We start from the raw sequence: 115624 nt of genomic DNA on the forward strand, positions 1-115624 counted from the left end.
TTCGTACGAATTACGTCCCCTTTGTATCCGCCCTATAGTTCTCTCGTACGAATTACGTCCCCTTTGTATCCGCCCTATTGTTCTTTCGTACAAATTACGTCCCCTTTTTATCCGCCCTATAGTTATTTTGTACGTATTACGTCCCCTTTGTATCCGCCCTATTGTTCTTTCGTACGAATTACGTCCCCTTTGTATCCGCCCTATAGTTCTTTCGTAGGTATTACGCCCCCTTTGTATCCGCCCTACAGTTCTTTTGTACGAATAACATCCCCTTTGTATCCGCCCTATCTTTCGTACGTATTACGCCCCCTTTGTATCCGCCCTATAGTTCTTTTGTACGTATTACGTCCCCTTTGTATCCGCCCTATTGTTCTTTCCTACGAATTATGTCCCCTTTGTATCCGCCCTATAGTTCTTTCGTACGTATTACGCCCCCTTTGTATCCGCCCTATTGTTCTTTCGTACGAATTATGTCCCCTTTGTATCCGCCCTATAGTTCTTTCGTACGTATTACGTCCCCTTTGTATCCGCCCTATTGTTCTTTCGTACGAATTACGTCCCCTTTGTATCCGCCCTATTGTTCTTTCGTACGAATTATGCCCCCTTTGTATCCGCCCTATTGTTCTTTCGTACAAATTACGTCCCCTTTGTATCCGCCCTATTGTTCTTTCGTACGAATTACGTCCCCTTTGTATCAGCCCTATTGTTCTTTCGTACGAATTACGTCCCCTTTGTATCAGCCCTAAAGTTCTTTCGTACGGATTACGTCCCCTTTGTATCCGCCCTATTGTTCTTTCGTTCGATATACGTCCCCTTTGTATCCGCCCTATTGTTCTTTCGTACGAATTATGTCCCCTTTGTATCCGCCCTATTGTTCTTTCGTACGTATTACGTCTCCTTTGTATCCGCCCTATTGTTCTTTCGTACGAATTATGTCCCCTTTGTATCCGCCCTATAGTTCTTTCGTACGTATTACGTCCCCTTTGTATCCGCCCTATTGTTTTTTCGTACGAATTATGTCCCCTTTGTATCCGCGCTATAGTTCTTTCGTACGAATTATGTCCCCTTTGTATCCGCGCTATAGTTCTTTCGTACGAATTATGTCCCCTTTGTATCCGCCCTATTGTTCTTTCGTACGAATTATATCCCCTTTGTATCAGCCCTATAGTTCTTTCGTACGTATTACGTCCCCTTTGTATCCGCCCTATTGCTCTTTCGTACGTATTACGCCCCCTTGGTATCCGCCCTATTGTTCTTTCGTACGTATTACGTCCCCTTTGTATCCGCCCTATTGTTCTATCGTACGGATTACGTCCCCTTTGTATCCGTCCTATTGTTCTTTCGTACGAATTACGTCCCCTTTGTATCCGCCCTATTGTTCTTTCGTACGAATTACGTCCCCTTTGTATCCGCCCTATTGCTCTTTCGTACAAATTACGTCACCTTGTATCCGCCCTATTGTTCTTTCGTACGAATTACGTCCCCTTTGTATCCGCCCTATTGTTCTTTCGTACGAATTACGTCCCACTGGTATCAGCCCTATAGTTCTTTCGTACGAATTACGTCCCCTTTGTATCAGCCCTATAGTTCTTTCGTACGTATTACGTCCCCTTTGTATCCGCCCTATTGTTCTTTCGTACGAATTATGTCCCCTTTGTATCCGACATATAGTTCTTTCCGACGAATTATGTCCCCTTTGTATCTGCCCTATAGTTCTTTCGTACGTATTACGTCCCCTTTGTATCCGCCCTATTGCTCTTTCGTACGTATTACGCCCCCTTGGTATCAGCCCTATTGTTCTTTCGTACGTATTACGTCCCCTTTGTATCCGCCCTATTGTTCTATCGTACGGATTACGTCCCCTTTGTATCCGTCCTATTGTTCTTTCGTACGAATTACGTCCCCTTTGTATCCGCCCTATTGTTCTTTCGTACGAATTACGTCCCCTTTGTATCCGCCCTATTGTTCTTTCGTACAAATTACGTCCCCTTTGTATCCGCCCTATTGTTCTTTCGTACGAATTACGTCCCCTTTGTATCAGCCCTATAGTTCTTTCGTACGAATTACGTCCCCTTTGTATCCGCCCTATTGTTCTTTCGTACGAATTACGTCCCCTTTGTATCCGCCCTACAGTTCTTTTGTACGGATTACGTCCCCTTTTTATCCGCCCTATTGTTCTTTCGTACGGATTCCGTCCCCTTTGTATCCGCCCTATTGTTCTTTCATACGAATTACGTCCCCTTTTTATCAGGCCTATAGTTCTTTCGTACGAATTACGTCCCCTTTGTATCCGCCCTATTGTTCTTTCTTACGAATAACGTCCCCTTTGTATCCGCCCTATTGTTCTTTCGTACGTATTACGTCCCCTTTGTATCCGCCCTATGGTTATTTCGTGCGGATTACTTCCCCTTTGTATCAGCCCTATGGTTATTTCGTACCTATTAAGCCCTCTTTGTATCAGCCCTATGTTTTTTGAACTCATTTCGTCCCCTTTGTATCCTCCCTGTTTTTTTGTTTTTTTTGTACTCATTACGTCCCCTTTGTATCCGCCCTTTTTTTTGTTTTGTTTTGTTTTGTTTTTTGTTGTTTTTGTACTCATGAAGTCCACTTTCTATACGCCCTATATTTCTTTCGTACGGATTTCGTCCCCTTTGTAGCCGCCCTATTGTTCTTTCGTACGGATTTCGTCCCCTTTGTAGCCGCCCTATGGTTCTTTCGTACGGATTTTCTTCTGTATATATATGCCTTAATGTTCTATCGTAGAGTTTACGTACCATATAAAGATACATTATATATTGCTTTATTTCCTCCTGAAGATTACACTCGCATGTTAGAGGTGTTCAAAATTACAAATAATGTAAGATGGAACTAATATCGCGCTCATTGTAGATATAAAGTAACAGGCAGTCATGACAATGTAGCTATTGTTGTCTTTTAGAGTCGCATAATAACAATCCTGGCTATATTTAAAACATCAGAAACACCAGTCAACTTCATAATTAACATGTCAGATTTCGTTAATTTTGATATTTTGTGAATAGAACTAACCTCAAGTCCCCCGAGGTAACATTGGGTACAAAGCGTGTCAGTGGTTTCCTGTGTACAGTAGAAGATACGAGTACATATGGAGAGAGAGGGGAACCAGAGTATCAGTGATTATTTATTTATTCTATGTCTACATAATCTACATATAAATTTACATATTTATACATACATGTATTAACCTTTGTGGTGTCCCTACTAGACAAAGTGATATCAACCATAAATAACTTGTAAATACGTATTCATTGTGTTTTCTTGGTTAATGTGTGTTTAGCCGGTCTTTACGAACGGTTCCCATAAAAATGTCTTCATATAATAAAAGTGTTGTTATTTATACTTTATCCCAGAAATAGCTGACTCTCTCGGTGTCGAGGGGGTACACATTGTAGAGGGGGTAAGGAACTTACTCTCTCAGTGTCAAGGGGGTACACATTGTCGAGGAGGTAAGGAACTTACTCTCTCTCAGTGTCAAGGGGGTACAAACTGTCGAGGAGGTAAGGAACTTACTCTCTCGGTATCGAGGGGGTACACATTGTAGAGGAGGTAAGAGACTTACTCTCTCTCAGTGTCAAGGGGGTACACATTGTAGAGGAGGTAAGGAACTTACTCTCAGTGTCAAGGGGGTACACATTGTCGAGGAGGTAAGGAACTTACTCTCTCAGTGTCAAGGGGGTACACATTGTAGAGGAGGTAAGGCACTTACTCTCTCAGTGTCAAGGGGGTACACATTGTTGAGGGGGTAAGGGACTTACTCTCTCAGTGTCAAGGGGGTACACATTGTAGAGGAGGTAAGGAACTTACTCTCTCGGTATCGAGGGGGTACACATTGTAGAGGAGGTAAGAGACTTACTCTCTCTCAGTGTCAAGGGGGTACACATTGTAGAGGAGGTAAGGAACTTACTCTCAGTGTCAAGGGGGTACACATTGTAGAGGGGGTAAGGGACTTACTATCTCAGTGTCAAGGGGGTACAAACTGTCGAGGAGGTAAGGCACTTACTCTCAGTGTCAAGGGGGTACACAATGTAGACGAGGTAAGGAACTTACTCTCTCAGTGTCAAGGGGGTACACATTGTAGAGGAGGTAAGGAACTTACTCTCAGTGTCAAGGGGGTACAAACTGTCGAGGAGGTAAGGCACTTAATCTCAGTGTCAAGGGGGTACACAATGTAGACGAGGTAAGGAACTTACTCTCTCAGTGTCGAGGGGGTACACATTGTAGAGGGGGTAGGGGAATTACTCTCTCAGTGTCAAGGGGGTACACATTGTAGAGGAGGTAAGGGACTTACTCTCTCAGTGTCAAGGGGGTACACATTGTAGAGGAGGTAAGGGACTTACTCTCTCAGTGTCAAGGGGGTACACATTGTAGAGGAGGTAAGGAACTTACTCTCTCAGTGTCAAGGGGGTACACATTGTCGAGGAGGTAAGGAACTTACTCTCAGTGTTAAGGGGGTACACATTGTCGAGGAAGTAAGGAACTTACTCTCAGTGTCAAGGGGGTACACAATGTAGAGGGGGTACAAACTGTCGAGGAGGTAAGGCACTTACTCTCAGTGTCGAGGGGGTACACATTGTAGAGGAGGTAAGGAACTTACTCTCTCGGTGTCAAGGGGGTACACATTGTAGACAGGGTAAGGAACTTACTCTCAGTGTCAAGGGGGTACACATTGTAGACGGGGTAAGGGACTTACTCTCTCAGTGTCAAGGGGGTACACATTGTCGAGGAGGTAAGGAACTTACTCTCTCAGTGTCAAGGGGGTACACATTGTAGAGGAGGTAAGAGACTTACTCTCTCTCAGTGTCAAGGGGGTACACATTGTCGAGGAAGTAAGGAACTTACTCTCTCAGTGTCAAGGGGGTACACATTGTAGAGGAGGTAAGGAACTTACTCTCTCAGTGTCAAGGGGGTACACATTGTAGAGGGGGTAAGGGACTTACTCTCTCGGTATCGAGGGGGTACACATTGTAGAGGGGGTAAGGGACTTACTCTCTCAGTGTCAAGGGGGTACACATTGTAGAGGAGGTAAGGCACTTACTCTCTCGGTGTCAAGGGGGTACACATTGTCGAGGAGGTAGGACCACACTCCCCTTATGTCGAGGAGGTAGGACCACACTCCCGTAATGTCGAGGAGGTAGGACCACACTCCCGTAATGTCGAGGAGGTAGTACCACACTCCCCTTATGTCGAGGAGGTAGGACCACACTCCCTTTATGTCGAGGAGGTAGGACCACACTCCCGTAATGTCGAGGAGGTAGGGCCACACTCCGGTAATGTCGAGGTAGGACCACACTCCCCTAATATCGAGGTAGGACCACACTCCCCTAATGTCGAGGAGGTAGGACCACACTCCCTTTATGTCGAGGAGGTAGGACCACACTCCCTTTATGTCGAGGAGGTAGGACCACACTCCCGTAATGTCGAGGAGGTAGGACCACACTCCCTTTATGTCGAGGAGGTAGGACCACACTCCCGTAATGTCGAGGAGGTAGGACCACACTCCCGTAATGTCGAGGAGGTAGGACCACACTCCCTTTATGTCGAGGAGGTAGGGCCACACTCCCCTAATGTCGAGGAGGTAGGACCACACTCCCGTAATGTCGAGGAGGTAGGACCACACTCCCGTAATGTCGAGGAGGTAGGGCCACACTCCCCTAATGTCGAGGAGGTAGGACCTCACTCCCCTAATGTCGAGGAGGTAGGGCCACACTCCCCTAATGTCGAGGAGGTAGGACCACACTCCCCTAATGTCTAAGAGGTAGGACCACACTCCCCTAATGTCGAGGAGGTAGGACCACACTCCCTTTATGTCGAGGAGGTAGGACCACACTCCCGTAATGTCGAGGAGGTAGGACCACACTCCCCTAATGTCTAGGAGGTAGGACCACACTTCCCTAATGTCTAGGAGGTAGGACCACACTCCCCTAATGTCGAGGAGGTAGGACCACACTCCCCTAATGTCGAGGAGGTAGGACCACACTCCCCTAATGTTTAGAAGGTAGGACCACACTCCCCTTATGTCGAGGAGGTAGGACCACACTCCCATAATGTCGAGGAGGTAGGACCACACTCCCGTAATGTCGAGGAGGTAGGACCACACTCCCCTAATGTCGAGGAGGTAGGACCACACTCCCCTAATGTCGAGGAGGTAGGACCACACTCCCTTTATGTCGAGGAGGTAGGACCACACTCCCCTTATGTCTAGGAGGTATAAACACACTCCCCTTATGTCGAGGAGGTAGGACCACACTCCCGTAATGTCGAGGAGGTAAGGCCACACTGCCCTGATGTCTAGGAGATATGACCACACTCCCCTAATGTCGAGGAGGTAGGACCACACTCCCTTTATGTCGAGGAGGTAGGACCACACTCCCGTAATGTCGAGGAGGTAAGGCCACACTCCCCTGATGTCTAGGAGATATGACCACACTCCCCTTATGTCGAGGAGGTAGGACCACACTCCCTTTATGTCGAGGAGGTAGGACCACACTCCCGTAATGTCGAGGAGGTAGGACCACACTCCCCTTATGTCGAGGAGGTAGGACCACACTTCCCTAATGTCGAGGAGGTAGGACCACACTCCCCTAATGTTTAGAAGGTAGGACCACACTCCCCTAATGTTTAGAAGGCAGGGACCACACTCCCCTAATGTCGAGGAGGTAGGACCACACTCCCCTGATGTTTAGAAGGCAGGGCCACACTCCCCTAATGTTTAGAAGGTAGGACCACACTCCCCTAATGTTTAGAAGGCAGGGCCACACTCCCCTAATGTCGAGGAGGTAGGACCACACTCCCCTAATGTCGAGGAGGTAGGACCACACTCCCCTAATGTCGAGGAGGTAGGACCACACTCCCGTAATGTCGAGGAGGTAGGACCACACTCCCCTAATGTCGAGGAGGTAGGACCACACTCCCCTAATGTCGAGGAGGTAGGACCACACTCCCTTTATGTCGAGGAGGTAGGACCACACTCCCCTTATGTCTAGGAGGTATAAACACACTCCCCTTATGTCGAGGAGGTAGGACCACACTCCCGTAATGTCGAGGAGGTAAGGCCACACTCCCCTGATGTCTAGGAGATATGACCACACTCCCCTAATGTCGAGGAGGTAGGGCCACACTCCCCTAATGTCGAGGAGGTAGGACCACACTCCCGTAATGTCGAGGAGGTAGGACCACACTCCCTTTATGTCGAGGAGGTAGGACCACACTCCCGTAATGTCGAGGAGGTAAGGCCACACTCCCCTGATGTCTAGGAGATATGACCACACTCCCCTTATGTCGAGGAGGTAGGACCACACTCCCTTTATGTCGAGGAGGTAGGACCACACTCCCGTAATGTCGAGGAGGTAGGACCACACTCCCCTTATGTCGAGGAGGTAGGACCACACTTCCCTAATGTCGAGGAGGTAGGACCACACTACCCTAATGTTTAGAAGGTAGGACCACACTCCCCTAATGTTTAGAAGGCAGGGCCACACTCCCCTAATGTCGAGGAGGTAGGACCACACTCCCCTGATGTTTAGAAGGCAGGGCCACACTCCCCTAATGTTTAGAAGGTAGGACCACACTCCCCTAATGTTTAGAAGGCAGGGCCACACTCCCCTAATGTCGAGGAGGTAGGACCACACTCCCCTAATGTCGAGGAGGTAGGACCACACTCCCCTAATGTCGAGGAGGTAGGACCACACTCCCGTAATGTCGAGGAGGTAGGACCACACTCCCCTAATGTCGAGGAGGTAGGACCACACTCCCCTGATGTTTAGAAGGCAGGGCCACACTCCCCTAATGTTTAGAAGGCAGGGCCACACTCCCCTAATGTTTAGAAGGTAGGGCCACACTCCCCTAATGTCGAGGAGGTAGGACCACACTCCCCTAATGTCGAGGAGGTAGGACCACACTCCCCTAATGTCGAGGAGGTAGGACCACACTCCCCTAATGTTTAGGAGATAAGACCACACTTCCCTAATGTCGAGGAGGTAGGACCACACTCCCCTAATGTCGAGGAGATAGGACCACACTCCCCTAATGTCGAGGAGGTAAGGCCACACTCCCCTAATGTCGAGGAGGTAGGACCACACTCCCCTAACGTCGAGGAGGTAGTACCACACTCCCCTAATGTCGAGGAGGTAAGGCCACACTCCCCTAATGTCTAGAAGGTAGGACCACACTCCCCTCATGTCGAGGAGGTAGGACCACACTCCCCTAATGTCTAGGAGGTAGGACCACACTCCCCTCATGTCTAGAAGGTAGAACCACACTCACCTCATGTCTAGAAGGTAGGACCACACTCCCCTAATGTCTAGGAGGTAGGACCACACTCCCCTAATGTCTAGGAGGTAGGACCACACTCCCCTCATGTCTAGAAGGTAGGACCACACTCCCCTAATGTCGAGGAGGTAGGACCACACTCCCCTAATGTCGAGGAGGTAGGACCACACTCCCCTAATGTCTAGGAGGTAGGACCACACTCCCCTCATGTCTAGAAGGTAGGACCACACTCCCCTCATGTCTAGAAGGTAGGACCACACTCCCCTAATGTCGAGGAGGTAGGACCACACTCCCCTCATGTCGAGGAGGTAGGACCACACTCCCCTAATGTCGAGGAGGTAGGACCACACTCCCCTAATGTCGAGGAGGTAGGGCCACGCTCCCCTGATATCGAGGAGGTAGGGCCACACTCCCCTAATGTCGAGGAGGTAGGACCACACTCCCCTTATGTCGAGGAGGTTGGACCACACTCCCCTAATGTCGAGGAGGTTGGACCACACTCCCCTAATGTCGAGGAGGAAGGACCGCACTCCCCTAATGTCAAGGAGGTAGGATCATACTCCCATAATGTCAAGGAGGTAGGACCTCACTCCCCTAATGTCGAGCAGGTAGGACCACACTCCCCTGATGTCGAGGTAGGACCACATTCCCCTAATGTCGAGGAGGTAGGGCCACACTCCCCTTATGTCTAGGAGGTAGGACCACACTCCCCTTATGTCTAGGAGGTATAAACACACTCCCCTAATGTCGAGGAGGTAGGACCACACTCCCCTTATGTCGAGGTAGGACCACACTCCCCTTATGTCGAGGAGGTAGGACCACACTCCCCTAATGTCGAGGAGGAAGGACCACACTCCCCTAATGTCGAGGAGGTAGGACCACACTCCCCTAATGTCGAGGAGGTAGGACCACACTTCCCTAATGTCGAGGATGTAGGACCACACTCCCTAATGTCGAGGAGGTAGGACCACACTTCCCTAATGTCGAGGAGGTAGGACCACACTCCCTAATGTCGAGGAGGTAGGACCACACTCCCCTAATGTCGAGGAGGTAGGACCACACTCCCCTAATGTCGAGGAGGTAGGGCAACACTCCCGTAATGTCAAGGAGGTAGGACCACACTCCCCTGATGTCTAGGAGGTATAAACACACTCCCCTAATGTCGAGGAGGTAGGGCCAAACTCCCCTAATGTCGAGGAGGTAGGGCCACACTCCCCTAATGTCGAGGAGGTAGGACCACACTCCCCTAATGTCGAGGAGGTAGGACCACACTCCCCTAATGTCAAGGAGGTAGGACCACACTCCCGTAATGTCGAGGAGGTAGTACCACACTCCCCTTATGTCTAGAAGGTAGGACCACACTCCCCTAATGTCGAGGAGGTTGGACCACACTCCCCTAATGTCTAGGAGGTATAAACACACTCCCCTTATGTCGAGGAGGTAAGGCCACACTCCCCTGATGTCTAGGAGGTATAAACACACTCCCCTAATGTCGAGGAGATAGGACCACACTCCCCTTATGTCGAGGAGGTAGGACCACACTCCCATAATGTCGAGGAGGTAGGACCACACTCCCCTTATGTCGAGGAGGTAAGGCCACACTCCCCTGATGTCTAGGAGGTATAAACACACTCCCCTAATGTCGAGGAGGTAGGACCACACTCCCCTTATGTCGAGGAGGTAGGACCACACTCCCCTAATGTTTAGAAGGTAGGACCACACTCCCCTCATGTCGAGGAGGTAGGACCACACTCCCCTAATGTCTAGGAGGTAGGACCACACTCCCCTCATGTCTAGAAGGTAGGACCACACTCCTTCTAATGTCGAGGAGGTTGGACCACACTCCCCTAATGTCTAGGAGGTAGGACCACACTCCCCTCATGTCTAGAAGGTAGGACCACACTCCCCTAATGTCGAGGAGGTAGGACCACACTCCCCTAATGTCGAGGAGGTAGGACCACACTCCCCTTATGTCGAGGAGGTTGGACCACACTCCCCTAATGTCGAGGAGGTTGGACCACACTCCCCTAATGTCGAGGAGGAAGGACCACACTCCCCTAATGTCAAGGAGGTAGGATCATACTCCCATAATGTCAAGGAGGTAGGACCTCACTCCCCTAATGTCGAGCAGGTAGGACCACACTCCCCTGATGTCGAGGTAGGACCACATTCCCCTAATGTCGAGGAGGTAGGGCCACACTCCCCTTATGTCTAGGAGGTAGGACCACACTCCCCTTATGTCTAGGAGGTATAAACACACTCCCCTAATGTCGAGGAGGTAGGACCACACTCCCCTTATGTCGAGGTAGGACCACACTCCCCTAATGTCGAGGAGGTAAGGCCACACTGCCCTTATGTCGAGGAGGTAGGACCACACTCCCCTTATGTCGAGGAGGTAGGGCCACACTCCCCTTATGTCTAGGAGGTAGGGCCACACTCCCCTTATGTCAAGGAGGTAGGACCACACTCCCATAATGTCGAGGAGGTAGGACCACACTCCCTTTATGTCTAGAAGGTAGGACCACACTCCCCTAATGTCTAGGAGGTATAAACACACTCCCCTAATGTCGAGGAGGTAGGACCACACTCCCCTAATGTCGAGGAGGTAGGACCACACTTCCCTAATGTCGAGGAGGTAGGACCACACTCCCTAATGTCGAGGAGGTAGGACCACACTCCCCTAATGTCGAGGAGGTAGGACCACACTCCCCTAATGTCGAGGAGGTAGGGCCACACTCCCCTTATGTCGAGGAGGTAAGGCCACACTCCCCTTATGTCGAGGAGGTAGGACCACACTCCCTTTATGTCGAGGAGGTAAGGCCACACTCCCCTGATGTCTAGGAGGTATAAACACACTCCCCTAATGTCGAGGAGGTAGGGCCAAACTCCCGTAATGTCGAGGAGGTAGGACCACACTCCCCTAATGTCGAGGAGGTAGGACCACACTCCCCTTATGTCGAGGAGGTAGGACCACACTCCCCTAATGTCGAGGAGGTAGGACCACACTCCCGTAATGTCGAGGAGGTAGGACCACACTCCCTTTATGTCGAGGAGGTAGGACCACACTCCCTAATGTCGAGGAGGTAGGACCACACTCCCTAATGTCGAGGAGGTAGGACCACACTTCCCTAATGTCGAGGAGGTAGGACCACACTCCCCTTATGTCGAGGAGGTAGGACCACACTCCCCTTATGTCGAGGAGGTATAAACACACTCCCCTAATGTCGAGGAGGTAGGACCACACTCCCCTTATTTCGAGGAGGTATAAACACACTCCCCTAATGTCGAGGAGGTAGGACCACACTCCCCTAATGTCGAGGAGGTAGGGCCACACTCCCCTTATGTCGAGGAGGTAAGGCCACACTCCCCTAATGTCGAGGAGGTAGGACCACACTCCCCTTATGTCGAGGAGGTAAGGCCACACTCCCCTTATGTCGAGGAGGTAGGACCACACTTCCCTAATGTCGAGGTAGGACCACACTCCCCTAATGTCGAGGAGGTAGGACCACACTCCCCTAATGTCGAGGAGGTAGGACCACACTCCCCTAATGTCGAGGAGGTAGGACCACACTCCCCTAATGTTTAGAAGGTAGGACCACACTCCCCTTATGTCGAGGAGGTAGGACCACACTCCCTAATGTCGAGGAGGTAGGACCACACTCCCCTAATGTCGAGGAGGTAGGACCACACTCCCCTGATGTCGAGGAGGTAGGACCACACTCCCTTTATGTCGAGGAGGTAGGGCCACACTCCCGTAATGTCGAGGAGGTAGGGCCACACTCCCCTAATGTCGAGGAGGTAGGGCCACACTCCCCTTATGTCGAGGAGGTAGGACCACACTCCCTAATGTCGAGGAGGTAGGACCACACTCCCCTGATGTCTAGGAATGCATAGTATTGAGGACCACACTACCTTATGTCGAGGAAAACTTACACTTGAATATTTAGGAAATAAAGCAAAACTTGCTTTACATTCTCGATGCGACATTTTTTGGTAAATGTTCGTGAATTTATTATTGTATCTAAAGTTAACACCAAGGTAGGAGAACTCGCCAACAAAATGAAAAGTCCATAATCAGTGATTATTTAAGTTTAGTTTCCACACAATTCATATTTAATTTCAATTGGAATTGTCCAGATTATCTAGACGGTCATGTAGGCCTTCGACTGTTTCCGTCATCATAGAACATACGATACGAACTTAACACTTCTACAGAATAAAGGATAAGAAATATTGGTTCAAAACTGCTTGGTAAAATAAAATGTATCTCGAATACTGTATATGATCGTTTATCAAGTAAAAACACTGGTTTATGTTTTAACTGAGTAAACAGTTAAAGGAGTCACTCGTTACATTTGAGACTAAAAAACACACCTCAAAATCACACTACAGATAGAAACAAAGTGTAGGCGACAAAATTTCGCCTTGTAATGAACTGATATTATTTTCAAAATAATTCAGATAAACAACCTTTGAATTTTACACAAATTTACATTATAATATATTGATTTAATAACATACAGTAGCCTGCTCCTAGTAATGACAGGTTATACCACAGTTTAACTGTCTACACTATTAATGACTTTGTTCTCTTCAAATCTAAAACTGTTTCTTCTCTCAACAACTTCTCTCGATTGATACAACCTTTTTTTATCAGATTTTTGTGAATATCCGTAGATTTACATTGGTTAAATATATTTAAAACATGTTTATAATTATAAGATAAACGTTTAAAACCAACGTGTGTACCTCTAGACTTGTTTGTCTGGTCATCAAGACGGTGACCGCCTTATATTCCGAATACCCTATAGTCCGAAAGGCCCATTCGCCGTAAGGCCTAACAGCCCGAAGGCCCAATTGTTCGAAGGCCCGATAGTACAAAGACCCATTCGCCCTAAGGCCCAATAGTACAAAGGCCCGATAGTACAAAGGAGCGATAGTACGAAGGAGCGATAGTACGAAGGCCCGATAGTACAAAGGCCCAATAGTACGAAGGCCCAATAGTACGAAGGCCCAATAGTACAAAGACTCTATAGTACGAAGGCCCGATAGTACGAAGGCACAATAGTACGAAGGCCCAATAGTACGAAGGCACAATAGTACGAAGGCCCGATAGTACGAAGGCACAATAGTACGAAGGCCCGATAGTACGAAGGCCCGATAGTCCTAGAGCCTGATAGTACGAAGGCCTATTCGCCCTAAGGCCCGATAGTACGAAGGCCCGATAGTACGAAGCCCCAATAGTACGAAGGCCCAATAGTACGAAGACCCATTCGACCTAAGGCCCGATAGTACGAAGGCCCAATAGTCCTAAGGCCCGATAGTACGAAGGCCCGATAGTACGAAGGCACAATAGTACGAAGGCCCGATAGTACAAAGACCCATTCGCCCTAAGGCCCAATAGTACGAAGACCCGATAGTACGAAGGCCCATTCGCGCTAAGGCCCAAAATTTTGAAGGCCCAATAGTACGAAGGCCCGATAGTACGAAGGCCCAATAGTACAAAGACCCATTCGCCCTAAGGCCCAATAGTACGAAGACCCGATAGTACGAAGGCCCATTCGCGCTAAGGCCCAAAATTTTGAAGGCCCAATAGTACGAAGGCCCGATAGTACGAAGGCCCGATTGTCCGAAGGCCCGATAGTACGAAGGCCCGATAGTACGAAAATATGTAATATTGTAACATGGATAAATGGTTATATACATATAAGACCTTCGGACTATTGGGCCTTCGGATCAAAGAGCATTTGGAATATTAGGGTGTCACTTGTCATGCCTCATTGCATCATCGGTATTTCGATACACGTGCGAATTAGCACGAGCGAGTAATGGAATCATAGCACAGTTTAACTCCTTAGTAAAATTTTCTCCGCATGTATCCATAGATTGATGCGTTACTTCACCGGACAGTGTAACCGAAGCGTTAATGTTTCCGATAGTTTTCGTTAAGGTATTCAAAAGTTGTTCCTTATGGTCTTCTTTACAGTGGAAAGTCGCCATCTCGGTACAGATCATCCGAAACTTCTCGGCTTTTTTTCTTTTAAAATACACACCAACCCGAGGATAATCCGAATGGGTACAGACGTGTGTGTCCGCCCTACCAATGAGAATCGAGTAAACATTTGCAAATGCAAAGGGCGTTGTCAAACAACACAATAAAATTACACACTATAAAGTGTATAATTCAATAATAGCAGGTCCGTTGTACATTTCGTTTGTCAATACAGTTGGTACAATTCTTTCTTCCTTTTTTACCACTTACAATCTCAAAATGATAATTATCTGTAACAATACATAACTCTTATTGCTTATTTCTGTGAGTATATACATGTATTATTTGTTTAGCCACGTGACCACATGCATTCTACAGCATATCGAGCAAAACGAAGATAACTGCTACCATCTTCGTTAATGTTTGATAAATGTGTCCCCTTTTTCAGTAATGAAACGGAGCTATATTTGTCCTTGACGCAATCCATTTTCACAAGAAAAGAAACAAGAACATAAACCATTTAAGAGATAATTTACCCACAGGGACCCGACAACTTGGTGCAGTCTACGCGTATTTGGATTTTCTTACCCCGTCCCTCAAACAAACAAAACAAAAAACAAAAAAAAATAAGAATAAAATAATATACGTCTGAAAATGTACTTTACATAATAGGGAAGGTTAAAATATACTATAGCAAATTCCGTTGTCCCTGTGATACACACTAGGGAAGGTTTAAAATCACATAAACTGTAACAAATTATGTTGTCCCTGTGATACACACTAGGGAAGGTTCAAGTAGCAAATTATAATGTCCCTGTGATTTTGCTTAACTTCTTTAAAAAAAAAATCTTTAAATAATAATAAACCTGTCCAAATATCACTTATAATTACTATGACAACAATCTCGCCTTATGGACCTCGGAATCGTGGCATTATGTTGACATATAAAAGGTTTAAAAGTTTAAATTCGTAAGTCTGTGACAATATTATGCCTTATCTGAATCAGAACTAAGTAAAACTTCAGTGAATATTAGGGGGGGGGGGGGGGGGGGGGGGGGGGTCTTTTGTCAGTGGTGAATGTAAACGAATACATTGATTTTATAGTGATGTGTGAAATGTATTAACGGTATATGTATTGAGATTGTTTACTTTCACCGCGCCATAATGAATCCCTTTCCGATGTATTGAGACGTCGCTGTGAACAGACAGGTGGTTCTGTACAGTCGAGGTGTGGGGAATTCTTCATGAATAAGTTAATAGGGGATTCCTGGTTAACAGAAAGGGTTCTGTCCGATACCAGACTGGGGGATATATGTTGTAAAGAAAAATGGAAAGTTTGTTACCACTTTCTTGCCCCATTTATCGATATTTCTCTTACAGCGGAGGAGTCAAATCAAAGGTTTCATTGTCTCCCTATCCTCGCCGCCTATTGTTTTTGCTCATTAAATAGATTCCAAGTAGGAGTTGACCACTCAATACCCCTTATGAATTGGGTAAAAAAAATCAAAGCAAGTTTGAATAATTAATGACACGTTGAATCGGCATAGTTGTCTAATTATAGGCCTTGGGGCTCCGTTTTGATTTGAGGTATCAATCAATAGTAACACACGTATTTTAATTGGGTTTTTAAATGAAGAAGAAAAGGTCACAGATATAACGGCATGGATACAGGAGGACTATAGACAGATCTGGGTTGGGGGTATATCGATAAAACTTGTTTTCAATGTAGGCTATCATTCAAACACATATGGTATTCTCAGTATCGGGATTTTATTTAATTGGCTACAATTCGTGTCCATTACACTTAGAATGTTTAATCTGTACCTGAAACCAGAGTAAACTTCCTTCAATTAACTCGTAATAATGGCACTTTGTTTACACTGTTACATCACCAAGTCATATGCTCAGATTTTAAATTTTGTTCGTTAATTATCAAAGCCCAATAACGGAAAAAAGCTTTATGAACCAAAAAGTGTTCGTGTGGACAGCGGGAGGCATCTACTCATTAGGACCAGATCAATAGTATGAATTCTCTATCATTATCTATGTACTACTATATGATTCTTTTGAACTAATAAAAACTGTTTAAACCAAAATGTATTAACATATCTAAGGAGGATTATGGTCAGGCTAATCAATCCTTGTTCAATTCAATTGATATGTCGAACAAATGCGATCTTTATAAGAACATGGTTGACAAGGTAATGTTACAATCGTATTTAACTAAATCTCTTCCAAAACAGCGAAGAATTATGATAACCAAATTACGACTCACACCACACAATTTAGCAGTCGAATCCGGAAGATACAGGAATATTGATAGACGTTTTAGATATTGTTTAAACTGTAATGTTTTAGATGTTGAAGATGAATATCCTTTTCTTCTTGTATGCCAGTGCTACGCTGATATCAGGAAAAAATATATCAAAAAGTATTTCTGGGATAAACCTTCAGTTTTGAAGGTTATTGAATTATTAAAATCAAACAATCTAAAGGAATTAAACTTGTTAGGTAAATTTATTATTGAAGCTTTCAAGCGTAGAATTGTTTAACTTAATCCGTCAATTTGTATTTTATTTCACATAGACACGGCTCTCTGACCGATCAGTAATATTTAATGTTCTCCTTCCGGACAGACCACTATTTATGGAATCTTAACAATAAAAATGTATGGTTTAATTGTTTATGATTCTGTTATTACATGGTTTTATACCTTATGTTCTGATTATGTAGATGAATTACAGAAAATATTGAAAGTAATTTTTGTACGTATAATAACTCTAAATAACATTCGTCTATACATTTGACTTAACTAATTTTTGCCATATTTTGTGTTCTTGTAAATCATTTTAGTATAGTTACTGCATGTCATATTTTGTATTATTGATGTTACAAATGAATTCTGTATATACTGATAGGCTGTGTGGCCTAAAGTGAATAAAAATTTAATTGAATTGAATTGAAGGATAAATAAAACAATACCCTACCTAAGATTATGGCCGGCTGACAACAATACCCTATCTAGGATTATGGCCGGCTGACAACAATACCCTATCTAGGAGTATGTCCGGCTGACAACAATACTCTATCTAGGATTATGACCGGCTGACAACAATACTCTAAGAGTATGGCCGGCTGACAACAATACTCTATCTAGGAGTATGTCCGGCTGACAACAATACTCTATCTAGGATTATAACCGGCTGACAACAATACCCTATCTAGGAGTATGTCCGGCTGACAACAATACTCTATCTAGGATTATGGCCGGCTGACAACAATACTCTATCTAGGATTATGGCCGGCTGACAACAATACTCTATCTAGGATTATGGCCGGCTGACAACAATACTCTATCTAGGATTATGGCCGGCTGACAACAATACTCTATCTAAGATTATGGCCGGCTGACAACAATACCCTATCTAAGATTATGTCCGGCTGACAACAATACCCTATCTAGGATTATGGCCGGCTGACAACAATACCCTATCTAAGATTATGGCCGGCTGACAATAATACTCTATCTAAGATTATGGCCGGCTGACAACAATACCCTATCTAGGATTATGACCGACTGACAACAATACCCTATCTAGGATTATGGCCGGCTGACAACAATACCCTATCTAGGATTATGGCCGGCTGACAACAATACCCTATCTAGGATTATGACCGGCTGACAACAATACCCTATCTAGGAGTATGTCCGGCTGACAACAATACCCTATCTAAGATTATGTCCGGCTGACAACAATACCCTATCTAAGATTATGGCCGGCTGGCAACAATACCCTATCTAGGATTATGTCCGGCTGACAACAATACCCTATCTAGGATTATGTCCGGCTGACAACAATACCCTATCTAAGATTATGGCCGGCTGACAACAATACCCTGACTAAGATTATGGCCGGCTGACAACAATACCCAATCTAGGATTATGGCCGGCTGACATTAATACCCTATCTAGGATTATGACCGGCTGACAACAATACTCTATCTAAGATTATGTCCGGCTGACAACAAAACCCTATCTAAGATTATGGCCGGCTGACAACAATACCCTATCTAAGATTATGGCCGGCTGACAACAATACCCTATCTAGGATTATGTCCGGCTGACAACAATACCCTATCTAGGATTATGGCCGGCTGACAACAATACTCTATCTAAGATTATGACCGACTGACAACAATACCCTATCTAAGATTATGGCCGGCTGACAACAATACCCTATCAAAGATTATGGCCGGCTGACAACAATACCCTATCTAGGATTATGGCCGGGTGACAACAATACCCTATCTAGGATTATGTCCGGCTGACAATAATACTCTATCTAGGATTATGGCCGGCTGACAACAGTACCCTATCTAGGATTACGACCGGCTGACAACAATACCCTATCTAAGATTATGGCCGGCTGACAACAATACCCTGACTAAGATTATGGCCGGCTGACAAAAATACCCTATCTAAGATTATGGCCGGCTGACAACAATAGCCTATCTAGGATTATGACCGGCTGACAACAATACCCTATCTAAGATTATGGCCGGCTGACAACAATACCCTATCTAGGATTATGACCGGCTGACAACAATACCCTGACTAAGATTATGGCCGGCTGACAATAATACCCTATCTAGGATTATGACCGGCTGACAACAATACCCTATCTAAGATTATGGCCGGCTGACAACAATACCCTATCTAGGATTATGACCGGCTGACAACAATACCCTATCTAAGATTATGGCCGGCTGACAACAATACCCTATCTAAGATTATGTCCGGCTGACAACAATACCCTATCTAAGATTATGGCCGGCTGACAACAATACCCTATCTAAGATTATGTCCGGCTGACAACAATACCCTATCTAAGATTATGGCCGGCTGACAACAATACCCTATCTAAGATTATGGCCGGCTGACAACAATACCCTATCTAAGATTATGGCCGGCTGACAACAATACTCTATCTAGGATTATGGCCGGCTGACAACAATACCCTATCAAAGATTATGGCCGGCTGACAACAATACCCTATCTAGGATTATTGCCGGGTGACAACAATACCCTATCTAGGATTATGTCCGGCTGACAATAATACCCTATCTAGGATTATGGCCGGCTGACAACAGTACCCTATCTAGGATTACGACCGGCTGACAACAATACCCTATCTAAGATTATGGCCGGCTGACAACAATACCCTGACTAAGATTATGGCCGGCTGACAAAAATACCCTATCTAAGATTATGGCCGGCTGACAACAATAGCCTATCTAGGATTATGACCGGCTGACAACAATACCCTATCTAAGATTATGGCCGGCTGACAACAATACCCTATCTAGGATTATGACCGGCTGACAACAATACCCTATCTAAGATTATGGCCGGCTGACAACAATACCCTATCTAGGATTATGACCGGCTGACAACAATACCCTATCTAGGATTATGTCCGGCTGACAATAATACCCTATCTAGGATTATGGCCGGCTGACAACAGTACCCTATCTAGGATTACGACCGGCTGACAACAATACCCTATCTAAGATTATGGCCGGCTGACAACAATACCCTGACTAAGATTATGGCCGGCTGACAAAAATACCCTATCTAAGATTATGGCCGGCTGACAACAATAGCCTATCTAGGATTATGACCGGCTGACAACAATACCCTATCTAAGATTATGGCCGGCTGACAACAATACTCTATCTAGGATTATGGCCGGCTGACAACAATACCCTATCTAAGATTATGGCCGGCTGACAACAATACCCTATCTAAGATTATGACCGGCTGACAACAATACCCTGACTTAAATGATACAAAACAGTACAAAAGAAATCCACTCATCGCATTCAATTTAAAACACAATAAAATAAGCATATATCCCCTTCGCTGTTTGTCGTTCCAAAACCTCAGAAAGCATATATAAGCGTACCTTATCGATCATGATCATTGGGGCGCTTTAATCAAGGTAGATCGTTTTTTTATTCGTTGTTACTGTTTTGTTAATGGAAATACAACTTTTAACGAATAAATATGAAGAAACATAAAATTCACCATGCTCAAGATTTATAGAAACATGTGTTAAAACCTATTGCTGAAAGTTGTTTTTTTTCTTCGGCGGACATCACGTCTCTCATCGGCACCATGACCAACAGGGACACGTTACAATAGTAATGTATGTATAAAATATAGGGGGGGTCGATGTTTATATCGACCCCCCATATATTTTCTATATACATTACTTTTGTAACGTGTCCCTGTGCATGACCCAACAATGTTGATTCGTCACAAACAAGCCGAGATGTTTCACATGAAAAATGAAACGAAACATGAAAAACTAGCATGAATGTATTTTTTTCCAATAATTCAAGTACCAATCTTTCCATTAACCGTTGTTTTGCTGAAAAATATTTTGCAGAACTAAATCTATTTTTAATACTTTTTTGAAAAAAATACAAGAGGTCATGGGGGCTGTATCGCTCACCTGGTTGGATTAGACCAAATGTCAAAAATATGTTCATGTTCAATTTGTTTTATTTGTCAATCTCAAACAATGCTATATATAGTTAAAACGTGGGGAACCCAACTGCTTTAAAGAAATAACGAAGTCTAGACTCTCTAAAGGGTCTGAAAGACCTCAAGAATTGTTTTTAGAACATGCATTCATCACTTTATGGCTAGTAGCGATTTGAATGAATTACGTTTATTTCCCTATGGAGTCCTGCCCATTTGGCCCCTTGGTGGTCAAAGTCATCATTAATGCAAAATCTGTTTCGCTTCCCCCAAGATGTTTCTGACTAAATTGGGTTAAAATCCATTCATAACTTAATGACTAGTAGCGACTTAAAGGAATAACCTCTATTTCCCCTATAGGGCCCCGCCCCTTGGGCTCATCGGGGGTCAGAGTCACAATTGATGCAAAATCTGTTCCCCTTCCTCCAAAGATGTTTCTGACTAAATTGGGTTCAAATCCATTCATAACTTTATGACTAGTAGCGATTTAAAGGAATTACCTCTATTTCCCCTATTTGGCCCCGCCCCTTTGGCCCCTTGGCGGTCAGATTCACAATTTATGCAAAATCTGTTCCCCTTCCTCCAAGGATGTTTCTGACAAAATTGGATTCAAATCCATTCATAACTTTATGATTAGTAGCGATTTAAAGGAATCGCCTCACTTTGCCCTATTGGGCCTCGTCGATTAGGCCCCTCGGGGGCCAGAGTCACCATTTATGCAAAATCTGTTCCCCTTCCCCGAAGGATGTTTCTGACCAAATAGATTCAAATCCATTCATAACTTTATGATTAGTAGCGATTTAAAGGAATTACTTCTATTTCCCCTATTTGGTCCCATCCCTTGGGCCAATCGGGGGTCAGAGTCACCATTTATGCAAAATCTGTTCCCCTTCCCCCAAGGATGCTTCTGACCAAATTGGGTTCAAATCCATTTATAACTTTATGACTAGTAGTGATTTGAAGGTATTGCCTCAATTTCCCCTATTGGGCCCCGCCCCTCCGGTCCCTTGGGGGTCAGAGTCACCATTTATGCAAAATCTGATCCCCTTCTGCTAAGGATGTTTCTGACCAAAGGTAAAACTCCAAGAAGAACTTTTCGACTAGTAGCGATTTGAAGCAAATGTTGACGGACGACGGACGGAAGACGGACGGACGACGGACGGACGACGGACGCCGCGCAATGACATAAGCCCAACGGGCCTTTGGTCCAAGTGAGCTGAAAAACAAAAAAACACCCCACGACAATGGGTACAGTACACGAGTCACGAACGCCTATTTTCAAGGCATATTCAAATAACCGTGTTCTCCGTGTAGTGCTTGTAAACTGTTAACAAGAGGCCCATGGGGCCTGTATCGCTCACCTGGTTGTATTAGACCAAATGTCAAAATAATATTCGTTTTATTTGTAAATCTCAAACAATGATATATATGGTTATAGTGTGGGGATCCCAACCGCTTTAAAGAAATAATGAAGTCCAGACTCTCTAAGGTCCGAAAGATCTCCAGAAATAAAGTTTTTAGAACATGCTTTCATCAATTTATGACTAGTAGAGATTTAGATGAATTACGTTTATTTCCCCTATTTGGCCCCGCCCCTTTGGCCCTTTGGGGTCAGAGTCACCATCTATGCAAAATCTGTTCCCCTTCCCCCAAGGATATTTCTGACTAAATTGGGTTCTAATCCAGTCATAACTTTATGTCAAGAACCGATTTAAAGGAATAACCTCTATTTCCCCAATTGGGCCCCGCCCCTTTAGCCCCTCGGGGGTCAGAGAAACCATTCATGCAAAATCTGTTCCCCTTCCCCCAAGGATGCTTCTGACCAAATTGGGTTCAAATCCATTCATACATTATGACAAGTAGCGATTTAAAGTCATTACCTATATTTCCCTATTGGGCACCCGCCCCGTTTGGCCCCTTGGGGGTCAGTCACCACTTATGCAAAATCTGTTTCCCTTTCCCAAAGGAGGTTTCTGACCAAATTGGGTTCAAATCCGTTCATAACTTTATGACTAGTAGCGATTCAAAGGAATTACCTCTATTTCCCCTATTGGCCCCACCCATTTGGCCCCTCGGGGTCAGATTCACCATTTATGCAAAATCTGTTCCCCTTCCCCCAAGTATGTTTCTGACCAAATTGGGTTCAAATCCATTCATACATTTATGACAAGTAGCGATTTAAAGTCATTACCTATATTTCCCTATTGGGCACCCGCCCCGTTTGGCCCCTTGGGGGTCAGTCACCACTTATGCAAAATCTGTTTCCCTTTCCCAAAGGAGGTTTCTGACCAAATTGGGTTCAAATCCATTCATACATTTATGACTAGTAGCGATTCAAAGGAATTACCTCTATTTCCCCTATTGGCCCCACCCATTTGGCCCCTCGGGGTCAGATTCACCATTTATGCAAAATCTGTTCCCCTTCCCCCAAGTATGTTTCTGACCAAATTGGGTTCAAATCCATTCATAACTTTATGACTAGTAGCGATTCAAAGGAATTACCTCTATTTCCCCTATTGGCCCCACCCATTTGGCCCCTCGGGGTCAGATTCACCATTTATGCAAAATCTGTTCCCCTTCCCCCAAGTATGTTTCTGACCAAATTGGGTTCAAATCCATTCATAACTTTATGACTAGTAGCGATTCAAAGGAATTACCTCTATTTCCCCTATTGGCCCCACCCATTTGGCCCCTCGGGGTCAGATTCACCATTTATGCAAAATCTGTTCCCCTTCCCCCAAGTATGTTTCTGACCAAATTGGGTTCAAATCCATTCATAACTTTATGACTAGTAGCGATTCAAAGGAATTACCTCTATTTCCCCTATTGGCCCCGCCCATTTGGTCCCTCGGGGTCAGATTCACCATTTATGCAAAACCTGTTCCCCTTCCCCCAAGGATGTTTCTGACCAAATTGGGTTCAAATCCATTAATAACTTTATGACTAGTAGAGATTTAAAGGAATTACCTCTATTTCCCCTATTGGGTCCCATCCCTTTGGCCCCTTGGGGGTCAGAGTCACCATTTATGCAAAATCTGATCCGCTTCCGCCAAGGATGTTTCTGGCCAAATTTAGTAACAAGAGATCCCAGATGGATCTTGGCGCCCACCATTGAATGATCTTTATAGGTTCCATATCAGAATGATCTTTTCTATTTCTCAGTACTTTCAAACAAGAGGGAAATATATATAAAATTTTAGATTAGCGATAATGGCTGTCTGTCGACCATGTTGTTTCAGATTGGCCCCAAAATGCAATACGATGGACCAAGGGGAACCTACATATGAAATTTGAGAAAGATCCCTTCAGTACCTTCTGTAAAATAGCTATAACAAACTTCAATTGTCAAAATCCAAGATGGCTGTCTGACAGCCATGTTGTTATCCGACTGGTCCCAAAATGCTATATGCATTATTAGGAACCAAAAGAACCTATCTATGAAATTTGAGAAAGATCCCTTCAGTACCTTCTGTAAAATAGCTATAACAAACTTTAATTGTCAAAATCCAAGATGGCTGCCTGTCGGCCATGTTGGTTTTTGATCGGTCCCAAAATGTAACATGCATAACTACAGACCAAGGGGAACCTGCATATGAAATTTGAGAAAGATCCCTTCAGTACTTTCGCAGAAATAGCGATAACAAGAATTATTTACGGACGGAGGGATGGACGGTTGGACGACCACGGACGCAAGGCGATTTGAATGGCGGGCTAAAAATCCAATAAGAGCTTTTTTACTAGTAGCGATTTCAAGCAAATGTTGACGGACGGACGGACGGACGGACGACGAACGTCGCGCCATGACATAAGCTCACCGGACCTTCGGTCCAGGTGAGCTAAAAACATGGTTTAATAGAACAGATGTTCAGTAAAGATTATTTTCATCCAAAAGACTGAGTGTTAATACACCGCTTTGAAAAAACAATATCAATAACATCATGTTTTTCATGATAATGAGTAGCCAACCAGTATGTGATGGTTATGCTGAAACATATCTATCTTAAGGGTAACGTTCTGTTTATTTTTTTGTTAACAGTTTTTAACTCTGTCTCTGGATAGAGTGAGCTGGCAACATCAATCAAACCCAATAAAAGACCTTTTGTACAGTCACACAGCCAAACTATATGCCTTCGTTACTCATAGCTTTATGGAATACCTGGAAGAGAAAAACACAGAACAAAGCGAATTGGGCATCACAACAGGTCATTAGCAGAAGTATCACATCTAAGATTTCTACAGTTTTGAATGAGATGAACCACATTTGCTCTAATCTACAGGAGGCAGAAGATAAATCCCCTTCGATTAAGAGCGGTAAGTCACACAGTGTATCATGAGAGTGCTCTGAAGGACTCGGTAGCACCAGTAGTACTTAGTAAGTCCAGCCCCAAGCCATGGAAGCTAAAGCCCGCCTATATTTTTAAACACACGAACATGAGTTAAAGCTCCAGAAGACGCTATTGGAGTAGGATGTGAAGAAGCATAAAGTTACAGCAGATAGACAGAAAGCCCTGGGAGATCCAACCATTCAGCTATTAAGAGGTTGCAGCTGCAGAGGCCGCGTTAAAAGCCTATGAAGAAACAAGAGATCCCAGAGGGATCTTGGCGCCCACCATTGAATGATCTTTATAGGTTCTATGTCAGATTGATCTTCTCTCTATTTTTCCCTTCATTTTTCTAATCTGTGCAAATTGAGACATCCCTCCAGTACTTTTCAAACAAGGAAATCCTAGCTATATAAGAAATTTGAGATTTAACGATAATGGCTGTTTGTTTGCCAGGTTGTTTTCAGGACAGACTGGTCCAAAAATGCAATACAAGGGACCAAGGGGAACTTACTTATGAAATTTGAGAAAGATCCCTTCAGTACTTTCTCAGAAATAGAGATAACAAACTTCAATTGTCAAAATCCAAGATGGCGGTTTGTCGGCCATATTGTTTTCCAATTGATCTCAAAATGCAATAAGCATAACGAGGCACAAAGGGAAACCTCCATATGAAATTTGAGAAAGATCCCTTCAGTACTTTCTCAGAAATAGCGATAACAAACTTCAATTGTCTAAATCCAAGATGGCTGCCCGTCGGCCATGTTATTTTCAAATTGGTCTCAAAATGCAATATGCATAACTAGACACCAAGGGGAACCTACATATGAAATTTAAGAAAGATCCCTTAAATACTTTCTCAGAAATAGTGATAACAAACTTCAATTGTCAAAATCCAAGATGGCTGCCTGTCATACCATTTTTAAAATCAAGCGGCAAAATCGGCACGATAATATGCGAGTACTACCGATGTAGTGTTTTAAAAACACATTTGACTATCCCTCCGGCATTGAACCTCACTCGTCTATACTCAGGTCAGTGAAACATCTGTCGTCTATAGCCCTGGGTTGGACACTCAGGCTAGTGAAATGTCTGTAGTCTATACTCCTGGGTTGGTCACTCGGGCTAGTGAAACGTCTGTAGTCTATACCCCTGGGTTGGTCACTCGGGCTAGTGAAATGTCTGTAGTCTATACTCCTGGGTTGGTCACTCGGGCTAGTGAAACGTCTGTAGTCTATACCCCTGGGTTGGTCACTCAGGCTAGTGAAATGTCTGTAGTCTATACCCCTGGGTTGGTCACTCGGGCTAGTGAAACGTCTGTAGTCTACACCCCTGGGTTGGTCACTCGGGCTAGTGAAATGTCTGTAGTCTATACCCCTGGGTTGGTCACTCGGGCTAGTGAAACGTCTGTAGTCTATACTCGTGGGTTGGTCACTCGGGCTAGTGAAATGTCTGTAGTCTATACTGCTGGGTTGGTCACTTGGGCTAGTGAAACGTCTGTAGTCTATACCCCTGGGTTGGTCACTCGGGCTAGTGAAATGTCTGTAGTCTATACCCCTGGGTTGGTCACACGGGCTAGTGAAACGTCTGTAGTCTATACCCCTGGGTTGGTCACACGGGCTAGTGAAATGTCTGTAGTCTACACCCCTGGGTTGGTCACACGGGCTAGTGAAATTGTCTAGTCTATACTCCTGGGTTGGTCACTCGGGCTAGTGATACGTCTGTAGTCTATACTGCTGGGTTGGTCACTCGGGCTAGTGAAATGTCTGTAGTCTACACCCCTGGGTTGGTCACACGGGCTAGTGAAATTGTCTAGTCTATACTCCTGGGTTGGTCACTCGGGCTAGTGATACGTCTGTAGTCTATACTCGTGGGTTGGTCACTCGGGCTAGTGAAACGTCTGTAGTCTATACTCGTGGGTTGGTCACTCGGGCTAGTGAAACGTCTGTAGTCTATACTGCTGGGTTGGTCACTCGGGCTAGTGAAACGTCTGTAGTCTATACTCGTGGGTTGGTCACTCGGGCTAGTGAAATGTCTGTAGTCTACACCCCTGGGTTGGTCACTCGGGCTAGTGAAACGTCTGTAGTCTATACTGCTGGGTTGGTCACTCGGGCTAGTGAAACGTCTGTAGTCTACACCCCTGGGTTGGTCACTCGGGCTAGTGAAACGTCTGTAGTCTATACTCCTGGGTTGGTCACTCGGGCTAGTGAAATGTCTGTAGTCTATACTCGTGGGTTGGTCATTTGGGCTAGTGAAACGTCTGTAGTCTATACTCGTGGGTTGGTCACTCGGGCTAGTGAAATGTCTGTAGTCTATACTCGTGGGTTGGTCATTTGGGCTAGTGAAACGTCTGTAGTCTATACTGCTGGGTTGGTCACTCGGGCTAGTGAAATGTCTGTAGTCTATACTCGTGGGTTGGTCACTCGGGCTAGTGAAATGTCTGTAGTCTATACTCGTGGGTTGGTCACTCGGGCTAGTGAAATGTCTGTAGTCTACACCCCTGGGTTGGTCACTCGGGCTAGTGAAATGTCTGTAGTCTATACTCGTGGGTTGGTCACTTGGGCTAGTGAAATGTCTGTAGTCTACACCCCTGGGTTGGTCACTCGGGCTAGTGAAACGTCTGTAGTCTATACTCGTGGGTTGGTCACTCGGGCTAGTGAAATGTCTGTAGTCTATACTCCTGGGTTGGTCACTCGGGCTAGTGATATGTCTGTAGTCTATACTCGTGGGTTGGTCACTCGGGCTAGTGAAACGTCTGTAGTCTATACTCGTGGGTTGGTCACTCGGGCTAGTGAAACGTCTGTAGTCTATACTCGTGGGTTGGTCACTCGGGCTAGTGAAACGTCTGTAGTCTATACTCGTGGGTTGGTCACTCGGGCTAGTGAAATGTCTGTAGTCTATACTGCTGGGTTGATCACTCGGGCTAGTGAAACGTCTGTAGTCTATACCCCTGGGTTGGTCACTCGGGCTAGTGAAACGTCTGTAGTCTATACTCGTGGGTTGGTCACTTGGGCTAGTGAAATGTCTGTAGTCTACACCCCTGGGTTGGTCACTCGGGCTAGTGAAATGTCTGTAGTCTATACTCGTGGGTTGGTCACTCGGGCTAGTGAAATGTCTGTAGTCTATACTCGTGGGTTGGTCACTTGGGCTAGTGATATGTCTGTAGTCTATACTCGTGGGTTGGTCACTTGGGCTAGTGAAATGTCTGTAGTCTACACCCCTGGGTTGGTCACTCGGGCTAGTGAAACGTCTGTAGTCTATACTCCTGGGTTGGTCACTCGGGCTAGTGAAACGTCTGTAGTCTATACCCCTGGGTTGGTCACTCGGGCTAGTGAAATGTCTGTAGTCTATACCCCTGGGTTGGTCACTCGGGCTAGTGAAACGTCTGTAGTCTATACTCGTGGGTTGGTCACTCGGGTTAGTGAAATGTCTGTAGTCTATACTCGTGTGTTGGTCACTCGGGCTAGTGAAATGTCTGTAGTCTATACCCCTGGGTTGGTCACTTGGGCTAGTGAAATGTCTGTAGTCTACACCCCTGGGTTGGTCACTCGGGCTAGTGAAATGTCTGTAGTTTATACCCCTGGGTTGGTCACTCGGGCTAGTGAAATGTCTGTAGTCTATACTCGTGGGTTGGTCACTTGGGCTAGTGAAATGTCTGTAGTCTACACCCCTGGGTTGGTCACTCGGGCTAGTGAAACGTCTGTAGTCTACACCCCTGGGTTGGTCACTCGGGCTAGTGAAATGTCTGTAGTCTATACTGCTGGGTTGGTCACACGGGCTAGTGAAATGTCTGTGGTCTATACTCGTGGGTTGGTCACTCGGGCTAGTGAAATGTCTGTAGTCTATACTGCTGGGTTGGTCACTCGGGCTAGTGAAATGTCTGTAGTCTATACTCGTGGGTTGGTCACTCGGGCTAGTGAAATGTCTGTAGTCTATACTGCTGGGTTGGTCACACGGGCTAGTGAAATGTCTGTAGTCTATACTCGTGGGTTGGTCACTCGGGCTAGTGAAATGTCTGTAGTCTATACTGCTGGGTTGGTCACTCGGGCTAGTGAAATGTCTGTAGTCTACACCCCTGGGTTGGTCACTCGGGCTAGTGAAACGTCTGTAGTCTACACCCCTGGGTTGGTCACTCGGGCTAGTGAAATGTCTGTAGTCTACACCCCTGGGTTGGTCACTCGGGCTAGTGAAATGTCTGTAGTCTATACTCGTGGGTTGGTCACTTGGGCTAGTGAAATGTCTGTAGTCTATACTGCTGGGTTGGTCACTCGGGCTAGTGAAATGTCTGTAGTCTATACTGCTGGGTTGGTCACTTGGGCTAGTGAAACGTCTGTAGTCTATACTCGTGGGTTGGTCACTCGGGCTAGTGAAATGTCTGTAGTCTACACCCCTGGGTTGGTCACTTGGGCTAGTGAAATGTCTGTAGTCTATACTGCTGGGTTGGTCACTCGGGCTAGTGAAATGTCTGTAGTCTATACCCCTGGGTTGGTCACTCGGGCTAGTGAAATGTCTGTAGTCTATACTCGTGGGTTGGTCACTCGGGCTAGTGAAATGTCTGTAGTCTATACTGCTGGGTTGGTCACTTGGGCTAGTGAAACGTCTGTAGTCTATACCCCTGGGTTGGTCACTCGGGCTAGTGAAATGTCTGTAGTCTATACTGCTGGGTTGGTCACTTGGGCTAGTGAAACGTCTGTAGTCTATACTCGTGGGTTGGTCACTTGGGCTAGTGAAATGTCTGTAGTCTATACCCCTGGGTTGGTCACTCAGGCTAGTGAAATGTCTGTAGTCTATACTCGTGGGTTGGTCACTCGGGTTAGTGAAATGTCTGTAGTCTACACCCCTGGGTTGGTCACTCGGGCTAGTGAAATGTCTGTAGTCTACACCCCTGGGTTGGTCACTCGGGCTAGTGAAACGTCTGTAGTCTACACTCCTGGGTTGGTTACTCGGGCTAGTGAAACGTCTGTAGTCTACACCCCTGGGTTGGTCACTCGGGCTAGTGAAATGTCTGTAGTCTATACTCGTGGGTTGGTCACTCGGGTTAGTGAAATGTCTGTAGTCTACACCCCTGGGTTGGTCACTCGGGCTAGTGAAACGTCTGTAGTCTATACTCCTGGGTTGGTCACTCGGGCTAGTGAAACGTCTGTAGTCTATACCCCTGGGTTGGTCACTCGGGCTAGTGAAATGTCTGTAGTCTATACCCCTGGGTTGGTAACTCGGGCTAGTGAAACGTCTGTAGTCTATACTCGTGGGTTGGTCACTCGGGTTAGTGAAATGTCTGTAGTCTATACTCGTGGGTTGGTCACTCGGGCTAGTGAAATGTCTGTAGTCTATACCCCTGGGTTGGTCACTTGGGCTAGTGAAATGTCTGTAGTCTACACCCCTGGGTTGGTCACTCGGGCTAGTGAAATGTCTGTAGTCTATACCCCTGGGTTGGTCACTCGGGCTAGTGAAATGTCTGTAGTCTATACTCGTGGGTTGGTCACTTGGGCTAGTGAAATGTCTGTAGTCTACACCCCTGGGTTGGTCACTCGGGCTAGTGAAACGTCTGTAGTCTACACCCCTGGGTTGGTCACTCGGGCTAGTGAAATGTCTGTAGTCTATACTGCTGGGTTGGTCACACGGGCTAGTGAAATGTCTGTGGTCTATACTCGTGGGTTGGTCACTCGGGCTAGTGAAATGTCTGTAGTCTATACTGCTGGGTTGGTCACTCGGGCTAGTGAAATGTCTGTAGTCTATACTCGTGGGTTGGTCACTCGGGCTAGTGAAATGTCTGTAGTCTATACTGCTGGGTTGGTCACACGGGCTAGTGAAATGTCTGTAGTCTATACTCGTGGGTTGGTCACTCGGGCTAGTGAAATGTCTGTAGTCTATACTGCTGGGTTGGTCACTCGGGCTAGTGAAATGTCTGTAGTCTACACCCCTGGGTTGGTCACTCGGGCTAGTGAAATGTCTGTAGTCTACACCCCTGGGTTGGTCACTCGGGCTAGTGAAACGTCTGTAGTCTACACCCCTGGGTTGGTCACTCGGGCTAGTGAAATGTCTGTAGTCTATACTGCTGGGTTGGTCACTCGGGCTAGTGAAATGTCTGTAGTCTATACTGCTGGGTTGGTCACTTGGGCTAGTGAAACGTCTGTAGTCTATACTCGTGGGTTGGTCACTCGGGCTAGTGAAATGTCTGTAGTCTACACCCCTGGGTTGGTCACTTGGGCTAGTGAAATGTCTGTAGTCTATACTGCTGGGTTGGTCACTCGGGCTAGTGAAATGTCTGTAGTCTATACCCCTGGGTTGGTCACTCGGGCTAGTGAAATGTCTGTAGTCTATACTCGTGGGTTGGTCACTCGGGCTAGTGAAATGTCTGTAGTCTATACTGCTGGGTTGGTCACTTGGGCTAGTGAAACGTCTGTAGTCTATACCCCTGGGTTGGTCACTCGGGCTAGTGAAATGTCTGTAGTCTATACTGCTGGGTTGGTCACTTGGGCTAGTGAAACGTCTGTAGTCTATACTCGTGGGTTGGTCACTTGGGCTAGTGAAATGTCTGTAGTCTATACCCCTGGGTTGGTCACTCAGGCTAGTGAAATGTCTGTAGTCTATACTCGTGGGTTGGTCACTCGGGTTAGTGAAATGTCTGTAGTCTACACCCCTGGGTTGGTCACTCGGGCTAGTGAAATGTCTGTAGTCTACACCCCTGGGTTGGTCACTCGGGCTAGTGAAACGTCTGTAGTCTACACTCCTGGGTTGGTTACTCGGGCTAGTGAAACGTCTGTAGTCTACACCCCTGGGTTGGTCACTCGGGCTAGTGAAATGTCTGTAGTCTATACTCGTGGGTTGGTCACTCGGGTTAGTGAAATGTCTGTAGTCTACACCCCTGGGTTGGTCACTCGGGCTAGTGAAACGTCTGTAGTCTATACTCCTGGGTTGGTCACTCGGGCTAGTGAAACGTCTGTAGTCTATACCCCTGGGTTGGTCACTCGGGCTAGTGAAATGTCTGTAGTCTATACCCCTGGGTTGGTCACTCGGGCTAGTGAAACGTCTGTAGTCTATACTCGTGGGTTGGTCACTCGGGTTAGTGAAATGTCTGTAGTCTATACCCCTGGGTTGGTCACTCGGGCTAGTGAAACGTCTGTAGTCTATACTCGTGGGTTGGTCACTCGGGTTAGTGAAATGTCTGTAGTCTATACTCGTGGGTTGGTCACTCGGGCTAGTGAAATGTCTGTAGTCTATACCCCTGGGTTGGTCACTTGGGCTAGTGAAATGTCTGTAGTCTACACCCCTGGGTTGGTCACTCGGGCTAGTGAAATGTCTGTAGTCTATACCCCTGGGTTGGTCACTCGGGCTAGTGAAATGTCTGTAGTCTACACCCCTGGGTTGGTCACTCGGGCTAGTGAAATGTCTGTAGTCTATACTGCTGGGTTGGTCACACGGGCTAGTGAAATGTCTGTGGTCTATACTCGTGGGTTGGTCACTCGGGCTAGTGAAATGTCTGTAGTCTATACTGCTGGGTTGGTCACTCGGGCTAGTGAAATGTCTGTAGTCTATACTCGTGGGTTGGTCACTCGGGCTAGTGAAATGTCTGTAGTCTATACTGCTGGGTTGGTCACACGGGCTAGTGAAATGTCTGTAGTCTATACTCGTGGGTTGGTCACTCGGGCTAGTGAAATGTCTGTAGTCTATACTGCTGGGTTGGTCACTCGGGCTAGTGAAATGTCTGTAGTCTACACCCCTGGGTTGGTCACTCGGGCTAGTGAAATGTCTGTAGTCTACACCCCTGGGTTGGTCACTCGGGCTAGTGAAACGTCTGTAGTCTACACCCCTGGGTTGGTCACTCGGGCTAGTGAAATGTCTGTAGTCTATACTGCTGGGTTGGTCACTCGGGCTAGTGAAATGTCTGTAGTCTATACTGCTGGGTTGGTCACTTGGGCTAGTGAAACGTCTGTAGTCTATACTCGTGGGTTGGTCACTCGGGCTAGTGAAATGTCTGTAGTCTACACCCCTGGGTTGGTCACTTGGGCTAGTGAAATGTCTGTAGTCTATACTGCTGGGTTGGTCACTCGGGCTAGTGAAATGTCTGTAGTCTATACCCCTGGGTTGGTCACTCGGGCTAGTGAAATGTCTGTAGTCTATACTCGTGGGTTGGTCACTCGGGCTAGTGAAATGTCTGTAGTCTATACTGCTGGGTTGGTCACTTGGGCTAGTGAAACGTCTGTAGTCTATACCCCTGGGTTGGTCACTCGGGCTAGTGAAATGTCTGTAGTCTATACTGCTGGGTTGGTCACTTGGGCTAGTGAAACGTCTGTAGTCTATACTCGTGGGTTGGTCACTTGGGCTAGTGAAATGTCTGTAGTCTATACCCCTGGGTTGGTCACTCAGGCTAGTGAAATGTCTGTAGTCTATACTCGTGGGTTGGTCACTCGGGTTAGTGAAATGTCTGTAGTCTACACCCCTGGGTTGGTCACTCGGGCTAGTGAAATGTCTGTAGTCTACACCCCTGGGTTGGTCACTCGGGCTAGTGAAACGTCTGTAGTCTACACTCCTGGGTTGGTCACTCGGGCTAGTGAAATGTCTGTAGTCTACACCCCTGGGTTGGTCACTCGGGCTAGTGAAATGTCTGTAGTCTACACCCCTGGGTTGGTCACTCGGGCTAGTGAAATGTCTGTAGTCTATACTCGTGGGTTGGTCACTCGGGCTAGTGAAATGTCTGTAGTCTATACTCGTGGGTTGGTCACTCAGATAAATGAAGTCCATTTTGTCTTGGGAATGATCACAGATTAGCCAAGTATGTGAATGAACAACTCAATTCCTTTAAACAAGTGTTATACATATAATTCTGGTATTGCAGATACAAGAGGTACAATATTTCTACTCTCACTCTCTAATTATCTGATAATTATAATTTTAAAGTTGTGCCAGTAGAATGTCTCAATTCATTTTCACAGTTATTCAAATGATACAAAGGAACAAAATATTTAATTTGAGTAGTTTATAGAAATACTTTAATCTCAACCACGGCTCATAACTTGATATGTAATAACAACAACAAAATAAAGTTTATAACTCAACAACTTGTTTTAGAAAAACTGTTATATCCTCTAATTTAATGCAAGAGTAATTTGATGTCATCTAAGCATTAACTGATGATAACCAGTCTGAGAGCAAATTAACTATTACATCTCTTTATACTGTTAACTCTGGTTAACAATAAATCTGGAATAACTAGAATCTCTTTTAACGACACTATAACAAACATCCTAGTGATTCATGAAAATGGATCAAATAACCCAAAAAATATACAAGAGAATATCAGAAACTTGCATTATAAGATTAATAGATATCTGATACATAAGCATGATGGAAAGTGCCAAATTGACCAATGCATACCAGATAACAACCAAATACCTTGAAATAGATAAAACATCTGACCCTTGTATTTAAATACTACTAGTGACAGTCTCAATACATCTTGGGTGTCCTACATAAATGCAATAGTAAGAAAAATTAACATATATGTACAATGATATTTCATATGAAGTTCAATTCATTTAATATTGACTCTGAGATTTACAGCTCATCAGTACATACAACATACCATATGATTGTGTATTGTATATGTATGAATTGAATGAATAAAATAAAGTTGATATTAACATATATACAATACATTGGCAGCCACTGCAATATAGCAGTGTAGTATCAATATACATAGAAAATAGACAAATTCATTAACAAATTTATTAACAAAATCAGATATTATATACTGTTTTTCTTAACTGTATGGCATCATATACATTATATACATAAGTTGAATTTTCAATAATGAAAATGCTACATTTCACTTGCCACACTCACACTTGCCACACTCACACTTGCCACACTCACACTTGCCACACTTGCCACACTCACACTTGCCACACTCACACTTGCCACACTCACACTTGCCACACTCACACTTGCCACACTTGCCACACTCACACTTGCCACACTTGCCACACTCACACTTGCCACACTCACACTTGCCACACTCACACTTGCCACACTTGCCACACTCACACTTGCCACACTCACACTTGCCACACTCACACTTGCCACACTCACACTTGCCACACTTGCCACACTCACACTTGCCACACTCACACTTGCCACACTCACACTTGCCACACTTGCCACACTCACACTTGCCACACTTGCCACACTCACACTTGCCACACTCACACTTGCCACACTTGCCACACTCACACTTGCCACACTCACACTTGCCACACTTGCCACACTCACACTTGCCACACTCACACTTGCCACACTCACACTTGCCACACTTGCCACACTCACACTTGCCACACTTGCCACACTCACACTTGCCACACTCACACTTGCCACACTCACACTTGCCACACTTGCCACACTCACACTTGCCACACTCACACTTGCCACACTCACACTTGCCACACTCACACTTGCCACACTTGCCACACTCACACTTGCCACACTCACACTTGCCACACTCACACTTGCCACACTCACACTTGCCCACACTTGCCACACTCACACTTGCCACACTCACACTTGCCACACTCACACTTGCCACACTTGCCACACTTGCCACACTCACACTTGCCACACTCACACTTGACGTTATGTATGTTTTAATAACAAAATAGTCAATAATCTGCACAGCATAAAAATTTCACTAGAACCAGCTAGCACCTTTTGTTAAATCTTTACATCTTCACTTTCATCGTACAAGTACAAAGGTCCAGCCTTAAACAGCAAACATTTCACCTTGACATTTGACACAACAATTTAGGGTCAAGTTATCAAAGCGGGTAAATGGGTGGAAGCGATCAATAACATTAATGCATGGATCACGAAGGGCATTGGCGATATGGTTTTGAATATCATCTGGGTCAATCTTCTTAGAAAGGAACTGAAAAATAAACAAAAAAAGAATATCAGTGGAAATGATGAACTCAACCTGACAACAACTTTATTGGAGACTTTTCCTGTCTGTGTTGTACTTGGTGGTATGAATGTAATAATATCTACATCAATTGATGGTTTAGCAAGTATGTGAGTAGAACAAGTATTAATTGTGGCTGTGAATCAAATTATTTATTGGTATTTGCAGATTTAGAAATATCAATACTTGAAAGTGTGTAATATATAAACAAGTATGCTGGATATTGCTAAAGCAATACATGTACCCTACCAGCCCCTGCTAGTAGTGTGTGACCATTACCAAAAAACCCTGAAACTCGGACTTCGTCTGTAGCAACTCATACTTAATCTACATACCAACTTTCACCAACATGGGTTGAAGCATGACTGAGAAAAGTACAGAAAACTGAGTGGACAGAAAGACGGGACAGAAATACGGAAGGGCAGACAGGGAAAGGAAACCTACACCCGCCACCCCGCCCCCTCTCCCCCTCAACATAACATTCCTGAGTAGTGTTTCTTTAGCTCACCACTGAATGATCTTTATTATTTGTATGTAAGACTGATCTCTTCTCTACTTTTCACAAGTGAAAGCAAGCATTCTGGGTATTGCTAAAGCAATATATGTTCCCTACATGCCCTACTAAAAATAGTAAGTGACTGTGACCTTGACCTCAAAAACCCTGTACCTTAAACTTGTTCTGTAGCAACTTATCCTGAAGAATATTTCTTCAACATACCTAGAAGTATGGCTGAGAAATGTATGGAAAACAGAGAGTGCATGGATGGACCGACGGACAGACGTTCTCACAGACGGATTGGGAGGAAACCAGGTACAGGACATATAATTGAAATGTTAGTTGTACATTGCTCGCTGTCATCCACAGAAAAACAGACATATGACCAATCTGATGCCAGTATTCCTTCCCCTGTAATGACAGCTCAGTCACATCATTTGAACAGATTAAATATACATACCTCATTCGCACGTGACTCAGCAAGAGTTAATCTGTCTGTCCAATGGTCTATGTTAACAACAGAGTCTAGAGCAATATGGCTTGGCAACAGTCGATACCGAATGGCCTCACTCAGTCGCTGGTTAGCACGGGCCAAATCAAGACTATTATTGGATGCCACACACATCGATTTTTGGGAGTTCAATGGGTCAAATGCTGACCTGACTTGCTGGAGGGTTCTGGTAACATGACAGAAAATCAAGTTCAAGTGATGGCAAGCAATTCACAGAAAAAACACCATGCATATTGTGAATCACAATATTAAAATGATTGATCAAATGTCTTGCCATAAGACTCAAACTTTTAATCTTAACAATATTCTAGCAAAAGAGAACTGCGGGATGGAACAACATACACCCGTTAAATGGCATGTAGTGTTATATACTGCCTTCCATCAAAATTTTAATTACACCACCTTAACAAGAGATCCCAGAGGGATCTTGGCGCCCACCATTGAATGATCTTTATAGGTTCCATGTCAGATTGATCTTTTCTCTACTTTTTCCTTCCTCTAAGTCTTACTAATCTGTGTAAATTCAGAAACAGCCCTCTAGTACTTTGCAAACAATTTAAGATTTAGCGATAATGGCTGTCTGTTGTTTTCGGATTGGTCCGAAAATGCAACACCAGGGACCAAGGGGAGCCTACATATGAAATTCGAGAAAGATCCCTTCAGTACCTTCTGTAAAATAGCGATAACAAACTTCAATTGTCAAAATACAAGATGGCTGCCTGTCGGGCAGGTTGTTTTCTGACTGGTCTCAAAATCCAATATGCATAACTAGGCACAGAGGGCAACCTACAAATGAAATTTCAGAAAGATCCCTTCAGCAATTTCTGATAAATAGCGACAACAAACTTCAATTGTCAAAATCCAAGATGGCGGCCTGTCGGCCATGTTGTTTTCCTATTGGTCCCAAGATGCAATATGCAGAACTACAGACCAAGGGCAACTTACAAAAACGTTTGAGAAAGATCCCTTCAGTACTTTCTCAGAAATAGCGATAACAAACTTCAATTGTCAAAATCCAAGATGGCTGCCAGTCGGCCATGTTGTTTTCCGATTGGTCTCAAAATGTAATATGCATAACTAGGCACCAAGGGGAACCTATATATGAAAATTTGAGAAAGATCCCTTCAGTACTTTCTGAGAAATAGCGATAACAAACTTCAATTGTCAAAATCCAGATGGCTGCCTGTCGGCCATGTTGTTTTCCGATAGGTCTCAAAATGCAATATGCATAACTAGGCACCAAGGGGAACCTACATATGAAATTTGAGAAAGATCCCTTCAGTACTTTCTCAGAAATAGCGATAACAAACTTCAATTATCAAAATCCAAGATGGCTGCCTGTCGGCCATGTTGTTTTCCGATTGGTCTCAAAATGCAATATGCATAACTAGGCACCAAGGGGAGCCTACATATGAAATTTGAGAAAGATCCCTTCAGTACTTTCTCAGAAATAGCGATAACAAACTTCAATTATCAAAATCCAAGATGGCTGCCTGTCGGCCATGTTGTTTTCTGATTGGTCTCAAAATGCAATATGCATAACTAGGCACCAAGGGGAATCTACATATGAAATTTGAGAAAGATCCCTTCAGTACTTTCTCAGAAATAGCGATAACAAACTTCAATTATCAAAATCCAAGATGGCTGCCTGTCGGCCATGTTGTTTTCTGATTGGTCTCAAAATGCAATATGCATAACTAGGCACCAAGAGAAACATACATATGAAATTTGAGAAAGATCCCTTCAGTACTTTCTCAGAAATAGCGATAACAAACTTCAATTGTCAAAATCCAAGATGGCTGCCTGTCGGCCATGTTGTTTTCCGATTGGTCTCAAAATGCAATATGCATAACTAGACACCAAGGAGAACATACATATGAAATTTGAGAAAAATCCTTTCAGTACTTTCTGAGGATTAGCGATAACAAGAATTGTTTACGGACGGAGGGACGGACGGACGGAGGGACGGACGGACGGAGGGACGGACGGACGGACGACGGACCACGGACGCAGGGCGATTTGAATAGCCCACCATCTGATGATGGTGGGCTAAAAATTGGCTTGCTGGCATGTTATAAATCTCAACTTTCACTACAAAGTCAATGTTCGATTTCCTAACAGTCTGAGGAAAACAAGTAATCGACTCTAACTCATAAAATACAATCATAGACATCAGGATTATAAAGTCTAACAAAGTTCAAAGATTTCTGAGAAAAAAAGGCTGAATCAAATTTTATCAGGGAAAGTTATATATCATAGTTGGAATGCATTCCAAGATTCATCATCGATTGAAAATGTAGGAGATTTCCAGACAAAAATCAAATACTGAAATTAACAAAGGGGAATAACTTGAAAAACAAGAGCTGTTGGAGAACAGCATAGCTCGTCTCGCAAATGTTTGTCGACAAATAATTAAAATATATTAATTGGAATGGTTTCGCAAATTGCATTAATAATATTTATATTGTTTACTTGATCAGATTATGCTTTGTGAATTCATGCAATTTTCAAAACCATACCAATTTATATATATGTATAAATTATTTATTGACAAACAATCGGGAGACAAGCTATGCTGTTGTAGATTAAATGAATATATTAAATACAAATGTAATTGCTTTTGGACATATTTGTTCAATTTTTTGACAAAATATTATCCTAATGAGAGTTGTCTCCCTTGAAAAATATGGACCGGTATAAATTGTCTATTGTGAGCATTTTCACATTGTTTTATTTTCAGTTTCATCCCAGGAAGGGGAAGTGTAACTCCATAGGGACTCTTTTACAAAATATCAGCACCCTAGTACAATCATAAAGTGATGTGTTATATAGCTTTCAACATTTGCACAAAAATTTAAAAAGAAATGTGTTTTTTCGCAAAAAAAATATTTCAGTTTAACTCTGGCAAGGGATAGTTTAACCCCCACAGGGAACCTAATACCATGTATTACTATGCCTTTCAACACTCACAATATAAACTTAACACAAAGTCCAAAGATTTAAAAACAAAAACAAAAAAACACAGATTTAAAAAGAAAAAATCCAATTTTTTTTAAAAGTTTTACTCCAGGAAGGGATTGTCTTACTCCATAGGGACTCTATTGCCAAACATCAGCATCCTAGTACAATTATAAAGTGATGTATTAAAACCTCTTAACACTTGCACCAAAAACTTAACGCAGAAATATTCTAAGTCCAAAAAATTGAAAATTCTGGTTTTTTCCCAAAAAAATCTTTTAGTTTAACTCCGGCAGGGGATAGTTTAACCCAAGAGGGAGTCTATTACCAACTATCAGAACCCTAGTACAATTATAAAGTGATGTATTAATACCTTTCAACACTTGCACCAAAAACTTAACGCAGAAATATTCCAAAAATTTGAAAATTCTGATTTTTTCCCAAAAGAGGGAGTCTATTACAAATTTCTATTACTATTTTCAAAGTCCAAAAAGTTTCAAAAATCTGTTTTTTGTCCAAAAAATCTTTTAGTTTAACTCCGGCAGGGGATAGTTTGACCCCCACAGGGACCATATTACCATAAATTACAAAAATTTGCAAAAATCTGTTTTTTTTCCAAAAAATCTTTTAGTTTAACTCCGGCAGGGGATAGTTTGACCCCCACAGGGACCATATTACCATAAATTACTATGCCTTTCAACACTTGCACCAAAAATTTAACATTTGGAAAACCAACGCCGACGACGGAGTGACGACATAAGTTCTCACTCTTCTTCGAAGAGACGAGCTAAAAATGAATCAAAATTCCTTTCATGGAAACACAACTGCACAAAATGATTGTAATACATGCAAATATTCAAAGAAATCAATCGAAAAATGTTGAAGGAAATCGTCAGACAAGGCAAAGTTTCGCTGACAGACAGATCACATCATATAATAATGCTTCTGTCAAATTTGACCAGCATATAAAAATCATTATAGAACACATTTGAAACATGTGAACTCTAATGTAGGCTAAGGTTGTTTAATTGAACAAACATGGTACACCATCATCTAAAGATGATATGTATATCATGATTCAGGGCCCTTACTTAATTTATGGAGAAGAAGTTGCTTAAAGACAGACCACATTTGACCCATGACCTTGAAAATAGGTCAAGGTCATTTTTTTGAACAAGCTTGGTAGCCCTTCCTCCCAGCATGCTTTTGGCCCAATGTCATGAACCTGGATCTCTTGGTTATTGAGGTGAAGTCGAAATATTTTAATTGGTAACATGTGCAAGACAAGACCAATTAAAAGGCAATCAAAATAGATCGCCTGAGACTTTGTCTTCAATGACCTTAAAACATACTTGTAGGTTTCCATAAGGTTTGTGCGTATCTCATGGCGTTCATTCAACATCTGCTGGATTGAACTTTGTGATTCTTGACACAGCATGGATAGGTAGGCCTTAGAGGAAGCTAACTCATCAATCATCACCCTGGCAAGAAAAAGTAAAGATGTTAAACCATCAATTAAAACACAATCAACTAAAACAATTGTCACTTAGAGTCTGTCAACTTTAACCAAAGGTCAGAGGTTAAAACAATTGTCACACAGATCTACAGTAGTCTGTGAACCAATTTAGGTCATAGAGGTTAAAACAATCACTATTCATGCAAGAGTCTGTATCAAAAAGGTCAGAGGTTAAAACAAATGTCACTCAGAGTCTGTCAACCAAAGGTCAGAGGTTAAAACAGTCATCACTAAAGATTTTATTACTTACAGCGAGGGACTTGAAAGCGTGTATGCACCGTTTACTTGAACTCTCTATCAGCTATGCCCACCTGTACAGTGTGTGTCAACAGGCAGTAGTCAAGAGCTATTTATAGTACAATACTTCACTGGACCGCGTGCTATTACACAGTCATAACAAAATGGCTAATGACGTGTTTCTGCAGTTCCTAACAGAGTTGGATTCTGGACTTGTTGAATACAAGAAAGAGTTGAAAAAGTGTCTGTCAGAAGTTTTTCAACTTTGAAGTACCTCGGACCGAGGGAATGAAGTTCAGTCCATGGCTATTCCTGAGGTGTATATAAAAGGATGATAATGGACTTATTAACTTACAGACTCCCAGTACCAAAAATAGGATGAAGATGAGTTTGGAGATATCAGAAGGACAAAATCAGAACATTAAAAGTCAGTAAAATATTATTAAGTAAAATTTACTAAAATTCTGTTTTTGTCCAAAAAGAAGCAAACAAACCCTCATATCAATATTACTATGAAATTATTTAAAGTAAAATGAAGAAGCAATAAAAAGATATTATATTTAATAATTTCAGAAAATCTGAAAGTTTAGTCTAAATCCTAAAATACAACAAGTAAAATTGACGTAATCTGTCTGTTGAATCCTACAATGCAATGGAACTATAAAGATTGGTAGGACTAACATAAATACAACTGTGATCAACTAAACACAAAACTTTAATGGCAGATTCCTAGTATCACCAATTTCCAGATTCACAAGACCAATAGCTTACGGATGATGTTCAATAAATGAAGGATTGTGTTGAGATGTCCAGCTATCAAACTATATATACAAAGTTTGGGTAGAGTTGAACTTATTTGAGCAACAGACCTGAATGCAAAACTTAAGAGAAATGTGTTTTACTCTGCCTTTGCTGCCTGAAAATAAATCCATAATCTCACTTCTGTAACCACAAATTCCTTATTTCATGCACGCAAACAGCACCTTTATAAAATTTCATTGAAATCAATCAAGAAATCACATGATTGTAAAGCTGCATTGACTAGGTCTGCAAGGGGATGCATAACAGAAACCCAATGGGCCTGTATCACTCATCTGATTCTACATCAACTCTGAAGTTAATCTAGGTCATTTCTGCAGATACTAAGCTGATGAACACTTTATCTAAATATCTAATTAGACTAGCCTCAGGTTTATTCAATTCAAGACATATAAATCTAGTCATTCATTCCAGCAAACTATTGGCCTAATATCAGGTCTCAAGAGTCTCTTGGCTATTGAAAAATTATTGTTTCAAATCTTAAGCCTTTTTCAACCCTGTGACCTTGAATATAGATCAAGGTCATTTGTTTGAACAAACTTGTAGCCCTTCATCCCAGTATGCTACAAGCCCAATATCATGTTCCTTGGCCTCTTGATTAATGAGAAGAAACTGTTGTTTAAAGATTTCAGCCTATTTTCTTTCTTTTTTTAAACTTGGCAGCCCTTTACCGCAGCACAGACATTATATATAGCAACTGGATATTGAAAAGAAATTGTTTAAAGATTTCAGCCTATTTGACCCCTGTTACCTTAAATGTACTAGATCATGGTCACTCATTTGATGCATTTTTCCGGCCTCTTGATTATTGAGAAGAAGTTGAAAGTTAACGCGGGATAGACAGACGACAGGTGAGCTAAAGATTTGATTAAGATTTTAAATATAAAGAAATTGTTGCATCCTCTTGGAAGCATCGAGATGAATGTTATTTCTGATAATAAAAAGTCTTGTACTGTAGGTCTATAAAATATAGAGTGACAACAGTTTGAATGTGTGTGTTTAGTACTGTAGGTCTATAAAATATAGAGTGACAACAGCTTGAATGTGTGTTTAGTTATCAGAGAGTTATGATGTAGTCAGATGTTGACTCAAGAAGCTGTAAAAAGTGCCACACACATACACAGAATGTAAAGCAGTATAATTACAAATGACAAGAATGCTACACCTCACTTCTGACTCACAATTACCTGCTGGCAAGGAACTTGCTCCTCCACATATCAGCTTGTATGGAGACCTTGTCTATGTGCTCAAAGTCTTCTGTACGCCTTTTAGCAAAAGTACCGATCTCCGTAGAAAGCTGGGCTCTGTCTCTATAGGGTATATAGATGTAAAAGATGTCAGACATCTGATTATAGTACAGTGTTTAGAGAAGGGTAAGGGAAACCAGTTGTCTAAACATGATTCTCAAGCAGTCTACAATTATTGATAAAGGGGCATGCAATAAAAAATTATGTATTTAAAAATAAGCCTGTTTGTAAACTTCAGTTTCTGATGACTATGTGACTGATGTTTCACAAAACAGAGAAGTTGTCAAAACAAGGTCCAGTCTACCACCATAACTAAAAGAGGCTCAAATGCCATGATATTAAATATTCAGGTCCAAAAAAATAAAACCTCTTGTGTAAATCTCAGAGTGTTAAAAATGACAAAATCTTCTTAAAATGACAAGGTTTTTCTAAAAACATAAAATTTTGTTTTGGGATTTAATTTTAGAAAAGCCATGTGCTATATATAATTAAATGTAATAAGATCAATGTATAAACTCTCTCTTAATTTCTAAGAATCCATTTTGTAAATGTATCCATTTTCATTTCATTGATATATGTTGCTTAGCCAAATAAAGTCAAGTATTGCTTTTTTTGGTTTAAATTCATTTGTTGCAAAAAATCTCCATCACTCACTGCCAAGCGCTAGCAATGACATTCAATCCACTAATGTTAATCTAAAAAAATACAAGAGGCCCATGGGCCTTAACGGTCACCTTAGATTTGAAATATTTCAGTTAATTTAATTGACCCTTTTTGGCCCCACCCATCAGCCCCTATATATGGGTCAGTCAGGGCCAACATGTGCATGCCATCAAAATGTCATCCCATGCTGATAATGTTAACCAAGTTAGAATGAATTCCAATCGAAATCAAACAAATTAAGAGTCAAAAATGTGATTTCCCTATATAAACTATAGTAAATTTTACCCCCTCCCCAGGGGCAAACTTGAGACCCCAGGGTCATGAAATTCACAATTTTGGTAAAGTACCTTAAGTCCCTTCCATCAATGAAGAGTATTATATTCCATCATATCTGAGAGTAGAAAAGAAGATTTTTGAAATTTCAATCAATTTGACCATTTTCAGCCCCGCCCATCAGCCCCTGGGGGTCAGTCAGGGTCAATATGTGCATGCCATCAAACTGTCATCCAATGCTGATAATGTTAACCAAGTTAGAATGAATTCCAATCAAAATCAAACAAATTATAGTCAAAAATGTGATTTCCCTATATAAACTATAGTAAATTTTATCCCCTCCCCAAGGGCAAACGTGAGACCCCTGGGTCATGAAATTCACAATTTTGGTAAAGCACCTTAAGACCCTTCCATCTATGAAGAGTGTTTGATTCCATCATATCTGAGAGTAGAGAAGAAGAATTTTTTTGAAGTTTTAGTCAATTTGACCCATTTTAGCGCCGCCCCTCAGGTCCCTGGGGGGTGGGGACCATATAATTCACAATGTTGGCCATAGAAGCTTCCAGCCAAATTTCATTGAATTTGGTTTAGGGGTTTTGGAGAAGAAGTGGAAAATGTAAATTGTTTACGAACGGACGACGCACGACGACGGACAAAAGGGGATTACATGTAGAATAGGTCACTTGAGACTTTGTCTCAGGTGACCTAAAAATGTGTATATTGTGTGTCATACCTTGCAAGGTTCTCAACTCTAAACTGCAAGTCATCTCCCACAGATGCTACCAATAGTTTTTTCAGCTCAGAATTTACCTGTAAAACAAGAATTACATGTAATTATATATATAATCATGTCTCGTCTGTCCTGCTACTTTGTCACACAGTGAAGTTTTAAGCAAACTCTCAATTTCACTAAAATTTCAGGATTATTTTCCCTAAAAAAACAAAAATACCTCCAGTTGACAGTATGTTAGCTATCTGTTTACATTATACTGACATGTGTTAATATTGATAAATTGAAAAACAAAATTTAATGTAATATTTATCAGAAATTATTCTATGAAATTATTCTACAAGTTGCTGTAATAAAATAACTTGAATTCTGCAGGATCAACACTGTACCGGTGTTGGTGATACGCATGGTATTTAGTACATTACCAGTGGTTCAGGTATAGTCTATGCATTAACGTGTTCATCTACATATTAACTAATAATTGCATACTCTATCTCCATCACCTGTAACCATCTTGCTAAGTTATTTGACTTATTGAGCCACCAGAGTGGTTCACGAATCAAACCTTTACAAAAACATGTTCATATAGAACACAATGCTGTGACTGTCTACAGCCGTAGAGCAACTTTTTACATTGTAATACAGATTCAACATAAATCCCTGAGCTTCATTCTTTGGCCCTTGAAGTGACTTGCTGAAAAAATATTAATCTAAGAGTATAAATAAAAAAGGAAAACTTTAAACATGTCAAAAACTTGAAGAAATGAACAGGTACAATAATAATACCAATAAAATTGGCACTGGACAAAAGGTAAACAAGAGGCCCAGACGGTTTGCCTCACTCACCTGGCTATTTCAGTAATTATGGCAAAATACCAGAGTTATATTTCAAATATTTTCCAACTTTTGAACTGCCTCTCCCAACAATTGTCAAAACTACAGGTTGATTAAATCTTGTCATTCTTTTTTTTCCTTTGTTTATTTCCCTTATTGGGCCCCCTTTCTCCCACCCCAATGTTGTCATATATCCTTCATTTATACAACATACAAATTAACACTGCCAAATAATTCTTCAGACAAAATTTCATCAAAATACATTTAGATGTTCAGAACTAGTAGCCTCTTAAAAAGATTCCCCCTTTGGCCCAGGTGAACCAAAAAACAACTGTTAAAAATAATATTATTACAAAGGGCTATAACTCTGTATAAGTAACTGTCAAATAATTCCCATTTTTGAACTCGTCCGAAATCTTGACAATATATAAATATATATGGCTAAATACAAAGTTTCATCAAACTTGGTTGATATCTACTCTAGTTATCGTGTTATAAGGTCCAATAATACAATTTTTATAAAAGGCAATAACTTTCAGTTACTGTCCCATATTTTCCATTTTTGAACTTGTCCGAGATCTTGTCAATATATGGCTACATACAAAGTTTCATCAAATTTGGTTGAAGTTTACTCTAGTTATCATGTTGGTCTAATAATAATATTATAAACAAGGGCAATATCTCTGTAATTTGATAAGTTTTGGTCGAATAATTCCCATTTTCAAACTTGTCCGAGATCGTGATGATATATAACTGCATACAAAGTTTCATCAAACTTTGTTGATATTTACTCAAGTTATTGTGATCACAATGTAATTGTTGACGGACGGATGGATGCCGGACACCATGGTATGGCATAAACCCACCTTGGTCCTTTGAACCAATGTTTGTGAGCGGAAAAGTAGAAAGTAAAGTATGTATGTGATTTAGAAAAAAGATCTTTGAAGCACGTACAGAGCATCAAACAATTCATCAATATCAATTGTCCAAATCAAAGATGGTTATCATATATGTCTTCCCCTTTTGTTCATCCATGTCAGTCTCAAAATTAAACATGCACAAATATGGACTAACATGGAATATGGAATTTGACAGCTTATATATTGTAGTCTCAATTAAATACAGTGCATTCCGCTTAATTGGGTTGCCTATTTGCGGGGACTTTTTACCCGATTAACCGACTTATGCAATAAGCCGAAATGCACGTCGCCATCTTGGATTTGGTCTGTAATGGTTGTCAGACTTGGGTCGATTTTGGATGAAAATATTTGCGTTATTATTGTTAATAAACGGTGTTTTTGTTTGTGTTTTTACTGATGTCAAATTGTCAGATTACTATTACTAATTGTATAAAAATACATGTACATATTGTATTACAATAATAAAACCTTAAAGATTGTTTCTTATTCGCGACACAGTACAATCGTAGCACCTCAAATCCCCTCATACATTCCTGTTTCATCCACGTGTTGCTAATTTGACATACGATCTAAGGACTCGCCGACAATTACAGCTAGACTCTAAAATCATTTATGTTTATCATAGAGACATTCTTATGTTCGCTATGAAGTTTAAAATATTCCATATTATTTTCAATTGCCAAAGCACAAGAGATCGGAGAAACCGATTTTATTTAGGTCGCTTCCTGTGGTATAAATTCATATGAACTTGACACTGGCAATCACTGATAAAACAACACGAAATCCAATGTAATGTTTTTATTAACCAGTTCTAATCCTTACCTGAATAGGAATTATAAGCTAACGTCGGGCGTATGTCCTTTTACTGCTCGCTACTGTTTTTTTAATAACTCACCTGTGTACCGGTGTCGTCACATTTCCCCGTGGCGAACCCCTCACTTTGGATTCGCCACATACAGTAAGCGGTGATATCAATCGATCTGTAGCAATGTCAGACCCAGGTCAAAACCTATTGTTTTGGTTTCTGCTTCGAAGATTTTACATCCCAGAAGTAAAAGTTTAATTGTCTAGTAGCTTAATTATGCTTTTAAACCCCAATTACGTTGGCCTGCTGCTGACTCTAAAAATAACATTTAATTTTACCCACAATTCTTATTCGACTTCCTGTTGGGGAAAAACCCCACGAGGCAGAATTAACAACAACACAGTTCTGAACATGACAAAACCTATAATATTTTACCGTTTTTTGACATTTTAACCATCTGAATTACCCTATTTGTTGATAAATGTCTAAAACTTAAAGAAATATGTGATGACTTTTGTGAAAATCGGAGCATTTCTATTTTTTGTCCCGATTGTTCTATTCGAATAACCGAAAAAATACGACTTTTCCAACCCAATTAAACAAATTTTTTAAAAATGATTTAAGAGAAAATGGTTTTGGTATTTGAAATTTTACCCAATTAAATGAAATACCCGATTAAGCGTTACCTGATTAACTGGAATGTACTGTACACTATAAAAATATCAATAACATTCATTGTTTTAGCGAAAGGAGGATTGATGATATCAGAGATAGGGTAAAAATAAATAGTCATGTAATGAGTAAATACATACTTGAAACTGAACATCAAGTTGTCTTTTCATGTTTTCCATTTCTTTCTTCAATCTGGCATTTTCATCTTTTAGCTCTGCGTTTTCGTTTTGAAGGGAGGCTATTTGATTCCCTATTGTGTCAGGAAATGGTAGACACTCAAGGGAAGAAACCTTTTTCAGTTCTGTAGACTTGAGATTTAAACCAAAGTTGGTCTGTTTAATGTCAGGGGCACCTGTCCCAGGGAAAGGATCTACCTTAATGATAGGTTTGGATACAGATGCACTGACTGTTTTACTCTGGTCCAGAGGGCCTGTGACACTGGCCGTTGACACCACTGCAGTCATGGGCTTTTTGCTTTGGAAACTGTACTTTGGCATTGCTTGCCTCTGAAGAACTGTTCCTTTATTGTTCAGACTTGTCAGTGATTGTGTCCTTGACACACGTTTTGTTGGTTGTGAAGGGACATGTACAGCACTGGATGTCTCAATCTTCACCAAAGGTTTGGGAAGGATTGTGTCTGGGAATGGCATCGCAGAATCCATATTTTCTTTACAACTTCTAAAACAAATAAACATGAAGCAATAATTCCATGATATATGATCATGAAGATCTAAATGAATTACAAAGGCTAAAGCTGGCATATGATGAGGACAGTGTTACATTTCAGGGGATCTGAGAATTTGCCTGACACTAGTACTCATCATAACACAAGCATGGTAAACACTAGTACTCTACACAACACAAGTATGGTCACTCTACACAGCACAAGTATGGTCACTCTACAAACCACAAGTATGGTCACTATACACAACACAAATTTGGTCAACACTAGAAATATACACAACACAAGTATGGTAACTCTACACAACACAAGTATGGTCACTCTACACAACACAAGTATGGTCATTATACACATCACAAGTATGGTCCGTCTACACAACACAAGTATGATCACTATACACAACACAAGTATGGTCCATCTACACAACACAAGTATGATCACTATACACAACACAAGTATGGTCACTCTACACAACACAAGTATGGTCGACACTAGTACTCTACACAGCACAAGTATGGTCACTCTACACAACACAAGTATGGTCACTCTACACAACACACAACACAAGTATGGTCACTCTACACAACACTCAACACAAGTATGGTCACTCTACACAACACACAACACAAGTATGGTCACTCTACACAACATAAGTATGGTCCGTCTACACAACACAAGCATGATCACTATACACAACTTAAGTATGGTCGACACTAGTACTCTACACAACACAAGTATGGTCACTCTACAAAACACAAGTATGGCCAGTCTACACAACACAAGTATGGTTAGTCAACACAACACAAGTATGGTCACTCTACACAACACAAGTATGATCACTATACACAACACAAGTATGGTCACTCTACACAACACAAGTATGGTCGACACTAGTACTCTACACAGCACAAGTATGGTCACTCTACAAAACACAAGTATGGTCACTCTACAAAACACAAGTATGGTCACTCTACACAACACAAGTATGGTCACTATACACAACACAAGTATATATGGTCACTCTACACAACACAAGTATGGTCACTATATACAACACAACTATGGTCACTCTACAAAACACAAGTATGGTCACTCTACACAACATAAGTATGGCCAGTCTACACAACACAAGTATGGCCAGTCTACACAACACAAGTATGGCCAGTCTACACAACACAAGTGATACACAACACAAGTAAGGTCGACACTAGTACTATACACAACACAAGTATGGTCATTCTACACAACACAAGTATGGTCACTATACATAACACAAGAGGCCATGAGGGCCTGGTACCGCTCACCTGGTTGATTTGATCAAACTTCAAAATAATGTTCATGTTCAATTTGTTAACACCTTTATTTGTTGATGTCTAACAATGCTATACATATATGGTTATGGGGATCTTAACGGTTTCAAAGATATAGCAACAAATCCAAGTCCCTAGGGGTGGGGAAAGATCCTAGGGCCTATTTTTACAACATGATTGTGTTTATCTCTTCATGCCCAACAATGCTATATATGGTTATAGGGTGGGGATCTCAGTGGTTTCAAAGATATAACAAAAGAACTAAGTCCCTATGGGTGGGGAAAGACCCCAGAGCTTATTTTCCTTCATTATTTTGTTTATCTCTTGATGCCTAGTAATGCTATATATGGTTATGGGGTGGGGATCACAACAGTTTTAAACATATAACAACGAAACTGAGTCCCTTAGGGTGGGGAAAGATCCCTGGGCCTATTTTTTAATCATTATTTTGTTTATCTCTTGATGCCCAAGAATGCTATACATGTATATGGTTATGGGATGGGGATCGCAATGGTTTCAAAGATATAACAAACAAACTTACTCTTTAGGGTTGGGAAAAGACCCCAGGGCTTATTTTTATAACAAGATATTGTCTATCTCTAGATGCCCAGCAATGCTATATGTGGATATCGGGTGGGGATCTCAATGGTTTCTAAAATATGAGAGGTCATTTTTAGCAATACAGCCAAATTGCTCCCTTTTGCCCAACCCCTCAGGCCCCTTGGAGGGTCAGCCCCATCATTTGTGTAAATTGAATCCCAGCCACCTAGGGATGTTACCACTGAAATATCAATATCATACATTGCTTAGTTCCAGAGAAAAAGTCGTTTTACATATCAATATTGCCAAATGGACCACTTTTGGCACTGCCCCTCAGGCCCCGGGGAGTCAGCCCCATCATTTGTACAATTTTGAATCTGCACCCCATAGTGATGCTTCCAAGGGAATATAAGCAATATTCATTGCTCCGTTTCAGCGGAGAAGTCGCTTATATCAATCTAGCCATATTGAGCACTTTTGGCCCCGCCTCTCAGGCCCTTGGGGGTAAGCCCAACTATTTGTACAATTTTTAATCCCCATTTCATAGTGATGCTACCAGGCAAAAATGACCAATATCAACTGCTTGGTTTCAGAAGTTGTTTATATCAATAGACAAATTAACCCCTTTTGGCCCCGCCCCTCTGGTCCCCAGGGGGTTATAGCTATGTCCCCACCATTTGCACAATTTTGAATACTATCCCCATAGTGATACTATCATGGAAATATGAGTGATATCCATTGCTCAGTTTTCGAGAAGAAGTAATTTATATCAGAACAGCTATATTGACCCATTTTGGTCCCGCCCCTCTAGCCTCCAGGGGGGAGGGGGGGTTAGGTCCCCACCATTTGTACAATTTTGAAAACTAATCCCATAGTGATGCTATCATGGAAATATGAGTGATATCCATTGCTAGGTTTCAGAGAATAAGTCGTTTATATAAATATAACCGGAAACCCAATTGACCACATTCAGCCCGCCCCTCAGACCCCTGGGGGGTCATCTCCATCATTTGTACAATTTTGAATCCCCACTGCTTAGTGATGCTACCAGGCAAATATGAGCAATATCCATTGCTCGGTTTCAGAAAAGAAGTCGTTTATATCAATATAGCTAAATTGACCCTTTTTGGCCCCGCCCCAGAGGCCCCTAGGGGGTCAGCCCCATCATTTGTGCAATTTTCAGTCCCCTACCCATAGGGATGCTTTTTACCAAATTTGTTCACAATTTCGATCAGTGGTTATGAGGAAGAAGTCAAATAAGTCAATTGCTGACGGACGGGCGACACAGTATGGCATAAGCTCACCTTGGTCCTTTATCCTTCGGACCAGGTGAGCTAACAAGTATCGTTACTCTACACAACACAAGTATGGTCAGTCTTAATTTTCATACTTAGACAGTACATATACTGTCAGTCTTCATTCAATACTATAGACTATACACTACATAATGATATACTGTCAGTCTTCATTAATACTATAGACTATACACTACATAATGATATACTGTCAGTCTTCATTAATACTATAGACTATACACTACATAATGATATACTGTCAGTCTTCATTAATACTATAGACTATACACTACATAATGATATACTGTCAGTCTTCATTAATACTATAGACTATACACTACATAATGATATACTGTCAGTCTTCATTAATACTATAGACTATACACTACATAATGATATACTGTCAGTCTTCATTAATACTATAGACTATACACTACATAATGATATACTGTCAGTCTTCATTAATACTATAGACTATACACTACATAATGATATACTGTCAGTCTTCATTAATACTATAGACTATACACTACATAATGATATACTGTCAGTCTTCATTAATACTATAGACTATACACTACATAATGATATACTGTCAGTCTTCATTAATACTATAGACTATACACTACATAATGATATACTGTCAGTCTTCATTAATACTATAGACTATACACTACATAATGATATACTGTCAGTCTTTATTTAATACTATATATATATACTGTACATATACTGTCAGTCTTTATTTAAAGTGTACTCTGAATGAAAAATTATATTTAAATATGTTATTGGTATTGATTAATAAACAATAATGCAGAAAACCGCAATAAAATCGGCCGACCAATTACCGAGTAATTACAATTTTTCTCGAAAACACACCTGAAGCCCAAAGCTGAATACCTCGTTTTGGTGACCTCTGACCTGGGACGTCACAGGTTGAACACGATCAGAGCCGCCATATAGGAAATATATTTAAAAAAAAAAAAAAATTATTTTAACGGGTCGTTGTAACATGTATGACATTTGAATAACGGGCCGTTTATAACGACTTACATCATATAGCCTTTATTATGAGGGCATGACCGGTTTGTTACATACAAATGTACCAGTATTTATTTCGGTTATAATACTTCTAGTAATACAAGTTTAAAATGCAATTCATACAAGATGTGAAATAAATGCTAATCATTTTGAATTTTTTATTAGCCAAAACAGCAATGATACCGTTAGTTGTGATTTTTGGGTAATTGTCCACAATTGATAAAACGTGTCCATGAAAGATCAGTAACTCCCAGACAAGATTCATAGAGTAAGTTTTCAACATCATGGGTATATATATGAATCAGGTAGCTTAGGTTAATTATTCTATAGACAAACCTTTGAGATACAAATTTTTTCGTTTGAAAGGAAAACAAAACTCACAGAATTCCAAAAATAATTTGTTTGATTTCAACAACTTGAAAATGTATTCCTTATAGTATAAACGCAATTCTTCATAAAATTCAAGCTCAATTTATGTACAACCTGTAAAAGCATGTTCGGAACTTTTTTAAGTGCACAGAAACCAAACGTGTGAACTCACAAGCAATTATCGGCGTGTGCCGATTAGAACACAGAAATCACAGACACCTGTGGTGCAGTGACAGGTGTGACGAGCTTGTGGACCGTAATTTCACACCTGGTAATTGTTTAGTGGTATACTAACCCATTAAAACTTGAGAATTCGTAATTCTCTGAACATGTTTATACATCTTTTAAAAGTCCCTTTTTAAGTGAAGATATGACTTGCGACACGAATGGAAAGCAAAACCACAACTCGATCACTTCATAATAATGACACAATTAAAAAAATAATAGCAAAAAATACCTAAAATTTGAAAAAAAATCATACACGAAAATCATTGTGAGTTTAGAAGTTTTGGTATTAATTATGATTAGTCACGATGAAATAAATTGTATGTTTTTTATCATAAACAAGAGGCCCATAGGGCCTGTATCGCTCACCTGGTTGGATTTGACCAAATGTCAAAATAATGTTCATGTTCAATTCCTTTTGTTTGTTAACCTCAAACAATGCTATTTATGGTTATAGCGTGGGGATCCCAACTGCTTTAAAGAAATAATGAAGTCCAGACCCTCTGAGTTTACAACATGCATTTATAACTTTATGACTAGTAGTGATTTAAAGGAATTACCTCTATTTCCCATATGGGGCCCCGCCCCTTTTGCCCCTCGGGGGTCAGAGTCACCATTTATGCAAAATCTGTTCCCCTTCCCCCAAGAATGTTTCTTACCAAATTGAGTTCAAATCCATTCATAACTTTATAACTAGTAGCGATTTTAAGGAATTACCTCTATTTCCCCATTAGGCCCCGCCCCTTTGGCCCCTTTGGGGTCAGAGTCACCATTTATGCAAAATCTGTTCCCCTTCCCCAAAGAATGTTTCTTACTCAATTGGGTTCAAATCCATTCATAAATTTATGACTAGTAGCGATTTAAAGGAATAACCTCTATTTCCCATATGGGGCCCCGCCCCTTTGGCCCCTCGGGGGTCAGAGTCACCATTTATGCAAAATCTGTTCCCCTTCCCCAAAGGATGTTTCTGACCATATTGGGTTCAAATCCATTCATAACTTTATGACTAGTAGCGATTTGAAGGAATTACCTCTATTTCCCCATTAGGCCCCGCCCCTTTGGCCCCTTGGGGGGTCAGAGTCACCATTTATGCAAAATCTGTTCCCCTTCCCCAAAGGATGTTTCTGACCATATTGGGTTCAAATCCATTCATAACTTTATGACTAGTAGCGATTTAAAGGAATTGCCTCTATTTCCCCATTAGGCCCCGCCCCTTTGGCCCCTTGGGGGTCAGAGTCACCATTTATGCAAAATCTGATCCCCTTCCCTGAAGGATGTTTCTGACCAAATTGGGTTCAAATCCATTCATAACTTTATGACTAGTAGCGATTTGAAGGAATTACCTCTATTTCCCCAATAGGCCCCGCCCCTTTGGACCCTTGGGGGTCAGAGTAACCATTTATGCAAAATCTGTTCCCCTTCCCCAAAGGATGTTTCTGACCAAATTGGGTTCAAATCCATTCATAACTTTATGACTAGTAGCGATTTGAAGGAATTACCTCTATTTTCCCATTAGGCCCCGCCCCTTTGGCCCCTTGGGGGTCAGAGTCACCATTTATGCAAAATCTGTTCCCCTTCCCCAAAGGATGTTTCGGACCAAATTGGGTTCAAATCCATTCATAACTTTATGACTAGTAGCGATTTAAAGGAATTGCCTCAATTTCCCCTATTGGACCCCGCCCCTCAGGCCCCTTGGGGGTCAGAGTCACCATTTATGCAAAATCTGATCCCCTTCTACCAAGGATGTTTCTGACCAAATTTGGTCAAAATCCAATAAGAACTTTTTGACTAGTAGCGATTTGAAGCAAATGTTGACGGACGGACGACGGACGACGGACGACGGACACCGGACGACGGACGACGGACGACGGACGCCGCACCATGGCATAAGCTCACCGGACCTTCGGTCCAGGTGAGCTAAAAACGGAGCTAAAATGATGGTTTTAATAAGTACCTATGCTTTATACCTGTACAGAAAGTATCAATTATGTTATAATTGTTGCGAATCACTTTTATATAATTTCACTGACAACGATCGTATCTAAATTATATCTTTCCAAGCATTTAATCGTCCTTAATCCCCGAGACCATGGCATGTAAAATAAGGGATAAAATCTATATACAGAAGTTTGTTGTAGACTTCAACACTGGTATTCATACGGGAGAGAGATTTAGTCTATTGTAGATCATGATGATTATAATATATTACTTTCTAAATTAAGTGTCCTTCATGACTAGATGCGGGTTTTGTATAGAATATAACGCATGAAGTTACTGTACGTGTGTTCGTCTTTTCTCACAAACCAGAGTATCCAGAACTGTTGTATTGTTGGTATGTTTATTTGAGTATTAATTTGCAAATGAAATGGCACATTATTTTATTTTAAAATGTTGATGCTGTGTTCCTTTCTTTGGTAATGAGTAAAAAATGGTAAACACATAACTAATATACATTTATTGGTGATCGGCCGATTATTGCACCAGTCTGTGTTAACCAACCGGTCATTTTCAGAGTCAATTTCACTATTTTTTTTTTAAAACTTAAACTTATATTGTTGGATTCCGACTTCTTGTCGGCAATATTCGCCAAATTCAACAACCTCAAATCTCATGTCCAGATCGTATTCAGACATGTTTGTGCTGCTATTGTTAACACTGTCCTCTATGCTACTGGCCACCATAACAGTCACTCCGTTCAACCTGTGACGTCATAGACTGAAGAGTTCCAAATCAGCGTGACTGACCGATACGCTGATTAGCAGTCGACCGACAGGTGCAAATCATGTACTTCGATGTGCGATATCTCGGCACTCAGCCAACCGATTTTGATGCGGTTTGCGACATTCTTCTTTGGTGGTTACAAAGAATAACATATTTGATTATCGTTTTTCGTTCAGGGTACACTTTAATACTATAGTCACAGGCAGCAGCAATCGCACTATGCACTCATTTCATATGTATGTATAAGCATGTCATTTTGAAATTGTATGTCACATAACACCACTTGTAGACCTCTAATGAATGTTTTGACCAAATTAGAATGGTGTGAGGTCACGTTAATATTTCTAGACTTACCAGCTTTCCAAAACTTACCAAAAAAACCCTTTTAATTGGGTTTTTGTGCCAAAAAAAATTAAGCCCGGAAAATGTTAAAACGCGAAAAAATCAGTTTTTCAGGAGAATTTTGCCATAACATCACTCCTATACCTCTAATGTTAAAACCAAATTAGAAGAGTATAAGGTTTTTACTCTTTCCAAAAACTTTAACGTCTAGGTGTGGCATAGGACGCCGACGCCTCGGCCTGGTGCTCGTTTTTCGAAAATTTAAAGATTTTCATTCATTATTTTTATTTTGTTCAGAAAAAGCTACCTTTTCAAATTATGGATTGAAAATATCTCTATAATATGAAAAAAAAAAGCATTTGGCATTGCTACTCGTAACCGGCGAGCTAAAACTCAGAAACTAAACATGCCCAGTGCCCCTATGTACCCAGCCGACAACGATGCAGTATCCGGATTTCCGGGTACATACACGGCTTCGGATCAAGCTACCTTTCAAATAAATGGGGTGATATTGAGAAAGACGTTCTAATTTGTGGCAAAGTCGGTGTGTTCTTGAAGAAACAAGTCCATCACATCTGGGTTTACCCACTGTTGTTTTCGTCTTCGCTTTCACTTCCGGTTGTTGCCTCGCTTTTATCTGCAAAGGAAGTTGATGATGGGGGTCATTTCTTGTATCCCGAGCCGAGCCCGAGCTTTCGGCCCGAGCCCGAGCTTTGGATATTTTCGCTTTTTTCTTTAACGCATGGACTGAGTAAACCCATTTTCTCTACATTTGTTTGTGTTGATGTTTGTCACTTAACCGTTCCAGTAAAATTTCATGAAAATAAATGTTACTCTTGAAATCGCCGATTTTCATTTTTCAAGGGGGTCATTTCTTGTATCCCGCACTCAAGCGTGACTATTCACTTTTTTTTGCAAATTATTTAAAATACATACGCTATTTTTGTGATATTCTTACATGCATGTAACCAGTAAACATTGCTTGTTTTAAAAATATCAACTTCAACATCAATCTCGGTTTATTTCATTGGAAATTTGGACTTTTTAGTAACCGAGCCTCAGATCATCGGACTAGCCAGCTGGCTAGCCATGTTTACACCGAGTCCGTGCTAAGGGCAGACAACTCAACCGAGTCCGAGCATTAATTTGTGTACATATTATGTAGAACTCTTGGCCATATAAAATGTTTCCAGACTCAACGACGGGGACGTGGTTCTACAATGAGTCCATATAATTAATTAGTTATTCAAATATTACAAACTGTTTATACTTATTATTTTCTAACTTCAAAATTTTGATAAAGAAGACCGTGTGAATTTTAGTTACAAACAAGAATTTGATAATTTGCTTATATGTTGTCACAGAGACATATATATCTGTATATATGTCTCTGGTAACATCGCTATTTCCCCGTACACATAGTGGCTCCCTTTATTCGTGACCACTCAAGCATATCCCTTATCGAGAGCGTCCCGTCTCCTATCAAACACACGCGAGCGCAGGTAAATCGGGCTTTGCGCATGTGTGTATCGTAGTATTGGAACTTATTCGACATGTTCTGGTTAATCCGCCATTACGTCAGACCAAAACATGGTCATTTTAAATACACACAGAAAGCACATCGTTTTATTTTGGCCACTACAAAAGTTACCACATCAACCAAAAACTATCAAACTTATGGGATATAGTCTTATTGATCATGCATATTGTTGTCATTTATCCGTATTTTCGAAAATCCATTGGGTCCTATTCGACATGTCCAAGTTTGTAATTAAGCCGCCATTACGTCAGACCAAAACATCGTCAATTTTAAACGCACACAAAAAGCACATCGTTTTATTTAGGCCACTACAAAAGTTACCACATTAACCAAAAACTATCATACTTATGGGATATAGTCTTATTGATCATGCACATTGTTGCCATTTATCCGTATTTTCTAAAATCCATTGGGTCCTATTCGACATGTTCAAGTTTTGTAATTAAGCAGCCATTACGTCAGACCAAAACATCGTCAAATTTAAACGCACACAAAAAGCACATCGTTTTATCTAGGCCACTACAAAAGTTATCACATTAACCAAAAACTATCATACTTATGGAATGTGGTCTTGATTATCATGCACATTGTTGTCATTTATCCGTATTCTTGAAAACCCCATAGGGACTTTTCAAAAATTGGAGATTCCCGCCGATCTTTCCTGCGTTGTGCTTGACTTTCATACTCAAAATACAAACACTTGGACAGCAAATTGTGATATATTTCATATTGATGACACTTCTGCACTTTGATATAAATAAAATTAAAGCACATAATTGGATCTTGGTGACGATTTCAAATAGAAATAATCGATAATTATGTGTCTGGTTTTCAAGTTTTCTCCAATATGGCGTCTAGTGAAGACTGAACCGAGCGACCGCAAAGGATTGTGGGAAGGTCAGGGGCCACTATGTAAACACAAGGGCAAATAGAGAGCTGCCAATCTCTCTGTATATATGTCTCTGATGTTACTAATCTCTCTGTATATATGTCTCTGGTTGTCATTATAAACTTACATATATTTACATATGATACGACTGTATTGTTTTCATAACCTATCAAAATATATTAAAGAAACTTTAATTTAACCAATTGTCAGGTATTATTCACTGACAATACACATACATTCTGTAGCTCGGTATCTTTAAATACACAAATCTCGGGCTCGGTCGAGTTGTCTGCCCTTAGCACGGGCTCGGTGTAAACATGGCAAGCCAAACAAGAAATATCTTCAAAAAAGATAAACGGCATAGTTTTAATGCTGGTGGTTATAATGTAAAACTACTGGTGAAATAAGTTAACGAACTACATTGTAATTAATAAATGCGCAGTTTCAGCACGGATAACAAAATTATATCAGTTTGAATCATTTTTGGTGATAATAAGACTGCAAATGTGTCATTTGAATAGATGCATCCACTTATTCAGCTTGCATTCAATTTAAAAGGGACATCATGGTAAAAACGTTGCAATTTTCACTGAATGTACGCGTTTTGTTCCTTTCCAGTTATGTTTCTGTGCTGTCCCAATGTTCACAGTCAATCCCTATGTCCAGCTTGACCACTAGATTTATTTGGGAATCCCCCTCTAAATTTAGCGCGGAAATTATTTTTAAATCATTACGTGACTGTTTTGAAATCGTGGCAGCACAAACACACGATAGTTTACAAGGCGATATCTATATTCCATCTGGATTAGTTGGATAACGATATTATACAGTGGTTTAAATGTTAAATAACACGTTCTGTATATATTACGGCACACATATTTATGTGTAAATAAGTGTAAACATTGTTCATATAGTATAGTGACAGTACATGTAGCGATGTACTGGTACAGACTGCATAAATATTACCGAGTTTGTGGAACTATTACCGAGTTTGTGTTAATAATTACCGAGTTTGTGTAAATATTACCGAGATTGTGGAAATCTTACCGAGTTTGTGTAAATATTACCGAGATTGTCATGACCTACTATCAAACAATCAAGCAGAATACGAGCGGCGTCCGTATTACTGCTGTTTTCATGTTTGAACTGGTACAGTCTATTGCACTGCTTCCCAAGTTTAATTCTAGGATTGTGTTTGACCCATTTTCCTATTATTCTCTTCATTGTGGAAGCTGTTATCGTTTTCAACTTATCGTTTTCAACCGCAGTCCCTTTCACATTTGAAGCCATTTTTGTTTCCACGTGTTTTAGTTTGTTGTGCGCATGCGTTTATCGTATATGTCACAAAATTTTTGCATATTCAGATTGTTGATCAGCGAATTGTGTAACCTTTTAATAATTGATAAATAATGTTTTTATGTACATACATCATCGAATTCGAATAGTTATTGTTCAGAAGGTTATTTTTTTAAAAGATATACCCAATAAAATGATAAAAAAATACAAAATAAATATTGGTTTACCGTGATCGAGATTCCTTTAACTTTGTTTCGTTTTTAACTGTATATCTGCATTTTGCATTGACCGCTACATTGACCAATCACATATTTCATCTTGACCAGTAACGCCACCTGTCGCGTCATATCCGGGGCCAAAACAAAATTAGACGGCTATGCCGAAAAAGCAAAAAAGTGAATAGTCACGCTTGAGTGCGGGATACAAGAAATGACCCCCTTGAAAAATGAAAATCGGCGATTTCAAGAGTAATATTTATTTTCATGAAATTTCGCTGGCACGGTTATGTGACAAACAACAACTCAAACAAATGTAGAGAAAATGGGTTTAATCAGTCCATCCGTTAAGGAGAAAAACGAAAATATCCAAAGCTCGGGCTCGGGTCAAAAGCTCGGGCTCGGCTCGGGATACAAGAAATGCCCCCCACCGAAGTTGATAGATAAGCCAATCAAAATCATTCTTACGTCAACTAGTGAACAGACTTGTTGCCAACAACAACACCAGGCATTGGAGGGGTATCGATGAGGTTGCTTTGAACGGTTATTTTGTGAAGTACAACAGTGAATGAAACGAACATGGTAAGATGGATTACTAAATGACTAGATGATTGCTATGCAAGCTGCATATATATACATATTTAGATTATCATGGTTTATTTGAATGACATACGTGATTTGTTCAGTTGTTACCTGCCTGTGATTGTGAAAATTTAAGTTTTAACATGTTCTCAAACCAAATATTTCGTCTTTTGGCCTCGGTTTCTGAAACCCGTTGTTAAGCATTTACAACACATCATTTATATTTTAAGATATTTCCAACAAGTATGCTCTGATCTCACCGATACATGCCTTGGATGATGACACATGCTTAAATGACAAAAGTTTAAAGTGGCCATCAACCATAAACATGTGGTTCACTCACTAAGATCATAACTTTACACACTGTCATCAAAATTCTTTCCAAACTGTCATCTTTAGAACTTCCGTGAGGAGAGAATAATTATTTTCCCGGACTGTCACTGATTGGAACTCATTTTGATTACTAAAAGTTCATCAGCAGACACAATATCCTCCTTCAAAACTGCAATCTCATCTTTCAAATTATTAATTCTGTTCTCTCCATTTCTTGTCACAACCATTTAAAATTAATATGATAATAATGATATAAATCTTTATTTAATGAGGGTAACATGTTAAGTAAAATGAGCACTCAATACATTCTAACAGATTCAGTGTAAAATACGATTATAAAACATACAACCAAATAAAAGTTAAATGTGTTACAGCTTTATAGTGAGAAACGATGGCTGTTGTTAATGTGCTCTTTAATTTACTGTGGTAGCACTGTTATTGAAATATGAATCTAATAAATAACTTTTAAGGTTTGATTTTAATTTCTCAGCATCAAGATATTCTCTGATTTAACAAGACAGGGAATTCCAAGTCACCACACCAGAGTAACTGAAAACTCGTTTTAAATAATCAACAAATAATAAATATTGTAATTTTGAGCGATAATTCAACTTCCATGTTGGGAAACAATAAGAAAAATACAACCATCAGCTTATGTATATCAGAACTCTGCCTCCTGCATGGTTTGATTGCATACATGTTAACTTGTATTTGTGACTGGATTTCGATTTTCACAAAATTGACAATCCAAGATAGCACATGCCTTGACGACATTGAGGCCCTAATCTTATAATCAACATTTAAACAGGTCTCAAATCAGTATTTTGATTCAATAATTTATGGCAGAAGTACAGTCGTTTTTACAAGTGTTGTCCACAGACTGATAACTGCTGCTTTTAATTACAGAGTGAAGGATGTGAAGACAGATACTGCTTCATTGCAGAGTGGTATGACCCACACGCTGCTTTTAAACGCAGATACCAGTTCATGTACTACGTAAAGGACAATACAGTAGAGATGGTAATATGTAAAACTTTTATAATATATTTATCACATAATTTAATTTGATTACCTCTTATACAGTTAATTTGTCTATATATGTAAAATATTGTGTAATAATGTGTATGATATAACCTGGTCAGTGTTTTATTGGTTGTGCCAGTACGAAATCTATTGTGACGTCATATATACCATTGATATTTATTTAACCATATATTACAAAAATACTTCATAGTCAAGTTTCTGTTCACACTCACACAACCATAAAGCAAACACATAGACTTAAGACAATCTAAACATTCAAGTCAGTGTAATGATCATGACACATACAGGGGGCCGCGGTGGCCGAGTGGTTAAGGTGTCCCGCCACTTTATCACTAGCCCTCCACCTCTGGGTTGCCAGTTCGAAACATACGTGGGGCAGTTGTCAGGTACTGACTGTAGGCCGGTGGTTTTTCTCCGGGTACTCCGGCTTTCCTCCACCTTTAAAACCTGACACGTCCTTACATGACCCTGGCTGTTAATAGGACGTTAAACAAAAGCAAACCAAACAAACCAAACACATACAGCGCATGATAAAAAAAAAAAGACGTTTGTCTAGAAAATGTATTTTGCCATAGAGAACATAGCAATGGGATTTTCCAATGACAATTGCCAGACAAAGTTATTGCTGGTATCTAACCTTGTTAAGTTATTATAAGTACCAGTACAGACAATATATTAATGTAGACTGTGCAGTGGTATCACAAATTGTGAATGACACAACAAAATGGTTAACAATATATAAGCATTTAGAGATACATATACAACACCATACAACCTTTCTGACATGTTGATGTTCTAGTTTGACTTTAGATCTGTTAATTTTCAGTTTGACGTTAAGAACCACAGGGTGTTTCTGAAAAGAACTAAGAGGGATGATCTGCGACTTGAGGACCTCTACATCAACAGTACTGTCAATGTTTTAAGCAGACAGCTCAATTTTGTAGACTATGGAGATGAGTTTACTAGGAGGAAACTAGCCAACAAAAAAGAGAGGTAATTGCCACAATCGGGTTACCGATATTTATACATATCTTGATGATGTTATTCTCATTGATTTCGTTTTCATTCATTTAGCAAATCACTTACCATGTGTAGGTACTGGCTCTGTGCATTTGTTATTTTTTTCAATTCTTACTGAATACTTGGGCATGCATATCATCACTGGGTGGCTTTCATACCTATTGGCTATTACAGACAGTGATAACCAGCACAGGTTTTTTGTTGGTTTTTTTTTTTTTTAAATTCCCTCATAACATTTTGAAAGAATTAAATCAAATTTCAAATTTTGATAAAATCTAATTAGAATCCCGATTTCTTTACTTTACAGGACACTGGGCTTAATCAAGCCAGACGCTGTACCAAAAATGGGCCAAGTTCTGGATCTACTTTTTAAGAATGGTTTTCTGATTGCCAACATGAAGATGTGTCAGCTGAGTCGGAATGAAGCTCTGGAATTCTATAAAGAACATCAAGGAAAAACATATTTTGAGTAAGATTTATATGTTTGTGTCTGGATCAATGTCTGCTGACATCTAATATTTTGTCCATTTGAATTTTTAACTCGCCTCGTACAAAGGACCAGTGAGCTTCCATCGGCATTGCCTGTAAAGTGTTACTATAGTCATAATATTACTGAATGGTATTTGATCAGATTAGGTCTAGCTTTGATTATTGGGTGAAGGACATCCAGTGATGTTTAAATGAAGGGTGTTGCTCCATTGAACATTATATAATTAATCCCCAGGTAGCACACTACAGTAGGACAGCCTGGCCATGGGCAATTTTTTTGTTAAGCAAATAACTCCTGTATTATGATATGCATAAAAACTGAAAAAATAAATGTACACTATAATTGGTATATTCAGTATGAAGAAGTACATACAGGCTTCACATTTGTTAAAACAAAAATTAATAAATTGGTTCTGGATTTTAACTTTCCGGATTTTCCGCAAGTGTGTTTACACAGGAAATTTAGTTTTGCCTACAGCGAAAAATGGATGCCCACAGTAAAGGTGAGATAGTGGAAAAACTTAATTTACAACATATGTCAAAACAAGATTAATTCTGTCTTTGGGATAGAGATATTTAATTTTAAATAGGTTTCAGAAAAAGAATTGTGTAGAGAATTGTGTCATTTTGGGTCAAATATCATAATATTTTGCAATTTTTGAGCATTTTTTAAGCTGTTACCATGGTATTCACAGCTCTAAAAATCACAGAAAATATCAGTTAACTTATCCTTCAGAGCTGTATTAAAATTGCAAATGTTGTACAGATTACAAATATATATACTTTATTAGAGTTTATATGTAGGGTTAACTGGCAATGTTTACATATCTAAGACATGTGTCATATTTTTCAAAATTGGGCATTTTTACTGTACACTGCTACCCCATTGAGGCTAAGTGGTGAAGTCTAATTCCTGAAAGGAAATACGATGGTTTATTAAGGTTGAGTTATTTTCAAGTGAATTTGCTTTAAATCATCTTTGAAATCAGAGAGCTAAATGTTATTATTATTATAGCTGAAGTAAGGTGCTCACTTCCTTGCATGGTATTTTCAGGAAGCACTCCAGCGACCTAGAAATACTAACTTAAAATGGGAGAGTTTTTCAATGGTCATTGAAATATCAAGTTGGGCAGTGCTGGTCCTATCTGGGCTTATGGCTTATGTTATCAATATCTGGTGCATAATTTATCCAGTCCTGTTATCAATTTTATATTACTGGATGCGATTTAATGTTATAGATTAATTGTCAATTTGTTGTTTATGCTAAAGGTTAAACAATTTACAGCTGGTATGTACTCTGTCTAGATAATATACAGTCAAACCATCTGATGTGTCACTTTATATGGGTCTAGATAATATACAATCAAACCATCTGATGTGTCACTTTATATTGGTCTAGATAATATACAGTCAAACCATCTGATGTGTCACTTTATATTGGTCTAGATAATATACAATCAAACCATCTGATGTGTGACTTTATATTGGTCTAGATAATATACAATCAAACCATCTGATGTGTGACTTTATATGGGTCTAGATAATATACAATCAAACCATCTGATGTGTCACTTTATATTGGTCTAGATAATATACAGTCAAACCATCTGATGTGTCACTTTATATTGGTCTAGATAATATACAGTCAAACCATCTGATGTGTCACTTTATATTGGTCTAGATAATATACAGTCAAACCATCTGATGTGTCACTTTATATTGGTCTAGATAATATACAGTCAAACCTACCATTAGTATCTGATTTGTCACTTTATATGGGTCCACTTCACATATTTCTCTTTTATTTTACCTCTTTACTCTGACAACCTGTCTCATACAATAAACACCCATTTATGGCCTGAATAAGCATATGTGATGTGTGAATTGCACTAGTAAATAAGTCATGCTAATGTGATATTTAGAAATGTTTACGTACTATTTTGTGTGCACAGGGACTTTAAATACTTGATAAATGTAGATATATGGCTTGTAAAATGGTGGAGCTTGCAATGTCACCTAATGTGCCAGACATTAGGTGACATTGTAAAAAGAATTGATACTGGTAATTCACTTGCATTTGGTTGGAGTAGAACATAAATTATACATAATTCAATTGAAAGCTGAATTTCCTTCGAGAAAATCATTTCCAACTTTGGTCCATTGGCACAGTGAAAAAAGCATTTGTCAGGAACAAATAAATCAATTATGTCATAAATGGCTCAATGATGCTTTATGATGATTAATTGTGCATTCTTTGCCACTTTTGAAGACAAAAGCACTGAAATTGACAGGATTTAGGCATAATGTTATTATCTTTTTATTCTACATGTAGTACTATAAGGTGGAAGCTTTTTGGTTGTTTTTGGAAAAAATACTGAAATTTGAGGGAAATTTTGAGTTTTCTTTATTTTTTTTTATTCTTTAATTACTATTTAGCAGGGATAGAAGAGACATATAATTATATGTTATTCTTGTCTATTGATTATTTATTAGTGCTCCATACTTTGATTGTGTAACTCTTAATTAAACTGTAACCTCGATACATGGCATTGTATCAATATGTGTCTTTGATTTTCCAAACAGCACACTGTTGAGCTGCATAACAAGCGGACCAATTATAGCTATTGAGTTGATGGGCCCAGACTGTGTATCACAATGGACAAACCTCCTGGGACCCACAGATCCAGCTGCTGCCAGGGAACAGGCACCAAACTCAATAAGGGCCCGGTTTGGGACAGGTAAGACAATCTCAAAATTTATCTGGTATCTCTGTTATTATATTGTGATCGTCTCTACTACTAGCCAACCTGGTCCAAAGGATCTATAAGTTTGATATGCCATATGAACTTAGATGCCATAATGTTCCATGAGATGCCATGATGTGACATAACATGCCTTGATGTGACATTAGATGACTTGGTATGCCGTTAGGTACCTTGATGTGGTATAAGATACCTTGATGTGACATTATATGACTTGATGTGACATTAGATACCTTGATGTGACATTATATACCTTGATGTGACATAACATGCCTTGATGTGGCATTAGATGACTTGATGTGACATTGTATACCTTGATGTGACATTATATACCTTGATGTGACATTGTATACCTTGATGTGACATTATATACCTTAATGTGGTATTAGATACCTTGATGTGACATTATATACCTTGATGTGACATTAGATACCTTGATGTGACATTAGATACCTTGATGTGACATTGTATACCTTGATGTGACATTATATACCTTGATGTGACATTGTATACCTTGATGTGACATTATATACCTTGATGTGAAATTATATGACTTGATGTGACATTAGATAACTTGATGTGACATTATATACCTTGATGTGACATTATATACCTTGATGTGACATTGTATACCTTAATGTGGTATTAGATACCTTGATGTGACATTATATACCTTGATGTGACATTATATGACTTGATGTGACATTAGATAACTTGATGTGACATTATATACCTTGATGTGACATTGTATACCTTGATGTGGTATTAGATACCTTGATGTGACATTAGATACCTTGAAGTGACATTATATACCTTGATGTGGTATTAGATAACTTGATGTGACATCGTATACATTGATGTGACATTATATACCTTGATGTGACATTATATACCTTGATGTGGTATTAGGTACCTTGATGTGGCATTAGATACCTTGATGTGACATTATATACCTTGATGTGACATTATATGACTTGATGTGACATTAGATACCTTGATGTGACATTGTATACCTTGATGTGACATTAGATACCTTGATGTGACATTATATACCCTGATGTGACATTGTATACCTTGATGTGACATCATATGACTTTATGTGACATTGTATACCTTGATGTGACATTAGATACCTTGATGTGACATAACATGCCTTGATGTGGCATTAGATACCTTGATGTGACATTAGATACCTTGATGTGACATTATATACCTTGATGTGACATTATATACCTTGATGTGACATTAGATACCTTGATGTGACATTATATACCTTGATGTGACATTATATACCTTGATGTGATATAAGATCCCTTGATGTGACATTGTATACCTTGATGTGACATTAGATGACTTGATGTGACATTATATACCTTGATGTGGTATTAGATAACTTGATGTGACATTAGATACCTTGATGTGACATTATATACCTTGATGTGACATTATATACCTTGATGTGACATTATATGACTTGATGTGACATTATATACCTTGATGTGACATTATATGATTTGATGTGACATTAGATAACTTGATGTGACATTGTATACCTTGATGTGACATTGTATACCTTGATGTGACATTATATGATTTGATGTGACATTAGATCCCTTGATGTGACATTAGATACCTTGATGTGACATTGTATACCTTGATGTGACATTATATACCTTGATGTGACATTATATAACTTGATGTGACATTAGATACCTTGATGTGACATTATATGACTTGATGTGACATTGCATACCTTGATGTGACATTAGATACCTTGATGTGGTATTAGATACCTTGATGTGACATTATATACCTTGATGTGACATTAGATACCTTGATGTGACATTAGATACCTTGATGTGACATTGTATACCTTGATGTGACATTGTATACCTTGATGTGGTATTAGATACCTTGATGTGACATTAGATACCTTGATGTGACATTAGATACCTTGATGTGACATTGTATACCTTGATGTGACATTATATACCTTGATGTGACATTGTATACCTTGATGTGACATTATATGATTTGATGTGACATTAGATAACTTGATGTGACATTATATACCTTGATGTGGTATTAGATGCCTTGATGTGACATAACATGCCTTGATGTGACATTATATGACTTGATGTGACATTATATACCTTGATGTGACATTAGATACCTTGAAGTGACATTATATACCTTGATGTGGTATTAGATAACTTGATGTGACATTGTATACCTTGATGTGACATTAGATACCTTGATGTGACATTGCATACCTTGATGTGACATTATATACCTTGATGTGGTATTAGATACCTTGATGTGACATTAGATACCTTGATGTGAAATTATATGACTTGATGTAACATTAGATACCTTGATGTGGTATTAGATACCTTGATGTGACATTAGATACCTTGATGTGACATTATATACCTTGATGTGACATTGTATACCTTGATGTGGTATTAGATACCTTGATGTGACATTATATACCTTGATGTGACATTAGATACCTTGATGTGACATTGTATACCTTGATGTGACATTATATACCTTGATGTGACATTGTATACCTTGATGTGACATTAGATACCTTGATGTGACATTATATACCTTGATGTGACATTATATGATTTGATGTGACATTAGATAACTTGATGTGGCATTATATACCTTGATGTGACATTGTATACCATGATGTGACATTATATACCTTGATGTGACATTATATGACTTGATGTGACATTGTATACCTTGATGTGACATTATATACCTTGAAGTGACATTATATGACTTGATGTGGTATTAGATAACTTGATGTGACATTGTAGACCTTGATGTGACATTATATACCTTGATGTGACATTATATACCTTGATGTGACATTACACTACTGAAAGCATGACCATGAAAAAGCCATGATAATGCCATGAAGATTCTCCCCATGAAATTGTAGTGAAAAAGCCATGGAAAGGTCAAGTAGTCATGGCCATTAACTCAAATTCTGCCCATGAAAAAATCTTGAATTTGCCATGAACATTCACCCATGGGAAATACGTTTTCATGCCCATGAAAGTATCAGCTCATTCATGGCCATGAATTTCAACGTGTAGAAATAATCCCCATGAAAATGCATAGTTGTCAACCATCCCGGATTACGCGGGAAGTGCCCGGAAAATCATTAAAATTTCCCCTAAATCCCGATTTGGTACACTTCCCGAATCGGGGTTAAATTTCTCCCGGATTTGCGCAGTCTTCCCTCATAAAACCCCGGAAATCTCAGACACTTTGACCCTAAACTGATTATGTAAACAAAACACCCCCACCACCTGTGTAGTCTGCCCTGGCCTGGGGCTTGGTGAGAGAGGGGAGTCGGTCACCGGTCACCATTCATGCGTGCCTGCCGACTGGTGTATACATTATAACCCATGTGGCTTCATTTGACATGGTCAGTTAATTTTGTGATTACAACTAGGATACATCACTTCAAGAACAAACACTGATACTATCTGTCAACAAGATTTACTCACATGAAAGCCAATAATGCCTTTCTTAATCGTAGCTGTCAGTACCAGCGTTTGTACTGCCGCCATCTTTAATTGGTCAATACTAATATAAAGTCGTAAACTGCCACAAAAATCCGGATTTCAATTTGGGTCAGAAAAAAATAAAAAGACTTTTTAAGAAGTTTGTTTTTATTGTCATAATAGAACTACTAGTAAAACAAAAATGAAATATTTCAGAACAAAATAATAAAAAAAAAAAAATTCAGGAGATAAGTAGTTGCTTTGTATACTGGTTGCAAATTTCAAGTGACTACATCATTAATAATATAATTCACTAAATACAGTTTTTAAATGAATTAATCACTTTTTTTTATATATTTTTTTTTTTTAATTATTATTATTCTTTAAAATTGACCATTGTTGTCAAATTTAAATATCAAAATGTATAGCCCGTGGTAATTTACACCTGCGCAAGCCCATGAGGAACATCACCTAAAGTAACAAAAATGTCGCGTTTTTTTCACGCACTTTCTCCCTCATTTTGGATGTGGAATGAGGGAGATCTCCCTCATTGGAGGTTTCAGAGGTTGACATGTATGAAAATGGGAAAATATCACGGCCATGAAAACCCTGCTGGCATGAAAAAAATAATTAATGGCCATGAAAAAGCCATGGAAAGGTCGAATATTCATGGGGGCCATGATTTTTTTTTTTTTAAATGAAGACTTTTCACAAGATTTTCATGGCATCTTTGAAAATGTGATGGCCATGACTTTTGACCATTATTCATATGGCCATGATGATTTCTGGATGCCATTGAATTTTATAATGGCCATGAAAGTATATTGGGCAAGATTTTAACATTAAGTATCATGGCCATGAGAAGATAAATCATACAAATGTTAATAAAGTGTCTATAGCTAGATCTAGATCTGATAACAAGATGAGACAAGTTTTGGTTGAATTGGCCGAATGGTTGTTTGAAGGAAAGGTTTATAAGGGACGGACGGACAATGCGCCATGATAATGGCTCACTGAATGGCCAGGTGAGCTTGAAAACAATGTAGTTATATCAGTGTATGTTTATGCTTTATTAATATAACAATAAACTATGATATATTGTAAATGTGCATCCTAAATGGATACATGCCTTTTTAGACAACACATGCAAATATAAACCACACTGATTAACGGAGCTCTATCATTTCAATACAAGTTTAACTTATTGACCATGCTGAAATACTATAGCTACATAGCCTTTTGTTAACGAGTGTCCATATATAACCTTTATTTGATTGTTAAATTCCAGATTTTGCTAGAATGATGAGTTTACAAATTAAGAAAGAGCTCTGCAATTAAACCCTGTGGTTATTTTTGTCAGTCATTGCAAATTTCAAATACTATGCAGAGAGTTGGCGGTTTTCGAGAAAATTTAGTTAATTACTTCTAAGATCTGATTTCTGTGAGCGTGTGACTTTGGAATTTTCCCAAAATAATCTTCTCATGATCACCATCTGTCCAACTGTCAGTTGTATTGCCTACCGTATATATGAAAAGGTTGACAGTTTTTATCTCGCCGCGACTCGCGAAAGCGAGATATAGGTGTTACTTTTCCGACGGCGAAGTCCCCTGCGAAAATATGCAAGGATATCCCTGGATAATCCACAGTAATCCATTGTTTAAGTCTTGTGATATCCATAGATATCCGTAAGGATTTCTCTGGATTTCACAAGATTTAATCCCTGGATAACCCACGACGGTATTGGAACAGGATATCTAGGAATATCTAGGGAAAAATCCAGGGTGGAGAGTCTGGATTTTTCCCTGGATATTCCCAGATTTCCTGTTCCAATACCGTCATGGGTTATCCAGAGATTAGTCTGGACTCAACACAGAGATGAGGAAAGTCTGGATTTCCCTGGATATTCCAAGATATCCTGTTCCAATACCGTCGTGGGTAATCCAGAGATTAAATCTTGTGAAATCCAGAGAAATCCTTACGGATATCTATGGATTTCACAAGACTTACAATGGATTAGTCTGGATTAGTGTTAGACAATTCTAGACTAGTCTAGACTAATCCAGACTTGCTCAAGGTAATTTACTAGTTACATAGTTTGCTGGTTTTAATTTACTTAATTGCAAAAAATATGTAAATGCACATGTAAATGCATGTTGTAATAAAACACTAATTCTGTACACACACAAATCTATCCATAATCAAACAGAAATTAAAAACAAAAACAACATGCTGACTATAATATTTATGCAAGATTTATATTTCATTTGAGTACCAATGCCTTTACCAGTTGAATACAGACAGATTTTACCACTGCATGGTATTCCAATTTAAATATCACAAATTAGTTGGATACAGCACATTTCAAATTCAACACAAGACTGAAGAGTACCTTTTCTTATACAGAAATTGAAATAAAAAAGCAGAATTTGTACATAATTAAAACAAGGAGATGCAGCAGGGATCCTGACATCAACAATTGAATTATCTTTATTTATTCTATGTGATATATGATCTTTTTTCTACTCAATGATCTGAAAACAAGGAAGTCTAACATATGAAATCTAAAACAGGTCTTGTAGAAGAATGTTCAGGGCCAAGGGAAAAATATGAAACCTTAGAGATATCTAAGATTTTGTGAATTAGAAATGACATACATATATCTTAATACTAAATTTTGACTGTCAGCCATTTTGTTTTCTTGGTCAGACAAAATAAAACTGAAAGACAGACAGGTTAGCAAAGGTCCCCATAATGACTGGCAAGGGAGTAAAATATACACCATACACATCCATATCAACTGGGCACAACTATAGTAACCAAGGTGGACGTTGTGAGGTTTGAGAAATATTCCTCAAGCACTTCTGAAGAAATAGCGATAAAAATTTTCAATTGTCAAAATCAAAAATGGCTGCCTGGTAAAAATCAAAATTGAATTGACACAAATAAGGACCAAGGGGATTGTACACATGAAGTTTGAGAAATATTTCTCCAATAATTTTCGAGAAATAGTGACACCAAACTTCAATTCTCTAAATCCAATATGGCCACCCTGTCACCCTTTATGCTGTCCTAATCTGACAGTGATAGGCTTGTAGACAAGACAGAGAGTGTCTATGGTTGATGGGAGGAAAATAATCTTCATCTACAGACATGACAGAGAGTGTTTTGGGTTGATGGGAGGAAAATAATCTTCATCTACAGACATGACAGAGAGTGTTTCGGGTTGATGGGAGGAAAATAATCATCATCTACAGACACGACAGAGTGTGTCTCGGGTTGATGGGAGGAAAATAATCATCATCTACAGACACGACAGAGTGTTTCGGGTTGATGGGAGGAAAATAATCATCTATAGACATGACAGAGTGTGTCTCGGGTTGATGGGAGGAAAATAATCATCATCTACAGACATGACAGAGAGTGTTTCGGGTTGATGGGAGGAAAATAATCATCATATAGAGACACGACAGAGAGTGTCTCGGGTTGATGGGAGGAAAATAATCATCTACAGACATGACAGAGAGTGTCTCGGGTTGATGGGAGGAAAATAATCATCATCTACATACATGACAGAGAGTGTCTCGGGTTGATGGGAGGAAAATAATCATCTACAGACATGACAGAGTGTGTCTCGGGTTGATGGGAGGAAAATAATCATCATCTACAGACATGACAGAGAGTGTTTCGGGTTGATGGGAGGAAAATAATCATCTACAGACATGACAGAGTGTGTCTCGGGTTGATGGGAGGAAAATAATCATCATCTACATACATGACAGAGTGTGTCTCGGGTTGATGGGAGGAAAATAATCATCATCTACAGACACGACAGAGTGTTTCGGGTTGATGGGAGGAAAATAATCATCTATAGACATGACAGAGTGTGTCTCGGGTTAGATAAACAAGAATATCACTCCTTGAGACAAAGATTTCTCATCTTCAATATAAGTGATGATAGTTTTAATCAACAACATGTATTTTCTTGTCTGTTACAGATGTTATAAGGAATGCCTGTCATGGTTCGGACAGCATAGGTTCTGCTGCAAGAGAAATTGAATTTTTCTTCCCCTCAAATGGCAGCCCAGTGCAACGAAACACGGCTAAACTCTCAGAGTGCACATGCTGTGTTATCAAGCCACATGCAGTCAAGTCAGGTAGATTTTTATAAATTAAAGCTTGCTTCAAACCATGGTATTATACTTGTTTTACTGCCAACATAGGAGTTTGATGATTTTAGAGATTCAATGTGAGAATGAGATTAAACTGAGAAATGACCTAATTGATATTAGATGTTTAGCATGCCTGTATAGTCTGCAGGACAGGTGATCATTGAAATATAGAGTTATGCAGGCCTTCTTGGCCTCTTGCCTTGAACAAGATGTGGTCCATCCATCAGAGTGATATCAATTTGTATTGTACATTTATATCCTCCACCTATTGTCTATTTTCTATAGTGTCTTTATAGTCTGTATGGTAACATCTTACAGGAGCTGCTGGTGATATCATCAGCAAGGTGATGGAAGCTGGGTTTGAGATCTCCATGCTACAGGTGTTCCATATGGAGAAGGCCAATGCGGAGGAATTTTTTGAGGTGTACAAGGGTGTTGTCCAGGAATATGGTGCCATGGTCAATGAGCTTACATCTGGACCTTGCATCGCATTAGAGATTCGTGCCAAAGATGCACCTAGAGCTTTCAGGGAGATGGTGGGCCCAGCAGACCCAGTGAGTATGAGGTCCCTTATATTATTAGTCCCCCTCCTGGTGAAACTGGGGAACTGTAGATTTCATCCTGTCAGGCTGTCTGTCGGTCCGCCCACTCCAAAACCGCTCAACTAAATTCAATGAAATTTGGCAGGAAGCTTCCATGGCCAAAGGTAATCCAAAATTGTGAATAATATGGTCCAGTTCTTATGTTTGCCCCTGGAGAGGGGGGAAACTTTACCATAGTTTATATAGGAAAATCACATGGAAGGCTTGTAAGTCCAAAAGTATACACCTCATGCCCTTCTAATTTGGTCTATACATTCTGTAGAGGTCTAGGAGTGATGGTATGGCAAAATCATGCAGAAAAAAATTGTGATTTTTTTTCGCATTTCACCATTTTGTGGACTTAATTTTTTTTCGCACCAAAACTCACTTTAAAGTTTTGGGGGTAAGTCCAAAAGTATACACCTATCACCCTTCTAATTTGGTTTATACATTCATTAGAGATCCAGGAGTGGTGCTGTGGCAAAATCATGCAGAAACAAATTGTGATTTTTTTTTCGCATTTTACCATTTAGTGGACTTACTTTTTTTTGACACAAAAACCCCCTTTAAAGATTTTGGGGGTTAGTTTTGAAAAGCTTGTAAGTCCACACCCTTCTTATTTGGTTTATACATCCATTAGGGGTCTAGAAGCGATATTATATGACATACAATTTCAAAATGACATGCTTATACATACATAAAAAATGAATGCATAGTGTAACTGCTGCTGCCGGTGAGCTTTCGCAATCATTGATTGCACTTGTTACTCTATCCGATGATCTCCCATTTATCAATATGGTCCACATGTGATGCATCCAAGATTCTTTGACTGGCAAAGGATTATTCACAGAATATGTCCTTGTTTCATAATTCAAAGACCAGTCTTGTATACTCCTAACTTTGATGGTGTTTTTGTCAGGACATCGATTCTTTTGACAATTTAAGCTTAGACGGAATATTGAGATGGAAAAGTGTCAAAAATAGGTTCATTTAAACACAATTCACCTATTTACTAGTACATCAACATTTTTGGCTGAAAAAACGGCAAAAGTTAGTAAGGGTATTTATGTGTGGATTATTGCTACACTTCATGTGTTGATCCTGACAAAAACACCATCAAAGTTAGGAGTATACGAGGATGGTATTTGAATGTTTGAAACAACAAGATATTCTGTGAGTAATCCGTTGCGGCCAGTCAAATAATCTTTGATGCATCAAATGTAACTTCGACCATATTGAAATATTGGAAGTCATGGGATCAGAGTAAAAAGTAAGACAAACTTACCGAGAAGCGAGAGATGCATCTGCCATCTTCATCTTGTTGTTCTCTTTGCAACATTTGTGACCTAGCTTTATGATTACAGTCCAACCTGGTTATGACGAGTTACTAGGGACCACTGCTTTTGTCCTATACAGGTTTCCTATTATGTGCGGTTGCATGCTTTCACAACACAAGTACACGACGTTAACGGCATTTTGGTTTTCTATAATTTTTTAAGGCATTCACGGACCGCACGATCAGTAGCGCATGCTTCTAGGTCATCATCATCATCACATCATCATCATCATCATCATATCATCATCATAATCATAATATCATCATCATCATCATCATCGCTCTTGTAGTTCTGCAGCTCTGCTCCTTTTACATAATTGACAATGCGAGCCTTGGTAATCTCTTCTAATACTGCTGTTAATATCAAGATATTGCTCAGCTGTGATAGTATTGTCGCTGGCAGGAGAAGTCGTAACTTAGCAAAGGAAGGTCGTCATTAGTGTCGCTGTCCATCTCTTGTTGATTGACAATAGACCCTGCCTGATGGAAGCACTTGTTGATAGAATGTGCCGACACAATATGACATGCTTTCACAAGCAAGCCAATCACATCACGCACAGTGACTCTAAAATCTTCGTTACTTCGGTACATGACAAACGTTATGAAAACTTATCTATGTCACACTTTGCTGACTCTTGACTTGGACACTTCGTATCAATTGGGTTTAAAACAACACAGCATTCAAGGGACTCAGGCATGTTTGTGTAATACCGGGGTTTTTGTCGTAACCGATTCGTATTAAGTGGATGAACAATTTAAGAATAATGAACAGGGTTTGTAGGGGATTCAATTTTTATTTGTATTAAGCAAGTTTTTGTATTATCAGAGTTTGTATGAAGTGGGTTGGACAGTACTTATCAACACTTTTTACAGCTTTAATAAAAGAACAATCATACGTGCCACATGGCTTTCAGGGTTTCTGTCTCTTGTAATTTTTCTGTTTTATGCCAATTTCAGAACTTATCTAAAAATATGGTACACCATTCTTGAATTCAAGTGAAGCAATTTTGTCTTTTCTAGATGTCTTTTTGCAAAACAAATGTACGTCCATTCATATAGCATTTGGTACACATCCATTGAGCAATTTGTGTTCATTGTTTTAGAGAAAATGAGTGATTTTAAGTTTCTGTAGACACAAATCACATGACACAAGTTTGGAACATTGCCTGCTAGTCCTTTTAAACTATTGGAATGAAAAAAAATGATTGTCTGAGAAGGTTTTTTTGTGTTGACACTTTGTAAAATGTTGTTTTTTCTTCTTTTTTTTTTAGGAAATTGCTCGCCATTTGCGACCCAGGACACTGCGGGCAAAGTTTGGAATTGACAAAATTCAGAATGCTGTCCACTGTACAGACTTACCAGAAGATGGAGAGCTAGAGGTATTAATGATCAATACCAATAAACCCCTCTTCCTTTCAGACATTCACAGTTATTTCTATGAGAAAAACATTCGTATACACATGGAAATAAAACCCTGAGATATTTAATACTCCTGACAAAATGTGCATCTAAATACACACCTGGAAGTATCATAAAACTTCAAATCCTATATTCCTACCAAAATATACCCATGAATACCGTTATATCTAAATACTGTTATACTCTACCAAAATGTACCGAGATAATTTTATACTCTTACAAAACATACCAATGCATGCTGTTTTACCCATATCATGCCTTATTAAAAGATACTCACGGATCCAGTTATACTATAATTATACCACATTTTAATTGGTGTAGGAAACTCAATACCCAAAAGGTAAATTAATTTTTTTTTTACAAGGAATAGCTGTGTATATTACACAAATTAGTATATATTTGATTTATTTTCCAGGTTGAGTATTTCTTCAGAATCTTGGGTCGTTGATTTGGAGAAAAACAGATCGAGCAACTAGATATTTCCATACCATATTACATCGGACTAAGACTTGAAAAAAACATTATACTAAGTCTGAAGTGTTGCTGTTGAAGCATAAATACATGTGATTTTTCAGACTGCTATAGACCTTTTTGTCCATTGGTAATGCCCTGGTCATATAGAGGAACCAACAATCCTATTGTGGATGATAACTGTCATGAGTGATAGAAACTGTGGAATTCGTGAACCAAGTGTTGAAGGAGGGCAACTTTGCAGAGTTTGGGAACTTAGCATACATTTTTTTGATACTGAAGACATTTTACATTGTAAAGCATTAATTCTAGAATATCTATGTATATAATCATCTAATAAAATATGTCATTAATGTAGTACATTATTTAACTGTCTCATATTTATGATTGCATGTTTCTTTGGTCCATTTTATGGGATGATTAATTGAGATGCTCATGATACAAATTCAAGCAGTTAATGTTAAATTTCTTTCAAGAGCAACTCAATTCATCATGTAATGAAATTACCGAAGCAACATTCAATTCTTTTTATTCCAGTTAAGAGTTAAAAAATTGTGCAAGTCTAATGGTTTGTGTAAAAAAAATATGCCGTCATTAGAGAATAACCAAACAGTAAGTTTGCAGCAGATTTACCATAAAAAATATTAAAATAGGATGATTGAATTAAAATATCTATTTTGTCTTTGAACTTGAAAAAATATTATAAAAACGCTCCCTGACTGCGCAGAATAATGACGAGACAGAAATGTGTTCTTCAGTTGTGTCCCGCTTCTATATTCGAATTGAACAGCCATCTTTACAAAATATGTTACAGAGCTGGTTGTGACCCTTGATATGAACTCTACAGCTGATTAAAAGTGAACCTTCATCTATTGACTGTTTGTAATTAGGGCCCCGCATCGAGAGATGCGGGTGCCCTATAGTAATCAGGTTGTCCGTCTGTCTGTCCGTCCGTTTTTTTTCTTTTGCGCCAAATTATTGACAAGAGTTGGAGGATTTCGGTGAAAATTGGTACATAGTGGTATTTAGGGAAGCCAAACACAATGGTACCACTTACAAAATCGTCTGTTGCCATGGTAACAAATGGAGGTTTCTGATTGGTTGAAATTTCGATATTGTTCGATTTCGGTGAAAATTAATACATAGTGGTATTTAGGGAAGCCAAACACAATGGTACCACTTATGAAACCGTCTGTTACCATGGTAACAAATGGAGGTTTCTGATTGGTCAAAATTTAGTTATTGTTCGATTTTGGTGAGAGAATTGGTATATAGGGGTTTTGAGGGAACAATGGTTCACCTTTCCAAAACCTGTGTTGTCATGGGAATGAAACAGAGGCTTCTGATTGGTAGAAATTTTGATATTATTTGATTGCGGCGAAAATTGTTACATACAGGTATTGAGGGAAGCCGATTTTCGATGATGTAACATTTTACATATTGACATAAAACCACAATACACACATACATATACAATACTATTACAGTTTTCCATTAGCATAATTTATGACTTATGCAAAGTTGGTCACAATCAAACAAGATATCAACTGACCAAAGTTCAAAGTCAATGGGTCATATGTTAAGGTCGGATTGACATTTTTTAAATGGTAAATCTTAAGTTGGTCACAATCAAACAAGGTATCAACTGACCAAAGTTCAAAGTCAATGGGTCATATGTTAAGGTCGGATTGACATTTTTTAAATGGTATTAAAGATTTTGTTATGACATTATGAAGGTAAGTTGGTGTCAAGCGACCAAATTTTGAAGTTGATTGGGTCTAAATATAAAAAGTTTTAAAACAAAAAAGGTGAAAAAGTACTTGTTTGGATTTCTTATACCTCAAATGACAAAAAAAGGACATTATTAAAATATTTAAAAAAATCCTTTTTTTCTCCCCTTTTCTTCACATTTGGTATGTTTTGTTTTTCAGAAAACCCTCTCAAGTTTACCTTATTAGAATAACTGCATTGAGTTTATATCAGTTTGTGTGCTCCTTGATATTAGATTTGAAACTAATTTGAAAAGTGTAATGCTTGTAGAATTCTTTTAGCTAGCTTTTCCATACAATAATAATAAGCAGTATCGTCAGTGGCCCTATTAATGCTAACATTAATGAAACAATAGCAAAGGTTAATCAAAAACATATATCTAATAGTTTCATGTCAATATATTACAATCAGTGTTTTTCCTGGGTATTTTGGGAAAACTTCAATATGCCAAATTGGGAAAATTTGAGCGCAAACTGTAAATTACACCCAAACACACACATTGAATTTTCTATGCTAACCAATTTTACAGTGCACAGTGTATTCCTAAAAACGAAACTGGGAATTTTTTCATTGATTGTGAAAAGTCGTCATACAAATGTTATTTGGAATTTTCGAGTTGATTTTGGGAAAAAATCAGGCTAAAACGCATTGAGAATGGGGTCGTTTGGTGCACCCAGTTATATAGGCAGGAAAAACACTGACAATAATTATTACATTTACCCTGAAGGGTCAGACACAAAGCGGGGCCCTTTCTGACGTGTCAGTGTTCTAGTTACTGATAGTTCTTTTTGATCTATTGAACTCCCTTGTATACATTGATTCATGCCTGTCACACGGGACTTGAAACGAAAGCTTGATTCCCAGTCCACTCTGATGATTTACAGGATCGGGATCAGGACCGTTTAAGTGATGATTATGTACATGTTAAATCTAACAGAACAGCCCCATTCACTTCCTCCAAAGCCCTGATAATCTCACATATATGCTATTTCTTACCCAGAACAATTCCTGCATAATAAGTTTAAAATAACATTAAATTTGCTAGTTTGAGTCCAACTTGAGTAGAAATTGAAATATTTTATTGATATGCCCAAGATAGTGGAGTGTAATATGTAAACGGTACTCTATGTTAATCTGCTGCTTATTACTTGGGGCAGTAATTATTTCTTTTCTTTGCACAGAGAAGCTCAATCGTAAAATGGTATTACTGCATTAAGATATATTTGCAATGGCAGCAGTTTCATACTAATGTCACTCGTCAAACTTTGATTGGATTGGAGACTCTCTTGCATGTATTGGTTGTGGTCACTTAAAACTGATGGATGTGCTTGGTTTGGTTTAATTTTATTATTTTAACATACTATGAACAGCTAAGGTCATTTAAGGAAAAGTGAGGCATTGTCGAGGGAGACATCAGAAAGAAAAAAGAAGAAAGATAAAATTCCTAATTCAGTTGCCGCTTATGATTATGCAATGGAGGCTGCAGTTCAATTCTTACGCCCTACCTGCCGGGCAGTGTACAATGTAGTTATGCAAATATTGCGATGTCCTGCCATGGATGTAAATAAGTTAATTTGGGAGCTCTGTAGTCACTGGGGAAATTTTTAACTAAACATGCCAATTTTGACCCAGCAGAGTTTTGATAAAGGCAAAGACAACATCAGTATCGGGGTCTTAGACGCATACTCAGTGTAAATTTTGGAGAGATAGGAACAGGATATGAGCTCAGTTCTGAAATATTGGTAGAAAAGTTAGAAAAAATCCAGTAGTGTTAATTTCATTATCACCTCGAGCTCTGTGCTTGAACTTTTATGTGTAAGCGCATGGAATCTGACTAAAATCAGACACAGTTGCAAAGAGCATTAGAATAGACAGAAAAAAATTTGAAGACAGATGTTGGAAAATGGTGACAGGCTACGAAGAATGTATACAGCAACGTGCTTAAAAAATGTCCTCATTCTTATCCAAGATGGCTGACGCTATCCTTTCAGATACTTATAATTAACTTCCTTACAACGCCCCAGTAAGCTGTTATGCAGCTTCTTTACATACGTTAAAGGTACATTTTCCCATATACGTCAGAGTTCGGACTTAGATTTTCAACGTTATTGACGTAAGCCTCAGTTTTAAAGCCTTTTCATGGGGAGCAAAATATTTTCAATTTGACTCTGTGCTGGCCATTTAATAACACATGTAGATTGTCATCGATCTTCCAGGTTTCACACAGTCACGACTTATGATAGCGATCATTGTCTTCCTGAAACCGGTAAGGTTTGTCACTGAAATTTTTAACTATTACATTCTATGAATTATTTTCGAACCCTCTGACCTTGAGGAAGATTTTGATGACGATCGGGACGTTAATTACGTAACCCCAAAAGATGGTCTGGAGGAGAATACTGATGGGGAAGATGAAGATGACATCACTCCACATTCACTCCCTCCAAAAAGCAGAAAAGACAACAGACAAGAAGAAATGCACAAAATAGCAGGAACCGGGGTTACCGAAAAAGCAAAACAGAAGAAGGGAAATATCGAAGAAAGTGAGGACTGCCCCCAAACACCATCCAAGGACAAAGAGCAGGAGGCAATCGACTCCGTCTCCACGACCCAGAGTAAAGTGCACTCTGTGTGAAATTGAGGTATTAGATAGGGCGAGACATATGCGCCATGCCCATGATCAATCGAGGCCAGTTATCTACCGTAGTCTGGGATATACATGTACTAGTCCTAAGGCCTTTTATACAAATTAATACAATACAATTCTTTATTAACAAATTCCAGCCCACATGGGAGGGGCAATATAGGAAGTACAATCACAAAGAGGTAGAAGCTAGTAGAGTGGCGACCCCCCCCACCCCCCAAAAGAAAACAGGATGGAGATGCATAAAATGTATACTGATATAAATTACGAACACACACCAAAACCTAGGACTTTGAAGTCATCTAGATTGGCTATTACAGAAAAATAAGTATACAATGACAATGTATACAGAAAATCAGAAATAGTTTGTATCACTTTAAATTTGACATAATGAACTTAGATAACAACTTTATCTTATCTATATCTTCATTATTCATTAACCATATATATATGTATTTTTGATCCAGATCTTAATTTGAAAAATTGATAGCTTTCACACAGCATAAATTAAATAGATCCTTCCTATCAGCATTTTAATTAGTACATGATATAAGAAAGAGAACTTCATCCTCAATAACAGCGAGTTTCACAGTTAGTGTTTTTACTATTTATTGATTCAAATAAGTAATTTGATGATTATATAGTTCATGATCAGCATCAAGACTAGTCTACTGGTCTATGTACAAGTTGGTAAATAAAATATTATACAGTTATATTGTATGTATGATTAATTTAAATTATGTTTAAATGTATCTCATGAAATGTACTTCATATTTTTAGGATCAGCACCTTTACATCGCCGCTTGAGAAAAGGGGTCATTCCATGCAGTGCATACATGTCGTATATGACGCGTACGTCAGCTGTTTCCGACCGGGTTGCATTTATTGACAAGGATTAATTACGTCCCTTAATTTGGTACCAAACGATCGAATTGTATTATGAGCATAAAGTGAATTCATGGATATAAATTTCACAGATAAACTGCATATTTTGTGATTAAAAGCACTTATGAAAAGTTAGATTTGTATGATCGCTAGTTAAAATATTACTGAGAACATTGGAAATCTCAAAAAACAAAGTTTATGCAATTTTTTTTCATTCTGACAACTATATCATTGCAGACTTTTATTAGACTATAGAGATAACTGTAAATGTAATGAAGCATAAATTAAAAGGAAAAATACACATGAAAAATATACCTGAAAATTGCCTGAAAGTACCTGAAAATTCTCTCTCTCTCTCTCTCTCTCTCTCTCTCTCGTATATTATTATAGCATTTCTTTTTGTTAGATTGAATAAATCATTTCCATTGACAATTTATGATGCTGCCTTCATATTTAAGTTCAGTTGCTCTGTATTTACATGCTGTCACATTTAAAAAAGGGGATTTGATAGTATGAATTTTTCAGCTAAATGACGCTCATGAAGAGTAAATGTTTTGAAACATTGTACAGGATTTGCTAATTCAGAACCAACATCTATATGTGCAAAGATAAAACATAATATCTATTTTAAATGTATTTTTTACAGAAAGTGCTATGAAGACTTTCAAAACAACAGAGCATGAAGTCTGTTCATCTATTGCTAATTGCCTGAAGTATGCCCCAGACCGGCGTGGAGGTGGTGGTCGAAAGGAGCAGAACTGAACAAAATAAAAAAAAAATGGATACTTGTTTGATATGTTTTTGTTTGTTTGTTGATCTGATGGATTTATACGTCATAGTGATGTTTTGTAGGATTTTTTTTTGTGAAATCTTATCAGAATAATTAATATATACCTGAATGGAGACATCAAGGAACATTTCCCATGTTACAAATTGTTGAAGAAAGGAAAACCTGTTGTACTTGCAGAGCTTTACTGCTATATTGTAATCGAAACGTTGGAATGATATTTGATCTTTTTATTTTATTACGGGTTTTAACAAAGAATATGACGTTATTAATTGTAGAAAAGTTTTCTTTTTAGGATATTGAATAAAACCCACAGTGAAAGTTCAAATTGTGCTACACGTCTTGTGTTGAAACAAGTATTAAGTAGCGTTATAAATTGTATTACTATCCAGTTTTAAATTTGCACATGCAATTGTAGTTTTAAATTGAAAAATGATAAAATACCTAATACCTAGTACAGATCCTAAAAAGACCCTATTATACTAGGTATTAGTTATTTTATTATCATTCAATTTAAAACTATAATTGCATGTGATATTGGGATATAGGTCGCATTTCTGACGTCTATACAACGTCTGGTTCTGCCTGATGCGCAACGTTGTATAGACGTTGAACGGACGTTGTATAGACATTGAACGGACGTTGTATAGACATTGAACGGACGTTGTATGAACGTTATATAGACGTTGAATGGACGTTGTATGGACGTTGAATGGACGTTGAATTTTTGACTGTGGTTCTGACGTCTAGAAAACTTTCATTTACAACCATCAATCAACGTCTAATCAACGTCATTCTGACGTCTTTTGTCCACTGGGCTCTCTTTATTGTTCATATGACTAAGGTCCTTCATAACTCCTCAAAATGTAAGCAAATCTTCAACAGCAAATAGAGTATGAATAAGGTTGATATAAACGTTTTATCTGTGTGAAGATTTTAATTTTCATGTGGCTGTTTATAGAAGTCCTCCGTTTGTAGTGTGGGAGCGAGGTCCTCACTTTGTATGCTATACGTGTGTGTGTGTGTGTGTGTGTGTGTGTGTGTGTGTGTGTGTGTGTGTGTGTGTGTGTGTGTGTGTGTGTGTGTGTGTGTGTGTGTTGGTGTACCCTACAAAGCGAGGTACCGACCCTGAGTACACAACCACGAAACGAGGTAACAAAAAAAAAGCGAGGTACTTTTTCCCGTTACCTCGCTTTCATTACCTCATCATGTTCTTTCAAACTCTAATCTGAGTGCGCAGACGAAATTTTAGGGGATACCTCACAACAACGCTGGTAAGTCAACACACAGTGTGTAGCCACGTAGGGTGTATCGATGAGACCACAGTCACCGTATACACACACACTATGTAATTCCCGCCAAAATTACTTTCGGAAGTCACCATGATACATTATGTACATCCTCGCGCCTTTTCGTGTGAACCTCATTTTCGTATCAACGCAGTAAGCATATAGCTGGACAAGGCTGAGGTGAGTGTTTATGATTGATAACTTACTGGTTTCATGGGGTATTTAAACATTTTGTTAAAAACATGGCTGAAAGAGCGTCGTCTGCAAAACAAGCAATCGGATATGTCAAATTTTGGCAATTTAAAGAGTTCGTGACAAGCCTACAGTACTGTTCTTTCAAAAGACTGGATTATACAGAAGATTACGGCGATTATATTGTCCATTTCTTTAACGTTGAAACAATGCTAAAATTTGTTCAATACTGTTGCAACATTGGCTTGAAATACAGATGTGTAAATATATGCTCGTTTGGTAAGCATCTAAATACTTCCGGGTAGAAAATAGTTTATTGCATCCCAAAGTAATAATATCGTACTGCATCGTGACGAACTTTTACCGTGACGTAAAATGTTGAGGCAGAACGTCGATCACTGAGAAAGCCATTAAAAAAGTTCTCACAATATCATACAAAATTCATAAAAAAATCAGTTTTTCTTTGATAAATATTGCCTTTAAATTTTTTTCGGCATAGCCGTCTAATTTTCTTTTGCCCCGGATATGACGCGACAGGTGGCGTTCTGGTCAAGATGAAGTATGTGATTGGTCAATGTAGCGGTCAATGCAAAATGCAGATAAACAGTTAAAAACGAAACAAAGTTAAAGGGACCTCACGGTAAACCAATATTTATTTTGTATTTTTTATCATATTATTGGGTACATATTTTTAAAAAATAACCTTCTGAACAATGATCAATTTGATCATTCGAATTTGATGATGTATGTACATAAAAACATGAATCATCAATTATTAAAATGTTATCACTCTGAATATGCAAATTTTGTGACATATACGATAAACGCATGCGCACAACAAACTAAAACACATGGAAACAAAAATGGCTTCCAATGTGAATCGACTGGGGTTGAAAACGATAACAGCTTCCGCAATGAAGAGAATAATAGGAAAATGGGTCAAACACAATCCTAGAATTAAACTTGGGAAGCAGTACAATAGATTGTAACAGTTCAAACATGAAAACAACAGTAATACGGACGCCGCTCGTATTCTGCTTGATTGTTTGATAGTAGGTCATGATAATCTTGGTAATATTTACACAAACTCGGTAATTTTCACACAAAGTCACAAACTCAGTAATATTAACACAAACTCGGTAATAGTTCCACAAACTCTGTAATATTTATACAGTCTGTACCAGTACATCGCTACTGTCACTATACTATATGAACAGTGTTTACACTTATTTACACATAAATATGTGTGCCGTAATATTTACAGAACTGTGTATAATATCGTTATCCAACTAACCCAGATGGAATATAGATATCGCCTTGTTAACTATCGTGTGTTTGTGTTGCCATGATTTCAAAACAGTCACGTAATGATATAAAAATAATTTCCGCGCTAAATTTAGAGGGGGATTCCCAACTAAATCGAGTGGTCCAGCTGGACATAGGGATTGACTGTGAACATTGGAACAGCACAGAAACATAACTGGAAAGGAACAAAACGCGTACATTCAGTGAAAATTGCAACGTTTTTACCGTGATGTCCCTTCTAAATTGAATGCAAGCTGAATAAGTGGATGCATCTATTCAAATGACACATTTGCAGTCTTATTATCACCAAAATGATTCAAACTGATATAATTGTGTTATCCGTGCTGAAACTGCGTATTTATTAATTACATTGTACATGTAGTTCGTTAATTTATTTCACCAGTAGTTTTACATTATAACCACCAGCATTAAAACTATGCCGTTTATCTTTTTTAAAGATATTTCTTGTTTAGATTTCATTTTGTTATTTATATAATTGCCTTATGTATGACAAAACTTGAGATGCCATTCTCTTCTGTATTCATCCATAAATAATATCTTATACAATTATGTGTTTGTTTGTAATGTTTTGTATTATGTATTTCTACACTTGAAAATGATATCTGCATTTTAAATATTAATTTATTAGATGTTAAGGAGAAAGAAGAGGACTCCAAGAGAGGAGCTCGCTGCAGTAAATTTGTATAAAATTGGTAGGTATCAGGATTTAGGAGAATCTTATGAACATTCCTAATTTCCTTAAAAACAAAACTATGTCAGAGACTGAGACATACACAAATCGATCATTTTACAATGATATTAACCAATCCATATTTGCAGATGTTGATTTTACTTTGCATCACTAACAATTGATTGCAAGTTCCTATAATTGTCACTTGCTGAATGGAATTTTGAATTATATTAGCAAATTTATACAGCTCAGTGTTTTCATTAATTATAACAAGGTTATAAGTAGTGAAGATACACAATCATTATTATCTGCCAGATTCGATGAAAAAAGAATCTTTAAATTTGATCCCTATATATATTTTCACTTCCACATCATTCACATTTTACAGTACCTGCTTTGTATACTTGGTCTCATTTGTTGAGATTTTTTTCTACTATAAGTACATGTGTGATATTGTATATTGTCTCGAGCATTCCCATATTATTAACAATTAAATTTATACAAAACAGTACTCAAGTATTTCACATGTGCATGTATTACAACTCTTATAAGGTAAAGATTAGGGATCAAAGTTTTCTCTACTTTGTTATTTTGTTAAATTTCACATGCATAGTAAATGAATGACATTCTCATTTGTAATATTTCAGGAGATGTGGTATGTGCCAATATGAAAGGTTACCCAAATGGTTGGCCCGGTATTGTCACCAGGCTTTCTGGTGACAACATCACTGTCTACTTTAAAAGTGATAATGATGAGTAAGTATAATTTATAGGTAGTTATGTTAGAGTTGCCTTGTTGATTCACATACCATATCTGACCTAATAAGGGTATGCCAATAATTAATGACGGTCAGGGTTGCTTGGTATAATTAACTCTGGCTGCTGTGGAAAGGAACTCCCAATCTTTCCCATCTGCAACAGTCACAGTACAGTATAAAATGACAGTCAGCAGATGAATTATGTACAGATAGTTCTGACTTCTTGAAATACATTTGCTCTGGCTGACATCCATGCATGTGGTTTTCTGTAACAGCTATGATGCCTCTGCTGTGTTTTATATGTGTATTCAAAAACCATAATTTGACATCTATATATCATATAATTTTGTAATTCAAAATTTTGTCTATAGTAACACTTTTACCTTGCAGATTCACTTTGAGTAAGAAGAACATTAAACCGTTTCATCTGGATGAAACAGAGATGAACAAGATTGAAAGTATGTGTAGATTTGTCAATTAAGCATACAATTTTAAGATATTTGTGACATAAAGTATTTGGTCTGTTACTCTATTTTACAGTTTATTGTTATGTGAATAATTGCAGAAAAGTTTTTAATGTTAATCGCATCTTGCAGTATGTTTTAAAGGTATGTTTTGCAATAAATGTATATTCCACATCGCAAAAGTAAAGAAGAAAACATTATGACATATCTTTTTTTTTTTTTTTTCTTCAGAAAAAGTAAAACCGAAGTTTCAAAATGCATTTCTAAGTGACTATGAGTGGGCAAAAGGGATATTCATTGAGAAGTCCAAACCAGACACTCAGACACAGACAGATAAGGACACAACGTCTCAGATGGGATCCTCAGCTATGGTCATATGTTTTAGTGGAATGAATCATAATGAAGAGGTATGGAATCGCTTGACACTAAATAGATGTTTATATTGATGTTAATGAGGGTATTTATCAGTTCACCTTTTTACGTTATGTGTACTAAAAATTAAATCCAGGAAAAAGTTTGGTTTTAAAATTTAGACTTTGGCTTAAAAGCGAAAAGAGAGTTCAAAGTGGGAAAACTAGAATAAAGTTCCATTTGAGTAAATTTTAAAAAATTCAGACTAAAATTTGTTTTACAGTAAGCAACATGACAATGCCCCAAAATCATTAAGCTTTGGAGTCAGTTGATGTGTTTACCCCCACACTGTGTTCACACTAACATTTTTATAGTCTTTCTATATACATGTATGTTTTTTTCAGAAAAATATCATAAAGTTTTGCTGCAAAAGAAAAATACAGTACAGCCATAGCTTTAGCCAAGACATCACACATGTTGTAATGAAGACTGGTACGTTGTTACATTGGGTATATGATATCTTTCTGAATGATTGTAATGATAATTTATAAATTGTAATCGTGCAGTAACAACTTTTTTGCTATATAACACAACATTTATGGTAATATAAATATGATAAATTCTGTAATACTATGATGTTATTTGTGACAAGGACACTTATTTAACATGAAACTAACTCCAAAAATAACATATCGTGGAGGGGATATAACTATTATTGCTTTATTCTTGAAATTTCAAATGAAAGTTCCACTTTTTAATCCAAATTGTCCCTAGTTCATTGTGCATTGTTGATTTAAGAAAAATTAGAATCTCTTTACAGATGCCCCTCTTGAATTTGGACAGTTGTGATTTGTTATCATAGTTTTTTGAAAAGTAAATATTCATGTTGCGTGTTTGCAGATCCTGTCGGAAGCCGTATGTGTGACCGTTCCCTGAAGTTTTTCAAAGGTATATGTAAAAATTGCTGGGTCCTTGATTACCAGTGGATATTGGACAGTGTGTCTTCCGGTCATCTTTTACCAGAGGTAAAAAGCCATGTTATTACATGTTTACTAGTAAACTATTGAAAACTATTCAATTTTTTGAAGTGATGCTTTTCACTAGTGAGAAATACATAATTGTGAAAAAATTTGAACAATCAAAATAATGCTTGCAAAAGACAACATGGAAAATTAAAAGCTGCCTAGGAAGATTTTGCAATCATAATGTAATATGCAGAATATCTAACAGCATCTTGAACTTTTGTAATACCAAATATAATTTATGAGTGGGCATACAATTTTGATATTGAGTTCACTATAATGTATAACCCAGATACATTGCTATCCATCACCAGATGGTGGATAGTTCAAATTGCTCTTCGTATGTCATACATCCTTGGTACAGTTGATCATCTCAAAATTTTATGTAGGATCTCTTTTGTTGAAGATGTGCAGTAGCAGATTAAAGATTGACTAGAAAAAAACAACAACATCAATATGATGAAGCCATCTTGGATTAATTTCAGCCATTCCACAACTACATATATATATTTTTTTCTTTCGTCATAATACACAGCGGGATCTTTAACCTGATTAAACTGTATCTTATTATCTCGGTTTGAGAGTTTTGATCTGAAAACAAAACTGTTGTAGACCGACATCAAGCCATATCAAGTTGGGTTTTAAATTGATATATCATTGCTGAATAGATGTGCGTTTGTTTTTTTGCAGGAGGACTTTGAAGTGATAGGAGATATGGTCACTAATAAAATACACTATGGGCCCAGAAAGTCACGTTTGACAGAATCACCACTTTTGAAAGGCTATGAAGTATTCTGCTTTGGAAAAGCAAATTATATATCAAAAGGTGTATATTGCTTATTAAATGTTCATTTATATTTACAGACATTTTTAGCTACATGTTATTATTATTTCCGATTTTATTGTTTAAGATGAACTGACTAATTAGTTATAAACACACAGCTTATTATATCTCTATCTGTAATTGAATTTTGGTTTTTCACTTCATGCTGAAATATATATAAATCTAATGTAAAACGTAGCTTGCAATTGTATTAATTATAATTAAGGGTATACATGCACAAGGTTTGTTTCAAAGGCCCTTGGGATGGAGGTGTAGCACTGTGTAACTAAGGCAGTCATGGCAGTCAATATTAGATATCTGTTGACATTGTAAAACAGTGGCATTTCCTATGTATGACCTCCCAGGCTTACTGGATACATGTTGATTTCTACTCTAGTTGACATGGAAATGAAATATGTTGGATTATCTAACATTCAAAATGTAATGCCTTTCAGGTGATCTTGAGGATCTAGTGACTGGGTGTGGCGGTTCTTTGCTAGATCCTGCAAAACAGTTAACATCTGACAGTCGGAAACTTGCTGTGGCATGTGTGGATGAGTTATTTAACTATGATCAGACACAAGGTGAGCATCAGTACTCATTATTTGCTATAAAGCTTGAAATGGGGTGAAGTAAGTAAGTAATGTCTTTGCCCATCAATACAGATGTTTATATCTGCTTGTAAACTGTAAGTTTGTGTGTTGTGTAATGAGAAGGGGATTAGGATATGGGTCCTACACTAAGAGCACTACAGATTATCAGATTATAAAGTTTCAATTACTTTCATGGAGCTTTCAGTTTTATGCCCCCTGCCATTCCTTTCTTGTTCCGCAGCGACCCCTGTCCCGTCCCCTTCCGCTTAAATATAGTTTATCTAAATAACTACCAATGTGATTGACATAAATAATGGGCATGAGGTCATGTCGTGTACCTTCCTCTTTTTCCGGATCAAACATCCAAGATGGCTGCCATGGCCTCTGATTTGCTGAAAACATATCCTCTAATTACTATTCTTCTATCTTGTGGATTCTTAAGAAACTTTGTGGGAGGGATGATACCATGACAGAATTCATAATGAACATTAAAAAGTGATTGGTCAAAATTAAAATATATGAAAGTCTCAGGAAATTTTGCAGAACTAGTTTTATCTGAAGGAGGAGGCATTTATGTCTTATAGACATTCCTATTTTATCTTTATCTTAGTTTTTCAGTTTTTCTTCTAACTTTTAAGATTTCGATGAAACTTGACATGTTTATTTGTTCAGGGGTGGGGGATGGTCTTTAATAAGGCCATTCAAAAGACTAGTTCCTTGGCCTCCGTCTTTTCAAAATTTACTCTTCCTTTCAATTTTGATCTCAATGTCAGACTTCTAGTATGTATATGTATTTTGTGCTTAACACCAATCTTGCAACTGTATCATTATCATCTTTCAGTGACCTCTATCAAAAAGGGATTAAAAACAGTTTCTCATGACTGGTTGTTGGACTCAATCACGGTCTATAAAGTGCAAAATTTAGATGAATACCTCATTACTGATAAGAAGGTGCAGAATGGCGAAACAGATGAGATGGATGTTGGGGTTTATGAAGACAACAGTGATGTGGATCCTCATTACCAGCCTATATCAGATGAATACCTCATTACTGATAAGAAGGGGCAGAATGGCGAAACAGATGAGATGGATGTTGGGGTTTATGAAGACAACAGTGATGTGGATCCTCATTACCAGCCTATATCAGATGAATACCTCATTACTGATAAGAAGGGGCAGAATGGTGAAACAGATGAGATGGATGTTGGGGTTTATGAAGACAACAGTGATGTGGATCCTCATTACCAGCCTATATCAGATGAATACCTCATTACTGATAAGAAGGGGCAGAATGGTGAAACAGATGAGATGGATGTTGGGGTTTATGAAGACAACAGTGATGTGGATCCTGAGTACCAGCCTATATCAGATGTGGAGGACCAGAGCACTGATGCTGAGGAAGTCTACTTAGAGAGGGAAGCACAGGTCATTACTGGATTGAAAGGCAAGAAAAGAAAAAGGAGAGACAAAAGTAACAATCATTCAGATTTTGAAGGCCAGGATGAAAAAAGGAATAGAGATGGGAAAAGGAATAGCATGGTTGACATAGTTTCAGATAGTGATTCTGATGCAAATTCAGAAGTGTTTCCAATTCTGAATGGCATTCAAGAAAAAAAGAAGCAGAAATCGGATATAAATGTCCAAATGGCTCACAATAATGGCAAAAAAAGAAAGTGGGACAAACAGCACTACTGTATGTATTGTGGCAAAGGTAGTACAAACATCAGAAAACATTATTTCTCTAAAAAGCATATATCTGAAAGCCAGGTCCAGCGAGTTATGAGCTTTCCATTACACTCCAAGGAAAGAACCCTGGCATTAGAGGAGCTTAGAAATGCTGGAGACTATAAACATAATTATGAAGTGATAAAAAGTGGGGAAGGAGTACTTGTACCTTGGAGAAATGTGACTGAGGAAACAGCAGCATCCGAAATGTTACCTTGCGAGTATTGTTTAGCATTCTTTATGAAAACCGAGCTCTGGAGACATCATGCTGTATGCAAGTTCAGGAAAACCTCAGATCGAAAGAAGTACAGAAAAGTTTCCGGCAAAGCAACTCACCTGCTACCATGTGAAATAGAAGTATCGGAGGGCTTTAAGACCACTATTCTGGCAAAAATGTCAGGGGATCAAGTATCTTTGGTGTCTAGAAATGATGGGATCATAACCAAACTTGGAGAAAAACTTTTTAATAAGCATGGTCATTTAGAACATATGCACAACTACATTGGACAAAAGATGAGAGAGATGGCCCGTCTGCTTATTTGTATTAGAGAAGAAGATTCTGAAATAACAACCATTGAAGATCTAATTGACCCCAAGCATTTTCCTCTTGCACTCAGATGTACACAAAAATTATGTGGATATGAAGAGGAAACCAACACATACAGAAATCCTTCATTGGCTCTGAAACTTGGATATTCCCTTAAGAAATGTGGATCTATTAAAAAAGCAAATGGGTTGATTGAAGAAAATGAGGAAAAACGAAAAAAAGCAGAGGATTTCATTGCTGTCCATGAATTAATGTGGCCGAATGACATTTCAAGTGCTGCATTGACAACACTGAAGGCAGGAAAATGGAACAAGCCGTCTCCCCTTCCTCTTACAGAAGATGTGTCCAAACTTCAAAAATTTGTCAAGGAAAAATTAAAGGATCTATCTGCCTCATTGAGTGATGGAATTGAAAACTCAAACCCGGAAAGGAATGTGTATTCTCAACTCTCAGAAATTGCACTGATAAAGCTTGTAATGTTTAATAGAAGGAGGGGTGGTGAAGCAGAGAGGCTAACTATCGAGGCCTATCAGCAAAAGAGTGGAAACAATGCTCCCATCAAGGATATTGAGGACTCCTTAACACCAGTCGAAAAGAAAATGTGCTCTCTTTTCCAAAGGGTTGAAATTCGTGGTAAGAAGGGTCGTAAGGTGCCAGTGCTGCTTACAAAAGACCTGATAGAAGCGATTGACTTGCTACTCAAAGCTAGGGAGAAAGTTGGAGTCAGCAAAGATAACCCTTTCATATTTGCAAGGATGAACTATGGCTCGAACAAAGCAATCCGTGCATCAGATGCATTAAGGAAATATGCAAAAATGAGTGGGGTAGAAAAGATTGAAAATATAACCTCAACAAAACTGAGAAAGCACATTGCAACTGTCAGTCAGATCATGAACTTAGGAAGCACAGATTTGGAACAACTGGCAACATTCATGGGTCACGATATTGAAATTCATAGATCATTCTATAGATTGCCAGAATCTACCATCCAAGTGGCAAAACTCGGGAAATTTCTACTAGCTTTGGATTCTGGAGACGTCAGTAAATACAGTTCTTGCACTCTTGATGATGTCACTCTAAATGACGATGGTAAGCAGATCTAACATAAAAACATAGTCGTGTATATATACTATATTGAAGAAGAGAAATAAAAGTTTGTAAACAAAATTTTCCGGTCTTAACAATTGAAAACAAATCATAATTAAATACCATTAGTTTAATTCTTGTTTGATATTTATATTTAGAGTCAATTTTGTATGCAATCGCTTAATATTTACGTAAAAATAACATTAAAAAAGTCGTTGAAAATTTCCAAAAGTTTGCATGAAGCAGTTTGGTATCATATACAATGTTTTATTAAAGATCCTTTGTTTTCATGTCCATACCAACTGTTGCAAGACCTTTACTGTTTGTTTACTTTAGTGCTGAAGCTTTTTGGAGCTTGGTATTTTGTTAATATCGGATAGCTTATTCAACTCTTCGGAAAAGTTTGTCATACAAATTATGTGATGTACTTCAGATGTTGCTGTAGATGATGAAGAGGATGGGGAAGATATGGAGGAAGCCTCAGATTCAGATCCTGGAGATTCTGATAGCTCGGAGCAAGGTACTATTACATTTTTTGTGCCAGATCTGTGGACCTGCTTTATGTAAAACCTTGTTGCATGCAATTATTTGTATTGTTAAAGATGTTACACTCACTTTAGCTATGACCTCCTTGTTTTAGGTTAATTCTTTTCATCTGTTCAATTAGGTTGTTGCATTTAGATAATACAAAATCTGTCGGTCTGATCTTCTGTTACTAAACTTTTACTTCTTTGGAGATAGTGGATGCCATGATTCCTCTGGGATCTTTCATTAAACTTCAGGTGCTATTTCATAATGACATGAAATTATCCTTTTATGTCGTAAGACAATCATGTACTTAATTAATTAATGGCATGAGGTGGGTATATATTGTCAAACTCGTTACGATCTTATTCTTTGGTACATCTTCATGGATATCTTCTTCATCGAATTACGATACTAGGAAATGTTATTTCCATTTATGCCTTATACAAATTTGATTCCAGTTGCATCCGGATCCAGTTCTACTACTCAATCAAAGCCCAGTCATTCCATAGGGAAAGGTATGGTATATCCCATGTCCCTGTGTTCAGAGTTTCATAATTTTAACTCCCTTAACTGTAAAGTGATACCTGTATTTGTTATTTGTTCTTCAAAAATAACTCAGATTGGTTACAAATGTACTGTACTGCCTTATACATTTGTAGTTCATGTTTTGGAGTTGTTTTAATCTTGCACACTTGCTTAATTTTCATATCAGTTGGCAAGTTAAATGTTAGACATTTACAGATGACGTTTTTAGCAGATCTTAATTTAATTAGCTCAGTTTGAAGTGATAGTTAATTTACAAAACGTTAATGTTACATTATATTGGGATGACTATTTAAATTTAAATTGTCTTTTCTTTCAGGTCGTCTCATCTTAAATGCTGAACAGATTACGTGCTTGAAGCAATTGTTTAAAGACAACATTGTAATGCGAAAAGAATTAAAATTGAAAGATTGCACCAATGCTATTGCAAAAGAAGAATGTTTGAATGGTTTAGATTGGAAGAAAGTTAAGAACACTGTGCACAATTGGATAATGAATGAAAAGAAAAAAACAAAAGCATTGATCAAAAAGCATTGATCAAATGGACCAATGATGTCACTGACTTTTTCAAATGACAGTTCGTTGTCAAGTCACAGTTTGAGTTTGGGGTTGTGTGTATTTTTCACTTGTTAACTTTTTCACAAAATGAGCATATATGATCAGAGATCAAAGCCAACATCATGATTTACTTAATATTTTGTTGCATTTAAAGAAAGAGTTCACAAAAATACACAAATTTACGATGGGTAATTTGCAAATAAACAAATACAAAGAATTTTAAATCTAATTGATTTTGATTTGCTTGATGCTTTGGCAATGTTTAACACTTGTGAAATGCACTTTTTTGGTATTAAGTTAATGTTTTGGCAAACTAGATATTTGTCGAGTTGTGTTTAAGCTTAATGGATTAATCGTCATTTTTATCAATGCATGGTTGTCAGACTTACCAAATCAGTGTATGAACATCTTTTAATTCAGATACTGAATTATAGTTATGTGTTTCTTTCAAAAAGTTTTCAAAAGTTTTGTTTTCTACAATAATACATCAATATGTTGATCATTTCTTACAAAAACTGATAACAATGGCATGTTTTTGTGCTTGTTTTAGCCTTGATCAGATGGAGATATATAATGTTTTTGAATTGTCCATTTTCTATTGCTTAATGACTAATGAATCAACAATTTCAGTCATTGAGGGTCTTCTTTCCATAAACGATACTTGTTTAACTGCTATTTCTGTAGGAGTTAACTTAATGGGTCTTTACTAGTGCCCTTCAGTGTTGTGACTAATAAGAAAAACAAAAAGGTCGTTGGATGCCATCTTGGATATTTAATGAATGTTTGTTATTAGTATTTCTCGGAAGACAGACTCGATTTTCAGTACAATTTTTGTATGTTCTTATTAATCAGAGCTATTTTTTTTTACATTTCACACATTGGTTTCCATTTTTCTTTATTCTGCTGACAAAAAGAACAACAGGGAAACAATCAAGAGGGCATCAAGATTTCCTGGTATTTTGATTTTTTGATCAGTCGACTTGTTATTAAGCATAGATATCACAGTTTTTTTGTCAGTCTTGTCTTATTTCTCTTGCACATTTGAAAAAATCTGTTCACTTTAAGGTTGAAAATAAAAGCCCATAGAATGTTTGATGAAGAGTTATGGTTTTATTTGATATTGAATATCTATATTTTTATTATTGACCTTCAATCTGTATGCAGCTGAGGAAACATCAAACATAGCTTCACAGATGCGGACCTGAAACCCACTGTTTCAAGCAAATCATGATAATATGAACTTAAAATAACAGATTATTATCTGTGACATGGTATCACCTAGGAGTCTCGGTGAGTCATGTACCAAAAGTTAGTCACTGTGACCTACATTTTGAAATTTGACCTACATCAAAGAAAAAAAAAGTGTCCTTATTATACACTTTTTACTGGAACTTAATACTTGGGGGCACGTACGGTTCACCTTGGCCAGGCGGTGTGTCGTGTACATTTACCAAAGAAAAGGTTCGTTTGTCTTGACTTGTCTGTTCTTGTCACCGGAATTTCTCACATTTGTCAACTTACTGGTCCACTGTCATTGAACTAAAGAAATTGTAGAAAGTAGATTAGATTAATTAGTTCATGACATTAATACCACCATGAGTGCCCTATCTTGACATACACGCTAACATCAGGTAGGCAACTAATTGTTTTATATATGCTTCAAACATTGTTAGCATAATATTAATGGTTCAACTGATACAAGGAAAATACTAGACATATAACACTCTGTGTTAACATAAGATCGTTAAAGTGAGGTATTTTTCATGTACCTCGGTATGGGTGTCCAGTAAAACCAGTACTGTGTGCTAACATAAGATCGTTAATGTGAGGTATTTTTACGTACCTCGATATGAGAGTCTAGTATTAACACACTGTGTGCTAACATAAGATCAGTTAATGTGAGGTATTTTTCCATGTACCTCGGTATGGGATGTCCAGTAAAAACCAGTACTGTGTGCTAACATAAGATCGTTAATGTGAGGTATTTTTACGTACCTCGATATGAGTGTCTAGTATTAAAACACTGTGTGCCAACAAATGACAGTTGAAGTGAGGTATTTTTCCACGTACCTCGGTATGGATGTCTAGTATCAACACACTGTGTGCCAACAAATGACAGTTGAAGTGAGGTATTTTCCACGTACCTCGGTATGGATGTCTAGTATCAACACACTGTGTGCCAACTAATGATAGTTGAAGTGAGGTATTTTCCACGTACCTCGGTATGGATGTCTAGTATCAACACACTGTGTGCCAACTAATGATAGTTGAAGTGAGGTATTTTTTCACGGACCTCGGTATGGATGTCTAGTATTAACACACTGTGTGCCAACTAATGATAGTTGAAGTGAGGTATTTTTTCACGGACCTCGGTATGGATGTCTAGTATTAACACACTGTGTGTCAACAAATGACAGTTGAAGTGAGGTATTTTTTCACGGACCTCGGTATGGATGTCTAGTATTAACACACTGTGTGCCAACAAATGACAGTTGAAGTGAGGTATTTTCCATGTACCTCGGTATGGATGTCTAGTATTAACACACTGTGTGCCAACTAATGATAGTTGAAGTGAGGTATTTTCCATGTACCTCGGTATGGATGTCTAGTATTAACACACTGTGTGCCAACTAATGACAGTTGAAGTGAGGTATTTTCCATGTACCTCGGTATGGATGTCTAGTATTAACACACTGTGTGCCAACAAATGATAGTTGAAGTGAGGTATTTTCCATGTACCTCGGTATGGATGTCTAGTATTAACACACTGTGTGCCAACTAATGATAGTTGAAGTGAGGTATTTTTCCACGTACCTCGGTATGGATGTCTAGTATTAACACACTGTGTGTCAACAAATGACAGTTGAAGTGAGGTATTTTCCATGTACCTCGGTATGGATGTCTAGTATTAACACACTGTGTGTCAACAAATGACAGTTGAAGTGAGGTATTTTCCATGTACCTCGGTATGGATGTCTAGTATTAACACACTGTGTGTCAACAAATGACAGTTGAAGTGAGGTATTTTCCATGTACCTCGGTATGGATGTCTAGTATTAACACACTGTGTGTCCAACAAATGACAGTTGAAGTGAGGTATTTTCCATGTACCTCGGTATGGATGTCTAGTATTAACACACTGTGTGTCAACAAATGACAGTTGAAGTGAGGTATTTTCCATGTACCTCGGTATGGATGTCTAGTATTAACACACTGTGTGTCAACAAATGACAGTTGAAGTGAGGTATTTTCCATGTACCTCGGTATGGATGTCTAGTATTAACACACTGTGTGTCAACAAATGACAGTTGAAGTGAGGTATTTTCCATGTACCTCGGTATGGATGTCTAGTATTAACACACTGTGTGCTAACAAATGATAGTTGAAGTGAGGTATTTTCCATGTACCTCGGTATGGATGTCTAGTATTAACACACTGTGTGCCAACAAATGACAGTTGAAGTGAGGTATTTTCCATGTACCTCGGTATGGATGTCTAGTATTAACACACTGTGTGCCAACAAATGACAGTTGAAGTGAGGTATTTTTTCACGGACCTCGGTATGGATGTCTAGTATTAACACACTGTGTGCCAACAAATGACAGTTGAAGTGAGGTATTTTTTCACGGACCTCGGTATGGATGTCTAGTATTAACACACTGTGTGCCAACAAATGACAGTTGAAGTGAGGTATTTTCCATGTACCTCGGTATGGATGTCTAGTATTAACACACTGTGTGCCAACAAATGACAGTTGAAGTGAGGTATTTTCCATGTACCTCGGTATGGATGTCTAGTATTAACACACTGTGTGCCAACAAATGACAGTTGAAGTGAGGTATTTTCCATGTACCTCGGTATGGATGTCTAGTATTAACACACTGTGTGCCAACTAATGATAGTTGAAGTGAGGTATTTTCCATGTACCTCGGTATGGATGTCTAGTATTAACACACTGTGTGCCAACTAATGATAGTTGAAGTGAGGTATTTTTTCACGGACCTCGGTATGGATGTCTAGTATTAACACACTGTGTGCCAACTAATGATAGTTGAAGTGAGGTATTTTTTCACGGACCTCGGTATGGATGTCTAGTATTAACACACTGTGTGTCAACAAATGACAGTTGAAGTGAGGTATTTTTTCACGGACCTCGGTATGGATGTCTAGTATTAACACACTGTGTGCCAACAAATGACAGTTGAAGTGAGGTTTTTTTCACGGACCTCGGTATGGATGTCTAGTATTAACACACTGTGTGCCAACAAATGACAGTTGAAGTGAGGTATTTTCCATGTACCTCGGTATGGATGTCTAGTATTAACACACTGTGTGCCAACAAATGACAGTTGAAGTGAGGTATTTTCCATGTACCTCGGTATGGATGTCTAGTATTAACACACTGTGTGTCAACAAATGACAGTTGAAGTGAGGTATTTTCCATGTACCTCGGTATGGATGTCTAGTATTAACACACTGTGTGTCAACAAATGACAGTTGAAGTGAGGTATTTTCCATGTACCTCGGTATGGATGTCTAGTATTAACACACTGTGTGTTAACAAATGATAGTTGAAGTGAGGTATTTTCCATGTACCTCGGTATGGATGTCTAGTATTAACACACTGTGTGTCAACAAATGACAGTTGAAGTGAGGTATTTTCCATGTACCTCGGTATGGATGTCTAGTATTAACACACTGTGTGTTAACAAATGACAGTTGAAGTGAGGTATTTTCCATGTACCTCGGTATGGATGTCTAGTATTAACACACTGTGTGTTAACAAATGACAGTTGAAGTGAGGTATTTTCCATGTACCTCGGTATGGATGTCTAGTATTAACACACTGTGTGTTAACAAATGACAGTTGAAGTGAGGTATTTTCCATATACCTCGGTATGGATGTCTAGTATTAACACACTGTGTGTTAACAAATGACAGTTGAAGTGAGGTATTTTCCATGTACCTCGGTATGGATGTCTAGTATCAACACACTGTGTGCCAACTAATGATAGTTGAAGTGAGGTATTTTCCATGTACCTCGGTATGGATGTCTAGTATTAACACACTGTGTGCCAACTAATGATAGTTGAAGTGAGGTATTTTCCACGTACCTCGGTATGGATGTCTAGTATTAACACACTGTGTGTTAACAAATGATAGTTGAAGTGAGGTATTTTTTTACGGACCTCTTTTTGCTGATAAAATGTAAACACTTATTTATCTCGCTTTGTTAGTAAAATGTTTGATCTTCAAAATAACAATATCAACATAATTCAAGTGAAATTTATGTTAAGTGATGTGTCTTTAAACGGAAAATGAAGACATTGTAATGATATCTTAACGGGAACCTGGTGACCTCTCTTTCCGTTAGAAAAATCAGTAAGAGGACGGGTACCTCTCTTTGCTAGGTAAACCGGTGTGTGTGTGTGTGTGGGGGGGGGGGGGGGGGGGGGATTAAGTTTATAAGACGATTTACCCCCAAAACACCCTTTTTACGAGGGGTTCATCCAAAAAAGGGAAAATTTACCTAGAATAGGTATTCACTTTAAAAACTTATTTTTTTTCTTTTATAATTGACAGGTTTTAACTTTTCGAATCTGACAGAATGTGTATCTAAAGCGAACCTTATATGCTGCTAATTTGTCGACAACAGGTGCCAGTGCCGTTCCATGTTATACGGTGTTTCCTCATTCGTACCTGTCGGTAATTAGTATCACTCTATTCACGTTAAAACCGCGCATTCTTATCCATGTTGTGTTTCTGTCTTATTCTAATAATGAAACCAATCAACTTCACAAATTATCATCAACTTTCCGAATTTATGTGATGAAGTGAAGCAAAATTTCGTATTAAGATATAAATATTGACTTTCCAGGCTAGTGCAGACGACTGACACACAGGTTCCGGACGTACAAGATTAAGTTTTTATCGTTGCCTTCAAGAAAACATTTTCGGTTCGAAAATTTACAGATATTTATCGAAATGAATATAAAAATTCGCTGTTTTTCCCTTTTTTAGATTTTGGATGTCAAAAAGTGGGGGGCAAAACGATATGTTTGCCCCCCCCCCCTGTAAAGACTGTCCCCCTCTCGCTTCCTACGCCACTGCAAGAGAATTATATCTTCAATATAATAATTCGCTGAAGCCATTACATCCATTGTATGATGATCGAACATCATCACAAACCAATTAAACCAATGTACATGATTATAAAAAAAGCCAAAGGTCTGCCATGGGAGTGTGGGTTTAACGCCACGTCACAAACTTGTCGATATAGGCATGTACTTCCGGTTTAAGGATGCTGAAGTGAACATGAAGGACATGAAGTTATTAACGAGATATTTTGTTAATGTTTGAGGTGAACGTTCACATCCTTCCATTGATTCAGACAGAACAAACCGAGAATCTGTGATCAGTTACTAAAAAGAAAAATCAATAAAAGTAAACATTTGTCAATGCTAGTTATGCTGCTGTCACACTTGACCGGATTGGTGTACCGGACATCAACGGATAGAAATGTTTGTTATCCGGCGGTATACGGTGGCAAAGTTGTCAGTCCGGTAGAAAAATCCAAACTGACGACGTACTTACACCGAATATGGAACGGATAAAACGTACCAATAACGAACATGTAACGTACGGCAACCGTACTACCAACCGGGTGTCTCCGAATGAGTAACGAACAACAAACGAACATGAACCGGTGAATCAGGACGTGTACAGGATGCATTCCGGACAAACCGAACACCCAACGGACATTAACGCGCGCGTGCAGAAAAAAACAAGATATATGCATTTCTCCGGCGATCAGTTGTCAAAAAGTTACAGTGCTGACTGCCTCGCCAAAATGCCTCGCGGTAGAAAAATAAAAAAACGTTCCTGCAAAAGCGCAAGACACAGAAGAAGTGTCTGTCGATGCTGTTGATGCTGTTGCACAGGAAACCGAAACTGAAACTGAAACAGAGCATGATAAAGGTGGTGATGATATTCCAGTTGAAGGTGGCGAAGTAGAAGTTGATACTTGTGATGCAGGTCAGTTCCTCCCCCTGTAGGTATCCTGTAGGTATCCTGTAGGTATCCTGTAGGTATTCTGTATTCATCCGTTCTGTGCGTGTTATCCGTTTTCAATCCGTTTGTCTATTCGTCGTATCCGGTGTTAATCCTGCAAGCATCCTGTGTTTGTCCGTTATGTGTCCGTTATGTGTTCGTTATGTGTCCGCTGAAGGTCCGGTTTATGCGTGGCGTATGCGTTCAAGTTCCACCAACGGCTGGGTAACGCATGCCCCCGTACACCTACCGCATATAAACGAACAATGACAGGATATATACAGGACAAAACGGACATGCACAGGACAGCCAACGAATATTCTTATCCGTTACTGTCCGTTTCAACGGATACCACCGGACGCACCGTACATCACCTGACATGAAACGAATGAACAAACATAAAACGGACATTAAACGGATATTGACGAACATCACCGGATATTCAAAAATGTTATCCGTTTCACGTCCGGTGGCCCAATCCGGTAAAGTGTGGCAGGGGCAATAACACAATCTTCATCTTCGTGCATCATAATGGGCAATACGTAACCTGTACGTACATTTACGTATCCTCATTTCACCTCAAACATTAAAAGAAAATCATGTTAATGACTTAATATCATAGTTAATTGTTCTAGATGATATGTAACCTGAACGTAGATATCCCAGTTTCACCTCAAACATTAAAAAAAAAAGAGAGAAAAAATCACTTTGATAACTCGATGTCCTAGTGAATCGTACTGGGTGATATGTAACCTGAACGTACAAATCGAGTACATGTAGAGTTAGCCCGAGTTTTCTCTGACCCTGTCACCATGTCTGATGTAGGCATGGTGACAGGGCCAGAGCACAGGCGCTTGCATAGAAAATATCACTTTCGATTATTTTTTTTGACATGACAGCGGTATGTGTAATGTTTAATAGGGAACGTTGGCAACTACGCCGGGAGCGAAACGGCACCCCATCTCACTTCAATCGACTAAAAAACACATTTATTCAAACAGACACGGCGCACACTATATGCCACAGTCATCAGGAAACATTCATCTTTAACCTACCGTGTCACTTAATACGAATTGTTACATCCAAAACACAATAAAATCGTGAAACATCGCCGAATTCCTCGCTCAGAACGACATTTCTCAAACGGCTCCCTGCGCCTGTCCAGATTCTTCCTTTACATACGGGGTTCAAAGGTCATGCGATTATATAATCGACTGTCACCAGGTGCACTTTTTGGGGTCATCTCGGCATACTTTATTTTACAGGTGCATGCACAGGACGTCGTTTGCGATATCACGGACTAATAAGATAGCATGTTTTAATGCCATGCAGTGATGAGATCGTCCTTTCCTTTTATTCAACTGCATCATTTCGGCAGTTGTTGAACTTCGTTTTCAATCAAAAAGATTGCATATAACGGTGCTCAATAACTTGTTCAAGACAGGACCGGGACATTATACGTATACCATGAACAAGCAGTATCAGTTGGAATGTTTCGAAGTTATTTGGATGGGGTAATAGCTGATAGCTGTTTGATATTTTGATTTTTTATTGTACTTGCCATCTATATAGGTCTATGCCAATCTTCAATTTTTAAAAAATGGACCCCTACATGACTAGTTAAAAATGTATATACCACATTTGATTTAAACATATTTTATTTGTCATTTACAATTTGTTACAAAGGGATTGGGCACAAGTTTTCCAACTTATATTAAGCCCTCTCCCGATACAATTTTACATTGAGAAAAAATTCACATGATGGTAGTTTTATTTACATATTTACAATCTAATTTTATAAGAAATAGAGAGAAAGAGAGAGAGACAGAAGGGGAGGGAGACGGAGAGAAAGGGGAAGAGAGGGGGAGTTGGAGGGGGGAAGGAAGAGAGAGACAGAAAGAGATTTTATAAGATATTGATACAAATAATCTTATATATATGGGATATACATGTATATCTAAATACTTCAAAAAGACAAATAGTTTTGTGGTAGACCTAAGCGGACTCGGGCAACAATCACTTTGGTACACAATTCGACTTTCCTTTTGTTCAAACTTGTCTAATGTCTATGATAATCCATGCCAGTGGTGTCTTCCTCCTTTTCTTTTCTGGTCCTTCATTTATAACATTTCACACACACCCGAATGTCACCCGAGTCCGCAAAGACAAAAATACAATGTACATTAATTTCCAATTAAGATATTTTTAAAATCTATTTGTATTTTTAATAAATAGTTGGGTTGATTGGCATATAGTTACATTTTCTTGATGAGAAAGTTCATTTTTTCCGAATAGCAGAAGTTGCAGGTCTAGTGGGATGAAATAATTTAGATCACGAAACAGTTGCAAACGCTGAACAGAGTAATTATTACATTCAAAAAAGAAATGATATGCATCTTCAACAGGGTGTCCACATTGGCAGTGTTTAAAATTAATCAAATTTGCATGAAATAAATCGTTGTTAAGAGTACTAGATCTGTTTCTTAATCTTGCATGCATAATGTTATGTTTTCTGTCACCAATTTGATAGTAGAAGGGAACTTTTGTGTCTGTAAAATTTTGAAGAGAATGTTTAAAGGCCGAGTACGTAACACTTTGTCGGATTTCGTTATCTAAATGATTCCATAGTTGGATAGTAGAGGGAAAGAAAGATGAATTAGTAAGATGTAAACGGTAATTTGGTAACGAGTAATTATTGGCATTTCTAAGGTTATATTGAGAATTTTCTGATACTAATGGTGGAAGAAGTGATGTTAGGTAATTTGGAGATAATTTATGTTTAATTTTATAAAAAAGCTGCAATTTTCGCCTAGAGCGTCTAATAGCAAGAGGTTCTAAACCACTTTCAGAATATAATGACTGTATACTAGTGTAAGATGGTAATCCCGTAATCACACGTGCAGCTTCTAGTTGAAGTTTTTCTAGTTTATCTGAGTCACCGAGACTACACCCATCCCATACCTCACAACAATATTCTAATAATGGTATAATATACGAAGTATATATTCTATATAAAGTGTGGCGATTTAATATATATTTAAGTTTACGCAAAACACTTATCTGTTTCGATACCTTTTTACAAATACCATCAATATGACTGGTCCATTTACAATTTCCGTCCAATATAACTCCCAAGTGCCTATGATTTTCTACGAAGTTCACACTAACATTATCAAATTTAATATCAATTACATAATCTAGCTCAGAATTATGGATAAGCAGTGCCTCTGTTTTGGAAGGATTAAACTTTACTAACCATTTATTTGCCCAATTTTGAATGTGCTCTAAATCGTTGTTGATTACAGATTCAACATTTTGAGGGGATGGATTTGAATATAATAATGACGTATCGTCTGCAAACAACTTTGAAAGACTTTGTAGATTATCGGAAATGTCATTAATGTATAAAATAAATAACAAGGGACCAAGTACAGAACCTTGTGGAACGCCAGCGTTAGTAGTTTTAACAAGTGATTTAGAGTCACCCACACAAACTTGTTGTTTCCTTTCACTTATATAATTTAAAAGCCAATTTAAAAGTTTGCCGCTAATACCATAGTTTGCTAGTTTCACCCCCAGTCCCTTGTGCCACACACGATCAAAAGCTTTCGATATACCACACACAATACCGATAAGAATAAGAGGTTGTTCTGGGTATTCTGGCGTTAGCCCTAAAATACTATAAAAGTCTGGCGTTGACACAAAATAACCACTACTTCCCCCTCAAGTATTCTCTTTTCTTTCTCATTTTAATTCAGTTTCATAATTCTGTAAGCACTTCAGCCAGCTTGATTATTATTAGAGTAGCGTTTGATGCTTACACACTCCATTAATCAGGTAATTCATCAATAACTTAAATTTTATATATGCGAGCGACGTAAAGTGGAATAAATGGATAATGAGTATTACAAAGAATACATTTTACAATGCGTTAAACTCTTTGACATTGTCACTGGCGGATTTAAAGCCCCCCAACCCCCCAACCCCCCCTAAAATTGTCAAAGTAAGGGTATCTTAAAAAACGAATTCCCGTATCAATCAGCGGAAAATATTATAAAATCATTAAAAAACATCTCTCATATACTTGTTTTTATAAAACACACCCGGTATGAATCTATCGTGAAATACACTAGAATGCAGGATTTTGCATTTACCTGCAATTTTTTTCATGGAGAGTACCCGCGGACACACCCCCGCCCCCCCCCCCCCCCCCCCCCCCCCCCCCTTTAATTTCGCACGCCCCTATTTGAAAATCCTGTGTCCGCCCCTGATTGTAGACACTAAGGGGCAAACTGATATCGAGTGTATTAAAACCGAAATCAAGTAAGAAAATTTGAATAAAAAGGGGTTTAAAACAAAATGACTGAAGGAACTCAATATTTAGATGTACTCATAAAATTTGGATTGAACTCGAAGAACTTCTAGCAAACATTAAATCTAACATTGTGGGAAATGAAAATAAATTGATGATGGATCATAGATCACAACGTACAAATCGTTTGGCAGGTCTGAAGTATGATCTTCGTATTTGACGACGACATGATATTTGTAAAATGTGCAGAAATAAATGAACTGGTCTGAGGTAAGTAATGTTAGTACACATGTATACGTTCCGGTAACCTGATGACAGTCTTATTCGTGATTCACTTTTCTTTTTGTTCGTCCAGATTTCAGTAAACTGACAAAAGTTAATCAATAAATAAGCATTTTGTTCTACCTTTGTGACAATTATTTCATTATTTAGAAAACGATACGATAGTGACGTTCTGTGTGAATCAATTTATGCCCCATCCCCCTTTCCACTTATCGAAAATCTTATTCTCGAAAGATTGCAAAATTGGTTATAATCATTTAATCATTTCATTTTTCCGAAATTTTGTACCAAAATTTTGGCCCCCAGACCCCTCGCCAAAATAAAAATTCGGCTCCCGCCTATGGCGCTCGCATTACCACATTACCACTAAATTACTGGACCCACCCCCCTTTCCAATTCCTGGATCCGCGCCTGCTGTGTACTGTCATATACGGTGCATGATTATAAATCATTGTTCATCGACGAAACTCTTCAAATAATCGTAAATTAAACGAAACTCTTCAGCGAGCCGAAGCATTTTCCGAACAAAATGCATGCGGAGATGACCCCCAAAACTACACCTGACGACTGACGATCATATAATCGCATGACCTTTGAACCCCGTATGTAAATGAAGAATCTTGACAGGCTCAGGGAGCCGTTTGAGAAATGACGTTCTGTGCGAGGAATTCGGCGATGTTTTCACGGATCATTGTGTTTTGGATGTAACAATTCGTATTGAGTGACACGGTAGGTTAAAGATGAATGTTTTCTGATGACGGTCGCATATAGTGTGGGCCGTGTCAGTTTGAATAAATGTGTTTTTTGTCGATTGAAGTGAGATGGGGTGCCGTTTCGCTCGTGGCGTAGTTGCCAACCTTCCCTATTACACATTACACATACCGCTGTCATATCAAAAAAAAAAAAAAAAATCAAAGTGATATTTTCTATGCAAGCGCCTGTGGGCCAGAGAACACTCGGGCTAATATAGAGTATGCTGCGAGCGTCTGGAATCCTTTCAAAGTTACAGATATTGATCTGATTGAAAATGCGCAGAGGACGGCAACGAAGCTAATCCGGGGACTTAAAGTCATGTCATATCCGGAACGGACGAATAGACTGAATCTGTCCTGACTTGTACATCAGAGGACCAGAGGAGACGCGGTCAATGTATTTAAGATGATAAACAATGACAGTTTAATGTATATGATGATAGAGTTAGCAAACACGTTTTACAGACGGACAATGATAACAGAGAGGCCACTCTCAGAAAATATCTATAAAACGATGTTGAAAAGATGGAATGAAACACTTCTTCAAGAGGCTTGCCCGCAGAGAGATAAGAAAAATTGGCTAATAGAAAAAGATTTTTTACACATGACAGATTGTTGGAATTGTTGAGTTTTTCATTTTATTTTCCTTATAAAACGCTGAAAAGTGATATTAAAACCTCATTTTTTAAATATTATTTATTTAATCGCAACCCGCAATAATTCCCCGCTATAAAGCGGAGTCTAATTTGATTGACACATCAAAGAAACAAGCACGTGCACAGTGCCGCACAGTGATAACTTCGAAGGCAGCGGCGATTTACAAAGAAGATTTGCCGTTATATTCCATACATTTCCCTCTCAGGTTGAGTTTTAAAACGTCTTTTAAATACATATTCTGTTATTGTTTTCAAGAAATAAAGTCGGAAAGCCTCTGATTTTGTCACATAGAAACGTGTACTGAAGTTTATTTAGTGATCGGAGATGTGCCGTTTACCGGTCCGTCTGCGGGTAAGCCTCTTTCAGTTATCGAACTGTCGACCTCTGGAACAGTCTTCCATAGCACGTCATCAATGCAGAAACTATTTTCCAGTTTGAAATCATTTTAGACGAATAATGGAAAAAATATTCGTTTACATATAAGAACAATAATACAAAAAGTCTATGTACATTGCACCGAAGTGGAATAATGTTCTGTTGTTGATGTGAGGTTGAGTTTGGGGACTCGCTTACATGGCAAAAATACACTGTGTATGACCGACACCGGAAATAGCTCCATCCTTAAACGGGGCAGCAGTAATTAATTTAGTAATATTTCTTGGTAAGCAACATTATATTCGCAAATTTATTGATCACATAGTAGGACAAATGTCAGTGGACATTTCATCGCACAAAGGGATTCAAATAATGTACACAGAAATAAATAAACATTTGAAACATGTACATAGTACCGGTAAATTTTGTGAGTTCCGTGGACATGAACCTTTCATGACGTTTCACACAACGTTAAGATATGTTAAACAGCTGAAAACATATTTGGACGAGCGAAAACGTCGGTACTAAGCACTTATTTTAATTAAATTATCATGTATTTTCCATTCCTTCATAAAGTTAATGACAGGTATCCAGAACACAAACATCTGTCCTATTATGTGATCAATCAATTTGCAAATATAATGTTGCTTACCAAGAAATATTACAAAATTACTTACTGCTGCCAGTTTGTGTGTTCGCCTCTCCTCGTTTCAGGCTGGGGCTATTTCCAGTGTCGGTCATACACAGTGAAATATCAACGGACACACAAAAAAACACGCCTTCTCGTTCCAAGTCGTTTATTTTGCATAGGGAGTATAAAGGGAAAGAACTCTTACAGTTTGAGTTCCAAATTATCTCTACACCGGACGATTTTGTTACAACATATTTTGTAGTCTCATCACACACATACACCTTATACACAACAATAATTTGATACTATTATATTTTATTTAAGCATTGAGGTTGATTTTTTTTTATTTTCATCGGGGGGTATGAACAATTCTTTTCATACCCCATGAAAATAAAAAAAAATCAACCTCAATGCTTATAATTAATTTCAGTAAATTGTCTTTTTCTAATTCAAAACATGTTTTATGTACAATTTTACGGGTTTTATTTGGGATTCTTTTTCTCAAATCAATACGCAACGTCAATTGTCGTATTGTGACGTCACATTTTTCGCGCCATTCTCGGAATTTCTTTCATAGAAGAATGAAAAGAATTTTTCTACCAATCACATTTGAGTATAAAAAATTATAACATGAAAACAAAGAAAAGTTTATTATTGATATGGACATAGAGGCTACGAGCCTGTGTCTATAATTTATCTTAACAAATAAATCCTAATAAATATCCAAAACACACACTTCAAATATAATTAATACAAATGTAGCTTAAAAAAGCTATAAAATGGCCAGAGCCGTCAACTACCATGTCCTGTAAACAAGCTTTCTTTTAACACTAGCACATTACTTGCAAAGAAATTGAGAAACTGCATGTCTCCTCGCAAAAAAACTGTTTTTTATATGTACCTGCTATGAAAAAGTCCCGTATCTTAGAACACTCAAATAAATACCAATTAATATATCTCCTTGAAACTGAATGTATCGAGAGATATCGAGATACGTCCACCTGGAACATATCGTACCAAACCACAGACCGGCTATAACCACGGTCACCGTGACTCAATGGAATGCTCTGCCTTTGAAATTGTATTTAATGTTTTTATTTATTTAGCTGTTTTACAATTCTGCGCAAACTAGTAACAATTATTCAGAAGCACTTCTATAAGCGACTAGCTAAGAACGGCGTCAAGTCACAATTAGTAAAAGTAACAAATGAGATACCTACATGTACCTGTACCTCAAAATTCAGAATGTTGGCTAAGTGAGAAGACACCCATGTATATATTGTTGAATAACACCGAAGGTTATCTCAAGGTCATACAACGTCTGTGCATCCAGTTGGTCAATAAATATGGCTCTTCAATGAGGCTATCGGATCATCGATGTTTGAGCAGTATGTAACAGTGCAACTCTCGGATGTAGTGAATTTACCCTTAAATGGTCGATAATACCCCAGTGTGCTCTATATGTTAGTATGGCGTTCCATACAGACGGGATGCAAGGCTATCATTGCGATACAAAACCATCCATAATTAAATAGCCATCACAAACACCTCACCCCATCCACCAGACAAACTAGACATAGCCATCACTCATCTCTCCAAACACTGTCATGCACAACGTCCGTTAGGAAAGAATCATTCTTTCCTCGGACAATTAAAGATTGGAAACTCCTCCCTAACAGAATGATCTCTTCAGGCGCTATTTCTTCATTTGTTCACAGGTGCCTGACTCGTTTTATAAAATAATAACATATAAGAGTAAATATAATGTACTCTCATATGCTATTATTTTATAAAACGAGTCAGGTACCTGTGATTTGTTAAACATCATTCCTTTCATTCCATGCCACACACCTACACGACATAATCTTCACTATGCTGAAGGAGGTCGTTAAATGGTAGAAGTAGAATTTCATTATTATTGTAACGTGCCCCTGTGCACCACTCTTATGCCGGTTAAACCACAGGCGCTCGCATATAAAATGATAATTAAAAAAAAAAATGATATCAGTGGTATGTGTACTGTGTAACAGGTAAGGCCGGAAACTCCGTCACGAGCGAGAAGGCACCCCATCTCATTTCAATCAACTTAAAAACATATTTATTCAAACTGACATGGTGCACACTATATGCGACCGTCATCAGGAAACAATTATATTTAACCTACCGTGTCACGCAATACGAATTGTAACATCCAAAACACAATAATCCGTGAAAACATCGCCGAATTCCTCGCGCAGAACGCCATTTTTCAAACTGCTCCCTCAGCCTGTCCAGATTCTTCATTTACATACGAGTTGAAAGGTCATGCGTTTATATAATCGTCTGTCATCAGGTGCCCTTTTGGGGTCATCCCCACATGCATTTTGTCCGGAAAACGCTTCGGCAATCACATTCACGTAGTAGTGAGGCCTAGACATTTCATACTTGCAAATTAAAAAAAAATGATCAAGGGGAAATGGATTAGCATACTTTTGTCACAAAGGTAGAACAAAATGCTTATTTATTGATAAACTTTTGTCAGTCTACTGCAATCTGGACGAACAAAAAGAAAAGTGAATCACGAATAAGACTGTCATCAGGTTACTGGAAAGTATACATATGTACCAACATTACTTACTTTTAGACCTGTTCATTTATTTCCACAATTTTACAAATATCATGTCGTCGTCAAATACGAAGATCATACTTCAGACCTGCCAAACGATTTGTACGTTATGATCGATGATCAATCATCAATTTATTTTTATTTCTCACAATCAAATGTTAGATTTAATGTTTCCCAGAAATTCTTCGAGCTCAATCAAAATTTTATGAGTACATACAAGACTCGGGACTTGCCTATAGATTTATCAAAATATTGAGGATGAGTTTCATTTTATTGTGAACCCATTTTTATTCAAATTTTCAAAACAGTATTATTTGCTTACTTGATTTCTATTTTAATAAAATTGATGTCATTTTGCCGCTTAGTGTCAACAATCAGGGGAGGACACAGGAATTTTCAATTTGGGGCGTGCGAAAATTAAAGGGAGGGGAGGGGGTTCCGTAGGTGCTCCCCCAGAAAAACAATAGCAGGTAAATGCAAAATCCTGCATTCTGGTTTATTTCACGATAGATTCATACCTGGTGTGTTTTATAAAAACAAGTATATGACAGATATTGTTTAATGATTTTACATTATTATTTCGCTGATTGATACAGGAATACAATGTAGATGGCAAGTTCAATTTGAAAACAACAGAGACATTTACACATGGAAGAAGATCAACTTGTTAGAGCTGAAAGCCTTTCTGTCTATATCTTATTTTTAGATATTAGCAGTATTAGAAAACCGTCGATTCCGCACTACTGGAACTCCACACTTTCAAGTCAACGTTCTGATTGGTTCCAGTAGATGATGGCGAGGAACAGATTTCAAAACATATTGAAAATTCATTCAGATCGCTTATTATCAGCGAATGGTTGGAAAAGAGGTAAATACGTGTAGAATCTACCATATGTTTTATATAAGTATATGATTATACACCAACCTCCAATCCGAGTCAACGCCTGTACTGAAGTACAGTAATACAATTTATACACAGACGTTCGTTATTATTTATAAAGGAAAACTAATCTTTATTTTAATATCGCCGGAGTAATGATAAATGCCTTGCCCTTGACGGGGCTCAAACTAGCGACTTGGGCAAGCATTCTGTCAGCAGGCTAAAGGAAAACTCGGATCTCCACTTGCACAGTTTCAGCTCATTCCCAAACAATTTACTGTAAATCAAATAGATTCCTGAATTATAGACTGGCTCCCTGTCTCTACAATATTAAAATTATAAATAAAATTGACCTGTATGATTTTGGTCCCTAGGATATGTCTGATTCTAAGTTTCAAACTAGGGGGAGATAATCTAGTATTATAATTTAGTGGAGCTAACAAAAAACTGGTGGTCAGTCTACCTGAATCCTTAAGGACCCTAATTCGCGAGCTCAACTCATCAGATATCTGTGCAGAAT

General features: G+C 39.0%; 4 protein-coding genes across 6 annotated transcripts; 2 read left to right on the top strand and 2 right to left on the bottom strand.

Moving 5' to 3' along the window:
- Positions 1–34994: 34994 nt before the first annotated feature.
- On the bottom strand, positions 34995–35898 carry LOC117341911 (keratin-associated protein 5-2-like). Its single transcript, XM_033903771.1, has 2 exons — positions 35893–35898; positions 34995–35828 (listed from the first exon to the last, which is right to left on the bottom strand). The coding sequence occupies exons 1-2, from the start codon at positions 35896–35898 to the stop codon at positions 34995–34997; spliced, it is 840 nt and encodes a 279-aa protein (XP_033759662.1).
- Positions 35704–57957, bottom strand: LOC117342276 (golgin-45-like). 2 transcript variants are annotated; one of them, XM_033904370.1, is made up of 7 exons: positions 57815–57957; positions 48941–49475; positions 45573–45649; positions 43844–43966; positions 41437–41565; positions 37076–37292; positions 35704–36086 (listed from the first exon to the last, which is right to left on the bottom strand). In XM_033904370.1, the coding sequence occupies exons 2-7, from the start codon at positions 49460–49462 to the stop codon at positions 35922–35924; spliced, it is 1233 nt and encodes a 410-aa protein (XP_033760261.1). In that variant the 5' UTR covers positions 49463–49475; positions 57815–57957; the 3' UTR covers positions 35704–35921. The 2 variants fall into 2 exon arrangements, with proteins under 2 accessions (XP_033760261.1, XP_033760260.1); XM_033904369.1 differs by having other exon boundaries at positions 48941–49478.
- Positions 57958–61738: 3781 nt separating this feature from the next.
- On the top strand, positions 61739–79867 carry LOC117342040 (nucleoside diphosphate kinase 7-like). Its single transcript, XM_033904003.1, has 9 exons — positions 61739–61847; positions 63087–63200; positions 64051–64217; positions 64552–64713; positions 67317–67471; positions 75019–75177; positions 75511–75746; positions 78381–78488; positions 78944–79867. The coding sequence occupies exons 1-9, from the start codon at positions 61845–61847 to the stop codon at positions 78974–78976; spliced, it is 1137 nt and encodes a 378-aa protein (XP_033759894.1). The 5' UTR covers positions 61739–61844; the 3' UTR covers positions 78977–79867.
- An 8412-nt stretch (positions 79868–88279) lies between these two features.
- Positions 88280–98653, top strand: LOC117342041. Of its 2 annotated transcripts, XM_033904004.1 has the most exons (12): positions 88280–88584; positions 89210–89318; positions 89711–89778; positions 90016–90191; positions 90540–90627; positions 91036–91160; positions 91848–91983; positions 92436–92564; positions 93415–95934; positions 96365–96451; positions 96918–96974; positions 97322–98653. In XM_033904004.1, exons 1-12 carry the CDS (start codon positions 88521–88523, stop codon positions 97537–97539), a joined length of 3777 nt encoding a protein of 1258 aa, XP_033759895.1. In that variant the 5' UTR covers positions 88280–88520; the 3' UTR covers positions 97540–98653. The 2 variants fall into 2 exon arrangements, with proteins under 2 accessions (XP_033759895.1, XP_033759896.1); XM_033904005.1 differs by lacking the exons at positions 88280–88584; positions 89711–89778 and having other exon boundaries at positions 89209–89318.
- The last annotated feature ends 16971 nt before the right edge of the window (positions 98654–115624 follow it).

Source organism: Pecten maximus, chromosome 14 (genome assembly GCF_902652985.1).
Source record: "Pecten maximus chromosome 14, xPecMax1.1, whole genome shotgun sequence".
In the NCBI taxonomy this organism is placed as follows: domain Eukaryota; kingdom Metazoa; phylum Mollusca; class Bivalvia; order Pectinida; family Pectinidae; genus Pecten; species Pecten maximus.

Excerpts from the sequence above, each read along its gene's own strand:
- LOC117342041 (XM_033904004.1), top strand. The coding sequence starts at position 88,521 with ATGTTAAGGAGAAAGAAGAGGACTCCAAGAGAGGAGCTCGCTGCAGTA. Across the intron at positions 95,935-96,364 it reads TGTCACTCTAAATGACGATG|ATGTTGCTGTAGATGATGAA; the intron begins GTAAGCAGATCT and ends GATGTACTTCAG. Across the intron at positions 96,975-97,321 it reads CAGTCATTCCATAGGGAAAG|GTCGTCTCATCTTAAATGCT; the intron begins GTATGGTATATC and ends CTTTTCTTTCAG.
- LOC117342276 (XM_033904370.1), bottom strand. The coding sequence starts at position 49,462 with ATGGATTCTGCGATGCCATTCCCAGACACAATCCTTCCCAAACCTTTG. Across the intron at positions 45,650-48,940 it reads AACTTGATGTTCAGTTTCAA|GTAAATTCTGAGCTGAAAAA; the intron begins GTATGTATTTAC and ends CTTGTTTTACAG. Across the intron at positions 37,293-41,436 it reads AACCTTATGGAAACCTACAA|AACCCTCCAGCAAGTCAGGT; the intron begins GTATGTTTTAAG and ends TCATGTTACCAG.
- LOC117342040 (XM_033904003.1), top strand. Across the intron at positions 64,218-64,551 it reads CTAGCCAACAAAAAAGAGAG|GACACTGGGCTTAATCAAGC; the intron begins GTAATTGCCACA and ends TTTACTTTACAG. Across the intron at positions 75,178-75,510 it reads GCCACATGCAGTCAAGTCAG|GAGCTGCTGGTGATATCATC; the intron begins GTAGATTTTTAT and ends AACATCTTACAG.